This window comes from Dipodomys spectabilis, unplaced genomic scaffold (assembly GCF_019054845.1).
Source record: "Dipodomys spectabilis isolate Male_0828 unplaced genomic scaffold, ASM1905484v1 ptg000063l, whole genome shotgun sequence".
In the NCBI taxonomy this organism is placed as follows: Eukaryota; Metazoa; Chordata; class Mammalia; order Rodentia; family Heteromyidae; genus Dipodomys; species Dipodomys spectabilis.
In genome coordinates this window covers 3,623,425-3,760,792 of record NW_024870740.1, presented here as the reverse complement: position 1 = coordinate 3,760,792, position 137,368 = coordinate 3,623,425, and the positions used below count along the sequence as shown (strand labels likewise).

Sequence of the window (137,368 nt, the reverse complement as noted above, 5' to 3'; positions counted from 1 at the left end):
AATGCACTAAACTATGTCACAAGATTGTTTTATACTAGCTACTTCAAAGCAACTTAATAATTAGAAGACAGACACACAGATACACAAAAAAAATCAATACAGGTGACAGCGGAAAGCAGAATTGTCAATATGTTTAGATGGACGAAAGCAAAATATATGTACTTCAAATATTTGAATTCTTCCTAAATTAAAGTTTCATGAGTTAAGCATCATATGATTAGCCTACTGCCAAATCCATCCTTTGATTAGACATAAGTTTAAGAGTCTTCTGTGGAAGCTAGGCATGTCAGAACATGGCTATAGCCACAGGCACTTGGGAGGCAAAGGCAGGAAGATTGAAGCAAGGCCAGCCTAAACAAAAAGTTAGCCAGACCCTTTCTGCGGGATGTGATTCTTGCTGCTGGGGAAGTGAAAATAAGATACAAAACATAGGAGGAGACAACAATGCTTGATAAGAAATGTACTCATTACCTTGCTCACTTAACTGTAACCCCTCCTCTGTATTCTCACAATAAAAAACTTATTAAAAAAAAAGATACCAAGGTCTGAGGCCAGACTTAGGAAAGTTAGTATGAGACCCTGTGTGAAAACAGACTAAAAACAAAATAGTAGGGGACCCTATCTGAAAACAGACTAAAATAAAAATAGTTCTTGACATAATTCAATTCCCAGTACTTAAAAAAAAAGGAGGGGGAAGGGGAATTCCTCCTTGTATGCTGAGCGGGTTGTGGAGCCACACTGGGAGAACTAAGTGTTAATAAGTGAAGGTAAACATTGCTATTAAAATAGAAGTCTCAAACTCAGCAATGGAGGGTTGTGGGAACCATTTAATTCCTTTTTGTGGATTACATAAAAGAATCGGTATAACAGAGTAAAATGATTGTTCACAGTTGGTAGCTTTGGGAGGAAAATGAACTAAATTTTTACATTATCAATGTATGTGTGAAAGGGGATGGAAGCATGCAATGTTCAAGCTGATATGAAAACCAGGTAGAGAAGACCTTTAATACATATTGACCCTTTTCCTCTGTCCTTACTTTCTAAATGAGCCATTTGTAGCACATTTTTCTCTTAAAATTGCCCTTTATCTTTAAATTTAGTATAATTTAACCTATAAATTAAGGGCTAAACAGAACATATACCAAAGTTTGTGCTGACACTTCAAGAATGATTCTTCTTATAGCCAAATTTTATAGTCCCTAAACATTGTTAAATACTTAGACAAATTCAGAGCAATGTGACAGGCTATATTAAATCACAAGTAAAACCAACATAATTTCCCAAGAGCTTTAATATTATTTTATCTCAAGTCTTCAAGATAATAAATCTCTAAGGTAACTAAAAACACAATTGTATTTTCTAGAGGGTAATATTTTACTCTGGCATTTGTAACTAAAGCTTCATTACTAACTTTATATTATTTTTGGTCATATTTTTTTGTTATTTTATGAAATAAACGTGGTCATTCTCAACCAGAGTTTGGGAAGAGGAATGATTCTGTTATTTTTTTCAATTAAGTTTTGGTTCCAAAAGCAAATGGACTGTCCTGATAGTCAAATCGGAATGTAAAGTGTCCACTTGGTGTCTTGCTTAACAGAGGTCATCTGGTGTCTTGCTTAACAGACAAAGACAACTGCAGGGCTGCCAGGAGACAAATTTAAGTTCTGTTAAGAATATCAGGAAGTATTTTGATTCTCAGCAGTGTAGGAACACTTGTGGTTTCCTTAAGCATACAAGACAAGTTTTCTCATGTCTGGATTTTTTGAGTGGATGGAAACAACTCCTTTCTGGGCTTGGTTCTTAATTGGAATGTTGACACATACACTGCTTGAAATTTTAGATTTTATTTGAATCCATCAGAAATTACCCTAGTACTTGCAAAGAAGTAAGATTTTCAATAGTACAGCAGTGTTCATGTTCAAGTTAGCAGAAAGGGTAAGATAATGTACCAGAATATAGACTTGCTGGTTCTGTGCCTTTTCACATATAAATAAAGTATGACAGATAAAGAGAAGAAAAATCCCAGTTACCTGTTGCACTTCTTAAATTTGACAGAAATAATAGAAGAGATCAATGAAGAGTTCTGACTCTTTGCTTTACAAATCTAGAATGGAGACAATTTGAGAAGCTTAAGTTAAAAATCCCTCATCTGTGCTGGGAAGGTGGCTCAGCGTAAGAGTGCTTACCTTGCATGATTGAGGCCCTGGGTTCAATTCCTCAGCACCACATAAGCAGAAAAAGCCAGAAGTGGTGCTATGGCTCAAGTGATAATAGTGCTAGCCTTGAGCTGAAGAGCTGAGGGGTAGCGCCCAGGCTCAGAGTTCAGGCCCCATGACTGACAAAAAAAAAAAAAAAAAATCCCTCATCCCTCACCTATGTCATGAGTTCTCCATAATTTGAACATTTCCAAGTCTATTGTTTTGGAAATAGTTTGGACACTTGTTTATATGTTACTTGTCAGAAATGCAAATGCTGTCCAGTGAGAAACCAAGTTCAGCATGGAGTTGTAATTAGCAGTTAAAAATAAAAATTTATTTGATGCCAAGGAAGTGCCAGCAGTTTACTTTCAGGGTTAATGGTAGGTCAGTAGGCTGGGAATGTGGCTCAGTGGTAGAGTGCCTGCCTAGCATACATGAAGCCCTGGGTTCAATTCCTCATTACCACATAAACAGAAAAAAAATGGAAGTCATAAGTAGAACTGTGTACTTTATAATCCTACTAGGAAAAGCAGTTTTCTGGCATTGGAGGCAAAGGGATATTAACAGTCAGAGAGGTCCTTTGAGTTCCATGATTCTCTTTGTTCTACTTAGCTTGCTATTTTGTTCCTGATGCTTTTGTTTATGCAAAATTCATGTCTCGCCTATCTGTCAGATTTTATTTTCAAGGGAATGCTGTAATTATATTCAAAAATATATTTTTTTCTAATCATTAAGAATGGGACCTTATTCTATAGAAACATATGTAAGGAATCTCGTTCATTGCTTTCCGGTACAATTTTAGATAAAATATAGAACACTTTATAGTGAATGATTTCTTCCATTGATCTTTTCTCAGTATTGAGAGTTGAATGATTTTAACTCTGTGAAACCATGTTTCTAAATAGGAGATTGAATAATGTGTTTCAAGTGTGTTGCATATTTCATGAACAGCCAAAGCTTTTAGGTCACTACAGTGAGCAGACTATTTTAGTGAGACCATAAGTTGTACTTATTTAACTTACTGTTAAAGGAAGCTTTTATGAAATACTTTTATGAATCATTGTTACTCTTAATTATATTTCACAAAATGAAATATAAATACAAATATCCTTTAGAGTTGAAAATGACATTTATAGTCTTTAAACAAGATCCTCAGGAGCAAGTTTGGATCTTGGAATCTTTCTCAGGCCCAGGATAGAAAATTTTCAGGTCTCCATTGAAGGTAAATTTTGACTTGTACTCATAAACTTGAACTGTTTCAGGCATATTAATGTAAAAACTGAAATTACAAAAGAGTCAGAGGAGGCATTAATAAATCCCTCTATATATTAGAAAATTTAAAAAAATGACTAAATGGAAGAAGTATTAGATGGCTACACACTGTATGATTCTAATTCTGTCATTCTGGAAAAGACAAAACCATAGACTTGAAAAATTAGTGGTCGTTTGGATTTAGGGTGAGGATAAATAGGTTAAAAGTGATTATTTTAGGTTGATGAATCTATTTTGTATTAAATTGAGATTATGCCAACATTATACATTTTCAAAACTCATATAAGATTCTATGGCCCCATTAGTGAGATTTCATATATACAAACTTAAAAATTTCATTTAGGAAATGGAAGTTTCCCAGGAAAGATGCAGATTGTAGTATGACTATCAAAATGAATGTAGATATACAGCCAACTCACAAAGGTAGTGAAGAAAATAATGTTGCCCGTCATAGCTGTAAGATTAAAGGCAAAAAGAATCTACTTAGGTATGGGTTAACAATGCTGATATATTTATACATGTGAGTGGAACTGGAACAATTATATGGTGGATTTGGGTAGTAGAAACCAAGGGATTTTTAGCAGTAGAGGTTAGAATGATCCATGCAGTGTTGAATTGGATTTGAAGAATAATATAAACTTACATTTGATATAATTCAGATACAGAAAGCCTAGAAATACTTATAGATGTATATTGAACAAAGCTCAGTACACATGCATATTTTTCTCTTTGGTTTTGTTGAGGAGTAAAGTAGCGCTTTGCCTGACATGGTAGCACACACCTATATTCCCAGCTCTCAGCAGGCTAAAGTAGGCCAACCCCAGTAAGCATAACAAGATTAGCTCAAGAAACAAAAATAAACAAAGCAAACAGCAGAGAAAGTTGTAGTATGCAATTCTTGATTTCAAACACCATTCACCAGTTAAAGAATCAACAGTCTTGGTAGAAATGGATGATTCTGGGCAGAATTTTTTAACCAATAAATTTTCAAAAGGCCTTCTAGTTCCAGAAAGCAAGAAAGTGTCAAAAAAATTCTACACTGGTTTGGAATATATGTACATATATATATACATATATATATATATATATATATCTCACATAGGGACCAACTGAAAGATTTTTGTATTTTTTAAGGCTAAAACAACTTAGTAGCAAAATACAAATAGTGTTTGAATATAACCCAAAGAAGTATCTAAGAGCTATAAATAAATAAAAGTGAAGAGGCAAATCTTCCATGCAGAATAATTCCAAATTAATTATGTAGAAACTCTATCCCAAAGGAAGGGTTGTACAACTCCCTATAACTCAATATGCAGTGTATGTACCTGTGTCTTCTTTCTAGAGTACTTTATAGAAAGGAAGAAACAGAAGGAATAACTTTTGTGGAGAACAATAAAACTGAGCCCTCTCAGATGATCAAGGTCAACATAAGTACTGCTATTAATTGTAGTATGTATCTTTTGATGTGATGGAAATGGCTAAGTACCTTTTTCCCCCAAGCCTGTAACTTTGGTTTATCCAGGAGAAAACAGAAAAATTTCAACTGGGAGACATTCTACAAACTATCTGATAAATATTCATAGAAAACTATGAAGTCCTTAAAACCATGAAGTCCTTAAAACTAGGGACATCTGTAAAACAACCATGGGTTTAGCCTTGAAAAAAATGTATGCACTAAAAATCTTAGTCGTATCTACTGATCTGAAATCAAAGAAAGGACATTAGATACAAATAAAGTCTAAATATGTATGGACTTTATTTAACAATAATTTATAATTATTCAGTTCTAATAAATTTAATATAGTAATATAAAGAGAATAGGAGAAAGTATATATTAGAATGTTGTAATATCTGTTTTAGTTCCTCTGCAAACCTAACACTATATCGACAATCATTTTTAAAAGCTGTAAGATATTCACCAGGAAATGATAATTATGCAGTACTCTAGGCATTCATGCACAGTGACACCAAGGAGGATACTCATAGGAGAGGAAAACAAAGCACAATGCCTCTGTGCCTCTGATCATTAAACCAATATTTATTGAAATGAACTCCAGGCAATGGCAACAAGAGGTTTTGGTTTTGGTTTTTTTTTCTTTTGCCTCATTTATTCATTTATCTGTCTTGGAGAGGGATATGGAAGGCCACAGAAATTGAGGGACAAATGGTAAGCAATTGAGCAATGGTACTCACTAAACACTATGTTATACAGCTTTTGGGCGGAGATGGGAGGGAGAAACTGGGAGAAAGAAAAGAAAGGGGTGACATTGTCCATAGAGCAATGCTACTCATTACCTGACTTATGAAACTGCAACCCCTCTGTATATTACTTATATAGCAATAAAAATGTCAGATATTTGTCAATAATTAATGAAAATAACCAATAATTATGAATTTACTAAGGAGCCCAGATTCAAGACAAATGACTAGAGTTCTTTGTGTGACCATGGTAAACATGACTATTTTACTATTTTACAGGTATCACTATTTGATTGCACAAATGATACACTATGATTATATATGAATAGTTTTCATATTTTTGAGATCTCAGGAAAAGTATTTGCTATACATTTGATGTCAAGCATATATTTCTTTAGCCAAATTTATCAAAGAAGCCTTAGAAAAAGAGAAAATATATGAAGCATCTTCCCTTTAACTAAGGGTATGAGAGTAAATTATACTATCGATAGTACTTTACATTTAAACGACAAGATTTGTAACATTTAGTTCCTTTCCAAGTAATTTTCCTGTGAACTTTGTAGGACAAATGTATGTGTTTTTATGACTTACAGATCAGTTGAGTAAAAAAGGAACCAGTTATGTCATGATGTCCTTGGAAGACAGACATGTTGGCTGCACTGTTGACTTTTGCCCTCATTGATACCAAGCTAAACTTCCATTGCTTTTCAAAGTGAGCAGCAGTTTTCGAGAACAAAATACTTCCATTATGTTTTAAGAAACAGTATTTTTTTTTAGAAAGTGCACATGGCCACTAGGAGGCAGATATCTATTATTTTTCTTCATTAATATCTATAAAAATACACATTAGAAAATAGAAATATGGAAACAATATGGAAACAAAAACAAAGGTTTATTTTAATTTTTCACTTAAGATGTATAAGAACTAGCTCAAATATTGCAAAATAACTTACTTTTCTCATCTGATTGAGAAATATGCTTCACTGAAAACATTTATTCAAGGACAATTATAGTAAATTTGATTAACTAAAATGTCAGGTGTATAGAACTGGCTTAGAGGAATACTTTTCATTTTACTGTTGTTATAATTTAAATATTGACTAAATAATTGACAAATTTTCATGTATTTACTAAAATTATCAGTGGAGTTTCACTAAATGAAAAATGAGAAATCAAGGTATGTCCCTGATATTTGGGGAACAGAGGTAAGTTCTGAACTGTGGTCCTGGTAGGATGGTAGGTGGTATCTACCATCTCTTTTATACTTGATGAATGACCCAGTGAAAAGTTATAATAATAGAGGTGAAGATTTCTCTTGCTACCAGTGTAACTTATAGATTTATTCTCACCCACTCTGCCGTAAACCTCAGTTCCTCTCTTAGTATGTACATGAGGATTATTCCCACAATTTAATAAACTTTAGATTTGAACTGTTTTTCTAAACCTTAGCTATGTATCTCCTTTCACTTTTCATTCTAATTTTATGTATTGTCTAAGAATAAAAATAAAGTGCTAGCAGAAAGATTGAGGAAGGAAGCAGAGACTGGGAAGAAGGAGATGGCAAGTAACTAAGTATTCTTGAGGACTAAGAATGACGAAGAAGAGATCATATAAGGAGAAATAATGATTCATGAGTAGGAGGAGAGGAATGCAGAGAGATTCAATGAAAGCGGAGAACAAGGCAAGTGGGCTGGGAAGGAGGGAGACAAACCAAGGAGAGACAGCTGCGTTAGAATGTTGTCAGATGGAACCATGAATGGCTGAACAGATGGTTTTGTTTTCTTTTCTCAATTGTAAGTGTTTTCTTTGCAAAGTCAGATTCATTAAAAATATTCTTGTATGGTCTGGATGTACAAGGCACTGTTCTAAGAGCAGAGAATTAAAACAGTGATGTAAAGCAACTTTTATTGTAGCAAATGGCAGGTCAAACTTTGCTGGGTAAATCATACATATAAAAATTGTTTAGTCAGGATTTATTATACCCTAAGACTTAATGATTCAATCCACCTTTGTTTTTCAAGTCAACTGACATTCAGATATGTTTTATTTTCAATTATGTCAACACATAATCAACTATTAATACCATTACATTTTAATTTACTTGATAAATTTATGTTAATGCACATGAATCTAAGAAAGATGACAGTCATCAAGATAACCAAAGAGGTAAGAAGAATAAATGTCGGCAGAGTGGGAGAGAATAAATCTATAAGTTACACTGGTAATGAAAATTGGAGGATAATTTGAGGAACTATATACTAAGGAAAAGGGAGTAAACTGAGACATTAAAGCCTGTTCAGCAGAAAATGGGTAACCATGTAGCTGGCTTCAGATGAAGTGACTGATTTGATCTGTTGATAATTAGATAAGAAAATAGGTAGATAGTTTAAGAAAGGAGAGGAAAGGACAAAATCCAAAGATCATGCAGTTAAGAAAAGCAGAATAGAGACAGAGAACATCAATATTCTTGGACTGAATGGAGCTGGGATCTTCATGAATCAAGTGAGAATGTGTTTCAAAAGATTTGTACTTTTTTGGAGTACTGTTCCTCTGGAACATGGATGAATAGGTACATAGCTAAATTTCTGGTGCTGAGAAAGTTCTGGTTTCTGAAAAACATGATAGTAAGTCTGTATGGAAGAGCCATCTGCAATGAGTATTAATGCTTTAGGTGACCATTAATGCATTTGTCTTTTAGATGGGTTTTCTAGACAGTGGTGTTTAGAAAGGAATATGATAAGCTTCCAGAGGGTTGTAATATTCACATCCTTGTTCTGCATTCTGGTTACCTGAATGTACTCATCTTATGACCATGAATAAAATTATGTATATATGTGCACTTCAAAATATTTCTTGTGCTTCAACACAAAGTTTAAAAAAAAATCCTGTTGCCTGGGCTTTGCCCTACAATGAATTAAAAAATTGTAGGGTTTAAGTGGCGCTGTAGCTCAAGTGGTAGAGCGCTCGCCTTGAGTTGAAGAGCTGAGGGACAACGCCCAGGCCCAGAGTTCAAGCCCCACGACCGACAAAAAAAAAAAAAAAATTGTAGGGTTAAGTTCAATTATTAATATATTTTAAAAGTTTCTGAAGCAGTTCTGTCAAAGAATATATAATAAGTAAAATGAATCAATAATTTTAGTAAATGACTATTTAAAATATATTAGGTTATTTTAATGCTTTCCTTGTATTCTTAATGTAGATACTAGAAACTGTGAAATTATGTTTGGCTTATATTATTATTCTATTGGACAGTCCTTGTCCATTTGGAAAACATAGGAATTGTCATCAGAGAAAATATAATTTTCACTCCTAGATTTGAAACCCTCACATTGCATGACTTTTGACAGTTAAGTTTTGGACAGTCACCTAAGTTTTCTAAGTCCTAGCTTGTTTATTTGTTAGCAGATAAATATTTATTTATTTCAGAGTAAGTATGAGAAATTAATTTATCAAGCATCTAATGTATATTCAGAACATAATAGTTGTCATTATCCTAAGAAAAAAGGTGTATTCTTGCCAATTCAGAAGTCATTTTTCCCTTGAACTACACAATATCATCAAAGAAACATGGTTTCTCTAAAAACTGAAAAAGTTATCAGTGCATGGATAGAAAAATAAATTCATATAGCAACTGCTTTGCCAGAAAGACCCTTTGCTGAATCTCATGTTTCTTCTGACATCTCTGGCTTTATCTGCTGCCAAATTATTAATATTGAGGAAAAAGTCCTTTATCTACTTTCAGCTTGTGACCTTTAGCATATCTTCAAACACTCAACATTTAGATTCAAAATTCTTTCACTCACTATGTTAGGCTTCTTAATATGGACCATAGCTGTTCCTGATGGCTGATCTCTTGGAGTTGGCCTGGCAGCTGTTGCTGAACTTTGTCAGGAACAGCATCAAGTCCTCAGTGATGTTTTTTAGCTTTTGGATTTTTGTGACTGTTGTACAAAAGATTTTAGGAGTTAACTTCAACCTAGTGTTCTAGTTAACTTGCATGCTTTAAACAAATAAATGACTCTATATGAAGCTTCTTGTCAGTCTAGGTTAGGTCATTTTTTAATATAGGATGCCTAATGTTTACTTCTTCAATGAAATCAGAAATAACTCCAGTATATACTTCTCAATGCTACTTTCTGTTGAGTGATATTTCTCCTCTAGAAACTATATATATTTCATATTTATGTTTTGTTGTGCAGAATAATCGTTACTGCGTATGTTTATGTATTTTGTGACCATTTCTATTAAATTAGTACATTTTAAATTAAATTAGTATGTTTATATTTTTTATAAACCTTTGGTTCTCATGTGGCATTGTTTCGGTATGCAGACTTATAAAAGTATCTTATTTAAAATACAGAAAAATAAAGGAATTACTAATGTTTATATCTCTTTAAGACTATTAAAAGTTTGGTTTAGAGCCTTATGAAATTCTCCTTTCTCTATTTTAGCAGTTTTATGTATTTCCATTGTTCATTGAATACTTTTGTCGGTCCCCCAGATTTTTTAGAAACTACAGTTTCATTTCTTTTGCAATCTTCTAATTCTTAGCTCTCTATTAGGCATGTTGACTTAATACCTTAATTAACACACTTTTTGTATGCTTGAGCACTTCAGTGGCTTATTCCTAGCACAGAATAATTCTGTATTGATTCTTCGCATATAAATCTTCTTTTTCCTCTTATCATTCTAACCTGAGTATTTATTCTCTTGGTTCTATGTTTCAGAGGCCTAAGAATGAACAAAAACAAACTCCAAAAAGAGTGGAATCAAATAAAAAGTCCTTACATGGAATAGTGATGGATCTTTGTGGATCTTTCCTAACTTTATTTTTTACTTCATTTACAACTGAATAAAATCTCAATTCTTTTTTCCTTGTTTGATGATTACTGGAATTTATTTAGGAATATTAGAGAATGCAGGTTCTGTTAAAGCTCTTCCTCCTTACTGATAGCAATTTTTAAAAAAATATATTGTAAATATGTTGTACAGAGGGTTATAGTTATATAAGTCATGTAATGAGTACATTTCTTTTTGAGCAGTGTCACCCTCTCCCTCGTTTACTTCCAGTTTCTCCTCTCTGGACCCTCCTTTCACTCCAGGTTGGATAGTTCATTTCTAACATAGTGCCTAGTGAGTATCACTGCTTAAATTATTCACCCTTTGTTAAACCATGGTAGCTATTTTTACATAATATTAATTCTTAAAACATAATTTTGTGAATTCTAAAATGTATATGTGAAAAGAGAAAACTGAAATTCAGTAGGATAGTCATAATAGTTACACCATCTTCCTCAAGTGACGTATAAAACAAATCACGTCAGTCAAGATGTAGAGTTATAAAAGAGGAGGCAACAAGGCTTGATAAGAATTGTGCTCATTACCTTACTCATGCAACTGTAACCCCTCTATACCATATTTTCACAATAAAAAACTTAGTATAAAAAGATGTAGAGTTATGTTCTGTTAGGAGTTATCTACATCATTACATTGTCTATTCAAATTCTTTAGTTCAGTAAAAAGGTATACATTAGTTCCTTAATTGTGTTAGATTTTTAATGTTAATTCAGTTTTCAAATATCTTAATTCCATTTTGTGCTTTCTGAAAAATAACAATATTTAGGAAAGAGACTAAATTGCTATGTATGTGTTTATTTATCATCTACATACCACCTATTTTCTATATCTTATCTATCTGCTTGATTTGGAGTATATATATTCATTAATCTTCTTCTATTATATTTCTTTTTGCTGTGAATTTCTAGTCCTCATATTTATCATATTTTTATCAAAACTTCTCATTACTTTAGGCTAATAAGAGAGAATTTTAGTAAAGTATATTCTTAGAAACTACAAGTGTCTGCTTAGCCAAGGTTTTCAAAACACTTCTTGGAGATCTTCTCTAGTAGATTTGCTGTCTAGGCCAAGAGAGTATGACACAGCTTCTTTGTTTTGGCTCATCTTATTATGAGCAAACTTGAATTCCAAGAAATATTATTACCAGCATCATTAGTTAGATGAATGGCTTCCTTGCATTTGATAATTTTATTTGCTTTTGCCATCATCTTTGTACACCACATTAAATCTGTGTATGTGTATGTATGTGCAAAATAAAATTTGAGGTGCAAATTTAAAAATAGCTAACATATTGCATACAAGAAAAAAGGTGATAGGAATTAAGTGTTTGTGTTCTGCAGATAAAATATTTTATAGTCCTCACTATTTTTGTCCATAAACTTTGTTTCTGAATTACACTTTTTGCTAGTTTATCTATATATAAATTCTGTATTCATCAGGAAAGCAGACATTATTCATTTACAAACATTTATTGAGTATCTAATTGGTAATGAGGATATAAATATAAATAAAGAAGGCTGCTGCACTTGGTGGTCTCAACAATTGGAGAAACACATGTAGACAAATATCTATGATCTACTAAAATCTGTTTGTAGATAACGTGTTAGAGAACATAGAATAGGGAACAGCTAATTTCTGAAACAGGTATTAAGAATGGAGATTCAGGCCAGGCGCTGGTGGCTCACGCCTATAATCCTAGCTACTCAGAAGGCTGAGATTGGAGGATTACAGTTCAAAGCCAGCCCAGGAAGGAAAATCCGTGCAACTCTTATGTCCAATATACCACTCAGAAAACCAGAAGTGGCACTGTGGCTCAAGTGGTAGAGTGCCTGCCTTGAGCTGAAGAGCTGAGGGACAGCACCCAGGCCCAGAGTTCAAGCCCCACAACCAGAAAAAAAAAAAAAAGAATGGAGATTCAACTAAATGATCATTAAAGAGGATTCATTGAGTAGTGTGAAGGAAATAATAGAATTTTCCAACAATCAAGAAAACTTTTAAGAGTTAGAATAAGGTTAACTGACCAACATATTATATACAAATAAAATGTAGTTCTTCTGTCATAAAGTTTGACAGGTTAAACTAAATAACGCTTTAAATTAGGAGAGTAAAATAATTATATGTGTTAAAAGATGAATGGAAAGAATTCTGGATCACACAGGTCCTAGTGAGCTCGCTATTTTGTGTTTGACAAGTGATTATTTAAAAAATTGAAGAGTAGATAGAAGAAGCAGTATTTTTAAGAAGTAGTGAATATGTAGATTTGGTGAACTAAAAAACCATCTTGGATGTGGTAAGCAATGCTGTGATGAACACGGTTGTGCTTTTAGTTTCAGTGTGGCTTTGTTTGTATTCTATTAGATAAATGCCCAGGAGTAGACTTGCTGGGTTATAGGGAAACTCTATGTTTAGTTTTTTCGAGGAACTTCCATTCTGCCTTCCAGAGGTCTCTAGGCATTAATACACAATGAAACAAAGAAGTATATTCTCAGACAAGGAACACAAAAATATAATACCTATGTGCATATGATCACATGAAATAATATTTATTGAAATGAACTCTAGGAAATGGAAGCAAATGTTTCTTTTCTTTGTTGCTGTTTTTGTTTTATTTTCCTTTTGTCTTGTTTGTTCATTTATCTGTCTTTGGCAAAGTAAGGGAGGGTCAAAGAAATGGTGGGATGAAGGGTGAAAAAAACATCTGTGGTACTCACTAGCCACTATATTGAAGATGAACTATATAATTTGTGGGTAGGGACAGGAGAACACTAGGGAGCATGAGGGAAAGGGTGACATTGTTCAGAGGGAAGTTATCTGACTTATGTAACCGTAACCTCTCTGTACATCACATTTACAGTAACAAAAAATGCATAAGGAGGAAAATTCCTTAAAAATATCAGATCAAGGAATAAATCTTAGCTGTGATATGACATACTTCTTCCCCAGGGACAGAAGAAGAGAATTGCTCAGCACATGTGTCTAACTTAGGTTGGGGCCAATGAGTAAACATTGGTATGGATTTTTTTAGACTTACCTAAATAGTGAATAAGACAAGAGGTAATACTTTTGTGGTAATTGAGCAACAATGGCAGAAATCCAAGAAAGGAAAGAACGGAGCATTGATGAGAAAAATTAATGGATTCTTGACTAAGAAGGATGTTGAAGAAACAATCATTTTGATATAATAAGAAAAGAGATTTGGTACAAATTAGAAATGAATAGGTTATGGTCAGATTATTTCATTGGACTTTTCAATCAAAAATAAGATCTTAAATTCTTATACACTAAGCAAAACAAGTGTAAGATATACAAGCAGAGGAGACACCAGTGAATCAATAGTTTTTTTCATGGGCCTGCATTTTAACTGTTCCAAGTTTCTAGCTTGTAAATTAGCCTTGTGGACTGAGTTCCACTGGTTTAAAACCCTTGCCTGGACTCAGGCTGAATGTTGTTTGATACCTAGTTTCTCCCATGCCTCCTGTTAGTCTGTTTTTGTTCTTTATTGTAAATATATGATTAAAATAAAATGATGAAAAGAGAACATTAAAATAAAAATAGTCATACTCCCTGTTCCTCAACCACAAAATGTCATTCTCAATTGAGTGAAACCATGGGTATCTTAGGACTACATTTTGTGGGTAGCTCGTTTCAAAGGGCTACCATGGAGTGAGAGGGGTACATGGTCTTACAGATCAGAGGTATTCAAGTGGTAGTGGAGTGAGTGAAAGAGACAAAAATCATTAAAGACATGCACAGAGTTATCGTAAAGAAAACGGAGTATTTGTGTATGAATAATATACATATATATGTGTGTGAGATAATGGTGGATGTTAGGAAAATAATCAAGGGAATCTGATAAGCACATGTCTACCCTGATTATTGATCACTTCCCTGTAGATAGCAGGTAAGAAGTACAGTTATGGTGCTGAGGTTTAAGATGTAGGAGGTGTGATGGTCTTGGTAGATGACAAAGTCCATGACATGGGCTATTAGAATGGAATGGAGGTGACACTATTGGAATAAAGACTTGTGAAGTGAAGCTGGAAGGCTACATACATCTCACAAAACGATAGTTGAAACTTTGGTTTCTCTTTTATGTTGTGCAGAACATTTCTAGCACCATGTATAAAGTGTGTTGTCAATAAATACTCTTAATAGACTGTGTGCATTTCAGAATAAAATGTGTCACTTTTAATATCAAGTATGTGAGCATGCAACATTACTAAATACAAAAATCATGTAAGCTCATAGACTACTTCAGAGACTGCCACTTTTAATTAAGAACATAACATCATAAATGATGGATTCTTTCCTGTTTTCACTTGAGAACTATATATTTTATTCCTAATCCTATATAGGTTTCACTCAGAATCCTTGTTGTCCAGCAGTTACAAATCTTTACACTTGTTACTCCTTTGAGCAGAAAGAACAATATCATTCATCTTTTAATTTGATACATTACTATGATGTCTGAATAAGACGCAGGTGTAGGGCATTTCCAATGTGCTACTGTGAGAGTAGTGCCTAAAAACTAGAGGCTGCACTTTCTGTTTTCAACTGAAAACCCTTTTCTGTGTACTTAAAATGGACATATATTAGCATAAGATACATGCAGGTGATAAAAGGTAAATTTGACAAGTTCACTCTTGTTATAAATGAATAAAAAAAGTTCCTGACATCTTCATGTTTGTAGAGCATTAAACAATAGAATTGAACATAAAAATATGATTCATGCCACGTTTATAGATTACATGCCTGAAAAACATCTCTGGGAAGTATACCCTATAAATAAGCAATAATTGAACTGCTTATTTGTAAAAAAAAAAAAACAGAAAGAAAAATTAACAAAAAAACTTTCTAGAATCTAGTCATATCTATGTCATTACTGATGTGGGTAATCGCAAGAAAGTTAAGTTCTCTTTCTGCGATTTTTCTTTCCTGAAATTAGAAGGGAAGCAATTCTACTTAAAATTTTTCATTACAGATAAACTTATTTGGTAATTGTATTTAATTTCATGGCACATCGAATAGAAAGCTTCCTGGAGACAGATAATTCAAATCTTAATATTTTTAAGATCACTTATTAGCTATTTTTACCTTTGTTTTTCTAAGCTTGGAAAAATTATGCCTTCTTGAGTGCTGATTTCCAAATATGTGGTTTGGAATAATAATACTCCTCTAAATAAATTGTTTGAACAGTAAACAGAAGAATATTTGCTGTGAAGTGATTGGAATAGGAATAGTTGGTTGATAGACTTCTTACACCTGCTACCAAATAATTTCTTGGTTTCCTACCTTTCCTTCTGTCTTTAAGAATTCAGATCCTAATATAAGGTGTTAGATGAAATTTGGAAAGTAGTGTGGACTTTTTCCAAGCAAAATTCATAGGATGTAGATGTTTTAGAAACTTTAAAAAAAAATCTTTCCAGCTTGAGAATTCCTCTAGGTTTGAATACAGTGGACCAAGTAGCAGTAGATCAAATTAAATCAAAAGCTCCATATGACTTTGCAATTTAACACTATATATTTAAAATCAAGCATGACATCACATGCATTAGTAATAGTACATCACATGGGATAATAAATCGTCCACATATACTCAGCACTAGTTTTAACTTTACAAAAATCACATAAAATCAGCTTGAAATTCCACAATTTTAAGGGGGAAAAGGAGTTTTAGATTCACAAGAAAGCTATTAGGATAGTAAGTGACAACACTGAAAACTGAGTACATGAGCGGGGTATTTTAAACAGATTACCAGAGATTGTCTAAAATAGACCCAAGAACTTCTGTTCATACTTGTCAGTTTAAAAGAGGGTGGCTTTGTTTAAATTTAACTGTCTATTTTGATCCCTGCTGAACTACATAGAAGAAAGTACCCTAAATTGTAATCCGTCATCTTTTTGTCTGCAGAAGGACTCACATTGCTAACATTTGCTTTCTGGTAATCATCTGATTGAAGAAAGACTGAGACTCGGGCCCTCAATCCAACCAGTGAAAAAGGGCATGTGAGAAGATTTAGCTTTCATTCTCTCTGTGAACATAGAAAAAAGGTTGAATTCCTGGCATAACCACATAGATTACCTGTCAAAATGCTCTTGTGCCTATTTCGCCTGGACCTGTACCTAACCCCAAGGACAGCTAAGGGGGTTCTTTATTATAAGGAGACTTCTTGTTGTTTGCCCAGTAATTCATGAATCATTTGCAAATTCTGGTTCCTTATTTATTACCACTGATGAATGATTTCATAATACTGCCAGAGGCTTTACACAGTTCACAGAAACTCTCTATTAAGAACTATGATGTCAAAATACAGCATAGACCATCAACAGTATCAGTGAAAATTCTACTAGCTTCTAATGGTGATAATTATTATATCAGAATGCAATTCACACTAATTGTTAGTAAAAGTTTACAAACATTAAAAAGTGCATTATAATATTTGGATCTGCTAGGGCTGAGAAAAAAAGACATGAAAAACATAACAGGAGGTCTTAAATTTTGTGATTGGTGTCCACAAGATTGTAAGGAAATCACATTCTCCATCCTTTCCACCTTGATGGAGAAATATTGTACTTCAGATTTAAATAGTAGTATACAACATTGTGAGAAAATTGATTCTTTGCTATAAAGCAATGTACTTCCAAATATTTCTGAATATTATCCTCTTTTCTACTTTTCCAATTCTTCAAAATTTTTATAACTAATATAAAAATGTTAGCTGGGAAAGGTTCCCTATTTTAGGAATAAAGCAAATTGACAGATTGAATTCTGCTCTGAGCAGACACAAAACAGATTGAATCCAAGTAATATTCATATGAATGAATATTTTTAAATGCCTGTATAATAAAGCAAAAAGCTTTGATCAATCTGTAGATTTTATCAGTTCATTAACATACAATTACCAAGAGTAAAGATTATATTTTTAAAAAGTGTGTTCTGTGCACGCCACCACACTATGGAAAATAAAAAAACAACAACAACAAAGGCAGCCCTTTAAAAATGAGTGGTATAAAAATTCACAGTTAATGTACATCATTTTGTTTTTGATAAGCAATCAAAGAAGGGGGCAGTGCTGAGTAGCTCTATTGTACAATACAAAACAGTGTGTATGTAAATACACAGCAGTAACACACACATATATAATGCTAAAAATGCTAAAAACGGTGCTTTCTGGATGGTTCTTTTACTAGGTGAATACTTCAGCCAGAGATATTTAATCTCTGGGGTTCAACCAACCCTTTGCAAATAGACACAATTAAATCCTCTGACAGTGTGAGGGGCCAAATGCTACAGGAATCACCATCTAGATCAGTGCTACTCTCTACAAGCATTTCATCATATGGTCAAGTGAAAGGATCCACACAAAAATGACATCCAAACACAAGCCACATGATTTCAACCATTGCTCATGACAGAGGTAGAGAAAGGTCTGTCTGCAACCACAGCCTGGGCTCCCATTTTTGACATGATAATGGGCAGCTTTCTGCAATGCAGCACAGCCATTTTCTTTTTCCCCTCTCCACTCATGGAAACAAATTCATTCCAGCAAGGCCTGGAGATTTGCAACATTGTCAGGTGTTGAAGGTCAAAGTAGAGTGTTAGCTTTCAGATTTTGCTGCTTCTCCCTGGGCTTCCCCACTTTGTTCTGTTGAATTTCGCTGTGCATCATCTTCACCTTCTGTAAGAGAGAATGAAAGGAGGATAAAGGCAAGATAAAGGCTAGTATTTACTGGCAGAGTATTATATATTGTGACATATATATATATAGTGATATATATAATATATATGTATATATATATCTTCCAATGTTGGATGGAAATGACAGACATATTCATGATTCCTGAAATCTTCCCAGAGACAAATTTATTTTCTTGGGAATTAGTTCACTATCATCAGATTGTAGTCATGTTTTCAAAGTCTGGCTTCTGTGAAGTTAGGACAGCATGACTCAAAAACAAAATGTTTGAATTTTCAGAGTGGCTACAGATTAGGCTTGATAAAAACCTAAGAAATCTCAGGAGCAGGTCAAACATTTAAGTATAGTTTTATAAGCTGTAGAAATCAGTTGTATCTTTTAACATAGAAATCGGAGGTGGGAGTCTCTGTTCAGTCTCTGATTTGAACAAAATATTTTTAAGTCAGATAGCACTTGAGGTCAACCCAGCTAATTTCTAATTCTTCAGAAGTCCTCTGGGTTTAAACTGAAAATAATAGCAAAAGATAAAATGATTTTATGTTACTTGTTCAGTTTTTTGTTCAAGAGTTATAGTGGATTCTTGCCTATATGTAGAAAATATATTCCAGTTTAATAAAAGCACCCTCATAACTGTACCCACAGCAGCAATTGTAGCTAATGACATAGATACCGCTGAAACCAAACAATACTTTAGTTCCATATTTCCCTTTTATGATTGCAAGCTGATGGCAATTCTTTAAATATTTGTGTATGTCATGAAATTTACTGGACACCAAATAGTTTAAAGTTTAGGGAGTATTGCAACCACACAAAATATTTTAATATTTTCTAAGTTTGTTACCATAATTCAATAGATTGAGGATAAGTGGACTTACAATTCTTTCAACTCTTCAGTATAGACAGCTGTACTTTCTTTGCAAAATGTAAAAGTATACTGTATTTCCATACTCCAATTATTTATGTCTTTATAGAAACTAAAAGTAGTTTTTCAACATAAGAAGCATACCTTATTCTAAAGCACTATCTAGGGTAGTACCTGGGCATTTTACATCATTTATCAGATATCAAATTCATGTTTTATTTTGACCTATTGGTCTCGTTGTTTGCATCTAGGGATAAGCTTATGGTCTGAACAGCATTCAACAAGAACTACGTAGAGAAGAAGCTGTTGGTAGCCAAAAGAATGAAGATAAATGTGGCAAAGGTAAGATAATTGAATACTTAAGGGTAAAAGTGGCTGTATAAATACAAGATAATGAACTTGACTCTCATGGGGCTTTGGACTTTCTGTTGTCTAGACAAACTTGTCCAAGCTTAGCATTATGCTTCAAAGAGAGCTGTGACTAAATAGATGATTTTAAAAATTATCAGGCAGCAATACTATTGTATATAAACGAATAAAGTAGAAAGGAAGTTGCTCAAAATTCAGTAATGATATATTTACCATTATGTATTTGTCAGTTTTTATATTTATTCATTTATTATCATTTTTATCAGTTCTTTATACTGAGAATAATGAAGTCAATGCTCCATAAAATTTAATCTATTATGATTAGAAGAGAAACAGAAAATCTTGCAAGGGCCTAGAGAGTTGTAATTGACATGTAAGAATGGTAGAAAAGAAGATATTTGGAAGCATGAAAAGATTTTAATAATTTCAAATTATATAATTGTTATATGTTGAATATAAAATATTATTTTTTTCATTTGGTATATTTGTTAATATGAAAATGCATTCAAATTATGTTTATTAAGTTTATTAAGTTTTATTTTGCATATAAAAGGCCTTTGGCTAAAAGTTTTCAATATTAGGGTAAACAGAAAAGGAAGAAATTAAATCATGTGCAAAAATGATCTATTATTTAAGTTGGTTAAAATTACTGCAGATGATTTGAAGTATAATATTCAAATAAAAGCAGAAATGTAATTTTTCTGTGGTTTAAAACATTTTAGTAGAATCTACTAGTTACATAAGAGTTTTATTTTGACACATCCATATTTTCTTTGTGTGTAGTGTTTTGGTACTAGGATTTGAGAACTTAGTGCTTTGTGCCTTTTTTTTGGTCGGTTTTCAGGCCTGAACTCTAACCTGGGCACTGTCCCTCAGCACTTCAGTTCAAGGCCAGTGCTCTACCATTTGAGCCACAACACCACTTCCAGCTTTTTCTGTTTATGTGGTACTGAGGAATCGAATCCAGGGCCTCATGCATGCAAGGCAAGCACTCTACCACTGAGCCACCTTCTAGCCCATGCCTTGTGCTTTCATTTGGCTTTTTCCACTGAAGGCCTGTGCTCTACCACTTGAGCTACATCTTCACTTTCAGCTCTTTCTTAGTTAATTAAAGGTAAAAATCTCCCGGATTTGCTGTCACTAGCTTGGAACCTCAATCCTCAGATCTTAACCTCTTGTGCAGCTTGGATTGTAGTCATGAGCCACTCACTAATGCCTGGCATATCCATATTTTCCTACAATGAACAGTGGTCAGAAACACTCATTCCACTCTCTACCGCTTCTCCTTTTCTTTTTCTTAAATCAACAAGAAAAAAATATGTAAATACAATATATAAAAGAGTTAAATTCTCAATGACAATGAAAATGAAATAATTTCCTATAATCTTTTTTAGAAGTGGTAGTAACGTGAAAAAATAAACTTAAAAAATAAATGTTTGTCAGACCTAGAGGAACAAAGTTTCCCTCATTTGTGGTAGAATGTGCCTGTAAATCTATAAGTAAATACACTGGGTGGTATGCAAGCAGTTACACATGAATTAACTTAAATATAATAGACTCTATGGAGAGCTAAAATAGTATAATTCTTTAGAGAGACTAAGTCAAACCCAACAAAATAAATACCAGGAAATAGGTACTTGCAGATGGGGGCAAGGGGAGATGGGTAGATGAATGAAGGGGGACGTGTGTGGAGAATGCAACTGAGAATTTGTTGTATGTACAACAAAATTAACAAAAATAAGGGAAGCGGTGAGTCAAAGAGAGGATGAGAATTTTGAAGGGATGACACAGGTCAAGATTCATTGTGTACATAAACTGCTTAGTTTAATGGCAAAAAAATACTCAGTACATAGTCTATCAAGTTAAGGCAAGGAGTGGGCTGCAAGGGATGGGTGAGAATGTTGAAAGTGTGTCATTGATCAACAAGTCCTGTATTCATGAACTATGTTAAAAGACAACTTATTTTACAACTTCTTATGATAATAAATATATTCAAAAATAGACATAGGCTTTTGCTTATACACTTCAAAGTGGTAATGTTAATGTTTTATTAGGCTGAAATTGAAAAAGAATTAATCTGTGACCTACTAATTTTTACCCATTGAATTAAAAAATGCCTTTTTGTATTTTAGAGTAATGTCAAGGATTTGTTCTATTAACATACATAATTTGACTCAGCTTCATAATCACATAATGCTTTGTCATAAACATAATAATAATGGAAATATATTGAATATTATAAGTGGAATTGGAAACCCATAGTATCTTCTGTAGGATGTCCTAATGGACATAGGAAAAAAAAGGTTTAAAGGTTATTTTTACAGAAATTTTCTCAAGTAAACACTTTTAAGCTTTGATATTTTTCCAATATCTTTGAGTAGAGGAATTGTTAATGGATAGATTTACTGTAATACTCAGCAATAAGGCCATTGAGTACTAATGTATTAAACTTTTTTTCCTTTTATATTAGCAGTAAAACCAGATTACCATGATAAGTAATAAGCCAAACATATTCATTCATGGAAAGAAAACGAAAAAGCCTTTTTAACATCAGAATTATGTCAACAGCTATTCTATTTTGCAATAAAGTAGGTCTTGGAGAACCTTTTATTTTGAAATTGTTCTTTTACTTGAGGTTCATCAGTTGCATGTATAAATTTTGTTATTAAAATTTAATAACATTTATTAAAACTAATAAAATTTAATACCTTCTAAATGTGGAAAGGAACTCCATGTTTCATATTTTACCTGAGCAATTTCTCGGATTTCAGAGATTAGGATTACAGAAGTGCTATGGGTTTTATTGATTTCATTAGTTAAACTAGATTAAGGACTCTACATGTGAAGAGAGAATCTTTCAAAATAAGTCATTAAAAAATGTGAGAGATTAAAAGGCTAGTTGTAGACTTTCATCTTGTCTATACTCTTAGGTTACTTTTCAAGGTAGCTTTTCACCCCTTAATTCTACTAGATGAAATGCTGCATTTCACTCCACAGTTACAGTTAGATATGTATCAAATGACTCACCGGTCTTGTTGATATCAAGACCTGCTAATTTCAAGGCTAATTCATTGCTGTTGCCACTTGCAGAGGAAACCAGGATATCATGTATTGCATTTCTTCTACCTGTTCTTCCAGAGGCAATAAAATCTGCATATGTAGTTTCCACATCAGTCATTGCTAACAAATATCCACATAGCAGGGACTAAAATAGAGAGAAGAGAATAAAAAGGTAAATATAATGTTAGTCAGTGTTAAACATTTAATAGTCGCTAAATTTTGTCCTACAATGTGAATAAGAAACCAATATCTTCTTTAGAAGGAGTTAGTTTGATTCTTTTCTTACCTAAGCATTTATATAAAAAATGAGAGTAGATATTTTCTATTAGACTCTAAATGAAAAAGTTCTCTCATTTTTAAGGATCATGTGATTGCTAGTCTGCTATCTGATTGTCCTTCAAGCATAGAACCAACCACAGAATGGAATTAGATCAAATCATTTTGAGCGATGTAAGCCAAGAGCAAAGACAAATGGCACATGGTCTCCCTGATATGTGGATGTTAAATCCAAAATGCAAGGAGATATGACAAAGTAAAGGGGACTCAAGAAACAAAGGACCACCACTCAAATTGTCATATCATTTCTAAAGGATTCCATGTTTTTGACCACATATATTATATACATGTATATTATATATATATATATATATATATATATATATATATATATATATATGCACATCTGAGGAAAGCTAGGAGGAGGGCATAGAATCAGAGGGAAACAAGGGAAAAATATACAACAGAGGGGCCCACCAGCTGTACTGGGCATGGATGAAAATGAACTAAGCAACTCAAGGGCAGTGATGAGAGGGGGGAATGAGAGGGAAAGAGGGAACAGCTGACACTAAACCAAAGGAAAGACAAGTACATATCACCCAATACAGAAGAAATAGTTTCATTGTCAAAGCTCAGAGAACTCACAAACGTTATAGAACATGATAATGACAATTGGCCTTGTGAAGGCTAAAATGTGCTTGTGACTTTAAGTATCACTAACCCTCAATGCTGTGAAATTTGTGAAATTTATGTAATCACTTAATCTCAATAAAAATTATTAAAAGAAAAGCAACCACAGAAAACAAAATGAACATATGTGATTAACAAGCTTTATTTACAAAAATAGGTAGATCAGATTTAGTCTGTACACTTTAGTTTATTGACACTTGCTTTAGATAATATAATCCTCTTTCTCTAAAACCACTGTAGCTATATACTTGAGATCAGGAGATGAGTTGAAAGTGTAAATAGTACAAACTAGGGGTAAGTGGGAAGCAAATACACTATAGGTATTGTAAGGATATTAAAGAAATTGACCAAAATCCAGTTTACTTTTTATTATTGCCAGCAATTGCAAATACTGCCAGTGATCCAAACTCCCTTGAGTTATTGCTTGAAAGGAATAACAATGTGTTAATGACTGACTCTGAAAGAAAATCTTTAAATTTATAGTCAATGAAAGTGAGGTTTCCCAAACAAACTGTATAGTTATGTACTGAATGCCTTTCAGGTCTATTTGTTAATAGCTGGGTCTCTGGCCCTTGGCATTATTGGGAGGTAGTTAAAAATTTAGGAGGTAGTTGGAAATTAGTTAAGTCCATCTTCTGTCATGTATTTCCATGATATTGTACTGCCTCTTTAAGGCCCAACTAAGCATGGGCTGAAACTTCTAAAACCATGAGCTAAAAGAAATCTTTTCTCCTTATAAGTTTATTTCCTTAGGCTTTTTGTCACAATGAAGTGCCTAGAACTTAGTCTCTGTTGCTTACTCTGTTGATACCTTAAGGAGAGAGTTGGTTAAGTGAAATATATGTTCATTTTACATTATTAGTAAAGGACTTGGATAATGTGATTATTAGTTTCACTTAAAGTGAAGGAATAAAATTGACAAAGTGACTTTATTTCTTATACTGTAAATGTGGAAATTCTCTTCTCTGGCCATTACCACTTTATCTCATTCTTTTTTTCCTTATTCCTAGTATCAGTTGTTCACAATGATACTTACTGTCTTTATTCCTTTAAGATAAAAAATCTTAGGCTCTTCTAGGTCCACTGCTTTGTGAATCATGTAGCCTCTATGTTGTATTAAAAAGCTCCTTTGGTCTATTCTTGTTATCTCTTTCCTATCTGGCTCCTTACCATTGGGAAACACTCCATAGTACATTTTCTTTGATCCTACTACTAAATGGATGAATGCTACTGGAAAAAAGTCACAGAATTGTGTTAGTTGGCTGAATTTGAGATGGCTGTCTATTATTAGTATGAACTCTAAGTTTCATAGACATTCTTTATTCACCTCTAGTTGATTTATTCTCACAATTTTTTTCTCCTGTTGGTAAGATTCCCAGACCCTATGTCCCTACAACTAAAAGGACTGACTAGTCCTCATCCAGATAAACTTTTCTAACCCACACACTAGATAATTCCTTCCTTGAAATGGCGCTCTATCTTCCTTTTTAGAGAATATAGGACCTCTACTGTAAGTTCTTCTAATGTCTTTCCTTTCCAAACATTTCATTGTAATTTTACTTTTCTTATTTATCCTTTTCTTGCCTCTTTCTTTTAAAGCTATGCTACTGCTAGGTGTCGGTGGCTCACTCTCATAATCCTAGCTACTCAGGAGGCAGAGATCTGAGGATCATGGTTCAAAGCCAGCCCGAGCAGGAAAGTCCATTAGACTCTTATCTCTAATAAACCACTAGAAAACTGGAAGTGGCGCTGTGGCTCAAGTGGTAGAGTACTCGCTATGAGCTAAAGAGCACAGGGACAGCGCCAAGGTCAAGAGTTCAAGCCCCAGAACCCACAAAAAAACACAATCCCCCCAAAAGATACGTTATTGATTTTCCTCCCATCTCTAATGCCATTGGTGACTTCACATTAAGGACAAATCATTTTGAAACAGATTTTTATGTATCTGTCTTCCTTCTCTAATCACTTGTTAATAGTGTTGGTTTTGATTTGATGACATTCATATTTACCCACTGTCAATCATAGTAAACTCTTTCTGTAGGACTATTACTTACTTCCTCCATTTCCTAAAATTCTTCTTGCTCCATTTAATCCAAAGTTCTGTTCATACAAAGTGCTAGTTATTTTTATGCTTTTCACAACAAATACCTCCAAAGTTTAACTCACAGTCCACAGAATGTATTTATGAATTTTCTATTTCCATGATCTAGATAGGTCCCATTTTTACAATTTTTAACTTGTTCTTATGCTTTATATATTATAGAATAATGTACATTTTAAGAGGTTCTGTGTAAACATTTGTGTAAACATACGCTCAACTTTATTAATCCATCTAGAATGCCCTTCCCTAATAAAGTTGACTGTTGAAATCTACCCATTGACATTCACCCAGCAAAACATTTTCTTATTTACCACTCTTTATGTGACTTTTTAACACTTAATGGGCCCGTGTTTTCCCCATGTAGGCCATTTACATTCTAGTCAACATTGCAGTTATTGCTCTTTTCAGATACACCAGAGGTTCTGGTAAGGCAGGAATTGCATTTTAAAAAATATTTTAATCACATCAACCTCTATTTGAGTTCTTTGTACATAGTCTGTGCAAAATAAAAGTATGTTGAACAGAAATGGCAACTAAGAAATATACTAATTACCTTTCATTAGTAACAGAATTACCCTGCTTTCTGATTATACAAAATTACCAAACCGTAAAAGCTATCTACTTCAATCTATAATATTCACTTTCTCATTTTGTGGCTTTTTTCAAAATATATGTTTTCTTCAAAACATGACAGTATAATTGCTTTTGTTTATCTGATAATAATGAGATAAAATTTAAAAATACTAATTTTTAAGTGACTACTAAATTATACACAGAAATATGACTTATGTCCACTGTTCTATGCTCATATGATTTTTAAGGACATTTGATGTATCAAGAATGAAGCAGAGAAAAATGGTAACATTTCCATGAGTGTATATGAATTAAAATATTAAAAATTTTGGATCTGTATATTTGGGAATGTTAAATAATCTGTCAATTTTTTTACTTATTTGAGGGGAACTAACAACTTACTTTGACCTTTCAGTTAGTACATTCTTAAATGACAAATATATACAGTAACATAAATGTCAGTGATTTCATAGTGATTTCATTTGGACTCAGTGAAAGAAAATATACACAATAGTGATATCTTATTTCTATAAACTTCCTCTCTCTGTAGCATTTCTTAAATATATTTGTTAGAGAGATGTGCAATACAATTCTCCCTTATACTGACTTAGAAACTAAGTACTAATCATTTATTTATAGCCAGTAATTTTTTATAAAAACATCTGATATAAAAATGTCTTATTTTGGGGCTGGGAAGGTGGCTTAGTGGTAGAGCGCTTGCCTTGCATGCATGAGGCCCTGGGTTTGATTCCTCAGCACCACATAAGCAAAAAGAAAAAAGCACTGTGGCTCAAGTGGTAGAGTGCTAGCCTTGAGCTGAAGAGCTGAGGGACAGCGCCCAGGCCGAGTTCAGGCCCCACGACCGGACCCCCCCCCAAAAAAAGAAAAAAATGTTTTATTTTTATTTTCTTTAGTCAATAGTTTTTTTGTGATAAAAGAAGAATAGTTGACAAAACAAACTGCATATGTTAATGAAATACAGTAACAGTAGTTTTTATCAACAAATACAGATGTAGCATACCTGATGTTTTTTTTTCCATGATCACTGTTCTTTTAATGAAATCCTATTAAGTTCTGAGTATAGTTACTCCTCTGTCTCTTTAGTTATGTATTTAGACAAAGTTATATTTGGTGTTACCACTACCAAAGATACAGAAATATATTTTACATTGTGTCTCTGTACAGATGACCTGGGCTTTTGTTTTGAAATTCTGAAGAATTTTGACCAAAAATTATGATTAGCAGGTAGAAAGAAAGAAAAAGAAAGAAAGAAAGAAAGCAAAAGCAAGCAAGCAAAAGCAAATAAGCAAGCAAGCAAATTCCAAAATATCTTTTTAATGTCAGAAATGTCAAAAGCCTAAAGTAATCACAGGCCTTGGAAAAGTTACACAATCTAGACTGGGAATCTTCATTAGAGTATTCCTCCTACGTACGTTGTTTAATTGAGATTTTCTACACATGAATAAATAATACAATTGCATATAGATAAGGAAATATAGTTGATTTTTACAGTGCTAATTACATTAAATAAACATTTATATAAAATAACCAGTTACATATATATTTAAAGTTTTATGGGAATGGAAAACTGCATTTTGATATTTGGATCTTGAACTTTTCAAACTTTGATTAAAACTTAAAATATAAATACCTAAAAATTTAATCAAAAGTTATGAAAAAGAAATCAGCTTGCTCTTTTTGGCCTTGTTTAAAAGCCTCAATTTCTCACTATGAATAACATAAACAATATAATACTGCTTTGAAAAACTCTTCCATTGTATGACTCATTTCTGAACAGGGATATATGATTGTTTATGTATTTACCTAATACTATATTTGTAAATTATTTGAGAGAATAAACAGAAGGTCCTACTCAAGTAGAACTTAGAGGTTTAGATAGATTTCAAGGGCCTATGAAAGTATATACTTACGTCTCCTGTATTGGACAAGTTGAAATGTTCCACATCGATGTATCCTAGAAGAAGCTGGGCCTATGAAGCTGCTAAGATGATTTTTATAGTGACACTGAGTCATGAGCCAAATGGTGACTGGAGAACATGCTAATTTTACTCCTGTAAATGGGACACATGAAATGAGACTCACAGACTTGGAAGAAAGAATGGAGAGAATGTCATCAGCATGCACCGAAGATTTCTCTCTAACATGAACAGAATGATTTCTTTAAAAGTTTGAAATGAGCAAAAGAAAGAGAAAGAAAATTCTTCCTATTCTACTATTATAAATGTGGTTAACTTCTTTCACTTCATGAAACATATGAAATATGTTAAAAGCCTTTGCAGAGTTAACTATACGCTTACTTAAAAAAATTCAACATTAGTGTTTCAAACCTGGTTTGTGTTTAGATATACACAGTTCAAAAGATTATAGAGAAATAGTGAGCTTTCATCTGTGTCATTAAATAAACTAACACCAACCATATGAAAAACTGAAAATAATTTATGTTTATTAATTCAGCTATAGGTACTATTAAGCCCTTTACATGAATATTTTTAATGACAGTGAAATGCATTTGCCAAATCTAAAAATAGTGACAAACGTTCTGTATAGTTTTACATTTGTAACTGGCATATTTTTCAAATGTCTGGCTTAATAAGAGACATCTGGTTTCTTAAATTTGAGTCTGTAGTCAATCTATTTCAATATGTTGTTTCAGTTAAAGTATATGAGGAAAATCTGCCCATATACAGATATTTTTCCCTGTGGGAAAAGTGAGGACAATTTAATAGTCATTGAGATAATTTTTAATGTGCAATCTAAAAATCATAGCAATATACTTTCTACATATTAATTAACTTTTATTAAAATCATCATAGTTTTTCTTATATTGTGAATGAAATTTTTTGTCCTTATGAATGCATATTTGTGTATCTAAGAGTATACACAAATGATATCAGGCATCAATATTGTAGAAAATATTGGTTCATTGAGTTATGTGACATCAAGTTATACAGTAACTCATTTATTAGTATTGTCAATTGTTTTTTTAACTTTTATTTTATCCTCTCCCCCTTCCCCCACCTCTCCACTCCTTCCCCCCCAAGTAATGTCAATTGTTAAAGTCTTCAGAAGCTGAGAAACTGAAAAGTTCATTGATCTATACTATAAATTGTCTACAATTTCAAGCTTTTTTTGAGAGCTCAGATTTTGGCAACAGACACTGTTGGACTTTGTTTCCATGACAGTGACAAACTTCTTCCATTAATTTTTTAATGAAACTTTTACAAGTGTCCAACTTTGAATGGTAATTGGTTTTTTAGTAGTGAAATAGCAATCCACTTTCAAAGAGACTGTTTTTTCTCTCTTCTCCATCATAGTAGGGATTAACTAGCAGCTATGTGTTTGGTACATGTAGCTTCATGAGACATTAACTGGAGGTGCACTTGAAGTTGGAGATTAGCAATTTACACTGCACTGTCAATTGTCTCCTTGGATAAATCTGGCATTTAAAAGCTATTAACTGTGTTTGTGTGATAGTGAAGAGTACCTGGGTTGCTAATAAAGTTCAATACCACCAGTTTGATTAGTGCAATTTACCAGTAGTTTTTTATTTTTACCCAATTGTACCATTTCACTATGAGTATAAATGTCAACTTTTTTTTCCTTACAGAAGCACATTTTTATATTGTTTTTGTAAATTTAGAAGTTGGTTAATTATATAATTACTTATTTTTTGTCAGAAACCATTTTAGGCTTATATCTAAATACTTTATTTGTCACTATAATGTTTAATCCATGAAAATTCTAAGATGAGATATCCTAGCCTGCAACTGTTACTAAAGCCAGAAGCATTATCTTTCTTCAGGAAATAGTCTCATAGTTTAATTTATACTTTCTTTTCTCATACTAGGATGGGAATCTTATAATAGAAGAAAGAAATAACCCCAGCAATATAAAGTATTCTGAAATTCCTAATAAGTCTATCCTAATTTCACTTTATTCAGAGCTGTCTCTAAGTTTTTTGTTATTTATGTATGTATTTACATATGTATGTATGTATGTATGTTTGCATGTATTTTTGGTCTCTCCAGAGGCTTGAACTCAGGACAAAGGCAACATCCCAAAGCTTCTTTTATTAAAGGCTAGTGCTCTACTACTTGAGCCACAGCTCTACTCCCGGCTAATTTTGATAAGTAATAGGAGATATAAGAATATTATGGACTTTCCTGCCCAGACTGGCTTTGAACCATAATCTTCAAAACTCAGCCTCCTGGGTAGTTAGGATTACAGGTGTGAGCCACCACCTCCCAGCTTGTGTCTTAAGTTTTTCAATATAAAAATTACATCTCAGGTTAGAAACTAGTGCATGGAATAATTTATTCTAATCTCATGTTAAGTCTTTTTGCATCACTTATTGAACATTTCAAAGAGTTTAGAAATCATTTAGTTAATTTTTGCAATATCCCTGCTGACTCATTCAATTAGCTGCCAAAGCACTGCTGGTTGGAGAGTGATGAGTAATATTACTTGTACATTTCAAATGAATAAACTAAAGCAGAAAGAAGTTAATTGACTTGACCATGTCTTACACAGTCAGTGACAGCACTAATATCAGAAGGAGGATTGAGTTTATCCACATTAAATTCTTAAAAGCTTTAAGAACCTGGGAGCAGCAGCAATCTTTCTTAGACAACATCTTGTCTTTCCCTGGTTCTGTATGAGTGCAAAGAGGACAGATACTTGTAAAACATTCTAATTAAACTAAGGTTTGTTTCCCTATATCAAATAACTATTTAACTTTTAGGAGACTGTTAAGATACGGACACATTTCTTTTCAGAGTAACTCACCATTAATTTTTCTTTTCCTTTTTCTTTTTTTTGTTTTTTTCGGTGTGGGGCTTGAACTCTGGGCCTGGGCGCTGTCCCTCAGGCTAGCGCTCTACCACTTGAGCCACAGTGCGACCACTTCCAGTTTTTCTAATGGTTTTTATTGGAGATAAGAGTCTCTGACTGGCTTTGAACTGCCATCCTCAGATCTCAGCCTCTTGAGTAGCTAGGATTACAGGCATGAACCACCAGTGCCCGACTTAATTTTTCCATCTTTAAATTCATCATGAAAGGTCTAATCAAGCTCAGATTTTCTACACTGTTGTAAGATATAACAATGGCCATAAGAATAATGAAATAGCTATTGTTTGTTGGTATTTTATGAAAAATAACAAAAAATTAAACTATGTGCCAATACATGAAAGAATACATGAGAATGGTACAATATAAATTTTTCTTAACGACTCCCTCAATATAGTCTCATCCATTATTTCAGTTTTAAAGATGAAATAACATTAGGTTGGACACTGCAAGTTCTGACACTAGTAATCTAATCACTTTCATGAGTTACTTTTTTCCAATATTCATTTAAGGGTACTTTAAACTTACTTCACTTTCACTGATGGTTTGCTATCAATATTTGTTTTAAATGTAAGCAAGAAATCCTTTTTATTCCTTTGCAATGTAAAGTGATAATCTGCTGAAACCTCTATAGAACCTGGATTTTTAATATTATCATCTGATACACAGATATTAACATTATTAACTCCTCTTTTACTTCATTTTTTATTCTATCAACACCTCTGACTGCAGTTTTCACACATCTTTGATGTTCTTTATATTCACACCTCTCTTGTAAAATTTGTTCAACCTTAGGATAGTAGCAATATACTTCCTACAGTCTATGAATTTGAGAAATACTTATACAACTATTTAACACTTAAGAAAATTTAACATCTCAGAAAATAAGACAAAACCCTCTATATGGAGCTAAAAACTTGCTTAATTAAAACTTTCAGCATTAATATTAATACAACTCATCAGATTGAATGCCAGTCAACTCTCATGGATTTGCTTATGAGTTATATTAAATATGTAATTTGGGCATATTGTAATAAAGATGTAGTGTGGCACTTCCAAGACAGTGATTGTCTACAACTGGGACTTTGATTGGGAGATTGAAAGACAGATAATAGGCAGGATACATTACAAAGAGCCTTCTTGCATGAGAGACCCAGGAATTAAAGACTTAATAAGGGTGAGGAATGAAGGTAGAGGACTCTAATGACAATTCTAAATTGCTTCCAGATTATCAACTTGGATAAATGAGAGAGCAGTATTATTTGGTGAATGCAAAAGAGCAGCAATATGAGGATTCTCAAAATGGCACTTTTAAGACATTACAATGCTATATTTATATGTAATTCAACCATCTTTTCTTCTCTGTATGAGTGAAATACATTAAAAACATTTCACACACATGCTAATATTTGCAAGCATTTTCTGCATGATATCTTCATATCTATTTTAATTAAAATGTCACTTATCTTCTCCAGTATTACTCTCTTCAGCCAAAACGATTCTATGACTGCATTCCAGCATATTTTAAAATATGTGTATATGTTGCCAACTGATCTGCTTTGCAGATGCTAGTTTCATAAATAATGTTTATCTTCTTTCACTTCAGAAAATGTCATTGCTCACTATTGCAAAGAAAATTTCTCAACTTTACTATATATTTGAATATTAGAATGTTGTTAACCTTTTATTTATTAACTGCTTGTAAAATGTTTGGTAATTTTTCAGACTCTGCCATAGTGATATGTTGCTTCAAGGATTTTTTGTCTCAAAAATCTTGATACTTTATGGATTATCAAACTCACTTAACTATCCATACCTAGTATATTTTTAGATGTTTCTGAGATGAGAAATTAGTTATGATTCAAGTACATTATTATGGACATTATAGAAACTATTGTAAATTTTAGCTCGGTGCTGGTGGCTCACACTTATAATTATAGCTACTCAGAAGCCTAAAATCTGATATTCAAGATTCAAAACCAGCCTGGGTAGGAAAGTCTGTGTGACTCTCCAATTAACGATTAAAAGGCCAGAAGTGGAGCTGTGGTATAACACTAGCCTGCACAAGGACAGCACTCAGAACCTGAGTTCAAACCCCAAGATTGCCTCCCACCCAGAAGAAACTGTTTTAAATTTTAAACATTGATTTTTAACTAGTAAATTGTAATTTGAGGAAGTTACTGGTTGAGATGGCAAAAGGTCCCAAAATAGGGGAAACAGGCAGGTATAAACAGTTAATGAATGAGATGCTCTTTAATTAACTCACCTTGCTTTGAAATTAGAATTTCTTTGATAGTTACATGACTAGAAGATTTTAAATTCAAGGTCATGAATTAGTAATGCTTGTCTCTAATCATCATAATGCTCCCCGTCAAGCACAAGGCCTGGTATATACCCTATATTCTAGGTTTTCATTTCTACATGTGAAATAAAGACAATTCTCTAATTCACACCAACTTTTAATATTATTGTAACACAACCAAAGATTCTATAATGAATAGGATAAAGTCTTTCCAAGTGACTCAGAATATTACAAAGTTATACTGTCATATAAGAGCTGAATGAATATGTATTTAACCTGGCTTACATTTATAAATGATTAATATGACTTTAAAATTTACCAATGGTTGACTTCCCTATCAAATCTATCAAATCTGTTTTTTGTCCACACGATAACACATTTTTGATTGAGACCTGTAGGTCACTGTTTAGATAGGCATCAATCACAATAGGTGAAAATTGTGAACAAATGTGTATACACAAACACACACACATAGCCCTATTGCTTTAAAAAATTTATGGTAGATGAAATACCACTTACCAATTTATTAAAGTACAAACAAGTACAGAAAAAGTTAAAGGTAAGATTTTTGTTTTTTTTATTTATTGAAAAGATATCTCTGGGAAAAGAAATTATAAAACACAAAAATCTAGCTGCTCTGGTTACTGCCTCGTCTGTGGCAAAGCCAATAGCATACATCAGTTTCCCTATGATTTAAATGAAGGAGGGTTGTATTTGTACTGTACTAAAATTATCAAAACATTATCTGACTTGCCATTAATTTTTTTAAAAAACTGAATTTTTATTTTCTTCCTTCTGTCCCCATCTCTGATAAGGTATTACATATGTGCTCCTTACCTTATTACCCCCAACTCTTACCTCCTTTACTCTGTTTTTGTGTTAATTATTGTATGGTAATCTAAAAGAATAATATGACAAATGTAGGCAGTCATTTAAAGAAAAAAAAGGAAGGAAGCTATTCTCACAAATATTAATTCAGAATTAGCAATTCAGAAGTAAGTTATAAGACAAATTAACAAATAGTTACAGTTAATGTTGGCAAATAATGTTAGCGTCCTTCTAAGAGGCAAGAGGGAAGGGGTACAGAAAGAACGTGGGTATTGAGGGTGATGGAAATGAACAGCTACTTCAACATATTCTGTGATGCATAGAATAGTTTAGTCACAAAGGTTTGAGTGCCATTTCTAATACTTTCTTTGGACTTCAGTTTTCATGTCTCCAAATTGAGGGTTTTCAGATGAAATATTGCAAATATTTTCTAGCTCTGACAGTCTCTGACTTTAGAATCTACGTGTCTTTTAGAAAGGCCAAGTTATCACAAAATATACATACTTCCCCAAGGTTTTGGAGATAAGCTATATTTAGAAAGTTCATCTTTCTCATGTTTTCTCGTGTCTTACTGCTATTTAAAAGTAGGTTTAGGTCCATACAATGGTTTGGTGTAACTTCTAATTATTTCTGAAAATTATAAACATTTTCATTATTTAAGTGCTGATTTAAGGGATTATTGGAAGAAAATTTTAAAAAAATTAGCTGTTGATTACCCAGTTACTTGGCATGAACATGATTCCAAAGATTGGATTTTTGTCTGGATATACAGTTTCACACTGCTGGTTTATCAGTCAAACATACTCCATGCTTTTATGTTCCTGAATGTTAGTATTCTTTATAATTTGTTTATATTCAATGTTATACCAATTTACTCCATTTTGAATGAAAATAAAAATGTATAAGGTCTTTGAGAATTTATTTTTATTCTTATGAAGTTTATAGATATTATTTTAATGAAGAGTTTAGCATTTTGATAAACACTCAAAAGAAATGTAAAATACCATAAGGAAAAACAAAACACCCTATCTTATGAAATTAATGAAAGAGATGAACATCAGGTAGACCAGAAGCCTACTACTAGTATAAATAGCCTTTAATTATACTAGTTCTCAGGAGAATGATTACTTGGCTCAGGGTTCATGGATTTTTATCACAATTTTATCAACAATATCAAACCAACAGAAAAACTGAAATGGTAGTAGAAAGGACTTGTTTCCTCAAATATTTGAGAGTAAGCTGTCAACCCCAAATACTTACGTATTCCCTATTAAAAAAATCAGAAGTCGTATGTACACATGTTACTTCAGTCCTATTTACTCTCAGATCCTTTTCAAAGTTTTGTCAGGTATCCCAGTAACATCCTTTATATAAAAAGCATGGGTCTAGAAACTTGCGTTGTATTTTCATGTACTGTCTGGTTAATTATTTTAGTCTGGAAAATTTTCTTGAAGTTCAGGATTTCATGGCCTTAATTCTTTTAAAGGTTACAGATCAGTTAATTTTGTAGAATTTAGTTGTTTGTAATTTTCACTTGATTAAATTTTGAATATTTTAAACTGTAATGCTCTTGTTTTATAATTGGATTCTACCAAATAGGCAGCAATATGTACTTTATTTGCATATTAATTCTATTAATATAACTTCAATTCAGTTCACTATGAGTGTCATCTGTCTTTTTTACTGTAAAGTTGTTTCTCCATTATAATAAGTTTTTGATTAGGCACATTGTAATTATGCTAATATCAAACTGATAATTAACTACCATTTTCACCAGTGAAGATTCCTACTTAGTGGACTATAATCTGTTTTATCATTATTGGTTTTGAGGCTAGATGGTTCACAATTCATCATGTGGCAATTCTTTAAATGTGAAGTATATGTGTCTTTTGTCAATTCCTTTGGAATCCTTGATGTTTCTAAGAGTAATAGTATAGCCTAACGTAATGTTACACTTACCTTTTCCTGGCTGTGAATGCAGGGATTTCTTAAAAAAGTCATTTTCTGAAAGAGTTGTTCTAACTAGTGAACTAGATTTAGAAACTAATATTCAGACACTAGGTTTGCTCATTGCTATTGGGGAATAACTGCCTTAGGCCCCCTCAGGAGCAAAGCTAGGGAATTTGCATGCATGCATATATACACACACACACATATATATATATATATATATATATATACATATACACATAGGAAATGTATATGAAAATACATTTGCACATTCATATACATACAGTTTATATTTATGTTTATCTCTTACCAACATATACAATACCATATAATCTTATCCAATACCATAAAATTGATTCCACTTTTGTCTATTTCATACTTTAATTCCATCGTTAGACAATGAAAAACAAGGGCTACCACAATTGTCAATATTCATAATTATTAAGTCATAAATATTTAAGCAGATTTTCGTCATTGCCTTCCTCCCATCCTATATATGATTCCTATGTAGCCACTGCCTAAGCTTCTGTATTGAGTAGGGGACTGTCCAAGAAGATGGCTCTTGTCTCCTCAATAAAACTTTAGTATCTCACTGCAGAACTTCTCCTTTTCCTTTGGCTCTGTGCCAAACTTCTCCTTTTCCTTTGGCTCTGTGCCAAATGTAAGTTATATGTTCCTTGGTCTGCTTATTTTCCCCATGCTGACAAAGGCTGATGTGGCCTCATTTAATATTTTTTGAAATAACATTCTCAAGAAGGAAAGAAACAAAGATGAAGAGGAAAGGCACTTAAGTATGAAAAACAGTTATATTTTTCTATATAGAATAGTTGAAGGGGTTCTTTATTTAGGAAGTGGCAAAGACACTAGGAAGTGTCAGCTCAAGAACTGAATGAATGATCACAATTTTTGCACAGCTATATATCTGTATTTAATCTGTCATAACACCTCCAAACAAACAATTATGTAGCAATGATATATGTAACACAGTTATGAGAGTTACATAGTTTAACACCTAGCAAATTAAAAAAATATGTAATGAATCAATTTGAAGAAGTCTTCCTTTTTGTATTCATAATTTTTACTCCATGTTTAAAATTTTTTCATCAACAATTTGTATATGAGTGTTTTATTTTGACATGTCTATAAAGGCAGTAAATATCACCAAGATGTGATATTATATCACATCTCAACTTTATGCATTCACCACATTTCAATCAGAATACTTGCTAGAGGTTTTACAGAACTGGCAACTCTGAAAATTTAGGTAAATTGCCAAATGGGCAAGAATTGCCCAAACACTAATTAAAAAATATTGATGTGGAAGGATTTGCCTCAGACATAAAACATCTTCATTACAAACTTGTATTAAAGAAGATGCTATGGTAGTGTTCTACATCTACAGTTGTCAAATAGACTCATGAAACACAATAAATAGCCAAGAATTGAGCATTATATATTTAGAAACCTGATATATCACAGAGTAGTCACTGAAGATTATTCAGATATTGATGGACTACTTAATAAGTAGTTCTGGAAAATCTAATTATTCACAAAATTAGATCACATACACATCACTTTTAGATGGATTAGTGACTGGAATATAAAATTTAAAATTACACTAGATCCTTTTAAAATTTTTTTATTATAAAGTTGACGTAAAGAGGAGTTACAATTATATCGTTCAGGTAATGAATACATTTCCTTTTGGACAATGTCACAGCCTCCCTCATTCTCTCCCAGTTTTTCCCCTCCCAAATTCCCTCTCCCCCTGCAAAGTTGTATAGCTCATTTCTACCATAGTGTCTAGTGGGTTTCACTGCTGAATTGTCCTTTATCCCACCATTTCTCGCTTCCGCCTCCCCTCCCCAAATAAAATAAGCATATTCAAGACAAAGGGTACAGAATTCGAAAAAAAATGACACAAGGGAATAAACAAAAGAAAAACCAAAAAAAAAAAAAAAAAAAGAAAAAAAATAACTACAAGCAGTATAATAAAAAAACTTCTTACTTCTATTTCTTGGAGTTCATTTCAATAAGCATCAACTTATATGATCTTATGCACATAGCTACTGAGTCCTTGTGATTCTCTCCTTAGAATATCCTCCTATATTCTCACTATGTGTTTGTACACTAAATCTTCTACAAGAAAAATTTTAATTATAGCTATGTGATATTAATCTAGGAAAGAACATTGTAAGCATAACAAAAAGGCAGAAACCCAAAAGAAAATTTGATTTGATTAAAATTAAATAAAATCCTTAGGAAATGTTGTTTATCCTGTAACATTTTTTAAATTTTATTTTCTCATATTTTTAAAATGAAAAAGCATAGCCTGGGAGAAGTTATTTTTATTATCATACATTGTCATTGGTAAAGGATTATTAATAAACTTTTACTTAAAGAAGAATAAGAAATAAAAAATAGGAAAGATGAGAAAAAGAAATTGAAAATCACATATAACTATTAAGCTAGAATAGAGGAAGTGGCGCTGTAGCTCAAGTGGTAGAGCGCTCGCCTTGAGCTGAAGAGCTGAGGGACAGCGCCCAGGCCCAGAGTTCAAGCCCCACGACCGACAAAAAAAAAAAAAAAAAAAAAAAAAAATGTAAGCTAGAATAGATTTCAAAGTAAAATGTTATGGGCTGATTTGTCTTTACCTCAAATTCATATGCTCCCTCTCCCAACTCAAGCTCCCTCTTCCAATGTGCCCTTAAGGGACAGCAGTCCTTTAAAGAGGTAATTTAGGTTAAGGGAAGTCATAAGGTGGAACACTAATCCAATAATACTTGCATACTTATGAGAGTGATGAACCTATACAGTGAAAAGGCCATTTGAAGAACACAGCAGGATGGCAGACATCTGCAAACCTCAGACAGGCCTTAAGAAAAAATAAATCCTGCCAATACCTTCTTGAATGTTTTTGCCTCTAGATGTATGCAAAAATAACTTTATTAAATCCACATTCTCTGATATTTGTTAAGGAGGCCTAAGCAAGCTAATATTGTGTTCCACTTGATTGGCCAATACCTGGTGAGGCTGTAGAACAAAAGAATAGCAAATTAATTGAATAATTTTGAAAAACTTTTTGGCATTATCTTTTAAAGTTGAACAGGTAAATTCCTATTGAACCATTAAATAAGTCCCTGATACTTGTTTCTAATAAACCTAAGCCCAAATATCAACAAGATAACAAATACATTTTATATTTACACAATGTCATATTATCTGGTGGTGAAAAACAATGAATACTAGTTTAAAACAACTTGTAAAAAGCCCAGAAACAAGTCGGGCATCAGTGGCTCACTCCTGTAACCTTAGCTCCTCAGGAGGCTGAGATCTGAGGATCAAAGCCAACCTGGGCAGGAAAGTTCGTGAGACTCTTATCTCCAATTAACCATCTGAAAATTGGAAGTGGTGCTGTGGCTTAAGTGGTAGAGTACTTGCCTTGAGCTGACAAGCTCAGGGACAGTGCCCAGGCCCAGAGTTCAAGCCCCACAACTGGAAAAAATAAAAATGACCAAAAACATAATACTGAGTGAAAGAATGCAAACACAAAAGACAATATAAACATAAAACCAAAATAAAAGTAAACTCCCAATACATATTAAGAATCAAATGCATGTCAATTATAAGACTGAAAGAAAAATTTCTTCTTTGATGGTGTCAGAAAGGAAGGAACAGGGTAGAGGATAAAAGAAAATTTAACAGTTTTGATTCTAGTTCTTAGCTTTGAAAAAGTTTATTTTATTATTGGGTAATACATGCCATTTTACATGCATCAACTATAAAATAATATTTTAAAAAATCTGCATCCTTTAGATTCAGATCTTAAATTTTATACATTAATTACAGAGCTAAAGATTTCCCCTTTCCTACCATATATATGTATATATAATATATAATATGCATTTTTTTACTCAAGCATTTTGTATTCAAGAGATTTTTTTCAGCCATTAAACTTCATATGAAAATTTATACTCCACAATGAAGCTTATTACTTTGGGACAATTTTCAATTTTCATTTAAAATAAGACTGCTCTTTACAGTCATAATATTCAAGATACATATATGAAAATGGAACCAGGTAACCCGAGAGGATGTTTGGAGTTGGGACAGATGTTGGGAGAATGATGGAAGGGGTGATGTTAATTAGGATAAGGTACACTGTATTCCTAAACTGACATGTTGAATTGAAAACCCTTTGTAAACATCAAAAATTAAAAGCAAAAAAGTAATACTACTCTTAAATGTTCAGAAATTTAATAACAACTGAAAAATACATCTCTTGTTCCCAAGAGAATACAGGAAAAGGAGTGTGGGAGCCATCTCAGATTGTTGATAACTCCATACAAAGACAAGAATGCCACATAGCTAATGTACATCCAGCAATCCAGACTTGTTAGTTGAAAGTACATCTGGATATCATGTTAACAAGAAAATAAAACAGTGAAATATTTCCCCTTACTTTGAGATGAATTCTAGACCATTTGTGTTTTGGATTTGTGATGGTAATTCCATTATGTCTAATTTTACATTTCTTGCTTATATTTCATCTGCCAGCTACAGTTCTGGGATTGAGTTCTCAGAAATCAACACATAAGGCAATATAAGGACAAATACCTTTTCTACATGTTTACTATTTTTCATATATTAATCCATCTTTCATTCAACATATGTCTTTGAGTGCTGCCTAGAGATCAAGTACTGCACTAAATATTGAGTACTATATAGGTACTAATGAAAAAAGCAGCTGTTGGTTTTGATTAGGGCCTTTGGACCTAAATTTGACCTTAAATTGCAAATGAAAAAGGAAATTGTCACGGTGACTAAAACATCCATATCTAAATGAAAGCACAGCTCCTCTTTCACTTGCTTTTATTTTCCTTCCTTCTAACTACCTAGGTGTACTCATTTCAAGCCAAAACAAAGACTGTATGAGTCTCATAAGGACTAGCTAATTTCCTCATATTATGGACTGGGGCAGTTCCTCATTTGGAAGACGATCTCATCATGTCTTTAATTTTGATAACCAATTAAAAGGTATGGAAGATAGCCCATGAAAATAATTTGTCTTAAGAGACCATGCCAAATGGGATCATGTAGCTCCATATGCCAGGGCTCTGGGGGTTAAACCACAGGTGCAGGGATCACTAAGTGTACTTAGTAACAATCAGCTAAAAATGGAAAAATGCATCATGCTGTTATTGTATTCATTTCCCTCTAAGGATATGCTCTGATAAACACCACCATTCCAAGGGAATTGTGAGCAACTTCCAAGTAGGGTAAATTGGATATCTGCCTTTTCTCAAAAAGCTATCTAGTCATCAGTCTGCTTAAGATAGATGTGTGAGATCCAGTTTTCTTACCTAATTGAAAACCTTCTTGTTCTTGCTTGATAGGAGATGTACTCATTACCTTGCTTATGTAACTGTAACCCCTCTGTACAGTATTTTTACAATAAAAAATGTACAAATAAACTAATTCATGACATTTAACTTTGAATACTCACAAAACAAAAAAAATTATGATAAGAGTATAGGTTGCATTTTGGAACTTCAAGACAAATAATGACTTCCTGATAAGGCAGATTATTGGTTAATAAAATGTAGGCCAGAGAGTCAAGTTTTCTTTAAAAACGTTCTCAAAAATTCACTTCCTATTTTAGTCTTCACTTAAATTTTCTTTCATTTTTCTTGACTTAGATCTCTAGAAAATTAATTTGACTGAACTTAATTAGTTATAATTTAACAAGGAACTTGTTAAATGACAGCTCAAGACACCTTTAATGTCTTTTGGAGCCTTTTCATACACAAAAATTGGTGTATGTGGATTTTTTGTGATGGGTTGTTGGGAGAGAATAAATCTATTGACTTAGTAATTTAGAAAGATGGATATTAGAGTTTTTAAAAAAAGTGAATGAGGCAATAAAGTCGAGGTCATGATTCCCAAATAATAATAGCAGGCTCATGAATGACTAATGGGGAAGCTTCTCAAATTATCATCACACCTGTTACTGACCATCTGTCCATAAATTTTACACCATCATTAATGGAAAACAAGAGGCACTGTCTTCCTTTTTGCCACTCATAGACTATGCTCATAAAAATTATTTCTCTTTTGAATGCCATGCAATTTTTTATGTTAGAAATCATTAGCATATACACAGAGCAACATGTACTCAGTTCTTCCTTGTTACCAGTAACACTGATATAAAGTACTTAATTGTATTGATATAATATTAGGTTGAGTTTCCCTGGAAGTAGAACCTGAAATAAGAAATAGAATATACAAGGTTACTATAGGAGATAGTCACAGGAAATTCAGGGGTAGACAGAAATTGAGAATGGAGGCATGGAAGGAAGTCAGCTCAGCCATGTTACTGAACAGGTTACAGTTCATCCTTCAGAAAAATTTTGTGACTGTAGAAAGTACCCCAGAGTTATTCCATTAAAGCATGTGAAAGCAATAGAATCAAATCACCTTTGTAATTGGTTGCAAGCTACCCAGCTACATTAATTAATGAGCACTCACCTCAAAGAAGATAATTTCAGATATTGTTATGACCCTGCCTATACCTACTGAAATGATTAGTTCTAGGAGATGTGGCTTGAACATTTATTGCACTGATACAGTGGTACTGGAATATTAGCAACTATCATAAAAATCCACATGGGGAACCATAAATTTGAGCTAATGTTTTTGTTTTCAGGTATTTAAGCACTTTTGCATCAACAAGAATTTGCTGTGTTAAATCACGTGTAGAATCCTAATTCCCTAATCTGGGAGATGGTCAGTATGTTTGATATAGTCCTTATGAAGAAATAGAATCAATATTTCAAGGTAAACATTTACTCCATTCATTCATTCATATACATTTGCTTACCTCTAATATGTGTCAGGGATTAGGCTAGACACCACTATTAAAATTACTATTTTTAATTCAGTCAGTTGGGGGCACCCAGATAAGTAAATTCATAATTAGCATTTATTACTGAGTGCTATGAGAAGACAACATCGAACTATAATTCATCAGTTTACTAAAAGCCAGTAGTTGTGTAGGGCATATTAACGAATCTTCCTGGAGAAGGCAATTCTGGTCCTCATAGGGTCTCATACTCTACAAGAGTAGGGAGAAAAGAAACATCAACTATTTTTTTTTTTTTTGCATCACCTCACTCCATCTTGTTGATGGTACATATAGCTGAAGGCTCAAGTCTATCAATGGGTACCAATGACACCAGGTGTAAGGTGTAGTAACCATTATGTCCAACTTGGAATATCTTGTTGATGTGACATTAAATTTGGGGCTGAGCTTCTCATTGGATATCATGACTGTGTATAGGGGATCCAATGTTAACTAGTCATGTCTGGTACTAAATGTTCTTAAAGAAGTAGAAGTAGAGGCTTAGCTCATCAATCTTGCATACTAAAATAACCAGAAAAATAAGGGAAGGGGTAACAGGTTTGACAAAAAAATGTACATACTACCTTACTTAGGAAACTGTAACTCCTCTGTACAACACCTTGACAAGTAAAAAAAGATTTTCTTTCTTTTTTTTTTTTTGGGTCCGGTCTGGGGCCTGAACTCTGGGCTTGGGCACAGTCCCTCAGCTCTTCAGCTCAAGGCTAGTGCTCTACCACTTGAGCCACAGTGCCACTTCCAGCTTTTTTCTTTTTGCTTATGTGGTGCTGGGGAATTGAACCCAGGGCCTCAGGCATGCAAGGCAAGCACTCTACCATGGAGCCACCTTCCCAGCCCTAAAAAAAGATTTTCTTATCCTAAAATAAAAAAACCAATAAACCAATAAACAAACAAACAAACAAATAACCCTCCTGGGACTGAGAGTGCTGCCTGTTTTGGAGGACAGGGATTATATACTGTAGAAAACAAATTCTTTACTTGATGTCACATAAATCAAAGGCACAGTGAATGGTGAAATTGTGGCATTAGGGTTTGGGTGGAGTTGTGTACAGTGCCAAAATTGCTTCAGTAAGCAACACCTTTTCTAAAATTTTGACTAAGAAGAACAGGGTTTTTTTTTTTGACACTTTCTTTGTCTGAATATGTTGATGGTTATGAATTGGAGGATCCTCTTTTGCCCTTTCTGAGATAAATGAGAGGCAGGAAAATAAACCAACAACAAAAGAACTGCATTGCCACATCATTTCTCAAGTTCTAGAGTCCATAGAAACTGACAGGATCTTCTCTTTCCTTCCCTTTCCTCCCTTCTCCTCCCCTTGTTTTCCTTTCTTTTCCCTCCCTCCCTCCCTCTCTTTTCTCTTTCTTTTCTTTCTTTCCTTTCGTTCTCCTTCCTTCCTTCCTTCTTTCCTTCCTTCCTTCCTTCTTTCCTTCCTTCCTTCCTTCCTTCCTTCCTTCCTTCCTTCCTTCCTTCCTTCCTTCCTTCCTTCCTTCCTTCCTTCCTTCCTTCCTTCCTTTTCTTCTTTCCTTCCTTTCTTTGCTTGAAATCTGGGCTTGTGTGCTGTCCCTGAGTTCTTTTGCTCAAAGGGCTAGTGCTCTACCACTTCAGCCACAGCTCCATTTCTGGCTTTTTCTGTGGTTAATTGGAGATAAAAATCTCATGGACTTTCCTACCCTGGCTAGCTTTGAACCTCAATCTTCATATCTCAGCCTCCTGACTAGCTAGGATTATAGGCATAAGGTCAACAAAATGGAGTGGAGGTAGAGACTAGGGGAGAAGGGTAAATAAATGAGGAAGAATGGAAGGAATGCCAGACAAGAATTCAATGTATATACTACAAAATTTAAAAAAGTAAAAAAAGGGTTGGGTCAGGAGGGGTGGTGAGAATGTTGAAAGGGATGACAATGATCAGAATGCATTGTATTCATAAACCGCTTTGTTAAATACCAACTCCTTTGTTCATCTACTTAAAGATAATAAAAATATAAAATGAAAAACAAAAAAATTCCCCATTTGATCTTTACACTTTTAAATAGTCCAATATTCTGTTGGAGGTAAAATGGTAACCAAGGGATAAAGCTAGAATGATCTTTGTGGTAGTGCTATCTCTTTGTTCAGTGATCTGAGAACATCTAGACCAGTCTCACCTCAGTGACAGTGAATATAGCTAGCACCCTGCCCTTCATGTTAATTTCCTTCTTCAGTAAGAAGAATCAGATCTAGAAACAATGACACCTCATTGATGATGAACGTATTTAGGACCCAACTCTCAGTGTCTAATTTACTTCTCCAGTGAGAGAAATCAGAACTTCTTGGAGAAATGACTGATTCTGAAACCATGTCAGGAAATATAAAATATTACCTAAAATTTTGTAAGGTAAGAAATTTTCAAAGTGAAAAAAAAAGGCTCACCTGGATTGAATTTTGTCAAAACATCTCAGAAGTTATCTGAAAAAGCTTGCAATGTCAAAGCTGGACCAAGAAATTAGATGATAGCTCAAAGTATAAACACATACTGAATTATATGAATAATTGGTTTCTAAAGGACAACCCATATGGGGAACAGACAAACCTGCTGCATTAGAGTGGTCCAAATATTTTGTGGGCCAAGTTCAGGGATTTCTTGCCAAAAACAATAACATGGAAAATATGAAAATAGAGAAACTTTCCTATGTGGAAATCTGACAGCCACTGATCTCAACTGAATGATCAGGATTGACAGGATGAGTCATGACATGTTGATAATGCCCTCGGTATTATTCAAAAAGATGACCATTTATCTTAGCAGTTGGCCCCTTAATATATATTCTTATTTTATCATAAGAAAAAATCAGACAAAATCTGATTGTGGACAGCCTGCAAAATCATCATTTTTCAGAAGTGTACAGGTCTTTCTTTAAAATAAAAGGAAAATCTCGAGAAATTGTAATTAGTTTAATGTAATGTAATTTAATCATGAAACACACACAAATTAAGTAAAACCAAATAAGGTCTGGCTGAAATATGGACTTTAGTTAATGATAGTATCAATGTTTGTGCATAATTTGCGGGTAAAGAAAATGGCCATGGTGCACATATAAAAATCTAAACAATGTATTCTCATTGCATTTGTAAACTTATAATTCTTCTGAAAGTTCTACTAAAATCTCAAGTGTTTTGCCAGGCAAAACAGGCTCATGCCTATTCAGGGTTCTAGCTACTCAGGAAGTTGAGATCTGATGATCATGATTTAAAACCAAACCAGGCAGTAAAGTCCTTGAGACTCTTATCTTCGATAAACTACTCAGGTGCTAGCCTTGAGTATGAAGAGGGTCAGGGACAGTGCCCAGGCCCTGAGTTTAAGACCAAAGATCAGCAAAAACAAAACAAACTAAACAAAAAAACCCTCAAGTTTTTTTGTAGTTATTTCTATAATTCCTAATGAAAAATATTTTAACTCATTAATATGAGAAGGAAGAGTTAGTAACTCATAACTCAATAAGAAATAATATTTTGTATCTTATTTTAGCAGCTTGAACTCAGGGCTTCTTGGGTATTTGGCTTGCTCGCTCAGATGACACTCTTCCACTTGAGTTATATCTCCAGCCCTGCTTTTTGCTGGTTATTTGAGATACTTTTTTTGTGCTTCTTTTTTTTTTTTTTTTGTCAGTCGTGGGGCCTGAACTCTGGGCCTGGGCGCTGTCCCTCAGCTCTTCAGCTCAAGGCGAGCGCTCTACCACTTGAGCTACAGCGCCACTTCCGGTTTTCTGGTGGTTTATAGGAGTCTCACGGTCTCTCCTGCCAGGGCTGGCTTTGAACCGCGATCCTCAGATCTCAGCCTCCTGAGTAGCTAGGATTACAGGAGTGAGCCACCAGCGCCCGGCTTGAGATACTTTTTTATATGGATTTTAGCTTTCTCAGTAGCTAAGATTACATGCATAAGCCACTGAAACCTAGCTGGTGTAATTTTTTTTGAAGAATCTTTGAATAAATCCAAGTAACCTGTCTTTAAATGCCAAATTTTTGTTCAGTTTCATCTTTTAAATGATCACAAACATGATTCCAGTTTGGATAGCACTGATTATCAGAATCATTGACTAATGTCTAAAAGATGATGGTGAAATGTGAATGCAAGATCCTGTACTAACCTCAGCTAATTTTTATGTTTTTGAATGATATATTGCCAATTCAGTCTATAAAGGCTTCACGTTATACAATTTCTACCCATCTTATTCCAAAAGTTCTCATAAGGAAATGTTACTATAGAACACTAACCATAAACTCAAGTTGAAGGCTCACTTTGTTGGCACTTGTTGCCAATGATAGACACTGGCAAGTATGTTACATTTACAAATTGCTTCTCTGGAAAATCTGATATTCACAGGAAAAATTTTTGACATGGTAAGTGGTTGATGGCCAGATGACAGACAGTCAGTTTTGCAGCTAGATTTAACAAATATATATGCCATTTCTCTCTCTGTCTCTCTCTCATTCTCTCTCCCTGTCTTTCTTTTTGTTTCTGTCTCTCCCTGTCTCTCTCTCTGTCTCTCTCTCTCTCTCTCTCTCTCTCTCTCTCTCTCTCTCTCTCTCTCTCTCTCTCTCTCTCTCATTCAAAGTTCACCTAACACTTACTATTCATTAGCCAACTCAAATATTCCACAACATGGCTATGTATTGCTTGATAAACCGTCTATATTTACTAATGTTAATTCTGTATTTTATTAGTATAAATGTAAAAGTCATCATGGGATTTCATGTGTTTGTTAAAAGACAATATTTCTTCCTAGGGTCTTCCTGTGTATAGGTAGCTCCTTCTTTCTCTAGACTGTTTATTCTCATTTCTACTATATCTTATCTGTTCTATCTTATGAAAAGTAATATTTTCATCATTTACTCATGTCATCATTTATTAGGTATAGCCTCACTGAATGTCCTAAAGCAAATACAAAAACAGAATAATATATACTCACTGAATGTCCAATAAAGCAAATACAAAAACAGAATAGTAATTGGAGATGGCTTGCAAAGTAATGAATGTAGTGGATAGCAGGTGTTACTCAACTTTTTAAAATAAATTATTCGTATTTATAAGGACACACAATTTCAGAAACAACTAAGAATCAGCTAACAGTGTCATAAAATCACAAACCATATATTGTCTACACCTGGCTCAATAAGAAAAACTTTATTCAAAGTATATCAAAGCAGATCTACTGATTATACTCCACTTTACAGAAAATAACAAGGCTACAAGATTTTTAGTTACTAGCCTAAAGTAACATGGCCCAGAATCCAAAGAACTGTCAGTTAGTTAGAACCATAGATTTTAAAGTGGTGAAGTCTATTCCCTTAATTAAAGTAAGTGGTGTGTGTGTGTGTGTGTGCGTGTGTAGAGAGAGAGACACAGAGAGGGGGGGGGAACTTTGATAGATATGTTGGTTTCATGGACCATGAATCAAATTCATATCCATTAATCAAATATCGGCAACTCCTAATGAGGGATATAATTGTTCATTGTATGGCTAATATTAAGGATATCTCACTTTTAGATTCAGAAATCGAAAGGCTCCTTTCCAAAACTTAAGTCCAAATTTTGTACTTACATAAAATCCTTATAATAAAAATACAAAGTACAATTCAATAACTGAAGAGTTCATAACATACTGGATTTCTCCATGCTAGCATGGTTCCATAATGTGGATAACAGAAACTTAAGAAATGGGCAGATATAGCTGGGCGCGGGTGGCTCACGCCTGTAATCCTACCTACTCAGGAGGCTGAGATCAGAGGATCACTGTTCAAGGCCAGCTCGGGCAGGAAAGTCCATGAGACTCATCTCCTATAAACCATCAGAAAACCAGAAGTGGCGCTGTAGTTCAAGTAGTAGAGCACTAGCCTTGAGCTGAAGCGCTCAGACCAAGTTCAAGCCCCAAGGGCGACAAAAAAAAAAAAAAAAAAGAAAGAAAGAAATGGGTAGATGTACCTATAGACTTATTTGCTACCATATTCTGAGAGATGAAGAATAAGTTAAAAACAAGAAAAATAGAAAAGTACAGCAAGCCATTTTAACTTGTTTCCTTAATTGTTTACATTATATATATTTATATATACACATATATCTTGGAAGTATATTTTAACACAAGAACATACAGCATTTTTCTATCAAATGAACTTGAATAACTCTAATATATGATAACAAACTTGTTGACATTCGAAAGTATCAAATATCATTTGATAATAGCAATCATAAAGTTTGTAACAAGAGGTGGAAAAATGTAACACTGCTCTTAGAAATTAAAACTATACAAGGACTCAAATAATACTTAGAAGAAGAAAAGAATTTCCAATACTGTTAAAGAGCTTTAATACTTAATTTATTTTATGTTAAAATAAATGCTCATTTTTGTGTAGTTGCTACAAGTTAGACAAATTGCTACAAGTTAGACAAATTTGAAGTGAACTATCTTCAACCATTATTGCTTCAGTCTGGTTATTATAATTTTAAGAACTGTGTACTTTAATAAATCATTTTCTTACCACTGACAGTTAATATTTCACATACTTTATTATTATAAATGACAGTGAAATTACTGTTTATAGAATAACTTTATAAATTTAAATTATTTACTAAGGATAATTTTTAGAATTAAAATAAATGAGTAAACCTTTCTCAATCTCCTCAAATTTTCCTCTATCCTCTCTACTTTCCAGTCTCAGATAATGAGTTTCCTCAGATCTCATTAAGAAAACAGAAACCAGTAAATGAACTCCTGTCAAATCCATTAATTTATCAGCATCTGCATTCATCTTTAAGTTCCTTTTTATTATGAGTCAAATTTCAAGGCTTATTGCACTGCACTTAGCAGATTTTCTATTTTCTCTCATCAAGGACTTCACAGCTCTGCCTCTTTTACAGCTCTCCTACTCCTTATGAACTATTCCCATCCACATTTATTCCAGACTAGCAGCTCTTAAAATATTGTAAAGTATGCATGAAACTTGAGAGCTTCTCTTCATCTCATATATCTTATTTATTCAACCCACAGGTGAACTTTTATTTTTCTATTTTTTGGGGTCGGTCACAGGGCTTGAACTCAGGGCCTGGGAACTGTCCCTGAGCTCTTTTGTTCAAGGCTAGTGCTCTACCACTTTGAGCCAGCTCCACTTCTGGTTTTCTGGTTGTTACTTTGAGGTAAGAGTCTCATGGACTTTCCTGCCAGGGCTGGCTTTGAACAGGGATTCTCAGATCTTAGCCTCCTGAGCAACTAGGATTATAGGCATGAGACAGCAATGCCCAGTTTATAGCTGAACTTATTAAAATTGTTATGTTTATATATTGTTTTTGCTTCACATATCACTTATTCTTTACAATTCCTCATCTGGCTTTCTTACTCCAACCCCTTTGCTCACTACTCTGAAACTTCACTGATGCAGATCCTTAGATATCTCCACACTGTCATGGATAATTTACAAAGATCTTTTCCTCTCATTGCCAAGTCCTTTCCTTCTTAAAAAAATAACAAAACAGAAAGGTTTCATACTTCTATCCTTTTATGCTTCTATAACCTTCATAACCTAAGTTTACTGGATCATTTTTATCTGATCTAAATATTCTACTAGTTTCATTTACCTTTGATGGAATATGGAATTTTATGAAAGATTATTCCCAACATTTGCTTTTCATAATAGTAATATGAACAGCAGTGACCAGCATTTCTTAATGCTTTCTCTCTACCGGAAACTATTCTAGGAGATTTATGTATATTAATATACATAAATGCATTATAAATGTATGTTTTTTTAAATTTTCATACTACGAATGAGAAAACTAGGATTATGCACAACTTACTTAAATTCACATGACCAGCAATTGGTGATAGCCCAATGCTGTGATTTCAGAGAAGGCAGGTTAAATAAAGTCTAACAAGTTGTCCTTAAAGTGAGTAAAATTTAATTAGTTACTGTAAAACATTAAAAAGCAATGAAAAGGTTTGGAATGAATATAAGGCACTGAGTCAAATGATAGCAACTCTTTATGATTGATGGCTATTGGGTGAACATATTTGTTTATTACTCTCTTCCTTCAAAGGAGAAATATTCCTGCTGCACTGATATAATTTTGTTTCCCTCTTGCTAAATTTACTCATTTATTCCACACATGTTCCTGAATACCCATCATGATTTATTGAATGATTGAGTGGCAAACTGTCTTTGCTCTTAAAACAGATGACTCAGAGAGATGTGAGGAGCAGGAGTGGAGGGGGGAGGTACAGTAAACATGAAAACAAATATTCATTTAATGAAAGAAAAATGGGCAACAAAAGAAAGGCCTGAGGAGATAAGTTTTCTCTCACCAACATAGTACCATTGTAGCAGCCTTACCCTTTAAAATGGGATGTAAAAGCTCAGTTCTGGAATTGCTGTATATGATGGTTAAAAAAAACAAATGTGTCTTGAGCCAGGTTAATATCTGAGAAACTCACTTGTGATCATGGCAGATGGTGATTGCTAAGTCTTGATAAATATTTTTTTTTGAGATTTTAAACAGGCCAGTGATTTGTGCTTTTTTGGAGTTAGTTTGACTATAGTCTCCTTCAGAACAAAAAACAAGATAGCCATGCCTATATGAAATGTAGTTGAATGATAATAAATTTGTAAATTCTCCTAAGCTGAAAGTAATGGATTCACTAATTGTCACTAGTATTCCACACTAAACTCAATATAAGGTTAGTCACTCTGGGATTCTGGTTGTATATTCAATTAGGGAAGCAAACATTTTGGCAAGCTATTGTTACGCAAAGCCTGTCTAGGGTTCAGTAATGTTATTTTATAACTGAGGCATGGACAATTTAGTCTAAGAAAAGGGGATTTGTTATATGACTCGTATTGTACAAAATAAGTAATGAGTAAAAGAATAACTGTCATCATGGAATTACTTTGCTTAACCTTTAGAAGGAACTCAATGCAGTGAATACGTACTTCACTGAGGAAGAGTAGAACACACAGGAGATAATAATGAGAGCATCTGATACTAACAAAGGGTTGGAACTGTGCCAATGGCATCAATGCACCATCTCATTCTACATTAATTTACACAGTAACCTTATGTGGGACATCTGGTACTGCATTTTCCATATGAGAAATATGAAGAGATTTCTTCAGTGTTCCACAGCAAATCATCGATGTAGATTGTCCTTAAAAGATCTGCAAGAAAGCTACTTGAGATGTCAAAAAATAAACACATCATGGGTACAACTGACACCAAGACGGTCTGTCACCAACTGAGTGCATGAGAAGGCTTAGGTTTATGTGAGATGCACTTGTAGTGGAAAAGATTGTGAAGTTAATTTAAAAACTATGTTCTGTACTGTTGGTAGACAGAAGCAAGGAGTAAGTAGTCTAGAACAGTGAGGCAGGCTAACATAACAGCAGATACTGAGGAGCAAGAAGTAATGTTACTTTTTTTGCCTTGTAAATAGTATATGGACAGTTTCTGGGCACAATTTAGATAGAGTCCTAGCATATGCAGATATATAGTGTAACACTATAACTTAGATGCTTAAATATGCTTCTAATAAGTTTCTTTTAGTTTTAAAGCAAAATAGTTTATACACATATTATCTTCAGAGAAAATATTTTAAATGTATAAAGAAGAAGGCAAGTTTGTAAATGATCTTCCTGGGGAAGCAAATCGAAACATTATCAAAATTTGGTGAGATTTATTCTGGCGTACATATTATTCTATCTTTATTTTTTCATCTTTCTAAAAGGAGGCTCATAGGTCCTTATCAATTCTCAAAGTGATATATACAATAATAATTTAGAACTATGTTCTGGAATTACATGAATTTACATTTTTCTTTTAGAGACAACACTTTCAAAAAGAATATGCTTAAATTATATATAAAATCCCATACATCTTTCTAGATTGTAGTACATTTACTAGTACATCTAGTAAACGTGAATTGATGTACAGACACTGTGCTCTCTTGAAAGGAATGAAAGTTGTTCTCATGTTTTCCATGTTTTTCTTAACCAAATAGCAAGGACAGTTACTTTAAAAATTTTCTTATTCTTTTACAGTTCATCTGGTTTCCCAATGTACTCTCTTTTACAAATCAAGTCTCGTTATTAGTAAAGTATATGACTTAAGCTGTTACAATGCATATGCTTACGATATTTCAATGTGAGATGAATCAATACTAAAGGAATACCAAGTTGCAAAACTAAAATTTTTTTTCAAAGATTTCAACACATCTTCATTGGAGTTCAGAGAGAAGAGCAATGCTTTTGAGATGTGAATAAGAAAACCTTTTTTTCTGCACACAATGTTAATGCCACTGTTAAGGTAGAAAAATAAGCTTATAATTGTGTAATTTATATTTATAGTTAGTTTTAAAGAGTCACATACTTTACAATAATAAACAGATGAGTATTCCTTAAATAGTAATTCTAATGTACAATTGTCTTCTAAATGACAATGACAGTAGGAAGACTATTGTCTGCAAGCTCACAGACACTGCTGTACTTTAATTGCAAATAACTTAAAATGCAAATCATGGTTTCAGATGCAGCAATTAGGAAAGGATTCATGTATCAGCTGTGGAAGCAAAAAGGTTGCAAACAAACTAAGCAGTGAATTTAACAATAATGTCAAATGTGTGTGAACTGCTTACAAAAACAATAGACTGTTTTTGAAAAACTTTAAGAACATTTAATTCAAATGAAAATGTACTTCTTTGGGCTTGGCTTACTTCACTTAATATAATTTTTTCCAAGCCTTTCCATTTCCTAACAAACGGGGCAATGTCATTCTTTCTGATGGGGGCATAGAATTAGATTGTGTATATATACTACATTTTCTTGATCCATTCATCTACTGAGGGCATCTGGGTTGGTTCCATATCTTAGCTATGGTAAATAATGCTGCAATAAACATAGTTGTGCTGGTAGCTTAAGTATGGTCTTGTTTGTGATCATTTGGTAAATGCCCAAAAGTGGGATTATTGGGTCATAGGGGAGCTCTATGTAGAGTCTCTTGAGGAACCTCCATACTACTTTCCAAAGTGGTTGAACAAGTTTACACTTCTACCAACAATGCAGTAAGGTTCCCTTCTGTCCACAACCCCTCCAGCATTTGTTGTTAGATTTCTTGATTATAGCCATTCTAACTGGGGTGAGGTGGTATCTCAATGTTGTTTTGAGTTACATTTCTTTTATGGCTGGAGAGGTTGAGCATTTCTTCATATGTCTATTGTCTATTGGGCATCCTTCTTTCCTCTTCAGAGAAGTTTCTCTTTAAGTCTTTAGCCCACTTATTCATTGGGCAGTTGTTTCTTTGAGGATTTGTTGTTGGAGGATTTACTTTTTTGAGTTCCAGGTATACTTTAGATATGAGACCCTTGTCCATTGTATGGCTAGTGAAGATCTTCTCCCAATATGTGGGCTTTCTATTGATCTTGCTAGCTATGTCCTTTGCCATGCAGAAGCTCTGCAACTTCATGCAATCCCATTTGTCCAACCTTTCTTTGATTTGTTGTGTTTCTGAGTCTCTATTAATAAAATTTTGGCCTGTGCCAAAGAAACATAGGTCCCATCGTTTCCCTTATTTGCAATAACTAGTATATGTCGGAGACAAGCAGAAAAGGTCAGATAAGTTGATGTTAGGTGAAATGAACCTCAAGATAAATATTCAAATGTTTCTTTCTTTCTTGCAATTGTTTCTTACATATTTATAAGATGATTTCTTATTGCTTTGTATGTCCCTCCCCCATGGTATAACCCCTGCTTTCATTGTATTTAATGTTGGTATAATTTGTGGAGGGAAAGGGCAAAAACAAACCGTTTAAATAGGGATACCGGTGGACCCTTTGCAACAATGAGATATACAAGTCATTATGTCGAAAAACGAACTTTACAACTTTGGCCGGGGTGGGGTTGGGAGGTGGGGGAGGGGAGGGTAAGGAGAGGAGATGGGAAGGGATGTGAAGGAGAAACAAAAGAGGAGGCAACAATGCTTGATAAGAAATATACTCATTAGGGCTGGGAAGGTTGCTCAGTGGTAGAGCACTTTCCTTGCATGCATGAGGCCCTTGGTTCAATTACTCAGCACCACATAAGCAGAAAAAAAAAAGCCAGAAGTGGCACTGTGGCCAAGAGCTGAGGGACAGCGCCCAGGCCCAGAGTTCAAGCCCATGACGGGACCCCCCCCCCCCCAAAAAAAAAGAAATGTACTCATTACCTTGCCCATGTAATTGTAACCCCTCTGTTCGGTATTTTCACAATAACTTTTTTTTTTTTTAAAGAAAATGTACTTCTTCATCTCATTTGTAAATATCCTTGAGTTCTTTTTTAAAAAAAATATTGAAAAAGTGATGAGCAGTGGGGTTACAGTTACAAAAGTAAGGTAATGAGTACATTTGTTTTTAATCACTGTTATCCCATCCCTCATTTTCTCCCACTTAAACCTCCCTACTCTCCTTCCCCCAAACTGTAAGGTTCATATCCAACATAGAGACTGATTGTTCTCAGATTTCACTCTCCTCAGTACCTAGGTTAAGAAGAATAAACCATAAGTGTTTAGCCCTTAGAAAAAATTTTAGTGAGCAAATGAATCCCAGTTCTTACTGTAAAACAGACCATTATTCTGGAAAAAAGATAAGCACCATCTTATTTGGTCAACATTTATTCCAAAACTCTGTGCTTCCCAAATTTCATTTTCACTGAGATTCAAATTCCTGACTTGACTGTATAACCTGCAGAGCCACAGTTACAATCACAGGGCTTGTGAATATCTTTCCAACAAAATCATTATAAAGAAGACATCAACCAACTTTACAACTTTGGGGGTGGGGGGGAGGAGGGTTCGGTGAGGGGGAGGGAGGATGGGATGGGAAGGGGAAACAAAGGAGGAGGCTACAATGGTTGATAAGAAATGTACTCATTATCTTGCCCATGTAATTGTAACCCCTCTGTACAGTATTTTCACAATTAAAAAAAAAGAAAAGAAAAGGTTTATTATCTGTAAAAATAAAAAAGAAGACATCAATAATACTAGAACCTTTTCTTCTCTCTTTTTCCTTCTTTCTTTAACTAATTTCCCTGCCTTTAGTTCTCTTCAGCATAATACCCCACAATATGGAAGTTCCAGCAATGCTTTTACTTGGATAATCTAATGTAATAAACAAAGAATAATCATTTATTGTGCAGACCATGTCATTATTTCCTTGTGTGGACAACCTGATTTGTCCAAATATGTAACTATCTGATCCCTCTTTATCACCATTTGCTTTTATGTATAGGTACAAATTGAGTATATATTACATATTATATTATTATTCTACTCTTTCTCTGTATTAATATCCTCACAACATGGCTTCCAATTAGTAGCATATTAATTATACCAAATGGTCTTATATTTCATCTTCTTTGTTCTCATAATAACAAAATAGTATCTAGCTCTAAAGTTAGTAAGAAGGGATTTCTGAACCTAAGTAATATTTGGAAGGAAAAATGATGAGTAGGACACAATATTCACATATAAAATTAGTAGAAGCTTTTGGCAGTAAAAACTAGTGAAATTAGAATCAATTAATTAGTACTCAGAGAAAATCTATCATGTTGCCATTAATGGAACAACTAGAGTAATTAAGTCATAAACAATAGAAAGTGATGATACTGTTTGTCAATGTCTTTTGTTTTCATTATTTATGTGATAATAAAATTTAATGTTCAAATTTTAATGTTATATCTATACAATATGGAAATATGAACCTTATTTTAAGTTCATCATAAATATAGCTTTATAGCATCATAAATTTCAATATAAATATTGTCAAGGATAAATATAAAATTCATGCAACATGCAATACTATTTTTGTTTTTTGGGTTTTTTTGGTTGGTCGTGAGGCTTGAACTCTGTGCTTTTCAGCTCAAGGTGAGCACTCTATCACTTGAGCCACAGAGCCACTTCAGGGTTTCTAGTGGTTTATTGGAGATAAGAGTCTCATGGACTTTCCTGACCAGGCTGGCTTTGAACCACGATCCTCAGATCTCAGCCTCCTGAGTAGCTATGATTACAGGCGTGAGCCACCGGTGCCTGGCTTTGCAATACTATTTTAACCTGAAAATTTAAAAAGGATTTCTGGCTATCTCTTGTTATATTTTCATTTGTCTGAAGAATATGTTAGATTTGTTGTTCTACACCCAGATAAACAAAATCACAGATGAGAATGGAAACATCATGACAGGAACAACCAAAATTCAGAACATCATAAGGGAACACTTTTCAAAACTTTAGGCTAACAAGTTTGAGAATCTGGAAGAAATGTAAGTCTTTTTAGCAAATATTGATATGCCTAAACTAAACCAAGAAGATTTAAATCAACTACACAGACCTATATCAAGTAATGAAATAGAAACGGCAATAAGGGCCCTCCCATCCAAGAAAAGCTCAGCACCACATGGATTCACAGTTGAATTCTCTAAGGCCTTCAAAGCAGAATTCACACCATTACTTCTCAAAATCTTCGATGAAATTGTAAGGAAAAGTTCACTACCAAACTTATTCTATGAAGCCAGCATAACTCTTATCCTAAAACCAGTCAGGAACTAATCAAAGAAAGAGAAATATATTTCTCTTTCTTTGATGAACCTGGAAACTTTCCAACAAAATTCTGACCAATTGACTTCAACAGCTCATGAAAAAAAAATTATACATGATGATCAAACAGGTTTCATTCCAGGGATGCAAAGCTGGTTTAATATATGCAAGTCAAATAATGTAATTCATCACATCAACACGAGCAAGGACAAGAACCACACGATCATCTCAATAGATGCAGAAAAAAACATTTGACAAGATTCAACACCCCTTTATGATGAAAGCTCTGGAGAAACTAGGAATCCATGGAACATTCTTCAATATAATAAAGGCTGTGTATTACAAACCTACAGCTACCTACTTAATGGTGAAAAGCTAAAGCCATTTCCTCTAAATTCAGGAATGAGACAAGGATATTAGCACTTTCCACTCCTCTTCATTACAGTAGAATTCCTAGTAATTCCTAGAAATGGGCAAGATGCAAACATACAGGGGATCCAAATAGGGAAAGAGGGAGTAAAACTCTCCCTCTTGGCAGATTATATAATCCTGTATTTAAAGAACCCCATCGACTCCACTCTAAAGTTACTTGAGGTGATCCAAAACTTTGGCAAAATATCAGGGTATAAAATTAACCCTCAAAAAATCAATGGCTTTTCTGTATGCCAATGATAAGAAGAGCAAGGCTGAAATAAGGAAAGCAACCCTTTTGTATAGCCTCCCCCCCCCCAAAAAAAAAATGCCTGGGAAATAAAGAAGCGAAGGACCTCTGATTAAAAAGGTTAAAAACCTGAAAAAGGAAGTTAAAGCAGAACTAAGGAAGTGGATAAGCCTCCCATGCTCCTGGATTGGGAGGATTAACATCGTGAAAATGGCAATACTACTAAAGGCTATCTACAAATTCAATGCAATACCTATCAATATCCTAGCATCATTCTTTAATGAAATAGAGGAAGTAATCAAAACTTTTGTATGGAATAATAAAAGACCCTGAATAGCAAAAAACAATCCTTAGCAGAGAGAACAGTGCTGGAGGAATATCAATACCAAACTTCAAACTCTATTACAAAGCTATAATAATAAAAACAGCTTAGTACTGGCACAAGAATGGGCCTGAGGACCAATGGAATAGAACCGAAGACCCAGAAATTAACCTGCAAACCTATAACCACCTAATCTTCAATAGGAAGCTAAAACTGTAGGATGGAAGAAAGACAGCCTCTACAATAAATGGTGCCAACAAAATTGGTTAAACACCTGTAGAATACTAGAATTAGATCCTTACATAGCACCCTGAACCAGAATCATTTTCAAATGGGTCAAAGACTTTGAGGTAAAAGCAGACACCCTGAAAACATTACAGGAAGGAATAGGAGAAACACTAGGGCTCCTTGGCCTATGTTGAAATTTTCTTAATGAAGACCTAGAAACGCAACAAATCAAAGAAAGGATGGACAAATGGAATTACATTAAACTGCTTCTACCTGCAAAGGGCATAGCTAGCAAAATAAACAGAAAGTCCACAGACTGGGAGAAGATCTTCACTAGACATACAACAGAAAAGGGCCTCATCTAAAATGTACTTAGAACCCAAAAAATTAAATCCCCTAAAGAAAAATCCTCAATGAAACCACTGCCCCATTAATAAGCAGGCTAAAGACTTCTCAGAGGAGGAAATAATGGCTAACAAACAGCCAAAGAAATGCTCAATATCCCAAGCCATAAAAGAAATGCAAATCAAAACAACATTGAGACTCCCCATTAGAATGGCCATTATCAAGAAATTGAGTAACAACAGATGTTGGAAGGGATGTGGCCAAAAGAGAACACTACTACACTGTTGGTGGGAGTGTAAACTTGTTCAACCACTCTGGAAAGCAGCATGGAGGTTCCTCAGAAGACTACACATAGAGCCAGCAATCCCACTTCTTGGCATTTACCCAAATGACCACAAACAAGGCCACACTAAAGCTACCAGCCCAACTATGTCTATCACAGCATTATTTACCATAGCTAAGATATGGAACCAACCCAGATGCCCCTCATTAGATGAATGGGTCAAGAAAATGTGATATATATATATATATGCATATATATAAATATATAGTTTCCATCAGAAAGAATGGCACCACCCCATTTGTAAGGAAATGGAAGGACTCAGAAATACCATATTAAGTGAAGTAAACCAGACCCAAAGAACCATAGGTCCCATGGTCTCTCTTATTTGTAATAATTATTATACATTAGCATAATCTTAGCAGATGAGTAGAACAGCTCAATAGCTATGTACCTATGATCATATAAGATGATGCTAAGCAAAATGAACTCCAAGACATGGACACAAGAGGTTTTTCTTTGTTGTTGTTGTTCTCAATGAACTAGGTGATTTCCTTTTTGTTTTGTGTTTCCTGTCCCCCCCCCCCAAATGTTTTATTCCCTTTTGCCAATGTATTCAATTTTGGTACACTGAGTATTATATATACATTTATCTGAATTAGGGAAGGAAAGAGAACAAAAAATGGAGAGAGAAAGGACAAAGGGCAAACCAAGGCAGCAGCGATACTCATAAGACAATATCTTAGAGATGAACTGTACAACTTGTTAGAGGGGATTGGGAGGGAGGGAAAGTGGAAAAAAATGAGGGAGGGATAACACATTTGACAAGAAATGTGTTCACTACCTTGTGTATATAACTAACCCCTCTGTACAGCACCTTGACAATAATTTTTTTAAAAAGATAGGTTCTGTACTGAAAGACTGGATTCATTTTCATAATCACCAGAAAAATCAAGGAGATGACTTGCTTGGAATTAGTAAATGTGTTTTTCCCCCTCAAGGAATAAAGAACAGGACATTCAATAAGAAGAATAAAATGCACTTACAAAATAATTCAAAAGAGTAGACCAAAGAACTACTTTAAAAAATAGATGTTATAAATTGATTCTTTTACTTTGTAAAATGATCAGTAAGTACTAAAGAAGAGTCTGTGTTACTAGCAGAAAATCTTGTTTCTAATTCTGTTAAAAACAACTTTGTCTTCCATTCACTAATCCTAAACCTTTGTTATCTAACACTTTTTCCTTGCTGGGTTAATTGGGTTCACAAAACAGGGAGACCCATAGCTAAGACATGGAACCAACCCAGATGCCCCTCAGTAGATGAATGGATCAAGAAGATGTGGTATATATACACAATGGAATTCTATGCCTCCATCAGAAAGAATGACATTTCCCCATTTGTTAGGAAATGGAAAGGCTTGGAAAAAATTATATTAAGTGAAGTAAGCCAGGCCCAAAGAAACACAGGTCCCATGGTTTCCCTTATTTGCAATATCTAGTATAGGTATGAGTCAAGCGGAAAAAGTCAGATAATGTGATGTTAGGAAAACGAAACCTCAAATATGTATTTTAATGTTTTTGTTTCTTTCATGCATGTGTTTCTAACGCATTTATAAGATTATTTCTGTGTTGCTTTGTATGTCCCTCCCCCACAGTGTAACCCCCGCTTTCACTATATTTGATGTCAGTATAACATGTGGAGGAGATGGGGACAAACAAGTCGTTTAAGGATTCAGGTGGACCTGTTGCAACAATGAGAAGTACAAAATGTCATGTCAAAACCAGCTTTACAATGTCGGTGGGGGGGGGGGGTATGATTGGGTGGGAGGGAGGGGGGAGGCTGGGAAGGGAGGTGAAGGGTAAACAAAGGAGGAGGCTGCAATGCTTGGTAAGAAATGTATGCATTATCCTGCCCATGTAATTGTAACCCCTCTGTACAGTATGTTTTCAAATAAAATAAAATAAAATTTAAAAAAAAAAAAACAGGGAGACATTTTCATTTCTCAAAAATATTTTTCTTTGTTTTTTTTTCTGAAATTTTGAAGCTTTTGCATAATCCTGTCCAACTACATGGTTTATAGTCTTGTAATTGAATAGAGCACAGGAGAATTCTGATACCTAAAAATGTCTTGCTACATATTAACTGATGTTTTGTAGTATCTCTTAGCTTATCTGAGAACATCATTCTTTTAGCTTGAATCTTTCTTTCTCATTGAAATTCAAGTATCTGTACTTTCAGACCTTAGTCATTTTTATCTCAGCCTGATTGATCCAAAAGCAAGGTTTGATAATGTGGAGGAGGGAAGAGAACTTTTAGGGCATTGCCTTCTGCTGGGAGTATTAGGTAACAGACAAGATTCAAAGAAGAAAGAAACTTAGAAATTGGAACTTCATGAAACTTAAGCAAAATATCACAGTTTTGACTAAGGTCTTTGTTTATTAACAAGGCTGCTATTCCTGTATAAAAATCTGTCTGAGAATAAAGAATTCAGTATGATTCAAATTGTGCAGGAATGTAGATTTTTCCTAGATCTCACTCATGTATCATTTTGTAACTTGCCCCCTCTGAGTAAACTGGATAGTCAAGATCTTGTTCATTTTTTTGAAACTTCTAATTCCTTACACTGGAAACTGTTATTTGAAACTAAGCTATTAAAAGACAATAAAAGTGAAAAATCATTCATTGAAAAGAATGCATTCTTTACTATTGTAGGTAAATTATATGCAACTTCTTTATTCTAATATAGCATTATGTATTTTCATAATCAATTATTTATATTATGTATAGCTGCAATATGATTCTGATGACAATCATATAGTTCTCTCTGAAATGTTTTCCTATGAAAAGTAAGTCTGATTTACATCATAGTTTTGGCATTAGTAACCTCTACATTCCCCTGTAGGTTACTTTCCATCCTGGATAACTTTAAATAGGCTGCTTCCTTAAATCATAGACAGAATACAAGTTACATCAAGTTCTCTATTATTATTCATAAATTTAAATTTTTCCTCTGAAAGTGGAAAACCTTTACCAATTATTTTTGTAAGCTAAACTTACCTGCTTCTTAATAATTTGTCTATTAATTCTGAGTTCCTAAATTTAAGTACCTATGATATTCCTCTAATGTGTAATCTTTTAATGGCTTTCTTTTTGTTTAGAATTCTAGGTAGGAGAAGCGTTGTTTGGGGGAGAAGGAAGAGTTTATTTAACTGGAAAGATTTCAGGGCAACATCCTGGGTTATAAGCTAGATTGGCATCAATTAGTAGAGTGAAAAACTACTTTTTTCACCTTCTTGCATTAAAATATTTTCACCATTTTTTCTTTGTATAAGAATAGAAATTAGATGCCTGTGTGGGGGGTGACTTATGATTCTGCTTCTCTGATTCATGATCTTAGAGTTGTTTCATCCAACATCTTTATTAATACACCTTTTACCAAATGCTATGTTCTTAATATTTCTACTGACAGTTCTCAGTGGTCCAGAGTCATGGGGTGTCTCCAAAAGCTATGTCTTTGCTATGTCTATAAAGTATTTTGCTTCCTACCCTCCCATCCTGAGTTATAACACTATTTAAAATATTTATAAATAGTTCTCCAGATCTGTTTGTTGCTTATTGGATATTCTCTGAGATTTGGTTGTTTATCTTGTCTGCTTGTTTAAATATGACCTTTTGGTCATCTTTTGAACAGGCTTTTGGTGGTGCTGTAAAATTTCTCAAGAAAAGGAAAGCAGCTGTGTTCATTTAACCCTTTAAAAAACTATTAAAAAAGAATATAGCTGTTTCAAAAGCATAATGGCTTTGTATAAAGAGCTCCAACATATCACATTTGCCCAGAATGTTTTTATCTTTCAGGGACTAAAAATTCATCTCTGTAACATATAATCAGACACACAATGTAAGCCAGAAAAGAAGCTAATAATGAAAAAAAGTCTTCCTGATTCTTAGATATTGTAAATTATACTTGCTACTTCTAAAATTTCCATGACGACAGTGGCCTTTTTCTTTTATATTTTTGGAAATGGGAGTTAAAAGATATACATTTGAACAGGTGCTTGTATGCAAATAAGTAGGTATTATTCAAATTGAAAATTAGAACCATTTGAATTTTTCATTATCTAGTTGTATAAGTTGAGATCAAAATAAAACCTTTGTAGTTAATCGAGTATTTTGTAGTATTTCATTTTTGTAAGAATCTTCTATGTATATATATCTAGAATTTTAAAGATAATTAAAGAGTACTAATATTGGTAAATAATCTTTCTTAAGTTCCCTCAATTATGTAAAGACTAAAAATAAAAATGTTATATCTATGTTGTAGTAATTTCCCAGGGAGCATTTTCTTTTTGCTTGGATTTAGTTCAAAGAATTTGCTTTTCAAGGTTTCAATTATTTTTCACCATTTTCCATGCATTTACTTGTGAAGATGTCTGATTCTGTTGTCAAGCAACCTTGCAGTCTTGTTGAGACATAATGATGAACCAATAAGTCTTTTTAATATGCCTGCTTGAATATGATCCCTTTAAAAATATCTTGATTTTTTTCTATAAGAAATTGTGCGAAATTCTTCATTTCAACTCATTTCTATAGGGTCATCAATGGTAGAATGGTGCTTCCCAGAAGAATTGGAAGAATGTCAACAGTGCATTGGAAAAGCTCTAAAACTTAGGTCTTCCCACTATGTTTTTATAAAGTTTTATTTCTTTTTTCAGGAAGGAACTAAAACCAATCACATGATCTATCCAGAACTTCAAGGAAATATAAGAAAAACAGGCATTCCTTTTATTCATTATTCACATAATATTTATTCAATTATCATTGTGTTCATTTATTCACATTATTTTTCTTCTCACTCAAAATTTGTTAGAAAATATGGTCATTTCTCATGATTAATATCTTCTGAGATGAGGTTAGGGTCAAGGTAGGCAGCGAAAATGAATGCAAGGGAGAAGGGGAGAGAATATACTAAAGAATTTATTGTATATACCACAAAATTAATAAAAGTAACGGAAGTGTTGGGTTGAAGGGTAGGTGAAAATGATGAAGAGGTGACACTGATCAAGATGCATTGTTATATGGCACCTCCTTTGTATACCTAAATATAGGTATATATTTAAATAATTAAATATATAAATATAATTTAAATATAATTTGAAAAAATAATTTAAAAATTAGTAAAGTCTTTATCAATCCTACATTATTGTTTGTATTTGATGGGCTTTCAAACTACTCTTCTTCAGCTCAAAGTGAGCACTCTACCACTTGAACCCACAACACCACTTTTAGTTTTCTAGTGGTTTATTGGAGATAAGAGTCTCATGGAGTTTCCTTCCCCTGCTGGCTTTGAACTATGATCCTCAGATCATAGCCTCCTGAGTAGTTAGGATTACAGGCATGAGCCATGGCTGCCAGGCTGTGTTGTTTATATAGGTTAAGGGAATTAAGAAGAGCTAGAGTCTTTTATCACATTTTATCTGTACTCAAATTAATCAGGAAAACTGTCATCAAAAGGTAAGCTGTAAGATTTGTACTGTTTGGCTGATTTTTAGAAGGGTGAAGAAAGCAGGGTTATATAAATCAAATTGGTGCAAGCATTGTCTTGGCTAGTTCCCCTCAGTTACTTTCCTAATTAAACTTAAAGGTTATTAATTGCACAAGTAAGAATTTTAAATTTAGAAAGCCTCAAATTAGCAACAAGTTTTCATATGACTCAAAGTAGAAGAGATTTTTACAGCATGATTTTTGTACAGTAATATTTTCAGCAGTTAAAACCTTTATGGACAAGATATATTTTATTATAGAAAAGTTCTATTTTTCAAGGGCAAGTATCTTCCCTTCTTGGGTTTTCTATAGCTATTTGTGCACAAAAGATTAAAAATATAAGTTAATTATATTCTTTCTTTTCTGATTCAGAACATGACTATGATTAGTTGTATGTCTAACTAAGGAGTGGCTCCTCAAATGTTTTTTCTACCCATTAGGACAGTTTTTTTATGAAATAGAAACACACCAGCAAGTAAGTGCTAAATAATTGAAAGGGTAAATCCAATTCATTTATTGCAACTTTCACATTCTTTAAATATCTTAGGTTAATTTTGTGATCAAATGTTTAAAAACTGAGAATAGGAGACAATACTTACATTTGGTTCATAACATGACTGCCGTCTGTACCTTATATAATAGACAAAGAGGTATGTGTATATATTTAGTGTATGTTTAACCATCTTTAGAAATGAGTGAAGAAATTACTTGTAACAATTACAGGTTAGTGATTAGAACTACATTGCTTAGATTTCAAGCTTGATTCTCTATCTTATTTAATTCTGGTGCACTTTATACCAGCACTACCAGACATTGGTATATCACCTCTTATTTTGCGGTAGTATGGTATTACATTTGTTTCTCTTTTGCTACATTGAAAATTTTCACATAGTATGAAAAATCTGATATTTGACTTAATTAATTTATAAGTCCAGATTTACATGTTTATCTCAAGATAAAAACGCTACAATTTCATGTTAAATATAGTTTCCAATATTCTCCTTTTTCCTTAATTATATGGTATGATCTCTAGGCAGTTAATTTGAGCAAGATATAACAATGTCACTTTTAAAATATACTGTCAAAGAAGCAGATCTTCCAGGATAGGAGTAATTTCACAAGTAGTTTTCAAAGAAATCAGTGTGGTTTCAGTACAATCATGAAATTTATAGTTTTGGTACATTAGTTGGTGAATCTGGCAAAGGAATGGATTTTTATTTACTGTATTCAGAAAACCTTCATTGTATAAAGAAAAGTTTGTGGGCTGGGACAGATTTTGTAAACTGTAGCAAATCTGGGCTCATGAAATAGTGTACATTCTTCCTCTAAAAATCAAACAGAATGGGACTAAACACATACATCTTTTGTGGGAAGTTTGGGCACTGAAAATATTTGTTACTTAAGATGGAAATTCAGCTTAACAAAGAGCAAAAAATCAGTTATTTCTCTAGATGTTATCAGAATTTCCACAGCTTTTGTTTCCAGTAGTTTATATGTAGTATTAAAAATGCATTCTTCAGAAAGAATGAGAAACTATGTGAAATCTATCTTGGCAAGCTTAACTCTGTTGACAGTGACAACAATTGTTACAGAATTTGAATATTAATTTTAAATATATAATTTTATGTACAGGTAAAACAGCCTGGTATCAGATCAGTATTATGTCAAAAAAGCAAAGTAGTACTTAGAATGTGCCACACTCAGGATTCTGACTTCTAATCTATGGGTTAAGAGAGTTTTTTTTTTCAATTCTCTAGTTAACAGTTAATTGATCTTGCTATATATTAACCATTTATCAAACATATTGCATATTATCCCACATTGTATCAGATATTTCAAAAGGAATCTTGTTAGTCATCTCCATTAAAAAAAAGCTATTTCTTCTATGAAATCTTTGGTGGTTGCTATGACAATGATATTTCTGTATCAGCCCACAATTCTTATTCCTAAGCTCTTACCCAGAGTAACCTGACTCTGCTTAGTACGTGTCATCTTCTAAGATCACAAAAGATTTTTCTAACATTTTCTTTGAAAATTGAGATTATAAAAACAATACCATTCATAACTAAATATTGAATGAGAAAAATAATTTTTATTGTGAGTATCCTAATATTGCTATTTTCATCTTACAGAACCTTATCTTTGTGTGTGTGTGTGTGTGTGTGTGTGTGTGTGTGTGTGGGTGAGTGTGTTTGCATGTGTGGGTGCACTGCTCTCCAGGGCTTGAATTCAGGTATTAGTGTTGTCCCTGAGCTCTTTTCACTCAAGGGTAGTGCTCTAACGTTTGAGCCACAGCTCCTCCACTCTCAGCTTTTTTGGTGCTTCATTGGAGGTAATAGTCTCACGGACTTTTCTCATAGACTGGCTTTGAACTGAGATCATTAGCTCTCAGACTTCTGAGTAGCTCAGATTATAGGTGTGAGCCACCAGATCCTGGCCATAATCTTATCCTTTTTAAGAGAAGGATGCATGCTTTTTCACTGCTGCATTGTAGCAAACAAGTTGTTTTTTCCCTACTTTTACAAATATTGAAAGTATTCTTTACATATTGCACTTTGGGGGATTATTTGCTATTAAGGAACATATGACATGGTGGGTATGATTTAATTTAATCAGGTCCTTGCTAATATTTAATTTGAATTTATTGTTTCTTATTATAGATACATTCACAAGTAAAATTTAATGTATCTTTGCTTTTAATGAATTATTTTGTAAGAATGTTTTAATAAGAATGAAACATGGTTTGTTTGCTTTAGGCAGTATTTATAAAGATGTAAGATTGTTTAGGTGATAAACATGTAATAAGTTGTCATCTACCTGCCTTTTCTTATGCTACACTTAACATTTATCTTGCCTACCTGTCCCCTGAAAACATTTGAGCTTTTGACTCCAGGATTGGGAGTTAATTCCAGGTCAAAGTTACTCTTTAAGATAAAATTCTAATAAATATTACCATGTAAAACTTCCAAAGTAGTTGCATCAACATCCTTCATTTAAGTGCTTTCTATATTTTAGGTGCTCTGTCTGTCTATCTATCTATCTATCTATCTATCTATCTATCTATCTATCTATCTATCTATCTATCTATCTATCTATCTTATCTATCTATCTAACCAGCTATCTCCAACCTTACATATGTAAGAAGTGGCAGACTCCCTCCTCTGGAGTATGGAAGAAGGAGAGAACTACAAAGAGAGCACCATTTACAGTGGCTTTGGAAGCTTAAGTACAAGTGCACTCAAGAAATTTTAATTATGAAGATTTAGAGTCTTCTCCCTGTAAAGGTGAATAGAGTCCTTATGTATGCACTTTATAGAATCATAGGTATATTTTATCTAATTTGTTAGCTGTAAAAATATATAATAGCAAAGTGGTCTAATACTCATTCTAGCTGAGAAAATCCAGCTCCTGGAAGTCAATAGCACAGAAATCTTCCCAAGAACTTGACCATTTGATGCTAACACAGGCCTATGATAGCAGAAGAGCAGCTCTACCAACAGTAGAAATGACTTCACAATCAATGGGCTTTTACAGTAATTTTTAACAGAATCAAATGCATAATGCAAGAGAACATTAATTATGTTAATCAGAAAACAATATTCAGAATATATTAGCTTAAGCACTTGCTAACATTTCCAGTTAGATGGTAAGGGAAACACAGCCTTTTAGGCATTCTCTCATTTTGAGTCTCTCACATACCACCATTTCAGCCTGTAGGCACCCACACTAACATCTGAGTCTAGGTGTAGACAAAACAAATATGTCATGTTTTGTTTTCACTTCAGTACAGATGATAAGTCAAAATATCCAAATAACTTATAAAACAAGGAAGACTAGAAAATGCAGAGTATGTTGTGACTTTACATATAATCTAGTTTATAAAGACTAACTTGATAAGAAATGTACTCATTAACCTTGCTCATGTGACTGTAACCCCTCTGCACAGTATTTTCACAATAAAAAACTTATTTTTTTTAAAAAAAGACTAGCTTGTTATTTGTAGAACATTGCTAGCCAGGAGTTTCTGGATCACTAGGTGGGACTCTCAAGTGTCTGTTAGCCTTGTGAAACAATAACTAGAATACTGTATGCACTTCTAAGGCTGTATATCAAAGATATATCATTTACAAATGGAAGTCAATAATCTCTGCTAATATAAACTTTTACAAGTCCTGTTAATATGAAACAAAGGCAAAAGATGGGGCAATCCAGCAGGAACAATATTGTCTCAACAATTTGACTCATGTACACAGTTCCCTAGGCTGTATTTTTCAAGAGTAAATTTTAGAAAATCTGGAACAACAGTTCTTATCACACTGTTCAAGATTCATATGTTTTTGGGGATTCCTCCAAAATCATATTGAAATTTTTGTATAAAGGGCTATGTATGTGTAGATTTTTTTCAAAAAAAGAAAAACATTGTTTATAACATTGCCTTATTCGAATTCTATGTTATGTCTTCACTCAATTTCTGGACCAGAGACCCCATCACTGAGGATGAAAGTTTACTGAGATCCAGGAAAGACAACATATGGCTATCCCCGACTGGATAGCCCAAAAGTGTGTATCTCCAATAAGATTTTAATAGATGGAAAAAAGCAAGTTGAACATAAGTGAGACCCTGAGTTCAAAACCAAGTACTGGCCACAACCAAAAGAAAACAATAACAAGTAAAGTGGAAATCCAAAAGAGATCATGAGCAAAAGCAGTATCTTGGTATTTTATACATCAGCATACCATAGCCTTTTTATTCAACGTTTAGAAATTTTGATTTTGTTAGAATTGTCACTTTTTGGGAAAATTTTTTCTTGAAGTTCATATTTAAGTGTTTTCTTATAAAAGCATGCATAATGCACTCTGATACATGGGAGAAACAGACCTACTAACTTTCTGCCAGTCAATCACTCTCAATCTGGATGCTCAGTTGTATTTAGGAACACTATGTTGAACATATGCCAAAGTAAGCCATATGTACGATACAAAAATCTACAAATTCTGTCTCTGAAGCCATAAGGGTCAGAGTAAGCTATGACCTTTAACAGTCTTTCTCCTCCAGGGGAAACTTAATATCTCAATATTACATCTGTGATGCCAGAGGTGGTGATATGCAGAAAGAAAATTTGTAAAAAGTTGCATAATGATCTAATAGCATATATTCCTGAAGTAATCTGAAATTTCATTGGTAAGAGAAGTTTAATATAGCAATGATTTTCCTTATGGCAGCAGAAATATAAGAATCACTTTTAGTATAATACAATAAACTTAAATGTTTCTCTCTTCTTTCTTATCTGAGAATCATTGTTAGTTCTGAAACTTCAGATTTGTTTATTCTTTATGTTAGATGTTGTCATAAGGGTTCATACTCTTGACTTCCAGGAACACTCATTATTTTATCTCCCAAAGTAATTTTAGAAGTTTAAAGTAGTAGCAAATAGCTCATTATGGTGGATTGGTGTTCATTTATTCAGTATTTATGAACACTTGTCATGTGTAACACATTTAGGCATTAAGCTTTGATAATAGAAATAGATATATTCCCTACCTTCAAGTCCACAGTAAAACTGGGGATACCAACTAACTAGATGAAATAGTATGAAGAATGGGTTAACTGGATGCACAAGACACAAGGACAAGAAGTAAGTTTGTATTGAAATACTAAAGAAGAATGGGGCCTCTGATTCATGTTTTGAAGAAAATTTAGGATTGTGAAAGACATCAGAAAGCTTCAGAAGTAAACTTTCCTGGGCAGAAGCAACAGCAAAAGATGGCATTGAAAAGCAATAGAAGTCTGAAAGAACTGGTAATATGGAAGTGTGACTGCAGTTTAAAATCCATTGGAACCTGGGATATTCTTTTGAGAATACAAAAGAGGCATAATAGGTACCAACAAAAATCTATACTGTCTGATCTAGTAAGAACATTTCCTTCCTTTCTTTCATTCTAACAGTATTTGAGTGACTCCTTTATGCTAATGGTTCTTTTGAGGTGGTCTTAAAAAATAAAGACTTTAAAAGAAGACTAAGATCCTGCCTTCACAAAATTTATATTTTTTTACAAAGGAAATAAAAAAATAAATTACTATGAAACTATCTTATTTTTAAGATATGTGCAAATGTATGGAGAATAACATATTGAGGATGGAGGAAAGGGATAGTGCATATAATGAAGTAATTTTTTTGCAGTATGATCAGGGGTTTACTGATAAGGTGAAATTTGACTGGAGTTCTAAAGGCAGTGTTTGTCTACTTATTAAAATAAGGTCTGTATTGTTTAATGTTCTATTTATTGTGTACATGTGGATTTCTTTTCTTGAACATTCCAAACAGATGTGACTGTAATTGCAAGGTCTTGGGAAGAGAAACAGCCCAGACTATGTTGAAAGAATAGTGATGAGGCTGGTGTTCTCACTATGGGAGCAGAACAGTAGAAATGGATGATACCAGACTGCTAGCGGGTACAGTGGAGACAAACAAAAGATAGGACTTTTTGAACCTTCTTATAAGGAATCATTTATTCCCTTGTGATTGCCCTACTCTTAGGGCTAGGGAATTGTTTAGCCTCCCAGCAGCAGAGAACATAACACTTGATAATCCTAACCAAACAGTGAAGCTTCAAAGTTTAAAAACTTCATAGAGAGATTTTGCCAAATGTTTTTGTTTTTTTTTATGTAATACACAGAAGTAATAAATAGATTAGCCTGAAATTTTTCCTACATAGAGAAAAATGCCATTATTATATGCCATGAAATACAGAGGCTATGTGTGAGAAACTTAACCTGCCTATTTTGTGAAATTTGTGAAGATTTGGCCTGGAAGTCAGCCTAAAAGAAAGTGGTCTCCCTGTTCTTGCATGACAGATTTTCAAGATCCTGAATTCTGTCAAGATCTGTCTAAAAATCTCTCCTGATATGTCTAGAAAACGTATTGCAAAAGAAAGTAAAAAGAGAAGCCCTGAACTATTATTTGAAATAACCAATTAGATTTAGTATTTATATAAAATATCAGGATTGGAATGGATTACGTCTGTATTTCTATGTGTGATCTAGCTACTCAGATAAGTTATAGATTAAATAAAGTCATATTTTTCTCTCAGAAGTCAATTTGTAATATATTTTTTATTCTATTGCAGTAGCATAATACACATTTGTGGGTAAATACATGTAATGCTAATGTGTGTAATTTTTTCTGTGTGTGTGTGTGTGTGTGCATGTGTGTGTGCATGTCATGTGTGTTTTGCTTGGTATTAAAACATTCCCTATGAAGTTTGGCTTGTATGCTTTTGTTTTTACTTTGTTTTGCTTTTTAAAATAACAGCAGAAATCTGTTCATTACTCTTTTGAGGTTTAGACAGAAGTGAGGCTAATTTAATTTTGTATATGAATTTAAGGGTTGGAAAGTTATTGTTAATGTCTGGCTTGTTATTGAGAAGATCTCTCATCCAAGGGAGGAGCATTCACTTTCCATCACCAGTCATCAGTGATTATGTTACAAAAAAAAAAAAAAAAAAAAAACTAGACAGGTAGATGAGCAAGATCAGGACTGGCATAAGTTCTCTATAACTCTTGCATCCTCCCAGTCTTATTTCAGCAGTAGTTAACTAAATACATGCCACAGCTTGGCAGCATGAAACATTTCCTGGAAATTTATTAGAAAGAAAGTCTAAAGGTCTCCCCAGAACATCAGTCACTCGTTACTGGAACCCAAGAGTCCCTGTTCTGACAAGCTCTGAAGGTAGTTCTAACTCATCCTAAAGCTGGAGTTCAACCTCTGCTCTTTCAGATTTAGGAAAGCAGGTGAGAAAAAAGGAAAAGAAAATAATCAAGAGAGTATGTGGAAGCCTGGCGCTGGTGGCTCACGCCTGTAATCCTAGCTACTCAGGAGGCTGAGATCTGAGGATCGCGGTTCAAAGCCAGCCCGGGCAGGAGAGACTGTGAGACTCCTATCTCCAATAAACCACCAGAAAACCCGAAGTGGCGCTGTAGCTCAAGTGGTAGCACGCTTGCCTTGAGCTGAAGAACCCAGAGTTCAAGCCCCACGACCGACAAAAAAAAAAAGAGAGAGTATGTGGATAGGGAAATTCAAATAGGTTTTTTTCTATTTGGTATTTACCATGAGCAGTTTGTAAATGACTGGACACAACCACAAATTGAAACACATGGTGATTTCAAGGTCTCTTTAGCCAAAATCAATCATATCATGGCAGTTCTCCTATACTCTGGTCTTTTATACAATAATTCATTTCCACATGAGGATGATTAATATAGAAAATCAAAACAAAATGTTCTCTATATCTAAATAGACTTTCTGTCCCAAAGTGTCAAAGTGCTTGTCAGTCAAAAAGTCACCACTAAGTTTTTTCAACCCATGGCAGTAAATAGCTCACATATATCATGCTGCTTTTTACTGGTTATATCTTGGCAGAGAAATTTAACTGCTATGTTAATACTGCTATGTAGAAAGTCAATGACTGGAGGAGAAAAATATCATTTATTTTGGTTCCTATATTTAATGAACTACTCACCAACTTTTATTTTTGTATCTTATGGATAGTTAATGATGTTCATCAAAGAAAATACCAATGACTACATTTTTAAGTACAATATGATTTTTTTTCTAAAAAATCTTCTGGCCCCATGTATATTTAATTATGCTTGCCTGATACTGCTTAATTTCCTATTGTTTCTGGTTACATAGGATTGATATCAGAAGCAAAAGCTCACTATATTAGAAGTTCTCTGAGGATCAAGTCAATGATTTAGTCATCTTTGAATCCTTCCTTACTGACACCTTACCTGGAATAATATATTACCATTACTTGATATCATGATGCATCACTTCTAGAGCTGGAGGCAATCTCTCATGGCGCTAGAGGTAAAAGGTAACTTCAAAACTAAAAAAAAACTTTACAATTTCCTCTGTCAATGCAGATTATATGCTACTACACATCTACTAGCCAACAGAAAAATCATTTCAGAATAAAAATTCGGATTTGGATATGTTTTTGTTCTAAGGATTCTTCTTACCTACCTTTCCTTATGATAAAACTTGGAACTCTAGAGACAATAGACAATACCCCAAATTTTCAATTAATATCAGAAAATTTTCAACTAACTTGAATATCATAAAATAAAAGTGATAGACAATTTATTAGAGATAATATCACTGAGAAACCTCAGTTTCTAAATTACTGGATTAATTTGTCAAATCATTAATGTTATCACCTTGTAATATTAAAAAATCCATCTAAGAGAGTATAAATATGGATAATTACTGTCAGAGGGATGGGGCTTAGTTTTTTTAAAAAAATAAAAAGTTCCTTGTTTTAAATACAAGAAAGTTCAACTGACATGATCATGCATCAGTAATGTTGTTTGCTTCCTGTGTTAGATTTTTCTTCTGCTTCAAAAATCCCAAACATGCATATTAAACTAAAATTTCTCTTGCATATGATTTCTGAACCCTTTTCCTGCTTGACTTTTAATGTTAAGTATAGTCTCTTGATTTTCTTATTTGAAAATTAGAATGTGAACTGTGTTTAACCTTCTATTGGGAGTTTACTGTGATGAATGAATGTATGGTACATAATAACCACATACTAAATCCTAAATTATCTTGATTAAAATGCAAACCTGTCCTACTGTTAAGCTTATGAAGAAAAATAGGTTCAAATTGCAAAGAATAAGGGACCAATCCAGTGTAAATGTTCACGTAAGTACAATTATCTGTTGACAAATAAATGAAAAAATATCTGTGATTTGGAATTACATTTTATAACTTTGAGTTCAGAACTATGGTAAAGATTTACATAGAGCATGCTGTGATTTTCTGAGTAAAATATAAAGGGAGATATTGAAGAGAGTAAATGGAAGATCTGTTACACTCCAAATACACCTTGACACATCTACATAGAAACAGCAGGTGAAAGACAAGAAAGATTCCATTGTTCTGCTGGGTTAAACCCACCTAGGTGTATGAGATACCAAAAAGAAAAGACTATGGTCCAGGTTTTAAAGATACCCATTGAACTTTCTCCTATAGGACCAGATAGTGGACAACAATGTGGAAATCATTCTCATGTACTTTAAAACATACAGCAACTTTATGTAATACTGAAACACAACTCAATGAATGTTCTATCAGAATAATTCTTTCTTGGTAGAGTAGTCGAGAGAAACAGAAAGATGTAGATTTGAGTAGGTGAAGACTACATCCCTCATAATAAGAATGTTTAACTTTAATTTCCTAGTGGTTTGTCTAATTTTGTATCTTATGAAACAGCGTGATATGCACACCTACAATCCCTTGAGAGTTTGAGTCCAATCTAGCCTAGATAAAAAGCTTGAGGCCAGTTTGAGCTGTATGGGCAGACCCTATCTCAAACTGCAACGTAAGTAAGTTTAATAAATATGTGAATTTTTTTGGTGCTGGTCCTAGGGCTTGAATTCATGGCCTGGGTACTGTTCCCAAGCATTGTTGCTCAACATTAGTGCTCTACTGCTTGAGCCACAGCTCCACTCCCAGCATTTTTGGTACTTAATTAGCGATAAAAGTCTCACGGACTTTCCTGCCTGGACTGGCTCTGAAACGAGATCCTCAGATCTCAGCTTCCTGTGTAATTAGAATTACAGACATGAGTCACTAGCACCCAGCTTATGAGCTTTTTAAAAAAATAGGTAAACAAAATTAAATAGAGTTGAAGGTGAAAGTTATAATTTAAAGAAAGGTGGGAATGGTTGATGTGAAATTTACTATACATGTTTTTGTCCCAAATATCAGACTGCTCTTGAATTTTAATTGTGATTACTATGAGATGAAATTCGCTGATGTCTCCAAGTCATAATATTACCAGCGATTTCATATCAATAGCTTACCATAGTAAAATAGGAAATGTTTACCGGGGAAACCACTGAATGGGAACAAAGGAATTGGAGAATGTGATGGGTTAAATATTAAAAGACTACATCATATCTACGTATAAACACAGCATGTGAAATCCACCATGGGGATATAGAGGAGGTGTTATGAAAGACTAATACACATGGTAAGAATTTGATCAAAGTATACTATACGTATGTTATAAATATCACAATCTAGTCCCTTTAAACAACTTATACTGAGTTTTTTAAAATAATGGGCATAGTGATAACATCCAATAATCCCAGCTACTCAGGAGGCAAAAGTAGGATCAAAGTCTAAGGAAAGACTCTTATCTTAAAAAAGTAAAAAGAAAGAAGAAAGTAAAGCTAAAGGTAAAATGACTGGGGACATGGCTGAAGTAGGACAGTTCTTGCCTGGTGTGAAACCCTGAGTCCAATTTGTAATACTGACTAAAATTAATGAAAAAGATTAAAAATATAATTATTAAAATTTTCAATAGCTGTTAAGTTGAAGTTGAACTTCATTATAATATGCAATATCTACGTCAGCTAGATTTTGACAACTCTTCTGTTTCCTTCCATCTTTTTCTACAGAGTAGAGCAAATAGTAGTAGACACAAATTCTTATGTAGTATTAATTATAGGGATTGGGAATGTAGGCTCTAGAAGTAATAAACTACTTGATTTTAGATACTTTGTCAGTACTTTATTTACTCTGTGGCCATGGATAATTAACTCAGTTTCTCTATGCTTCCTTTGGCACATCTGTGGGTAATAATAATACCTATCTCTTAGGATTGTTGTAAGGGGAAATATATTTGGTTTGAGGAAGTGACGCTGTGGCTCATGTGGTAGAGGCTAGCTTTGAGCTGAAGAGCTGAGGGACAGCGCTCAGGCTTAGAGTTCAAGCTCCACGACCGACAAAAAAAACACAAAAGCACCAAATATATTTGGTTTGGGAACAGCACTTAACACCAAACAACCATAGGAAGTATTATTATTATTACTTCTCTGAATATGTAAAACATTTAGTATACATATTTCATTTTTAAACAGCTAGGATCACCAATTGATGTTATGTTATTAATAAATAGTCTAAATTACAACACTGATTTACAGCAGGTTCTGAACACTGTAATGAAGGCATTAAAAATAGTAGAATCAAATTTTTTGCCTTGGTGAAAAATGAAATTACTAATAAAATTTGTGAAAATTGTAGAAAATCCATAGAGAAATAATGCCTTCAAGTACTTGGAGCATATTTGGAATTCAAAAAATGGCAAATGACTAATTCTTAAGTCAAAAAGACTTCACTAACATTAAAAATATAAATGCTTTCTTTTCTTGCTTTCTTGTAGGAGGTGAAAGACTACTAGGTAGGTGTCAGACTATTTTAAAAAACAGGTTATAGTGGTGGTATTTCAGCAGCATAAAAATCCTCATATTTCATAAATGAGTTCTTTTAAAATAATTCTGTACTTAACAGAAGTTAATAGAAATGCATTAAAAATGTCCAGTGACACAGGGGAGAATTTTCTGTAATTTTTAGTATCTTTTAAATGATAGATTGTATAGTTATATAATGTAATGATAGATTACATTTAAAATGTAATTTAAAACTATAGATTTATACAGTTTTTAAAACTGTGTAGATTATAGATTATACAGATTTATTATTATTATTATTATTATTTGTCGTGGGGCTTGAACTCGGCCTGGCACTGTCCCTAAGCTCTTCAGCTCAAGGCTAGGGCTCTACCACTTGAGCCACAGCACCACTTCTGGTTTTCTGGTGGTTTATTGGAGCTAAAAATCTCACTGCCTTTCCTGCCCAGGCTGGCTTTGAACCATGCCTCAGATCTCAGCCTCCTGAGTAGTTAGGATTACAGGCGTGAGCCACCAGCGTTTGGCAGATTATATATTTTTAACGTGATAGATTATGCAGTCGTATGTCACAGTTGGGTTGCAAGTTATATAAATTATGTTCTAGGATGGAAAATTCTGCAACTTAAATTTAATAAATGTGTGAGTATCAACAAATTGATATAATGTCCTGAATGCCAGTATTATGTAATGTAACTTAGATTGACAACTTATTTAACTGAAGTACATCATGTTTATTAAGCAACACAACCTGCAAGTAAGATGCATGGTACATTACAGAGAAGCAGTTGATACACAAAGGCAAATAAAGTGGTACATAGTAAAGAGGGGAGAAAGTTTAATAAAGAGTTGCACATATTTTTGGTACATGAAAATAAGTCATCCAAGTCTTCCTGGTGTTAACTCCAGTGAAGTAAGTAGGGGATTATCAAACCAATAGCATAATCAGGCCTATTTCCATTTCTTGCACTTAACTCTTAAATATGTCTAGTTCCTGTAACTCAGATAAAGGAACTCGATTGGCCATGACATTAGATGGGGTTGAATCTGGCCCTGCTGATTAGTAAAACTGTATACACAAAGTGGGCAAATTACTAACCTTCATGGGCTTCTATTTCCCTATTCATCTACAAAATGAGGATAATTCTTGTACCATTAGCTTTAGAGTCAGTGTGCTCCAATTAAGAGAATGGATGGATGTAACATTGCTTTACAAATTATATAACACTTTTGAAATACAATTGTTATTATTCCAGGTTAAGAAAAATCTTGACTTTTCCTAGTATAGTCAGTATTTTCAAAATGTATTAAAACATTCATGTTTTGGCAGCCTAACCACAGTTTTAGTAATGTTTGAATGCTAAAAAACACCTCCAAATATAAGCTTGTTATTTCTAAAAGTAATGTATACATATTGAATGAATTTGGTAACACAAAATGAGATCACACAAATGCTCTTCATTTTGGTGTGTGTGTGTGTGTGTGTGTGTATGTGTGTGTGTGTGTGTGTGTGTGTGTATGTGTGTGTGTGTGTGTGTACGTGTGTGTATACTGGGGCTTAAACTCAGGGTCCCATGCCTACAGTTGGACAAAATCATCCCAAATCTATTTTGTAATAAAATGCTGAGTACCTGATATAATTTATTAGATACTCTACTGCAAGTGTAAAACAGAATATTTGTATCAGCACTTATGATTAATGTGCTATTAAACTATGGTTTCTAAAAAGTTGCTTTTATAGCATTATGAAATTTAAAAACCATAAGTTGAATTTCTTAAGTCAAAGATCTCTATATATAACTCTTCAATATATGAATGAAAACAGTAAATAAATGTTATACATATTTGTGTTCTAACAATGACCTAGAAGGAATTTCTAGTAGCAATAATTAATACATAATTAAATAAATTATAGTCATATGTTACTAAACAATGGGAGTACATTCTAGGAAATGCATTAATAGGTGATTTAGTTATTGTTCAAATATCACAGAGTGTACTTATATTTCAGTGTTGGTACTATCACTAGGTGATACAATATTATGAGACTACTGTCTCAAAGGCAGTTTTTCATTGATTAAATATTGTACATGACTGTGATTTCTTTATAAAGCATTCAAATACACATGTGTCTCTTAAGAGTATATATGTTTAACATCAAGAGAAATGTATTTCAGAGTAAAATTTTAAAACATTTGTATTGTGCTTGTAAAACTTCCAATGGACATTATCTGGCCTTTAAATTGTAAAGACTTATATAAAGCAAAAGGAAGCCAAAGAATCCAACTCATGGTATATGCTAAGTAGCCTCTACATAAAAGTGCTGTGAACTTTACAATGAAATAGAACCCATAATAAGTTCATTAAAATAACAAATAGTTTTTTTTTGGGGGGGGGGAATCCGGTCGTGGGGCCTGAACTCTGGGCCTGGGCGCTGTCCTTCAGCTCTTCAGCTCAAGGCTAGCACTCTACCACTTGAGCCACAGCACCACTTCCGGCTTTTTTCTTTCTGCTTATGTGGTGCTGAGGAATCGAACCCAGGACCTCATGCAGGCAAGGCAAACGCTCTACCACTGAGCCACCTTCCCAGTCCCACAAATAGTTATTTTTGAAAAATCTATTTAACAGTATATTCTTTGAGTTGGGATGGATGGTGAGGATGATTGAAATAAAATTAAGACAAGATTTGTTGTTGTTTTTTTTTTTGGCCAGTCATGGGCCTTGAACTCTGAGCCTGGGTGCTGTCCCTCAGCTCTTCAGCTCAAGGCTAGCGCTCTACCGCTTGAGCCACAGCACCACTTCTGGCTTTTTTCTGCTTAGGTGGTGCTGAGGAATCGAACCCAGGGCCTTATGCATGCAAGGCAAGCACTCTACCACTGAGCCACCTTCCCAGCCCAAGATTTGTTTTTTGTTGTTGTTTTATTTTGCTTGAAAATTATTAATACATTTGTTCTATGTCTTAGCTTAAGGCTTAGCTTAGAGCTGTGGAATTTCCATTCTCAAGTTCAAGATCTTCTATGACTGTAGGGAAATAATTGGAAATGCCCATGGTGCAAACAGTTTTCTTCCCTTTTTTCTCTATATATTCTCCAATATAAAAAGGGGGGAGATCTCTATCAAACAGATTCATAATGGGCAGCCTGTATTACAAAATACTTGATCCAAAGGATAACCTCCTCAATTAGGATTTTAGGAGACATTGGAAAATTGTGATATGAATCACAGATTCCAAAGAGGATTTCTTATTTATTAGCCAATATATTACTCAATGTTGAAAACCCAGTGGGAGGCTGAATATTTCATCCATTAAGTATAATGGATGAAAAAAACAACAACAAAGGAAGAAGTGCACTTTCAATCTGAAAGGCCAATATTCAAGTTATCCTTCTCACATATTTGGACAGTAATTGTAAACAAGACCAAGTTTAACAGAAAAATGCATATTTATACTCATGCATCAAACAATGACCAAAATATTTAAAATATTCTTAGAAGTATGAAAAACTGCCATTGAAAAGATTTTTTTTGTAAAATCTGTGAAAACAAATATTTTTCAAATATTTCTCCAAGTACTCAAATGTTTAATTATAAATGTATCCAATGTTGAAGTAATCAAATATTTTAAGTAGAAAGTAGTGATGAATATATATAACAATATATATGTATAAATATGTATTTACACAGATAAATAAAATTAGTTTATAATGCACAAAATACATATCTATAAAATGGATGTTTATACTTGTATATAAGCACATATATGTTAAAACAGTGGTTTTTTTGTTTATGATATCTCATTGTATAAAAAGACTATGCCCAAATCTACCCCTCAAGTCTCTCATGAATACTGAATGAATAAAGTATATTAATAATACTGTCTTGGAAATTAAGAAAAACATATGTATGTTAGTTACTTGTGGTATTTTTTAGTAGAAAGTCTGAAATTATTTTCAGAAAACACAAAGAGGCTGCTAATCACAATACATGATTGCAAATGTAGCTGGAGCTGTTTATCAACACGCACTTCTCACTTGAGAACAGTAATTTACAAAAATAACCTAAGCAGTTTTTGTTCATGTTCTTTTTAGCTCAAATGACTTCCATCAATAATGGAAATCCATACATGAAAAAACAAAACCATTAGGGGTAACAAGTTGGATAATAAATGTAATCACTACTTTAACTTATGTAACTATACATCACTTTGACAATAAAATAAAAAACAACATAAAACCTTGTGTTTTCAAAACCTCTCTCCAAACATCCATCCTATGAATGTTTTTATGTGTACAAAATGTGAAGCTTTTATAGGAGAATGTTTCCAGCAGTAAAGTTTACATATTGTTAGGATCTAATTTTTTTCAGATTAGAGGTATATCTACTAATCAAATAGTACTGAATTATACCTAAATACTCATCTTCCTTCTGTTCTTTATTTGGTGGGGGTTTCAAATAATAGAAATAGGTCACTGACTCTAAAGAGCTCTCTCTATATAATATGCCATGAAGTTACACATTAGTTTGCACATTAGAACAATTCTATACTATCTTTATTAATTATAAAATTGCACCAATGGATACACATTTTTTAAAACTATGTCATTATAATTCAATCAGCAGAATTTCCTAAAGCTTTCTTTCTAAAGGAAGACGTGAATGTTGACGGTGTTCTATAAATCTGATTGTCTTTCCCTAGCCTCCTGGACATAAAACTGACAAGAGAATACCAAGTTTTGCTCTTCAGTAAGGAATCACTCCCATTTTCTGTGGCACATCAATTCTGAAACCTACAATCTTATTTAGCCTCCTGACTGTCATTTCTGTTAATGAGTCAGTGAAAAGAGTGAATAGACATATGGAATGACTCAGAAAGACAATAACATGAAGATTTACTAGCCAAGTGACTTTTTGCAGATCATTTAATCAACTACTTGAAAAGCCAAAAGTAAAATCGAAGTCAAATTCCCACAGCTACTATAGAATCAGGCCTGTTTACCTGGCTTTATGTTGTTCGAAGCCTCTGCTGACATTGGTACTTATCTGTACTAAAACTTCCAGTGAGAGTCATAGTCATTTCAAAGATTAGTTACAGGCAAATACCTGTAATTCTAGCTACTCAGCAAGCTGAGTCCTAGAGAGTCTGAAGCCAGCCTATGCAGAAAAGTTGGTGAGGCTCCATTTCCAGTTAAGCAGCAAAATGCCAGTCTAGCGACTGGCTCAGGTGATAGAGCACTAGCTAAAATCAACAAAGTTAGGCAGAGAGCATGGAACTCTAAATTCAAGCCCAAACTCCAGTACTTCACACATACCAAACAAGTTACATTGGAAAGAGATAGAATAAAGTTCATAAACACTTGGGAAAATATGTGATAATGAGTTTGTTATTGTATATGAGAATGAAAAATTACAGAGTGAAAATGTTTACTCTTACAATGAATTATTTTAGAAATTGCAGTAAATTCTCTTCTATGTCATATGATCATTTTGGTTATTGTTAGGTGGAGGGTCTGGCTGGGAATATAGGCGTGCATCACCATACTTTGCTTATTAAGTTACCTTTAATTCTCACAACCACCCTTGGATTTCTCCATTTTAAATATTAGGAAACAAATCACAGAGGATAGGTAACTTATTGTAAGTCACCCAGCTAGCCAGTAGATTCAAAGCACAAAACCAATTCCTAAAAGACTACATCTGGACAAAGGTAGTCATCAGGACTCTATCAATGAAAATAAACAGTCCAGAGTGCTAACCATTATACTTATTAAGCAAACTAAGCCAGACCAAAGTAACATAGGCTACATGTTTTCCCTCATTTGTAATAACTAGATTATGTCTATAAATCTACAAGTTAATCCAATGGATAGTAAAAGACAAATAATTATACTTGGACATGATTAATTAAATAGCACTCTAAACATCTCACAGTGAGGACAAAGGAGAATATTCTTAGGAAAAGACCACAATGACTCAATAGCTATATGCAGATGACCATATAAAATGATGCTTATTGACATGAACTCCAATAAATGGAAACAGTAAGTTCTTTTATTGTACTGTTTGCTGTTCTACCCCCCTCCTTTGGTTTATTCCTTGTTGTCACTTTTTTATTTCTGTACCTTTTGTCTTGTATATAAGTTTATCTGATTTGGGAAGGGAAGGGGAGTCACAGAAATGGTGGGACAAAGGGTGAACCAATTTAACAGTGATATTCACTAGACACTATGTTTGAAATGAACTATACAACATGTGGGTGAGAGGAGTCTGGGGGAGGGAAAGTAGGAGAATGTGAGGGAGGGGGTAACAATGTTTGACAAGAAATGTACTCATTGCATTACTTATGTAAGGGTAACCCTCTATACATCACCTTTATAAGAAAGGAAGGAAGAAGCCTGGCACTGATGACTCACACCTGTAATCCTAGCTACTCAGGAGACTGAGATCTGAGGATCATGGTTCAAAGCCAGCCCGGGCAGGAAAGTCCATGAGATTCTTATCTCCAATTAACCACCAGGAAACCAGAAGTGGCACTGTGGCTCAAGTGGTCGAGTGCTCGCCTTAGCTGAAGAGCTCAGAGATATTACCCCACCTCAGAGTTCAAGCTCCAGAAACAACAAAGGAAGTAGGAAGTAAGGAAGAAAGAAAGAAGGAAAAAACACAGAAAGAGAATCAGTCAGAGATCACTGTACTTTAAAGACATTGTTGGTACTTGTTGTTGGATCTTAAAAATAACCAAACAGGTCATCTAGTATCAGATTTAATTGCTGTGCTGAAATAGTAATCTCACAATGCCAATGAAGAGGTTACAGCTCCACTAGGTCATACTTTCATGCAAGTGAGATACATTTTCAACTGAGTGTGATTCACTTCCTCTATGATTTTTAGACTGCAAGATAAGTGAGATTGAAAAACATACAGAATAAAGGAACTGCAAATATTTTAACATAAAAAAGGATACATTCAATTTGCAATTTTCTGAGTCTACACCTGTTTTCCTTGAAGAAACAAGGGGAATGAATGTCCTTTGTTTTCTCTTGTAGGTTTTCTGTGATTTTGAACTGCCCACTAGATAGATTTCAAATGTTAATATGTTATCCTTAATTCCTATCTTATGAATTTAGAAAGAAGCATAGATTTGAAAAGAAACAATGGGAAGGTATTCTTATCCATACTTGGTGACTCCACTTACAAAAATTATGATGCTTTTATATGGGGTACCAATAATTTATTTCAAAATGGATTTTAAAATTTAAATGTTAAAAGCCAGAAGTGGCGCTGTGGCTCAAGTGATAGAGCGCTAGCCTTGAGCTGAAGAGCTGAGGGACAGCACCCAGGCCCAGAGTTCAGGCCCCACGACCGGACACAAAAAAATAAATAAAATAAAAATTAAATGTTATTCACCCAGTTCCACCAATATTTTAAGAATGTCTTTACAAAAGCAAGAATAACCAATGAGCTAAAGAAAATTTTATGCTGTTAATGGTTTACTATTATAAAAAATAATGAGTTATATTTACAGAGTCCTTACTATATGTTACACTGATGAACTACCTAGAAAGTGTAACATTTATAAAATATATCAAACACTTCTATTTCATGCCTTGCTTTGTAATCCTGTTGCTGTCTAATCTGGAGAAATGAAAGAATGCCATTTATATTTCTCTCCTATAGGATTGCCACCTACGTCTTATCCAGCTTTTATAAATGGAGGTTCTCAATGTGTCCTTTTAATCTCTCATCACCTTTCAGTACTGGTCACTAGGCAATTACACAAGTACTCCTATGTGATTAAAATAAGAACATTAGCTTCACTGTATATCTCAGTTAGAAAAGCACATTTAAAAAATTAAGACTTTAAATTATCACATGAGTTGTACAAGAAGAGAGTTTGTTTCATTTGGACATTTCCATATATGCTTAAAAGGTACCTCAGTCAAACATACCACCTCTATCATTCCTTGTTCCTCTTAAAACAATTTCAACAAGTTTTATAGTTCTACTTTCACACACACATATAAAGTATAGGAAGATATTTAGGATATTCAGCCTCATTCACCTTCTCAAGTCTCCTTCCCCCTTCCTCTTAAATGTGTCCCAATTGTCCCCCAGTAGAGCTTGTTCTGCTTTCTTATCACTCTTGTTTCCTGGTCCGGTAGCTTGAACTCAGGACCTGGACGCTGAACCTGATCCTCTCTGTGCTCAAGACTAGTGCTCTACCACTTGAACCACAGTGTTCTTTTTGGCTTTTTCTGAGATAAGAGTCTTATAGACTTTCTTTCCTAGGTTGGTTTAGAATTGTGATCCTCAGATCTCAGCCTTCTGAGTAGCTAGGATTACAGGCATGAGCCACGGGCACTTGGCTTTTCCTATCATTCTGTTTTTCCCTCATTTTAAAAAAAATTAAGTAGTTGTAAAAAATGGTTGCTATTAAGGAACAGTTTATAACAATGCATAATGATTTATATCACCCCTTTCAACAAATCCTTATCCACCCCTCCCTACCCCCCACTTCTCTCACTTTTTAAAATTAATCTTGTAGTATATACACTGAATTTTTGACTGCATTCTACCCACCCACACCCCCTTCTCCTCTTCATTTACTTCTACTCTTTTCCTCATGACCCCATCCCACCCCTTTAAAGCACCTGTTCCCTGGTGTTTATTTTGTTGAACATGGATTTTGCCTTTGTAAAAGATTACATTATTTTAGTTTTCCCTTGAATCTGCAACATTTCAATTAGTACATTTGTATACACTTGAATACCTGATTTTTTGTTATTGAGTATTTCATCATGTTATTGGAAAATACAGATTTGATGAAGGCAGTTGTTGCAGCAGGAGCTCATTTTCTTGGAAGGAAGATGAGAGATTAGCTTAGATGACAGTGGCTTATCACAATTTATTTTCCAGAATACTGCTAACAAATTTTTTTCAGAATAAATCCTTCTTGAAAATGTGTTATTCTCTAGTGAATAGACTATTTAATTAGGAAACCATACATCAATCTTCCTTCTCTAACAGTCAGCCAGTTTTTAAATCTGAAGTTAGAATTGGGTAAGGAGGAAAGACTTCTCTCAATGATTCCACTAGATATTCACCAGCTCACCTTGGGCAGTGTTTTGCAAGTCCTAACACCATTAACTTTTGTAAATGGATAAGTATATTGAAATCTGGCTATTTTCTACTATATAATTCAGTTACTGGAAGATCATGGATAAAAGTATAGCATAAGAAACAGCATTGAAAATCATACTGAGTCTTGGATTTAAATCAGATTCTGCATTGTGTAACAGAAAGAAATCAGCAGATTGTGCTGCACTATTATTGCAATAGCCACAAAATGAGTGCTGTGCTCTTTTGTCTCTTGGGCATTGCAGTGTATTGTTTAAGGTGTAGCCTTGTTGCTACTTTTTCAGACAGAGATTGCAATGCTTATTTAACTTTGCTTTTCAAAGAGGGCCAACCAAATCTTAATAAAATACAAAAAAAGAGAGAAATGCTTAACAATAAGTCTCTCTACTCTATCAACTAAAGAAAAAGTGTACTATACTGTTCTGATGCTTCTAGAGTCAGTACATTGCACAACATGTTTACCTATTTATAAACAGTTTTATAATTTCTTTGTTCTAAATATTTCTTAAATATAACAATCCCTTATTAGCAATAACTATTGTAAGTCTAGGAGAAGCAGAAAAGGTCAAAAGCTATGTACATATAACCATAAAAGATGATGCTAAGTGAAATGAACCCCAAGATAGGAACATAAGGGGTATTATCTTTCTTGCTGTTGTTTTTAATGTATATATAATGTACTATATGATTTTTTTTGTTTCTCTTGTATGTTCTTCCCCCATGGTATAACCCCTGTTTTCACTGCATTTGATTCCAGTGCCCTGCATCTTGTATATATGTGTTTTCTAATTTGGGGAGGGAAAGGGAAAGAACAAAATGCTGAAATAAAGATACAGGTTGACCCATTGTAACAAGGAGATGTACAAGACACTATGTTGAAAACGAACTTTACAACTTGGGGGTGGGGGGGGAGGAGCTGGGAAGGTGGGGTGAAAAGGGATGGTAGGGGGAAAACAACAGAGGGGGTAACAATGCTTGATAGGAAATGAACTAAGTACCTTACTCATGTAACTGTAATCCCTCTGTACAGTATCTTTACAATGAAAAATATATACAAAAAATCCACTATAAGTCATATTGCTTCATACTTGCTCTTTTAGCATGGTCTAAGACAAATAAAACATGATGCTATCTCCAGTACACTTCTGTTTCTCCTCTCCTGCCCAATTCATTCAATACAAGTATATGAGGAGAGTAGTTAAATCTGGCTAATTATGTTGATACGTCACAGATTCCAAATACTGTGTAATACAACTTAAGTAAGACATTCTCATTGGGGTTTTATTCTGTTTCAAGATAAATTTTAAAAGTATACAGAGGGAGAACAGAAGAAAAAAACAAAGACTTATCATACATAATTTTTTAAATGGGGCAAAGGTTAGATTAGGATTAGAAAAAAATGACCCATTGCTAGAGAGTAACACAAAAGAAAATAACTATTAATAGTTCTACCATTATAAATTTTTCTTATAATATGTGGTTGACTTCTGTTATATATTCTGCAATATTCATAAATGATGAATGTGTTGCAGAAAGATATGAAATAATTATTTAAAATATTTTTCCTCCATGAACTGGAAATGACAAAAATGAGAATATTTCCTTGTTCATATTATGATAAATGGATTCCATTATAATGCTTGCTTTCATCTTAAGATAGTTTACATCATTCTAGAACATATAAAGTATTATTTGTATAATAACAGATAAAATATTTTTATAGCTTAAATGTTTATCCAACTATAAATGTCTGGGCATAATCTGTAACACAATAATGCCATACAATTGTGCAGCACTCCCGATGTTCTTCCATCAAAAGTGAAAAGCATCAACATAAAAAGAAATATATACCACTTTGTGCATGACCACATATCTTAAAATCACAAAATAACTTTGAATTTAGTAAATATTTATCAATATGTTTTGATTAAAGCATTCTGATAGCAACAATTAGAGAGTGTTATATGCTAAGCATCTTTAAGGCAATATAAAGATTGCGGAGTTAAAGTGTTTTGAAAATATAAATTATAAAATAAAAATTACAGAATCTGGCATATACAAAACGAGATAGTAAAATAAAGTGGGGTAAATTCTTATTTATGACACAATATAGATAAACTTTGAAAATATGCTAAGGGTGTAAAGCAGATACAATAAGACAAATTTTGTTGGCTCCATTTTTATGTGACACCTAAAATAGGTAAATTCATAAGCACACAAAGCAGAATGGAGTTGCTTTGGGGCTAAAGGACACTTAAAGACTAAATAATAACAGGTTATTATTTAACAGTTTAGTTGGAAATGGCGACAAACTTCTGAAAGTAGGTAGTGTTATGATTGTCCAATATTTACATATACAATCATCACTAGTAGTAAATGTATTTACTACTAGTGAACTGTATACTGAAAAGTTAAAATGGTTAGATTTTATATATTAATTTAAATATATTTACCATTAATTTTAGTGATATAAAACTTATCATATACAATTTATATTTAAAGTATACACACATTTGAGTGTGTGTGTGTGTGTGTGTGTGTGTGTGTGTGTGTGTGTGTCTACATTGGGGCTTGAACTCAGAGCGTGGGGACTGTCCCTGAGATTTCTTTACTCAAGGCTAGTGCTCTGCCACTTGAACTACTGCTCTTTTTCTAGATTTTTGGTGGCTAATGGGAGGTAAGAGTCTCTTGTACTTTCCTGCTTGGGCTGGCTTTGAGTTATTATTCTCAGATCTCAGCCTCCTGAGTAGCCAGAGTTACGGATGTGAGCCACTGGTGTCCATCTACATGCAATTAATTCCCCTAATGGGTGTATATTCTACCACAGCAAAAAATTAAAACATTAAAATATACTATAAAATTAAGGCATAAAGTTACCTCATACTTGGCAGGTTATGTAAGTGATATTTTAATATCGTTTATGAGTTTGTACAATTACTATCATATTTTGGATTCACAAAAGGTCTTTTGAGTGCTTTCATCTGTCCTTCTTCTTTTTCCCCTAGATTAATGTTATACTTTCTCTGTCTTTTTGTGTGCTAAATTCAACTGGAACTTTGTTAGCTATTTTCAGCTCCTTTAAATATCAGCTAAGAATGTAGGCAGTTTTGTTTACCTAAGGTGATTGCAGCTGTTTAGGGTGACAGTCGTTTTAGGATTTAGGAGAGCCAAGCATAACTTGTTCTTTCCTTAATTTGGAAAAAGCAAATATATTACTGAAGGCAGGAATAAATAGTTTGTGAGGCAGATATAAATCCATCTGAAGTGAAATGAATATATTTCAAAGTAGACTATACCAGTCAACTGCTGGCAATGTTCTTCTACATATTTGGCAGTGTGGTACTCTAATCTGAGAAAACTGGCTCTTTCATGTAAAAATGGTTTTGATTGGAAAACCCTAAATAAATCATCTGCAATGTGCAACACTCAGAGCTCCTTCTAGGATGCCTTTTTCCATGAATCAAGATTTTCTGAATCACTCTTATCACTGGCATTTGCTTCCTAGACATCTCAGCTGCCTATGGCAATACTAGTGTGAGGACTCTCATTCCAGTTTCTAAGGCAGAAAGAACAGAGGAAGGAGAAATCACAGTAAGTGTGGGAAATGTCTGAGCTAACAAAAGAAGCACATATTGTCACTAAGCTCAAAGTAGACAGTCTTTAACCCTTCATAGAGGGCTTTACTGGACTCCTAAAAGCATATAACTGTGAAATCAAAAGCCTGGGGGAGGGACAGTATACGTGTGTGTGTGTGTGTGTGTGTGTGTGTGTGTGTGTGTGTGTGTGTGTGTGTTTACTTGTGGGAAGAATGCATATCAGTCATTGAATTGTTAAAGGGATGGTAACACCCACACACTTAAGGAACACTAGAAAGATGAATCAGGAAACAATTTAAAATTACTTTGAAGGCTCTGACCTTATGTTTTTAAAATGCTTTCTTTTCACTGCATTACACTTGAAAGAGCAGCCTGGTAACAAAGAAAGAATTTGTGCCATTTAGGTGACATCTCTCGGCCACATTTTTCTCGATGTGAAATTATCATATAATACTTATGAAAATGCCTCAAAACAAGATAAGTGCTTGTATAGTAGAAGGTACCTGGCCCTACTCAGAGCAAGCACACGAAGATCAGGTACATATCTTCTTCATGATGCTATTAGTATTTGCTATTGTATAAAGATTTTTTTTATTGTAACTTAGTAGTTCTGGAGAATAGATGGGTAGATATTTAACTTTATATGAATAACTTATTTTTTATTAAACTCAAATTGTTGAACACCGACTACACATATTCCCAACTAGGCACTGTAGCATGAGTTTTAGTTCAGTTCTTGTCCCTGTTAACTAAGGGTATGTTAGATAAGTAGAAAAAGCATGTTCACATGAAAGAAAAACCAAAATTTCCTATAGAAATTTGATAGGAATATAGACAAGGGAAAAGTATTCTTAGCAGATTGGGGGAAGGAAGGTGGGTAGAGGGAAGGATTCATGGAAGTGCAGTGTCAGAAGTGAAAACCTTTCCTGCCTAGAAGAATGGTCTAAGAGAAAGGGTGGATATATATAGGCATGGTATCAGGAGTCCCACATGCAAAATAAAGACCACATGGTTCAAGCTGGACATGAGGTACTTTAAGAGGATTACCAAGAAACTGGATCAAGCGAAACACAGCATCTGGTACATATTATGTGTTACTCATACTAAACAAGAGGAAATATTACAGATTTCTGTCAATGAAATGCTCATTGGCATCCTTCAAAAGTACTAATTTGCACTCATTCTAAGTGGAGGCACTAAGTAAATAGAATAGCTTTTCTGTTCAGTCCTAGTCCTGCCTTTATTCTTTTCCATTCTTCAAAATCTCAAGATAAGGCTATTTCAATTGTTGCTAATGTCAATAATACAATACTATAGTTCCATAGTGATATGGAAGGTGATTTTTTTGTTATAAGAAGTCAACTTGACTTCTCAATTTGTACTAAAAGCTGATGATAATAGTGCCTTCCAGACTAAATGTGTTGTTTGTCAGTGTAACTGGGAAGTGATTGATTGATTTTGATTGTATCTTGTCAAATCCACCAAAATGTCTACAGTCCATTTAGCATCTAATCATACATATATCATCCCATTTTCCATTCTTCCTTCCTTTCTGAACACTAGCCAATTAAGCTTTCCTTTCTCAAAGAAATTAAGGTAGGAAATAATGTCACAATTCAATTCTAATCACAAAATCATACAGACGTTTCTGCACAGAGACTTAAATTTTGAGACATTTCTCCATATTATTCAGAGATACCTAGTTCTAAATTCATTCATCCCTTAAATTTAATTATCTTTCACAGTTTATCTAAAGTGACCATTAAATTTAATAGCTTTATTTATTTTTCAATGAGGTTTCTCCAACTTTAGTGGAGTAATCTCACCTGTAAGTCTCTCCTGTGATACACTGGCAGGTATTCTGGCAACTTGAGATGCACCAATTCTTTGGTACTGGCCTTATTTCAACCCACAGATTTCAATTTATTCAGGAACCCCATCATAGATACTTTCAACTCCTAACATTATTAAGATATTCTTCATCAATGGTCTTCTCTCAGAAAAAGAATCTTAGCACTGCAGATCACTGAATAGTTTATGTTAAGTATATTTTGAGCTAATTATTAAAAATAATTATTTTTTGCCATTAGTTATTCTTGAGAACAATGTTTTAATTAGTTAAGTATTTTAGAAGTAGGAATGAATGGTGATAAAATTAGAAAGTTTTTATTTTGATCTTTTTCTTTGTTACCTCTTCGAGTTGGTACACCTGGTTCAACATTCTCAAAAGCATAGTTTTTCAAATCCAAAGAAAAATGCTCAATACATAGTAATTACAATAATGATAAACAAACAAATAGCCCTGAAATCTTTTAGATCCTAGAGGACAGTTCATGAGGTAGGCTAATTTCTATTGGGCACTTGTACTCCCTGTACCCATACACTGAACCTGGAGACAAATAAACAAATTCAAATCTTTCTGAAGGAAGTACATATATATATATATATATAAATACATATATATGTATTTATTAGAAAAATTACACTAATATATACTAGAATACATATATATATGTATTTATTAGAATATATATATGTATTTATTAGAAAAATTACACTAATATATACTAGAATTACCATAACATTTCAGAACAAGTATCTATCTAAATAAACATCAGTATTGGGAAAAGAAGGTGAGCAGAGGTACACTTTTAGCTAGAAACTCTCTTCAATAATCTATTTTAATTTACTAAAATAAACTTGAATTGCTGTTGAGCCAAATTGACTCTCTAATTTCAAGTTTAAAGGTAATGGATATCTTTCTAAATACAATATTGTCACATAGACACCCCAAGATCTGTCATATCGCAACTGTCCTATTGATGAAGTAGCACATTTGCAATCCCCCCTCACAGCCATCTTAGCTATTTCACAGCAAATTATTCAAATGGCAATAAGCATAAGGAATTGAGCTCAGCAGCAGGGGCCTACAGAAGACACCCGAGGACAAGTGGGGAGAACCTACAAATGGACAGAGAAATCTAAGGATACTAAAATAGACTGAGGCTTATACTGGGCAGCTCCATAGCTTTCTCATTGCCTATGGGGAAATGACCTTTGGAAATTCATTCTTGGTTACCTAGAAAGGCAATGGCAAATTCACTACTGTTTGGATTTGCCCTAAACTCTATCAGCTATTTGTCTTGAAACTATCAACAGTGCAAGAAAAACTGGAGAGCTTAGCATTCAGTTTACTTCCACTTAGATTTATATCTAGGATGCAGTCTGCAAAGCCCATACATTCTGTTTGTTCTCTCAAACCTTCTAGTAGCCAACCATAGTGACAACAATTAAGAAAGTTATGGAAAAACATCTTAGCATGTAAGTGAAAACAGGCTGCTGCTTCCTATGTATTTGGGGAAAAGACACTGGCAATTAATGAGAGAGAGAGAGAGAGAGAGAGAGAGAGAGAGAGAGAGAGAGAGAGAGAGAGAGAGAGAGAATACCCAGCAGGGATTCCTGTCTGGGTCCTTGACAGTCGTCCATGGCACTGAGTCTAGGTAAGAGCTGACAAGAGTTGGCTTGGGAATGGACACTGGGCATCCTCCCCCAAAAGATCAGTGCAAGGATTGACAAAATCGACTGAAAATGAAAGAAAGGAGATGTCAAATGCTGCCCTAGCCAAGCTGAACTCTACAATATGTAAGAAGTTTCTCCCTTACCAAGAGACTCTTTGAAAAGGCTCAGAATTGAAGCAGGTGCTGCGACATTGAGATGAACATAGACCCAGTCTGAAAATGAGAAGAGAGAGGACTCAGGATGGTATGAAGAGCACCAAGATTTCTGATTACTTCCCCAGCCTGTAGCCAACGACCTGCTGCTCCAAACCCAGCGATAATCAATTGAAAGCAGAAAGATGAAAGAGGCACTCAAATTATGTTCACATTTCCAATCCACTTCAGAGTCTAAGCAAATCCAGCATTGAAATGGTTATCATCTTTAAGAAGAGTAGACATGCTGAAAGGCGCCTTTGTTTGCCCAGTAACACAGCTCCTCCAATCTCGAGCACTTGGCTGATTAACATTTCAATCCCAGTTATTACACCCGTTCCCGGTGCAGAATGCAGCAGGGCTATCCCTCTCCTTCCCCGCGCTGCTGCAAACCCCATTCCCGCCCCCTCCCCCCGCCCCCAGGGTGGAAAGCTCCGAGCACCTCGGCCAATGCTAATAATAGCCAAGCTGCTTACCTTCCCAGGATCGAGTCAGCGCTGGTCCCGGGCTCCCGCTGCCCGAGGCTGCAGTCCCACCGCGCCCGGCCGCACCGCCCCGCACCGCGCGCACGGTCAGATCCTGCCGGGCCCCCACCCCACCTGCCAGCTGCAGCTGCCGCTCCCGCCGCCCAGCTCCGGCCGTATGAAGTCATCCCCCCCGTCGGATCACCACATTCCGCGCGGCCTGCGGGGGGAGACGCACTTCTACCGGCCTGGGGGGAAAGACAGCCAGAAACGCGCTTCCCCGGCGCATTGTAGATTTAGTTTCTATTTCTGTTTTTGCAGATGCAGCGTCGATGGATTGTGTTCTAAAGGAGAAGAGGCCGGGACACTTGATCTGCAGAGCGTCCTTCTTCGCAGCGCTCCCCTGTCAGTCTGGCTGCGTGGACAGCTCCATCTGACTGTGGGTTTCCCCTCTTCTGCATCTTATCAGTATTGTTCATTTCGCTGAAACTGAGAGCTAAGGTTTTCTTTTGAGATAGATACATACAAACGCTCTGAAAATATTTTGAATTAACTGTCTAAACCCCTCTTGAACAAACTCCACCTCACACACACACACACACACACACACACACACACACACACACACACACAGCTAAGCTAGCAATCATGAAAGCTGGCATCTCTCTGCTAACTGATAGAACGGGAATGTCCTAAAGGAAAGGTGAAATGGGATGACCAGAGCAAGGATTCAAGAAACACCAGGATTTTTTTACATTTTTATTCTCTTTTCTTTTTTAATCTTTTGCTGTGGTGCACAGATGTTCCCTCTACCACCTTACTCTATTCTGTCTTCTCCTCCACTCTCTTCCCTTCCTCCCATCTACATAGGCAGCTTGCACTGCTGACAGGTATAACATTTGGAAACCAGACATTGAACGCACATGTACGGATTGCAGTGACTTTCTTTGCAAATGGATTTAGCAGAATTTGCTTTGGGAATGTGATATTTGCATATAATCCCCTCCCACCTATCTTTAAATTGGTACCCGCTATTAACAAGGTTGTTCTCTCTCCCTTCTTGTTGCCTCTTTGCTTCTTCACCCAAATTATCGATCATACCAACAGTTTGGAATTTGAGTGTTTTAGGGGGGAAAGCCCTAGCATTATTCTTTGCAGTTGACCCACAAGCCTTTCCCAAACAGAGTTATTTCCAAGCAGGGATTCTCCTTGACACTAGGGTTGTATGAAGGTAGAGTTTCCTCATTTAATTTTTCTTGATGTTGGAACTACATAACACTAGGTCCAGAAGAATTTGTTCAGCAGGGTAGAGTGCAATTGCAGAAGGTGAAGGAAGAAGGTTTACTAAAGGAATATTCCTATTAGTCTTTATTATTTCCCAAATTAAGAAATAACCAAGAGAGTTCCAACAAAACTCAGAATTTCTCTGTTCTGAGCTAGAACACGTAGCTCATCTTTCTGAGACTCGGTTTCATAAAATTTAACCATAAATATTATCACGGGACTGGGGATTCTTAATCTAAATCAATAACTAGTATGCATGAATATACTTTAGTATTGCAGACTATAGATGAGACAATTGCGTCTTTATTTTTACTTATCTCTTGTTGAAATTAAAAATTAAAAATGCTTTTTAAATATACATACTGGAAACAAAACACAAAATATAAAATACATTTGTAACTTTTGTTACCAGTAGAAATTAATTCCTTGTTACAGTTTATATAGCTATCTCAAAATAATATAATACATATTATATGTAGTATATAATACATATATAGTATATATACTATAATTAGGATACTACATTATACTTATTTGTGATAACCTCTTAGATTCCTCTTGGCTGATAGTTTCATTTCTCGCTCTCTCTCTCCCCCCCTCCCTCCTTCCTTCCCTCTTTTCCTCTCTCTCTCCTCCACCCACTCTTTCCCTTACATTGGCAGCTTTGATGAGTAGCAGTCAAGCATTTTATAGGATATCATGCTATTATTGCCCTGTGTCTCTTGTTATTCTTGTGAAAGAGCAGGGTTGTGGGATATTGAGCAGATATCCACAGAGGTAAAGTGCCCTTTCATCCAGCAAAGCAAGATTAAATGCTGTCAATGTGATTTATGACAGTTGATGTTTATCTTTTTCACTTGCTGAGATAGTACTTGCCAGATTTTGCCAATATAAAGTTAATGGCTATCCTCTGCGATCACAAGTCACTATGTGAAGCTCAAATCTAAGAATTAAGGACTTTTACTCAAATTCTAAGAAGAAAAAGTGTATAAAAATGTGTGGAATTCTTCTGTATGGTATGTTGTGTACTCTCCCTCAAAGATCATTTTATTCAATTATTTTTATTAGTATGGAATTCATGGATGTACATTAATACTTTAAGTAATAATTTAATGTTTTTTTTATTGCTCAAATTACTCTAGCTTTGGCCATTGGGACTTCTTTTAGTTAGAGTCTACATTCCTTTGTCCTACCCCTTTGATGTGCGTTATAGTTAATAATTACTTAATATTGTGTATGTATGCCTGTGTGCACAACAATTCCTTGATATTACAAGGTTTTCCAGGCTCATTTTGTATGTTTCCTGCTCCATCCTAAAATGACCCCTGGTTCTATTTATTGGAAAATGATACCAGAACCCAAGACCTGGGCTCCAGATGTATTCATTTATTGGTAACAGGGTGTTGTTTTGAATAGGTTTTCTTGTCCAGTAAAACAAATATTAATCATGTCTATATGCATATCTACAAATGTGTCTTCGTGTATCCATCTGTATCTTAATCTGTAACTAATTATGAATGCACAATGATGCCTCCAACAAATACATTCTACTTTTCTAGGTTTTTCTGTAAATCCCCAATCCAAAAGTGAGATATGTGGTTCCTACTATCCATTCTTAATTTACTCAATCATTTAATTCTAGTCTATAGTTATAGCAACATAAAGATTCATTATTCCCCAGATGTTATTTTTGTGTGTGTGTGTGCTGGTATTAGGACTTGACCTCATAGCCTAGGTATTGTAGCTTTATTTATTTATTGCTCAAGGCAAGTACTCTGCTATGAATCACAGCTCTACTTCTGGCTTTTTGGTATTAAGAGGCTCATGGACTTTTCTGCCCAGGCTGATCTTGAACCAGGATTCTCAGATCTCAGCTTTCTGAATAGGGAAAATTACAGATGTTAGCTACCAGAATCTGGCCCTAGGTGTCACAATTTTAAAATATATTGGCAAACACAACCACTGCTATATGTTAATGAGTTTAAAGTCCCTTATTTCTACATTATGAATTTGTTTTGTAAATACCTTGATTACTGCATTTTAAAATTTGTAATGTTTGCAATTTTCATGCCACATTTTATTTACTACATACATTATTTTGAGCTGTCTCATATTGTCAGTGGGTCACAAAGAAAGACAAAAACAAAAGAATAGTAAAATAGGATTATTTGAACAACACAGGGATTAGGTGATAGAAAATTGCCTTGCTACAGAACTTAAAGGGCAATCACACACAACAAATATGCTTTTTTACCTCTTGGGTGGGTTTCTATCATAATACTTCTAAACCCCTTGGAAAACAGAAAATGTTCAGCCCCTAACAATTTATAATATAGGTGAAAGATTTGTTAGTGATAAAATGATGGAGATTAAAGACCTAATAAGTAAGAGAATAATTAAGCAAGGGGAGCTACAGAGACATATAATTCTGAACATTAGAGCTCTTATAGTTAAACAGCCCTGGCCTTGGATCTTACACACATAACCTGATTTTGCCTGTATTTGAAAGTAAGATGGATAATAATGTTGCACAGGTTTTCCCAAAGAGTAAAAAATGTTTTGTCTTTTCATTCATTTTATTCAAGGAAGTGGCATCTAAGAGTAATGATTTGGAACAGCTCCATATGTTTTCCCCTTGTTCCTTGGTATAGATTTCATTGTGTGAAGCAGAGTTACTGGAGGAATAGACAGTTTCTCATGATTACATAGATTCTTTCCCCTATGAAGTAGAAGGGAATCAGTGTGCTGATGGTGCTTAGGAAAAGACAAAAGTTAGGCATTAAATGACAAGATGTAAATGCTTCCCAGATTATAGCATGGGACATGACATGAGGAAAATGGGAGGAAAAGGAACAATAAATAGGAAATATTTGATGTCAACCTATAGGATATTCATTCTAGAATATAGATTAATTTAATTCAATGTGTAAGATAGGGTGGAAGTGATTTGTTTTTCTTTTCCTCCTCTTTTTTTCATTGCATTATCTTTTTTAAAAAATTAACTTCAAATCTTGACTTTGAGTTTGGTGATGCATCCTTTTTGGTGCTCTCAAATTAGAGATCAAATGGTTTACTTATGTCATGAGTCTCAGCAAGGAACAATGTGAAACCAAAGCCAGAAACCCAGTCAGCATTCAGAACCTCTTGTTTGGGTTAAGGGAGCCCTTCCAGAAGGTGCTCATTTATATGCAAATATGCTATCAGAAAGGGTAACTGAGTATCTCATTAACAGCCATTAACAATTTAGCAGAGATTAGCTTCTCAGATTTATTATTGAGAGGAGTTGTCAGGGTGATTTGGCCCCAACATCTGCCGTTCCATTGTCAGCCAGGTCTCTTGCTCTCATGTCTCCATAGGGGTTTGCCTAAATCTGAACTTGGTTGACTAGAAACAGTTGAGTATTTTGCTTATGACAATCAATACTAAGATTCTGAGTTCAAAGAAAAGTAAGTGGAGAGTTTTTGTAACAGTAGTGCTGCTTCTTTTTTTTTATTATTATTATATGTGGGGTGGCTAATATACTGAGTTGATTAATCTACAGAAATCTCACAATTTCATGAAAAAGCATCCACTTACTGAAGTTAATGAAAATCATATAAAAAGATATTAAAAACTAGTGATAAAACAGTTTTATTCACATAATTATAGAAAGATTAAGTATTTTTATATTAATATAAAAACAATGATACTGGGTAACAGGAAAACTCCTTATATGAAGATTGGTATTAGCTATTAAAAAATACTGGCAGATATAAGAAGAGTTTAATGAAAAGGAAAGTGACTAAACATGATAAATTAAACAGGTCTCTAAACATTCACACAAGTGAGACCAAAGGAGATATTCTCAGGAAAGGATCACAAAGGCTCAATAGCTATGTGCATATGATCACTTAAAATGCTGTTTATTGAAATGAACCCCAAGAAATGAAAACAAGAGGGTTTCTGTTTTTTTGTTTTGTTTTGTTTTTTCCTTCTTTCCTTTGCCACTTAAAAAAAATTCTGGGGCTGGGAAGGTGGCTGGTAGAGTGCTTACCTTGTATCCATGAGGCCTTGGTTCAATTCCTCGTAAGCAGAAAAAAATGGAAGTGGCACTGTGGCTCAAGTGGTAGAGTGCTAGCCTTGAGCTAAAGAGCAGAGGGACAGAGTTCAGGCCCAGAGTTCAGGCCCCACTACTGACAGAAAAAAAAAATCTGTACCTTTTGTCTTTTACGTAAGTTCATCTGTTTTGGGAAGTGTAAGGGTAACACAGAAAGGGTAGGACAAAGGGTGAACAAATGCAGCAGTGATATTCACTACACACTGTTGAAAATGAGCTCTACAGCTTGGGGAGGAGAGGGCCAGGAGGGAAAACCTAAGATAACCAGGGAAGAGGTGACATTGTTCATATGGAAATGTATTCATTACCTCACTTATGTAATTATAACCCCTCTGTAAGGCACCTTTACAATAAAAAGAAATATTTAAAAAAAAGAAAAGAAAAGGAAAGTGACTACAAATGTAACAGAGATGTATCTATAGACATTACTAAGGATTCAGGTTGTTTTACTAGTCAGGAGTTGATGTATAATACTACATGTGTATGATATAGCTACTATTTTGTAATTGAAACTCATTATTTAATTTGATATGTTGTTTAAGTGAAATATTTAGAAATGATAATATTCTGTAGTGTGGTACAGGTAAATCTCAAGCTTGTTTTATTTTATCACCTTTACAAGTCATGAGATAAAACAATACTCTTTATACTTTTCTGCTCTATATTTTTAAGAATATAATTTTTAAAAAATCAACAAAAACATCCTCTCGGGTAAAGTACACCTTAATAAGACTTTTCCAATACAATGAATGGAGCATTAAATTATGTCTATAAAGGACTTTATCATTCCTCATTTCTTCATGAATACATAAAAATACTTACTTCTTTATTAAATCAAATTTAGGATACTAAAAAGTAAAGTAAGCTTGACTAAAAGTAAGAATTATTGAACCATGCTTGGCCATGAGATGGGTTGATACTGATTCATTCAGCAGGTATTTATGCAGCACTTTGCAAGTAGTACTGTTACTCTGTTTACTGGAGATACTGGAGTGAATAAATGAATCTCTTCACGCTCTGGTATTCTAGAGAAAGAGATGACTGATAAGACATTTTAGTTGGTGGAAATGGCCCATGAGGGAGAAGGGTAAGAGAATAGGCATGGGAGGAGTTATATAAGGTAGGTAAAGACATTTGAACAGATATTTGAAAAACATGACAGTAAGGTATATTAAGCACATTAAATGTTAAACATCTACAAGAAGGTCAGCACCTACTTTATGTGTTCCCAAACTGCTGAGTTAGCATGTAGTGCAATTATCAGAGGAATTAAGGGTTAAGATTAGACTCAGGTAAGTGAAGCATCAGTTAGGGCTGTTTAGGTCATGAATTTGGGGGGAATTAGGTGTTTGATTTTGGACTTGTGAAATTTACAATCCTGATGAGCTCTTAGTGGACATGTGAATCAGACAGATGGATATACTAGTATAAAATCAGAGGGTAGATATTATGACTATAGATTTTTAAAGGCATTTAGACTAGCTGCAATCACTTTGGAAGGAGGTATAGGCTAGAGGAGCATGTAGAGATGATCAAACAAAAGCCTATGTCTAGGGACAGGTAGAATTGCCCCAGAAACCAAGGCAATATGTTAGAAGGAAGAGGGACTAATGACAGCTTCAAATCTCTAACAGATTCAATAAGAAAAGGACAGATAAGTTAGTATAGGATGTGGCAACATAGAGATAACTAATGTATTTGATAAGAATAATTTCTGAGCCTGGAAAGCACAAAGTACAATTAATGGGAGGTAGAGAAGTAGAAATATGAAAGCAAGCATCTTCTGAGAAATTTTGCTCTGGAAAGGAGCAGAAAATGGAGTAATTAAAATAAGATATGAAAATTGATTTTTTGTCTTTGTGATAATCACTTTCATATGAATGGATAGATCTAATGCAAAGTAAATGACTGAGGATGCCAGGCAGAAGACACATTGAGAGGGTAAAGTGGACAAAAGAGGAAGAATACACTGTAGCATAAAAAATTTGCCCTTGGATAAGAAGACAGCATTTCTTCCTGAAAGATGGAAGGAATGTGGAACATGGGGCATCCTGTAGTTCCTTATAAAACTGGTAGAAATGTTGTTTGATGCTCTTGAAAATTTTTTCTCGTCCTCCATGAATTCCCAGTGAAAAAAGTAGCAGCTGAGAATTTGGAGAGTGGAAGTATGGGGGGATGTGAGTATAGGGACATTCTTAAGTACTTGTGTAGGACAGAAGGAATGAGAATTGAGTAGAACTCAGTTTTCTGCTAAGAGTTCATTTGGAGTTAGCGTCTGTGAATTTAAATGAGACTAGTCAGCAAGGTTTCTGGGGTTTCAGCAGTCCTGTTTAGCTGTTTGACACAAGTAATATGATAGCATAAAAATCTGTTTCATCAAGTTTGATTCTTTGCAAGTGCAGTAAATTGAGGGTAAAGGCCAAGGACATTTAGGGTGTTTATGTTATAGCAGAGTTTCCAGAATGGAGTGGGAATTCTGAGTAAGCCAAATGATAAGATTGTATAACTATGACATTTCTCTTACAATGGATTTTAACTTTATGTTGGTTCACAAGGCCTGAAAACTGACATCTAAAGTAAGCTAAAGGCAGCAATGTGAATCCATATACTTTATGCTGTTGTACAGGAGTTTCACAGCCTTCTTTCACCATTATTTTAGATGAGGAACACTCCTGTGTGTGTGTGTGTGTGTGTGTGTGTGTGTGGTTGTTGAGATAAAGCTTCACTCTTAGCCAAGGGTGGCTTCAAACTCCTGATCTTCCTGTCTTAGCCTCTCAGGTGCCCTGATTAGAGGTGTATATTGTTACTCCTGACAAAAAAGTATTTTTGATAAAGTCTTTAAGAGTACATTTATAAAGCTCTGATAAGAATAAATATAGTGTATGATCATTATACATTATATCTCTGCATTGCAATATTATGCTATACTTCCTAAATGTGTATAACATGCAAAGCTACATTTGCATTTATAGTAGAAACGGGTATGCATGACTTTATTACATTTGACTCTAACTTTTAAGTACTTTTCCTCTAACACCAAAAAGTAGATACAAAAAGTAAAATTTAAACAGATATCTTCTCATTGAGGAGCCACATTGGCATTTTTTTCTTATAGGGGCTTGCTGTCCTTACTGATTCCACTTGTATTTTTTCCAGCTGCCTTAGTTTATTCTTACTAATCTTTCCTCTATTGTGCAAATGACGTGTTTGCCCCCTTGTGGTTGATTCTAGAACTATCAGTAGCAATTTTATTCTTGTTTTTAGGAGGTAAAGGAAAAAGTTGAAAGTGTAAATGGTTCAGTCAATAGAATTAGATTTAAAGACATATTGAAACTGACAAAAGAAGTTTACATCACCTTCTATTAGTTTCTGAATTTGAGACTATTGTAAGAACCACAGTAACTGAATTTGAGAGATGATAACTCAAAATGGTTATTTTAGTTTTTTAAATTGTATTTATTTGTCTTGCATGGTGATTTTTGGCAATAGAATGCAGGGCTTCAAATAGACTCAATAAATTCTCTTACATAGAGTAACCTCATCAGCCCTGTGATATTCAGACAAAGCACAATTTCTAAGGGAGTTAGTTTCACCATTATCTATATTAGAAACTTTCTAATATTTGCAACTTGACTGAGAAAGATCCAGTGGTTTTTAAAGGAGGAGGCAACAATGCTTGATAAGAAATGTACTCATTATCTTGCCCATGTAATTGTAACCCTTCTGTACGGTATTTTCACAATAAAATAAAAAAATAGTTTGAGATTATATAATATAAATAAAGAGAAATCTACTATTGACCGGTTTTCACTTCTTAGAGTTAGATGTAGAATTATAAAATTCTTGAGAAAGTATATTCCTAAGACTACACAGATCATTGACCTTTAAGTTTTGTATGCCATGGAAATAAGTTTATTTTGTTTAGCTTAAGATTTAGTTCTTCATTGAATCAATATTAACAATTCATTCTTTTATCAACTGGTTCATTTATTTTATGTTAAGTCTATTGAGCTCTTGTTTGTGTTTGTCACTGTCTTTAGATTCTGAGAATAAAAATCTTAAAAAAATGTTGTGTTTGTCCTGTAATTTCAAGTCACTACTTCATGCCTGCTAGGTGAAAGCCATGCCTCTAGCCTTTTATTCTCTGACTTTTTTTTTTTTGGTCTGTCATGAACTCTGGACCTAGGCTCTGTCCCAGGCCAGTGCTCTACAACTTGAACCACAGTACTACTTCTGTTTTTCTGGTAGTTAACTAGAGATAAGAATCTCATGGACTTTCCTGCCAGGGCTGGCTTTGAACCATGATCCTCAGATCTCAGCTTCTTGAGTAGCTAGGATTACAGGTGTGAGCCTGTAATAGCCTGGCTACTCTGGCTATTTTTGAGACTGTGACTCATTTTTTGAGTAGATCAACTTGGGTATTGATCATTCTATTTCATACTTCCCATACTTAGATGATAGGGGCATAACTGTAGAACTCATTGTCTCTCTGTCTCTCCTCTCTCCTCTCCCTCTCTCTCTCTCTTTCTCTCTCTCTCTCCCCCCGTCTCTCTCTCTCTCTCGATGCTACTGACATAGCATCTTGACAATTGTCTTTTTCTGTGATGGCCTATCCATTTTCTGTTTCCCTTCCTATCCAGCATTAGAAACTTAGCAAATATACTCAAACTAAACTATGCCTCTTCAAAATAAATGTGAATATTATCCCCTCCCCCTAGAACCTTTTTAAAAGTCATATTATTCTCAATAATGGTATAGAACAGATGGTTTTCCCTTGGACATGAAGCCACAGAGATGTCACTGGATGTTGAAATCTAAGCATTTAAATTCAATTTCTATCTATAAGCATCTGCAATATGACATACCGCCTAAAGGTATGCAAATTAGATTTGCATCCCTGGAATGAATCCTGTTGGTCATAGTGTATGAACTTTTTGGTTAGTTGTTGAAGTCAGTTGGGGAAAGTTTTATTGAGAAGTTTTGCACCAATGTTCATTAAAGAAATAGGTCTATACTTCTCTTTCTCTGATGGATTCCCTATCTGGTTTGGGATGAGGGTTATGCTGACCTCAGAGAATGAGTTTGTTAGTGGTCTTTCAATTTCAATTACAAATGAAGAGTATGAGGAGTATTGGATTTGGGTGTGAATTTGTTTGGTCCTGGGCTTTTCGCTGATGGGAGGTCTTTTATTGCCATTTCTATTTCAATACTTGATATAGGTCTATTTAGTTGGTTTAAATCTTCTTGGTTTCATTTGGGTTTATTGATAGTTGCTAGAAATTCTTCCATTTCTCCCAGATTCTCAAATTTGTTAGCATAAAGGTTTGCAAAGCATTCCCTTATTATGTTCTGACACTTGTTTATTTCTGTCATAATGTTCCCATTGCCATCTCTGATTTTATTCCTGTTCTTTTTGTTGTTTTTGTTTTTGGTCAGATTTGCTAAGGGTTTAAAAGAGAGGTCTAAATTGATTTTATATAATGCTTTATATAAGCATTTTGATATCAGGCAGGCTCTTTATGTACCTTTGAATCAATTTCTTTTTTATGAAATGGATATGTTTAAAGTACAATATCGAGGCTAATGAACAAACTTCCTATAGATATTTAGTATTGTATCAGACATTTAAGAAAATGACCAATGAACAGTAGTTGAGACTATAATTACATTTTGTCCAAACATAGGCACCTTTTATTTCTCTTGTTTTCTAATTATATAGAGTAAAAGCATCTCATGGATAAGTTTTAAATTGCCTAACATTATCAATGCAACTAATAATATGTTGGAATATAATTTATTTTAAATTTCCTAGCACAAGTATGTGCAGTCACTGTCATATATAAAAACTTTTAGAAAATCTGCCAACTAAGTCACCAAAACATTATGACTTTCCTTTCAACCTTCAGTGCTAAGGTTTTATGATGTAGCAAGTGATCAACATTTTATATTACTTGAGAACTAATACAATGGTTACTTTATTTTTGTTATTAAAGATTAATGTTTTCCATTTATTTCCTAAAGGATAAATTTTTTATGCTTTAGAACAAGACAAACTACTTTTGGTGATGAAAAAAAAAAGATTTGTTTCTTTTTCAAGGCAGGCAAGATTGCAGAGTTTCCATATAGAAAATGAAGCATATCTGTCTTTCTGAGATGTGGAAGGAAGAGATACTCTACATTTAAATATCGAGAGTATATCTTCCACTTGAAAAATAAACCCAAATTATCATCTAGAGAAAGAAGAAAAATAGCTTTGAACAAAACTTTTTTGTGTGGTGTTCAATGAAATCAATTTTAATGAACAACCCATATCTAAAGAGTACAAGAACTCCCATTAGGAAAATGAGTTTGTCCTATACATAAAAGGAGTAAAGTGATCAAATGCATTGCTTACATGCAATATTGATGATTTTCTAAGAGCCTAAGTCAAACTCATTGGAAAGTCCCATTGAATGTCATAATTTTTATTATACCTGAAATTATATACCTATATTTGATAGCTATATGTGCATATAATTTCAAAGGAAATCGTATCCACAGTTATTTTTATTAGGTTTCCTGTGACAGTTACATGTTTCTTCCCTTTACAAACACGGAGTGGTGATAGTTACTTAAGAAAAAATACATTGTCTTTAAGTAGTTGTACAAAGGAGTTGCCATTCACCAAACCAGTTTTGAAAGCAGTGCTTCAGAGTAGTTAGGATTATAAGCTTGAGCCACCAATATCCAGCTACTCTCTTTCTCTCTCTCTCTGTCTCTTTTTCTGTCTGTCTGTCTGTCTGTCTGTCTTTCACACACACACACACACACACACACACACACACACACACACACACACACACACACTTTTATTTTTTTTTCCAGAACTGAGGATTGAACTCAGGGCTTCTCCCTTGCCAGGCAAGTGCCCTTCCTTTGAGATAAATCCTCAACTCCCAGTTCACAGAAACTTCACAGAGTTTCCATGGCATTTATGGATATTTTCTGAGAGGAAAAAAACTTTTTTTCAAAGTTGACATATGAATTTGTGGGTTTTTATCACGTAGGACACAATATTTTGAAGTATATGTACATCAAGGAACAATTAATTGTAACCAACAAATGTATCACCTCATAGTTATCACTTGAGGTGAAATCATTTAAAATCAGCTCTAGCATTTTTCAATAATGTAATACATCATCATTAATTAAAGTCACCAGGCTGTGCGATGTCTCTGCCTTCATAAGGACCTTTTCGCAAATTCCCATCCAATTTGCATGTTCACAATATTTTCCATTCATTTCAACAGTACACATTCCATAAAGCTGCAATCTTGACTTTTGTTGTAATACAGCCAACTTCCAAGAGGGTCTGCATTTGATTTTTTAGCAATACTTACCCCATGGCTACAAAAGATTTGGCTACCCTTTTGGTCACATATAGAAGTTCCTTTTGTGTAGTCTTTGAATTAGGAATTTGAATAATCTAGCTTATCTGTTTTGTTTTGTTTTTTACTACTTTACATATAATAACCTCAAAGGCGATGATCATTATATTGCTCATTTTTCCACAAATGTTTGTAAGTATCATGGACAGTCGCATAGCAATTGCTTTCCATAAAATGGCCAATTATGAGTCTCCAATGAAGATGTTTTTATAATTTTATGAGCATTTTTTCCTATGAACTGGCAGTTCTCTTTTTGTTTTGAAAATAGTTATTAATTTTTTTAGTCATGAACTTCTTCAACTTAGACTGTCTATTAATCTAAATATAAAACTTTATAGTTACATATGTGCATAGAGAACTATAAAATTTTGTTTATTCCTTCCACTGAAATAATTTATTTAATACTTTAAAAAGTAAGTTTGGTGAGGGTGGGGCCATATCTGTTTTGTTTACAGTTTAATTACCAGTAATAGAGCCTCTTTCTACCATATAGGAATGAATTAGTAAATATTTTAGAATAGCTAATTGGCTGATGAAAAATGAGGTCTATTATCAGAGCAATACTAGGTGGTAATCCAAACACCTGGTTGATTGTGTGCTTTTATAACCCCTGCAAATCCTTAGCTCAGGGCTCTCCTCCTAGGCTCAGCTGTGTCGGAGTGTAGGACGAGGCCCGAGCTGCAGCCCATCTGAATAAAACCTTAAAACAGCTGTAAAGTCTGACTCTCGGTCGTCTTCTTGGTGGGGGTCCTGCGACCTAGGCACAACATATTAGTGGGGGCTCGTCTGGGATTACTAAAAATGAGTGAGTTACCTGGCCCATTCCCAAGTCCACTGTTCTTCGGGTAGTCCATTTATATGGATTGATGCCAGTTGCATCTTGCACCCATGTTGTGTTAGTGGACATCGGCCCTCTCAGGGCTAGTAATACTGAATTTTCTGCTATGGTGTCTACCATGAATGTGACTGGATTCCCCTCCACTTTCAAAGTTACCCTAGGCTCAGGGAGGGGGTCTGAGCCCCGACTCCCTCAGTCACTGTCCTCAGCCAATTCTAAGGCTGACAACACTCTTGATCTTGCCTTTAGTTCTCTCTCTTCTCTCTTGGCTACCTTTGGGCAATTCTTGACCCATAGCCCCTCTTCTCTGCAATAGAAACACTGATTTTTCCCCACTTGCGATGGGAGTCTAGGTTTCTGTTCCTTATTTGGAGAGGAAGACAGATTAAACCTTCTGGTTTGCATGAAAGTCAAGATTTCCCTGAGGTCCTTCTTATATTGTACTTGTTGTTGCTCCAGAATTCTAGCCAAACTCTTTTCCTTGGCCCAATCTCTCTTTTCAAGCTCAATTTCACATTCTCTGTCCTTCTTTTCCTGTCTTTGCTCCTCCATCTCTCTCTTATTGTAAACCTTTTCTGCCACGGCTACTAGATCCCTAATAGACTTTTCACCAAGTCTGTCTAGAGCCTGCAACTTTCACTTTATGTCTGGTGCAGCTTGATTTATATAGGCAAACATAATCATCTGAGCTGACTCCTGGGTCTCAAGATCATATGGGGTATATTGACTAAAAGCTTCCATGAGCTGCTCAAGATATGCTGCCGGACTTTCACTTCCTCCCTGTCTTACATCATAAACCTTGGCCATATTAGTAGGTCGGTGAGCCGCCGCCTTGAGACCTGCCAACAGAACCTGGCAGTAGACAAGGAGTTGTTCCCTGCCTTCAACCATATTGTAGTCCCATGTTGTTTGGATCTCAGGAAAATAGGCAGCGATCAGGGCAGGATCCATGATGGGTGCTCCTGTGGGGCCAGGGATATGTTTCCGGGCCACCTCTCTAATATGGTCTCTCTCTTCGGTGGTAAAAAGGACCTAAAAGCTGACTGCAATCATCCCTAGTGGACTGATGAGTAAAGAGAATAGTTTCAAGCAAATGAATTAAATCCTGAGGTTTCTCAGAAAAGGGGGCATTTTGGGTACACAAATTGTATAGATCACTGGTAGAAAATGGCCAATTGCTGTCAACCATCTGCATTCACAGGACCTACGGCGGTAAGGAAAAAACAGCTGCATTAGAAGGGGGGGTTGATCCCATGACATCATCGAGTGACTGGCCCCTCACAAACTTTAAGGGCAGGTGCCGAGGGTTCTATAGCTCCCGCCTCCTCTTGATCATTCTCAGGTTCTGCAAAAGGAAACTGGGAAGGAGAGCATGCGGGAGAAAACATTTCTTCTTCTCAGTTATCTCCCTGAAAAACCGCGGGGGGGGGGGGGTACCTTTGTTTTTCCTCTTTCTCAGTTTCTTTTTGTAAGACTAGGGGGCTAGATGAAGTGATGTCCATGGTTTCCAGTTCCATCAGTCGTACAGTCCAAACAACAATAAACAGTACAAACAAAACACACACAGGCCTGAGAGTTACTAAAAAAGCTTACAAAAAAAAAAAGCTTACAAAGTGGAGATCTCCCGAATTGGTTCGTTGACTCCTGTCATGGTGGGGTTCCACACCCAAGCCCCACAGCAGAAGGAGCAGAACCACAGTGGGTGAGTTGAGCCTCAGTTAGGAGGCCCTCTTGGTCAGTTCTGGCCCAACATCAAACCGACCTCCGCCCCACAATTCATATGGCGGGGCTCCAAGGAACCCCCCCCCAGCTCCACACGGTGGGGTTCCAAGGACCCCCGCTCCACATTGCAGGGTTACCTACACCCCACAAGAGGATCTGGGATGTCTCCCAGTTCCTCCAGGGTTGTCCTGCAAGCGCGTCTGCTTCTACAACCCTTTAGGAATCAGAGCCACCATCCTCACAAGGGAAAACAAAAGTAAAACAGACAAACGACAGGACAAGACAAATTAACAAAGACAGCGCTGTTTTACCTTTGGAGTCTGAGGTCTCAGTAGTCTTTGGAGGGGATCCCTGTCGAGCCCCCACTAATATGTTATGTACTCCCAAGACTTGGAGTGGATAAAGAAATTTCCCATGGCCTATAAACCCCCGGACAGAGAAGGAAACAAAGACTGGTGGAAAACTGGTGAGGGGAAACTTATCTTGCCACAAAGATTGGGCAAGGGGATTCTTAAGAGAATCCATCGGGCCTCTCACATGGGAACCTGAAGAATGCAGGACTTGCTCTGACACTCAGAAGTAAAAATTAGGCAAGGAAATCAACTCATTGAGTTTGTTAAAAATTGTAAAGCCTTTCAGCTCACCAATGCCCCCAATCAACCAGTTACAAAAGGAGCTCGTCTCCATGGAGATATGCCAGGTGTGTATTGGGAAGTAGACTTCACAGAAATTAAAACTGGAAAATTTGGATATAAATATTTGCTAGTTTTTGTAGACACTTTTTCAGGATGGGTTGAAGCCTACCCAACAAAGCATGAGACCGCGAACATCATGGCTAAGAAGATCCTGGAAGAAATCCTACCCAGGTTGGCTTCCCATCCACCATCGGGTTGGACAATGGACTGGCCTTCATCTCCAAAGTAAGTCAGGGAATAGCCACGGCACTGGGGACAGATTGGAAATTGAACTGTGCTTATAGACCCCAGAGTTCAGGGCAGGTAGAAAGAATGAATAGGACTCTAAAAGAGACCTTAACTAAATTGACCTTGGAGACTGGTGCAGACTGGGTATCGCTCTTTCCTTTTGCCCTGTTTAGAGTAAGAAATTCACCCTATCAGCTTGGCTTTACTCCTTTTGAAATAATGTATGGTCACCCTCCACCCATTATCCCTAGCCTTCAGATTGAATTGCTTGCTGATTTGGATGACACTGAATTTCTGTGTAAGCTGACTACAGCTGGTATATAAAAGTATGTGGCCCCAGCTTAGAGCATTATATGATTCTGCTTCTATTCCTACCCCCCATTTGTTTAAACCAGGGGACTGGGTGTTTGTTCAAAGGCACAACTTGAGATCTCTGGAACCATTGTGGAAGGGACCTTACATAGTGTTACTGGCTACACCCACTGCCCTTAAGGTAGACAGCATTGCTGCTTGGATCCACTGTTCCCTCGCCAGACCAGCTGACCCTTTACCCTGGACAACCGTGGGGAAACATGGGAAGTCTCCAAGCATCCTACCCAACCACTCTGAACACGCCTCAAAAAAAAAAAAAAAAAAAAAAGGAAAAAGGACTGATTGTTATTGGTATTGTTGATCATTTGCAGAACTCCTGGGAGCCACTCAGTACAAGAGGAACTTTGTGCTGCCCCAGGAGAAGAGTGTTGTTTTTACGTTGACCATTCAGGAATAGCAAAAGACAACATGGCTAAGGTCAGACAGGAACTAGTCAAGATTGAGTGCTGTTGGAGTTTAGTTTTGGGCTGGAGCCACAAGATTGTGTCTCAGGGCCATAAGTCAAGGGGGGGAATGAAGGATTAAAGTTTTGAGGCAGTGACCACTTGTTGCTTATTTCTAGCAAAGCAACACATGGTGGTAATCCAAACACTTGGTTGATTTTGTGCCTTTATAACCCCTGCAAATCCTTAGCTCAGGGCTTTCCTCCTAGGTTCCGCTGTGTCAGAATGTAGGACAAGGCCCGAGCTGCAGCCCGTCTAAAACCTTAAAACAGCTGTAAAGTCTGACTCTCAGTGGTCTTCTTGGTGGGGGTCCTGCGACCTAGGCATAACAATAGAAATAGGCAAAATTGTAAAACTTGCCTTTAGACTCTCATATTAAGACCCCCTCTCTTTGCTCACTATCTACTATAATCATCCTTGACCACAAATTCTACATAGATCACAGCCTTCTAAGAGATTAGTGTTTTAATTTTAATTAATGATTAATCTTTTAAAGGGATTAAGTATAATCTGGAAAACCATCACACTAACTCTTAAGTAACTTCATTTAAAAGATCTAATTTGCTAAGTTTGTGTTATTTCTATATGAGGACTTAAATGAAGCTCATCCAGCAATTTTCTATGTTACATGTAATTTGGCAAGTGGTATGTCATTGTCCTAGCATTAGGAAGATACACACAAAGCAGAGGGAAAGGCTCAAAACTTTTCTATTTTGAAAATAGAAAGGCTCCTTTTGAATCAAGAGGATACAGAAGAAAGCTAACACTATATTTGGTTGCAAGTGATACTGAAAATAGAATGTGGGCAGACTACAGATTGAAAACCCAATACATAAAATCTTCACCTTTCATTCAGTTTATCTGGAGTCAGGTATGGTGGCTAGTGAACTTACAAGTCAGTATTATTTATAGTATATGTATAGAGCTAATCCCTTTCAGAGTCCATACAAATCACCAACTTAATAAATAAGACACAACTGCGGAGATTTTTTCTTCCTCCCGCCTCATTCTGTTTGCTATGGCTTTGATGGTAGAAATTCAAGTTCATTCTTCATATTCTGAGAGTACCCCAAAATTGTGTCTAGAATACATTATAAAAGAAGAAAAAATTAAGGAATAAAGAGAAAGAGTATGAGTGCTACAAGGTGGGTGATAGACTCCATACGATAACCAACAAACAGGCAAAGGAAACAGAATAATTAGTGCTTCTACATAAAAAGGTACAAACAGTTCCCAAGTAAGGACATTTTAGCTGCTTTTTTGTGGTCATCCATGTTTTCTGAAGAGAGTAGTACACATAGTTGGAAACAAAGATAATCGGTTATGTAGCAGAAAATAGTCTGTGTCCTAGGTTTCAGAAAGCAGCCTATTTAAAAGTGTGAGACATTTAAATGCCATTATTACGTTAACCCTACAGAAGGTCATTCTTGTGGATGAAAATTGGTTTCCTCTTTCAAAGGAAAGGAGGCAGCTAAATAGCTTAACCAAAGTAGTATAGAATGATAGATTCTAGGGGTTCTTCACTAAATGGCAGAATGGAAGTGAGTATTGAGTGCTAACAATCCCTTCTGGGCATGGTTAGTAGTTTCTTTTTGTTTAGTTGATAGTAGGTCATGTGCTTACTTTCAAACCTTTCCTTAGTCCTAGGAATGAGGATCTGTTAATTATAAATGGTTGCAATGATTATATTCTCTTTCCAGAGAATAATTCATAGTGTTTTTAGTCAATGGTGGGGCTTGAACTCAGGTCACTGTCCCTGAGCTATTTTGCTTTTAAATCAACCCTGGAATACTTTGTGCTTTTGTTTCCAACTGTGGCTACCTAAGCTTGTGATTCCATCCTGAAATTCTTTCCACAATTCAGTTGAACAAGAGCAGAGAATGAAGTATAGCCATGATCCCTGATTTCCCTTGAATCCTTTCTTCAGATGATCTAGTCTCTTCTTTAACTGATAGTCACTGAATATGAGAATGTACTCCAATTAGACCTGGATGAATGATTTTAATATTTTGTTTGGAGAACATCAATCTTTTACTTGCCAATTCTTAATTTGAGTTTTCATGTAAGTCATAATAAATTATAGTTTGCTATAAACACAATAGTTGATTAGAGGATTGATTAAAGAATATCTTAGGAGAAATATTTTCCTAAAAAACTTTTGGACCAAACATTTGGCCTCTGTCTTTGGTTTTTGTTATATCTATATTGTCTTTCATGATTAACTGTTCCTATAGTGCCTCTAAACTATCTTTTATCTTTATTCATGTGAAGAACCCAGCAATATGATAGCATCATATATAGTCAACTGTAGCATGGAAAGAAAACCTGCATTTGGATTTTTAGTGGCCCTTCGCCCCCTTCCCTGCCACTTTCATCTTAGTGAAGGGAATGTACATTGGGATACTGATCAGAGTCATCATCTTTAGTCTTTCATCCTTCCTCAGTTCTCTGTGAAAAGATTCATTATTAATCCATACACTATGTACTACCATCATATTCAAGCTTCAAGAATAATTTTCCACAGTTAATTGGGATTCATTTAGGGTTAAATTCTCAGATATTTAATAGTATACCTACAACTATGAACTCTTCACTATTCAGTCCTATGAATTTTTTTTACTTCAACTTTTTCTGTCAGGTACACACACATATAAACACCCCCACTCCCACTCCTACCTGCACCACTACTACCATTCCATATTTTACCATGTCTCTCTCTCTCTCTCTCTCTCTCTCTCTCTCTCTCTCTCACACACACACACACGTATAAACACATATACAGTAGTCATTTGTTGACTGTGTTTGTATAACTGGGCAATTTTCTCAGTTGAGGCTATGCTCCAATCTTTAGTACTGGCTGATAGATCTGAAGGTAAGAGAGCTGAAGCTTTTACTTAAGCTTTTAAACAAGCAATTCGGTAAGATATGACATATTGTTTAGGGAGAAGGAGACTGTTTTCCTTTAGCAAGTGGGAAAGTATTCTAGGAATTTAAAGGGAATTTAAGGCTCAAGATTGTCAGTTTACCTAGTTTTTACCATATTAGGTGTTCTGGATCTACTATATTCCTATTAAGATTCTGATTTAATTACAGAAAATCAGTTGAAGCTACATTTTTTTGGTGCCTATTTCTTAAGCTAAGACTATAAATAAAGGGTATGCATATGCCAAGCAAAGCTTTATCATGAATGTTAATGCATGTGAGTGTTGTTGATTTTAAATATCATTGCATGTAAAAATCATCTGAAAGACTTTTATAAAATTCTTATGTGCAGACTCCATCTCAAACAAGTTATTTAGAGCAAAAGTTTTAATATGGAGATTTTTGAAAGCTCTACAGAAATCCTAATGTCCAAATATAACCAAGAATTTCTAATTCAATTTGGAGTGGAAAGCCTACTAACACATTTAAGAAGCCTACCTGAATATATAAGGAAATATTGTAATAATAAAGAAAAGAATTTGAGCTAGGAAATTAAATACTTAGACTGGAAGTCAAAGGGTATTTGGTTTCTGAATAATAATAAGAAACTTAAATGTATACCTGAATATTTTAATATTGAAACCAAATATATCTGTAGGCAAGTACCATTAAATAGAAATACTGTCAAAAGGACTAACATTTTGAGGTTTTAAATTTAAGATCATATGAAATGAAAGACAACCTTAAGTCTCTCTTACTGCTGTTTTATCAGGTTGTACAGTAAGTTCATGTATGCAGTTTAAGACTAAGGTCAACTTGGTATTTAGAGAATAGTACTTTGATTTGGGAAAGTGAATCAGTCATAACTTACTTCTATGGTGATAGAATTTTTTTTGTATTCTGAATTCCATGACACATCCTATGGAAATAGAATATATTGGATCATTTACAAATTTATTTAATATTTATATTGAAAAAGTGAAGTAATTTATTGTCTTTCTGTTTCAGTGTTCTAATATATTTAAGTAGAGTAATAGGACCTACAAGGGTTTTCTGAGAATTAAATAATACTTATAAACATATTGAGAAAAGTGTCAATGTGCAATAAACATTTGCAAACTACAAAAGTCTTCTTGCTAGTCTTGATGACGTTCGTATTATCATCCTCTTCTCACAAATAAGAAAATAGATAAATGTGAATCATCTCAATTCACAGATCTCTAAAACAACATCTTCAGAATTGGAAACTTAGGCTCAGTTAAATTGAAGTCTTTGCTTTTGCTAGTTACATAATAGTACTAATACTAATAATCAATATAATTAACACTAACAATAATTAATGAGACTAATGTTTGTGTGCCACAGGATCTTAGAGTTCCAGTCTCTAGATTCTAGAAAATGTACTTATATTATGTAAGCCATCCAGTCAATTGTATTTTATGACAGTGGCCCAGATAAACAAAAACAACAATATTCCAAACTACTCTTCCATTTCATTTCTTTTTAAAAAATGAGTCATATTAGCTTTACAAGGGGGAATTTTATTGTTACAGCTCCACAAATACTTGCATATTGTACTCCAATCAAGTCCACTACTTCTGTCATGCTCATTGTCCTATTGCTCCCCCAAGTAGCACACACCACAAACTTCCTGTTCCATTTCATTTCTTACGCAGTTCATCAGGTAAACCAATGAAGGCTTGAATAGTGAACAAAATTTTTCCAAATAGTCAGTGTTTAGAAGCCTGGGACTGGGTGATGATATCAGATGAAATGTGTATTGAAATCATGCTTATTCTTGCTACATGGAGGACTTAGTTTTGAGAATACAACAAAACAACCAAAACAACAAAACCAAAATCAAATGCCTGCCATCCCTCCCCCAACAGAGTGTCTGTATGTAACAAAGTTTGACCTGGAATTCACCATCCTGATGCCTTAGTCTTGGAAGTGCTGGAATTACAGGTGATTTCTGCACCATCTATCTTGTTTCTCTTAATCTAATGAATTAATCCCAGCCTTATGGCTGGATACCTCTATTTTCCTTATGGAATATGAAATAATAGCTATCTTTATTTCTTCTAATAAATTTGTATGAATATATAGAAATATGAATAATAAATGCACCGAACATTTATTTAGTAACATTTTGCATCAGATTGAAAATTAATGTTTCTTTGAAACGTATTTTTAACAAGTCATATTAAATTAAATAGATTCCTGATAATTCTTTGCTAGGAAGGGCAGTCAGAAGAAATAATTTTATATTGCCATGGTATATAGCCAACTTATTTTAAGTACAGCAGGTGTTGAGAAGTGACCTATGTTGTTATGACCTTTAGACTCTTCTTAAAGTGAGGATGGCATTTAAGGCTAGCTAACTGGTAACATCAAGGACTTCACTACAGAGATATTTGATGGGACTCAAAGGACTACAGACTAAAGAAAATCCTCACGCAGGTAGACTCCAGTGTTACAAGAGTCTGACAAAGCTGGATTTGAACATTTATCTTCTATTTTCTATCAACTACATATTTAGGGGTAGGCACTGTCCTTTTCCTACTGTTCTTTTTCCCTTTTGCACTGTTCTTTTCCTATATTATCTATATTTACTTATATACTTTACCTAGCTATCTCTACATCTATTTACATCGTATATATGTATATATAAATGTCTTCTAGTAAAGCCCAAATACAATATTACTTTGTATTTTCTTCTTAAGAAATGATTGGAAAATAGATTAACTTCTTATTAAGCATGATTGTCTTTTGAACGAAAGTCAGTAGACAATAAGTAAAATATTATGTATATCATTCTAGGACAGTTTTTGCTTCAGGTAAAATATTCTGCAACTTTTGATCTTGCTCAACTTCTCAATCCAAACAATTAAATTAGTCAGTGCTCAACTTTCATTGTCCATTTTTTATGTCTCTCTGATTATCTGTATTGTACCCTTCCCTGACCAACTTTTTTCCTTTTAGTATTATTTAAAATATATAGGTACACATATGTATGTAAAATATACAAGTATAGATTATATATATAGATAAATGTAGAGAAATGACAGTCTACCACTAAACTCTGTTCTCTTTCCTGCATTTCTTTTCCTCTAAATTTGCAACCGTTGATCTTTAATTGACACAAAGAAATTAAATAAATTAATATTGAAGGTAGATTTTACAAGGTGTTCATTCCTGATGTTGATTCTAATTTGCCTATCAGACCTTAGTAGTATCCAATCAATGTACAAGTTAATTTTGTTAAGTTTCTTGAAAAGTATCAATAGCTATCATAGTTTGGAAAGAGCCATTGAACATAATCTTCACATGATTCACTCCATCATAGTTTCAGTAGCCTTGAGAAAGTATGTTTCCCTTTGTATTTTGTTAACAAAAGATTTTGGAAAGAAACCACTTTTTAAAATAATTTTCTGGCAATCTGTGTATTGTCAGTACACAGCAGGCAGGCTGTTACAATGCATGCATTGTAATCATTTTGCATTTCTTCAGAGGTTCTACTTGGACATTGACTTTAACTTGTAAAATAAAATATTGAACAGTGAGTTTTGTACAGATTCAAAATAGAAAAAATAATATGGAGAAATGACTAAATCAATATTACAATTTTTAACTATGATATCACTTGGCATAGAATGATAAAATTTAAAAAATTGGGGATATATCTGACAAATGATGTGTGATAAAGGCAATGTAATAACAATTGAAAAACTACAAAATATTGTTTCAATAAATAAAGGATAGGTATTATTATGGTAATAGATAGGAAGAAATGAAATAGTCCATTTGGTAGTTCTACCCCAATTAATCTGGAAATGTAACTCAACTCCAATCAGAATCCCAGTGGGCATTTATTTCTAGAAATTGACCATCAAATCCTCAGATACATATAGAAATGCAGATGAAAGACTAATAAAAGGAACTTTTGAACAAAGAATTTGGAAGGTTTATAACATTTTACCTCCAAACCTATGTATTAAAATAAGGCACCAGGTAAACCTCTTCTTTGATTCTCTGAAAATCAGAGCATACTCTCTAATTGGGGTCTTAATGCTTCTCTCAGAGTTCTGATGTTAATTTTCTAAAGATTCATGAGAGTCAACTTACTTTGTTTTTAATATAGTTGTATCATTTCTGATATATTGGACTCATTTGGTTAAAGATGAGTAAAATGTTTGAAAAGTTATATAATTTGGCTATGGTAAATGACATTCAGATACATTGCCTTTCTGTCTTGTAGAGGACAATTTTGTCTTTTGTTTCATATTTACTTTTATTCTGTATTCACTATATTTTGGGAATAGATGATTTATGTTTTTCTTCTATTCATCAGACATGAATAAACTATGGATGACCTTAGTTATTGAAGATTCTAGATTTCTTGTCATGATGACACATCTACTTTGCCTTCCTTCTCTTTTTTCCTTCCTTGTCTTACCTTCAGTGTCTCTTAGCTCTGTCATTTGGTTTTGCAAAACACATTTCAGAAAACAGCTTTTTCATATCACCATAATTCCCTCTACAAGTCAATACAAATAATAGTTTCAAGTAATATCCAGAGGTGTCCAATCTGGGTACAAAAGACTTAAAAAGTAACTGAGCTGACACTTTCCCTAGTATCTTCTGTTCAAATGGTGGTTAAAGTAATTAAAGGTAGTACTTTTACATCTGTGATTTTTCAATTTCAGACAAGTCTGACCTTTGAGTAAATTCTGCAGAGATTTGCATAAGTTCTTGCCATTTTTCTTTCTTCTTGATTTGGAATGAGCTGTATTTCACAGCTGTTATTGGTTATGATATAAGATTTCTTCTTTTAGTTTCATTTACTAAAAGAAATTTCCTGTCTAGCCAGGTGCTGGTGGCTCACGCCTGTAATCCTAGCTACTCAAGAAGCTGAGATCTGAGGATCACGGTTCAAAGCTAGCCCAGGCAGAAAAGTCCGTTAGACTCTTATCTCCAATTAACCACCAGAAAACAGGAAATGGTGCTGTGGTTCAAGCGGTACAGCCTCGCTTGAGCTGAAGAGTGCAGGGATAGCACCCAAGCCCAGAGTTCAACGGAACAAAAAAAAAAAAGAAAAAAGAAATTTCCTGTCTATTTTACTTTTAGTTGAAACAAGTTAATAAAATCACCTTTTCTTAGACATTTTTGTGTGGAGGTCTCTCAATATTTCAATAATTATTTTATTAATGAGGGAGCACACAAACATTTTGTGTATTTATCTGGGGCAGTATGAAGTATATTATCTTTGTGTTTAGACTTATTGTCTGATATACCTAATAATTATATATTTTTACTATCATTGTATTAAACAATACCTCAGCTTTAGAGTTAGAGTTAGGTAATCTTCATTAGACTTTGGATATGCAAATGAATAAGTATTTGTGTATCACACTGATACTACTGATTTCAATGAAAGTTTTGCCTTGTATTGTATTCAGTCTGGTTTAAGACGTGTTTACGTAAAGCTTAAATTTTTTTCTTAAGACTTCAAATCAAAATTGTTTTGCTATTTCATGCAATTCCATTTGTCCAACCTTTCTTTGATTTGTTGTGTTTCTGGGTCTCTATTAAGAAAATTTCAGGGGGCTGGGAAGGTGTCTCAGTGGTAGAGTGCTTGCCTTGCATGCCTGAGGTCCTGGGTTCGATTCCTCAGCACCACATAAGCAAAAAGAAAAAAGCCGAAGTGGCGCCGTGGCTTAAGTGGTAGAGCACTAGCCTTGAGCTGAAGAGCTGAGGGACAGCGCCTAGGCCCAGAGTTCAGGCCCAATGACTGGACCCCCCCCAAAAAAAAGAAAATTTCAGGGGGGCTGGGAAGATGGCTCAGTGGTAGAGCGCTTGCCTTGCATGCCTCTGAGGCCCTGGGTTCTATTCCTCAGCACCATATAAACAAAAAGAAAAAAGCCGGAAGTGGCACTGTGGCTCAAGTGGTAGAGCATTAGCCTTGAGCTGAAGAGCTGAGGGACAGCGCCCAGGCCCAGAGTTCAGGCCCCACGGCCGGACCCAAAAAAAAAAAGAAAAGAAAATTTCGGCCTGCGTCAAGGAGACCTACGGTTTCTCCTGTTCCATCCTTTAATTTCAGAGAGTCTGCTTTGACTCCGAGGTCTTTGATCCATTTGGAGTTGATTCTGGTGCAGGGTGATATATACGGATCTAGCTTTAGTTGTCTACAAGGAGTTAACCAATTTTGCCAGAATCATTTACTGAAGAGGCTGTCTTTCTTCCATTCTATATTTTTAGCTCCCTTATCGAAGATTAGATGGCTATAGGTCTGTAGGTTCATTTCTGGGTTTTCAATTCTATTCCATTGGTCCTGAGGTCTGTTCTTGCAGTACCAAGCTGTTTTGATTACTATGGCTTTATAGTAGAGTTTGAAATTTGATATTGATATTCCTCCAACAGTGTTCTTTCTGTTGAGGATCGTTTTTGCTATTTGGGGTCTTTTATTGTTCCATATGAATTTTTGGATTGCCTCTTCTATTTCCTTGAAGAATGAGGTTGGAATTTTGATAGGTATAGCATTGAATTTGTAGATAGCCTTGGGAAGTATTGCCATTTTCACGATGTTGATCTTTCCAATCCAGGAGCATGGGAGTTTTTGCCACTTTCTAAGTTCTGTTTTGATTTCCTTTTTCAAGTTTTTAAAGTTTTCATCATAGAGGTCCTTCACTTCTTTGGTTAATTTCTAGGTATTTTATTTTTTGTGGGGCTATTATGAATGGAGTTGCTTTCCTAATTTCAGCCACACTTTTCTCATTGTTGGCATACAGCAAAGCCATTGATTTTTGAGGGTTAATTTTATACCCTGCTACTTTGCCAAAGTTTTGAGCTTCTGCATGGCAAAGGACATAGCTAGCAAGATCAATAGAAAGCCCACGGATTGGGAGAAGATCTTCACTAGCCATACAACGGACAAGAGTCTCAAATCTAAAATACACTTGGAGCTCAAAAAATTAAATCCCCCAACAACAATTCCTCAAAGAAACAACTGCCCAATAAATAAGTGGGCTAAAGACTTAAAGAGAAACTTCTCTGAAGAGGAAAGAAGGATGGCCAATAGACACATGAAGAAATGCTCAACCTCCCTAGCCATAAAAGAAATGCAAATCAAAACAACGTTGAGATACCACCTCACTCCAGTTAGAATGGCTAAAATCAAGAACTCTAATAACAACAGATGCTGGAGGGGATGTGGACAGAAGGGAACCTTACTGCATTGTTGGTGGGAGTGTAAACTTGTTCAACCACTTTGGAAAGTAGTATGGCGGTTCCTCAAAAGACTAAACATATAAGTCCCCTATGACCCAGCAATCCCACTTTTGGGCATTTACCCAAATGTTTACAAACAAGACCACACTAAAGCTACCAGCACCTCTATGTTTATTGAAGCATTATTTACTATAGGAAAGATATGGAACCCCCCAGATGCCCTTCAGTAGATGAATGGATCAAAAAAATGTGGTATAAATACACAATGGAATTCTATGCCTCCATCAGAAAGAATGTCATTGTCCCATTTGTTAGGAAATGGAAAGGCTTGGAAAAAATTATATTAAGTGAAGTAAGCCAGGCCTAAAGAAACATAGGTCCCATGGTTTCCCTTATTTGCAATATCTAGTATATGTCTGAGTCAAGCAGAAAAGGTCAGATAAGGTGATGTTGGAAATGAACCCTAAGATATGTATTCAAATGTTTTTTTTTTCCTTTCATGCAATTGTTTCTAACACATTTATAACATTGTTATAAATGTTATAATGTTATAACATTGTTATAACATTATAACATTGTTGCTTTGTATGTCCCTCCCCCACAGTATAACCCCTGCTTTCACTGTATTTGATGTTGGTACAATTTGTGGAGGGCAGGGGTAAAACAAATCATTTAAATAAGGATACAGGTAGACCTATTGCAACAATGAGATGTACAAGTTGTTATGTCAAAAACGAATTTTACAACTTTCGTGGGGGGGTGGAGGGGGGGATGGGGAGGATTGGGTGGCGGGGCAGGGGGGAGATGGGAAGGGATGGGAAGGGGAAACGAAGGAAGAGGCTACAATGCTTGATAAGAAATGTACTCATTATCTTGCCCATGTAATTGTAACTCCTCTGTACAGTATTTTCACAATTAAAAAATTGTTTTGCTGGTTGAAACAAGTCATATTTTTTAGAAATGAGATTATAAATATTCTTTGGATGAATTATGCTCAGTATTTTCTTTTTTTCAGAATTGTCTACGTTGCCTTAATGTTCCATAACCTAGATAAAAGTTACCTTGTGGTTTCAGGTAAAGACATATATTTATTGGTATTATACCAAATATTTTAGTTGTGTTCACATGTCAAAAGTTTAGATTATTGCCATTAATAACCTCAACTCTGACTTCTAGGCGGGTAATTTATTAGATCTGCTTCTAAGAGCTTTGTGTGTTTTCAGACCATCAGTGTAATGGACTTCAGTAAAAAAGACATTATTCTGTTGTCACCTTTTATGTCCTTTCACCTGTTCAAATGGTAGACTCTTCTATATTACTTATTTCCTTGTTTCCATGTCTTCATTCTTTCCCTTATTTTCTTCTAAGCCATGGTTTTAGACAGTGGTATATATGTCCTTCAAACATAATCAATTGTCACTACTTAGTGAATATCAATAATGTTCTATCCTGTGATATTCTAGCTGAAGAAGATGCACAATGTCTTAGAATTCACAGACCTGCAATTGGCTATTTCAGTCATTTACATTTTCAGAACTTAAACTTCATAATCTGTAAACCTGAGAGTTAAGAAAATCTCAGTGACAAGCAATGTACTCATTACCTTACTCATGTAACTATAACCCCTCTCTACAGCATCTTTACAATAAAATAAAAAAGAAAATCTCAATGCCTATTGTAACTTATTATTCACTCCCTTGAAGTAATTCTTGTGATACATTTTTGGGTATTTCTATAAAGACAACTGCAGATTAGTTAGGATCTCGTGATGACTGAGGATCATAATAAAAGAACCATACCTTTCCTATATTCTTTTCTTTCTTAAATATTTTCTACAATTTTAATTTTTAAAAGTCATGTTTGTTGCACACTTCAAGCAATGGTTTGCTGTCTTTCGTTAAACAAAATATATTGGAAAACAAAACAAAAAGTTTTAAATAATTGTTTTTAAAATTAAATAATTGTTTATAATATCATTTCTTACTCTATTTCATATATGAATACTATCCATTACTTAAAATTCAACACTCAAAGACCATCTGGTCTTTATAAATTTTGTTTCTGCTTCACCAAATATTGATAAATTGTGTGGCTTTACACTGCCAAATTCTTAGGCCTCTTTGTCATGGCTTCATACCAATTTAAAAATGAATATTGGAATATAATTATTTTGGGATGAAAGAGTAGTAATAAATAAAACCATATGCTCACTAGTGAAATATTTTATTTAAGCAACTTTTAGTAGCATGCTTTTGAAAATCCAGTCCACTAGTAACACTGGAATGTCCCATTTTTGTATTAATCCAAAAATGGTAACTTGAGTAGTAACCCATCTGTATTAATGGTCTAGGCATAATTAAAATTGACTATGGCCTGAAATTGATTCTTTTCAGATAGAAGATAATCTAGATTGGAATTTTGTTTTGCTTCCCACTTTCAAAGAATTTTTTTGTGTGGAAATGAGTAGATCCAAAATGACACTTTCCCAGATGTTCAGGGAAAAAAAACACATTGAATTGCTATTGCTTGTTTAGGTAGTTACAACTTGAGTTACCATTAATTGCCAATTACATTAGTTAGCTTTGCATTACTATGATGCCTGAAGCAATCACGTTATAAACAGGAAAAAGTTATTTTGCTTGGAGTCCTGGAGTCCTGGAAGTTCTGGTTCAAGATGAGATGGCTCCCTTACTCTGAGTGTCTGGTGAGGATGATACCTTATGGTGGGAGCATGTGGAAGAGAAAGAACACTTGTTTCAAGACCCAAAACTTCACAGTAACCACTGAAGGAATGCTTTCCATGTTCAACCAGCAATGGTTGTGTGAGCCACAACATCTGGCTCAGGCAAGTTTCCTGTTTATACTTATGTCCACTATCATCATCATCATCATCATCATCATCATCATCATTCATTATTATTTATTATAGGTCTACATTTCACACGAGTGACTATAAATAAAGTATATTTTGGAGATTTCAGTCCAAAGTAGCTTGGTCCCATTGTATTGGGGCTTGTAGTAAGGTAGTAAATCATGATAGAGGATCTTGCTTACATCACAACATCTGGGAAGCCAACAGAGGAAACAAATGGAACTCCATAATTCTTTCTGAGGGTATACCCTCAGTGACCAAATTCTTGTACTAGGCTCCACTTCATGAAATTTCCACCAACTCCTAAAGATGGCATGGGCTTGGGAGTAGGCTCAAACACATGGGCCTTTGGGGTACTCTCCATATCTCAATTGTAATGTCAAAGGAATTCAAGGACTCATGAGAGGAACAGGGATTGAACTGTGTATCTCAAGGGATTTGATACTGATGGTAATGTAGTTATAAGACTAGAGAGGAAAAAATCATTAATATGGGGTTACTTATTCAAAATTCAAGTTTGAAGAAGTGGTCAGAAGTCTCAGGGAGGCATAAGTGCTGGGATATATATGATGTAAGAACTGAGAAATCTTTGAAAACCTATTTTAAAATGCTCACTGTGTTTTAAAGACTTGATAAAAGAAAAGATATCAAATATATGTTCTTGTATTGGAGTCATATTGAAATGATGATATTTTTATTGTACTGAGTTAAATAAAACACAATATGTAGATTTTTTTTGTTGGTTATGAGTCTTGAACTCTGGACCTGGGCGCTGTCACTCAGCTCTTCAGCTCACGAACAGTGCTCTACCATTTGAGCCACTTGTTTGTACTGAAGATGCTATTTCATATACTATATGTGTAATGCATAATTTGAAACTTATTGATCTGCTTTATCATTTTAAAATATATTTTTGTTGTAAAAATACTGTACAGAGGAGTTACAGTTCCATGAGCAAGATAATGAGTCCATTTCCTTTGGAGAATTGTTATACCCTCCTTTGCTTTTCCTCTACCATCCCTTTCCTCCCCACCTACCCAACTCCTTCCTTCCCCCAGGCCCCCTCCCCAAAATTGTAAAGTTGGTTTTCAGCATAGTGTCTTGTACATCTTATTGTTATAATGGGTCATCCTATATCCTTTATATATTTTTTAATTGTAAAAATACTGTACAGAAAAGTTACAGTTACATAAGTAATGAGTACATTTTCTATCCAACATTGTTAACTCCTCCTTTGTTTTTCCCCTACCATCCCTTCTCTGCCCACCCCCCCCAACTTTTTCCTGCCCCCCCCTCCCCAAGTTGTAAAGTTCCTTTTCAACATAGTGTCTTGTACATCTCATTGTTACAATGGGTCACCTGTATCCTTTTTCAGCATTTTGTTATTTCCATTTTCCTCCCCAAATTAGAAGAATGCATATACAAGACTCAGGGCACTGACATCAAATGCAATGAAAACAGGGTTTATATTGTGGGGGAAGAACATACAAGAGGAACAAAAAAATAACAGTACATTTTAAATATGTTAAAAACAATAGCAAGAAAGAAAAAACCACTTGTGTTCCTATCTTGGGTTCATTTCATTTATCATCATCTTTCATGGTTATATGTACATAGATTTTGACCTTTTCTGTTTGTCCTAGACTTATACTAGTTATGGCAAATAAGGGAAACCATGGGACCTATGCTTCTTTGGGCCTGGCTTACTTCACTTAATATAATTTTTTCCAAGTCTTTCCACTTCCTAACAAATAGAGCAATGCCATTCTTTCTGATAAAGGCATAGAATTCCATTCATTACCTTGCTCATATATATACATATATATATATATATGTATATATATATATCACATTTTCTTGATCCATTCATCTACTGAGGGGCATTTGGGTTGGCTCCAAATCTTAGCTATGGTAAATAATACTGCAATAAACATAGTTGCGCTGGTAGCTTTAGTATATAGCCTTGTTTGTGATCATTTGGGTAAATGCCCAAAAGTGGGATTGATGGGTCATAGGGGACTTATATGTTTAGTCTTTTGAGGAACCTCCATACTACTTTCCAAAGTGGTTGAACAAGTTTACACTCCCACCAACAATGCAGTAAGGTTCCCTTTTGGCCACATGTCCTTCAGCATCTATTGTTATTAGAGTTCTTGATTATAGCCATTCTAACTAGGGTGAGGTGGAATCTTCATGTTGTTTTGATTTGCATTTCTTTTATGGCTAGAGAAGTTGAACATTTCTTTATGTGTCTATTGGCCATTCTTATTTCCTCTTCAGAGAAGTCTCTCTTTAGGTCTTTAGCCCACTTATTTATTGGGCAGTTGTTTCTTTGAGGATTTGTTGTTAGGGGATTTAATTTTTTGAGTTCTAAATATATTTTTAGATATGAGACCCTTGTCCATTGCATGGCTAGTGAAGATCTTCTCCCAATCTGTGGGCTTTCTATTGATCTTGCTAGCTATATTCTTTGCCACACAGAAGTTCTACAGTTTCATGCAATCCCATTTGTCCAACCTTTCTTTGATTTGGTGTGTTTCTGGGTGGTTATTAAGTAAATTTTGGCGAACGACATTGGCCAGACATTTGGCACAAGGGTCTTGTGTTTAATGGCCTTGTGCATTTCTCCTTCGGCAATTATGCTGAATATTTTGGGCAGATTGGAATTGTTTGGGCCAAGAATGATTGGGTGGTTGCTTTCAATCAAGTCGCACAGGTAACTGAAAGTCTGAAAAGCTTCTTCCTTATCTTCATGTAGAGGCAGCCAAGACAACCAGTGTGGAAAGACTTCAATGTTTACACAGTCGGGCTTGAACTTCATCATTTTGCCTACTGCTGAGATGCAGTTCTCTGTGGCATTAGCAATTGATTTTTTTTCTTTTGACCAGTCATGTTTTAAAACTCAAGAGCGTTCTGAACACATCAGATCTGGCATAGTTTTTTCACTGCGAACTGTAGTTGCTATAGAGCCACACACACTGTTGGAAGTATTAATTTTGTGATAAGTATTATGGTTGAAATTATTTACTGAAAATTTCAGTAAAATGTGTGAATGTTTTCTCTCTATGTGTTAACCTCACAGTAGTAAATGATTTGGTGGTGTTTCTTTAAATAACTTTTCTAAGGGATCTTAAATAGATTTCTGTTGAAAACTTCAGTGTTAACATTTTTATAGTTTGTACTACATTTAACCGTGATATAAAAATGAATTTTATACATAGATCAGAAGTACAGGTTTTTCGTTAAAAAAAAAAGAAAATTTTGGCTTGTGCCAAGGAGCCCTAGAGTTTCTCCTATTCCTTTCTGTAATGTTTTCAGGTTGTCTGCTTTTAGTTTGAGATCTTTGATCCATTTGGATTTGATTCTGGTGCAGGATGATACATAAAATTTTGTCACCGCTATTAAATAAAATTTAGTTATTTATCAATATAATTTCTTTTTAAAGTGACAGTTTAATATTTACTAATTTGTCATGTTAGTGACTGTAAAGAAGCTGCGGGTATATCATCTATAAACAACCAAGTTTATATAAATTATAGTCCTTCAAATTTTAATGCACATAAGTAGGATTCTGAATTAAACCCCCAGGCATCTTCCTTCCCACACTCCATATGTCTAAAAATTCCCTGGCAGTGAGTCACACCACTGTCTGTTGGGTGGGTCCAGCCGGTACCTCTTTTCATCAGTTCAGAGACACGGCCACAGTAGTAGGCTACTGTGTCTTGGAGCTTTGTGAGGAAATGAAAGCTATGAGTGTAACAAGAAATGAAGACCATTTTCAGGTATACTGTCTTTTTAGAAAATGCAAGCTATAAGCTGGGTGCCGGTGACTCACGACTGTATTCCTAGCTATTTATGAGGCTGAGATCTGAGGATCACAGTTCAAAGCCAGCCCAAGCAGGAAAGTTCGTGAGACTTTTTTTTTAATTAATAAGGTTTTCTTTTTTATTGTGAAAACACCATACAGAGGGGTTACAATTACATGAGCAAGGTAATGAGTACATTTCTTATCAAGCATTGTTGCCTCCTCCTTTGTTTCCCCTTAGTTTCCCATTACCATCCCTTCCCATCTCGCCCCCGTTTCGCGCCCCCTGTCCCCGTGCCAAAGTTGAAAACTTGTAAAGTTCTTTTTCGACATAAAGTCTTGTACATCTCGTTATTGCAATGGTTCCATCTGTATCCCTATTTAAACAATTTGTTTTTTCCCTTCCCCTTCACAAATTATATCAACATCAAATAGAGTGAAAACAGGGGCTATACTGTGGGGGAGGGACATACAAAGCAACAAAAAAGAAAATCTTATATGTATGTTAGAAACAATAGCAAGAAAGAAAAACCATTTGAGTCCTTATCTTGGGGTTCGTTTCACCTAACATCAACTTATCTGTTTCTGCTTGACTCAGACATATACTAGTTATTGCAAATAAGGGAAACCCATGGGACCTGTTTCTTTGGGCCTGGCTTACTTCACTTCATAGAATTTTTTTCCAAGTCTTTCCATTTCCTAACAAATGGGGCGGTGTCATTCTTTCTGATGGAGGCATAGAATTCCATTGTCTATATATACCCATTTTCTTGATCCATTCATCTACTGAGGGGCATCTGAGTTGGTTCCATATCTTAGCCATGGTAAATAATGCTGCAATGAACAGAATTGTGCTGGTAGCCACAAGAAAACTGGAAGTGGCGCTGTGGCTCAAGTAGTAGAACTCTAGCCTTAAGCTGAAGAGTTAAGGGACAGCGCCTATGCCCAGAGTTCAAGCCCCACGACCAACCTTCCCCCGCTCCACAAAAAAATGCAAGCTTTAAATAGATGGAGTACTTTTACTACTTTTGTTAGATGATACATGTTAAGTGTTAGAATAATGTCTGGCATGTAGTCACTCAGTAACTAATTGTTAAATCCATATGTTTTTATAGAAACTCAAAATAATAAGAATCCACACAAAGCTCAAATGATTAATTTCCACCTTTCCAAACCTACTCTTTTTGTTTAAGTCTTTATAAAACATAATGATAGATGTTCAAATTTTAAGATCAAAATCTCAGAGTTAATATAGAATTTAAAATCGTCATCTTTCTATCACTGACAACATTCTATTTATCAAGTACTTTTCTTTCTATCTCTTTCTCTCTTCTCTCTTTCTCTCTTCTTTTTTTCTTTTCTTTTTCTCTCTCTTTTTTTTCTCTCTCTCTCTCTCCTTTCTTTTCTTTCTTTCGGGCTGGAACTCTGGGCTTGGGAGCTATCTCTCCGCTCTTCAGCTTAAGGCTAGTACTCTACCTCTCCAGCCACAGTGCCACTTCCGGTTTTGAGTGGTTTATTGGAGATAAGAGTCTCCTGGCTTTTCCTCCCGGGGCTGACTTAGAATCGGGATCCTCTGATCTCAGCCTCCTGAGTAGCTAGGATTACAGGTCTGAGCCACCGGTGCCCAGTTTATCAAGTACTTTTCTAATTCCCTATTACTCCTTGTACACTGCCCTACCAATGTCATAGTCGTGAGTCTTTTCATCTACTCTACTATGTCACAAGCTTTTATAGTGATTTGGTGACAATAAGGATGGAAAGCTACATTTAAGTGGAGTCTAGCTTTGCGTTTTATAAGCTGTATCAGTGAGTTCCTGTTTTCCCAGAATAAAAAAAAGAAGCTATTTGATCTCTATCTTCATGGAGTCCCATTAGCAGTTAAGAATCTATTTTATAAAAGTGATTATGCTGTTTCCAGTAAGAGCTGTTTCCATTCCTCTTCCTAATTTACTTTCCATTGCGGTTAGCTTTACTTTTCTAAAATAGTTATATCAATGTCAATTTCTTCTTAACTATAAACAATTTTTACATATAATCATGCCCAAATTATCTGGTAAATATTTATCTGAACAATATTAAAAATACTGGGCATGTGTACCTATAGGATTGTGTGTGTATTGTCTTAAGTAAGGCAAGGCAACCAAATAAAATTACATTATATCAAGAAAAGAATAGATAAAACAGAGACTCTGGAAACTTGTATAAAACTTTATACAGCATGTAAATAAATGGATGGTAGTTTAAATACACAGTTTAGATATAGGTAACTTTTTCAATCCTAAATTGAGAATTTGGGATGGAAAAGTCCCATTTACTTTAAGCTTCTTACTGACCTCTAGTGGTTATCAATGTTATATATGCATACAGAGACTATCACAGTACTTCAGGGTAAAAAAGGGGTGGGGCGGGTCATATAGAGAGGGGCAAATGAGTGATGAGAAGAAGGGGAGAATGCAGTCAAGAATTCAACGCGTGTCCTACAAAATTAAGAAAAGTGAAGATGTAATGGATGGTGAGAATGTTGAAAGGGGTGACACTGATCAAGATGCACTGTATTTATGAACTGCTTTGTTAAATGGCACCTCCTTTACAGTTACTTAAAGACAATAAAGGTAAAAAAATGAAAATGGAAAAAAGAAGAGGAGGGAAAGAATAAGAAGGAGAGAGAAAAGGAGGAAGAGGAAAAATGGGAGCCAACAGCAGGATAGGAACAGCAGTAGAGGAAAATCAAGAGAAGAGGATTGAATGAACAAAAGATTAAGGTAGACACATAGATAAATTAAGTCCACAGGAAGAATATTAAAAGATTAGCACTCTGATTCTAGAGGAAAAATGAAAGATATTTGGAACAAAGCTGAAATACACCAGTCAACTCCACATTTGTTTCACTATCAGGTTAACAAAACTATTTGCAGAGCTGTTCATGAAGCTCAAATTACCTATTGAATGAGAGATCTGAAAAAAAAAGCATAACCATTGTTTTAAACAATAGAATTTACAGGTATATATATATATATATATATATATATAGGCAAGTATCCACTATTATGAGTTTAATTAAAAATTGGCTGCATCTCTATAAAGTGCAGAATGCATTAAAGAATATGAAAATTTAAGGATTTTAGTCATTTGAGTAGTAAACATTGTATATTTAATGTTTAGTATAATCTTCAAAAAAATGTAAAATGCCATTTAATTTCAATTTTCTCAAAATAAAGTATATATAAAGATACAAATAGGATGAAAATAATAAATGTATTCAACATTTTACTCAACATTATATCATAGAGCTGGGATAATGTTCCTTAACCAATTGAAAAAATGGTATGTTGTTTACAAAATAAAAACAAAATACTTAAATTTTGAGAAAAAATAAAATTGTATATGTGTATATGTATATTTTATTAGCGTACATGAATTGTAGAAAAAATGATTAAGATATTCTAATACATGTATATAATTTATTTTGACAATATTCATGACTTCTGTTAATCTTATTTCTCTTCTCTCTTTTTTCTTCATTCATATTTCTGATCTCTTCCCTGACCTAAATGTCTTTGTAAGATTTGCTTCTTTCATTTAGCATGATGATCTTCAGTTCCATCTTTTATCCTTCAAATGACATCACTTCATTATTCCTTATGGGTTAATTAAAACTCTATTGCATATATCTATTTCATATTTCGTTGTTTACCCATTGATGGGCACCAACACTGTTATTTCACTCTTCTTATAAAGCCACCATGATTTACTCAAAGTAATGTAGGGTAAACATGGATCTGCAATTGTCCATTGTAAGCTGACTTTGATGTCTGTGGCTAACCACTGAGAAATAATACATAGTTGGATCATATAATAGTTCTATTGTTAAAGTTTTGAGGATCTTTTATACAGATTTCCATGGTGTATAGGCTAATTTGAATTTCTACTAACTGTGTATGAGGGTTTCTTTGTGCTCATATCTTTGTTAGGATTTTTTGTTGTTTTTATTTTCTTGATGGTATTTTAGAATGGGGTGAGATAGAATCAAACTGTTCTGATTTGCATTTTCTTGAGGGCCAAGGAGTTAAATATTGTTTTGTGTGTTTGTTGACCACTTCTAAGCCTTCATTTAATAAGTATCTGTTCATTTTTTTCATTTCTTGAATGGACTATTTGTAAGCCCTTAAGCTTTTTGAGTTGTTTTTATATCCTAGTATCCTCTGTAAAATGAATAGCTGACAAGAATTTTCTTCCATTCGACAGGCTTTTTCACTTGTGAATAGTTATATTTTCTGTACACAAGCTCTAGAATTTAACCCAGTCCAGTTTATCAAAATTTTGTTTTCTGACTTAATGGAGTACTGTTTTAAAACTGAATTTGTGTTCCTATATTTGAAGGGGTTTTCCCATATTTCCTATTATAAATCTTTGATTCATTTTGATATAACTGTTGTGGGAATCTAGTCCCAGTCTTACACATGTGGATGCACAATTTCCTCAGTACCAATTGTTAAAGAGGCTGGTTTTGTTCCAATGTATTTGATCAGCACCAATTTTATGGATATTTTATTCTATGCTACTTACCTATAATAACATACAAGGAAAATTTTTTTAATTGGTACTATGTTAGTACCATGCCATTTTTGTTACTCTGGCTCTAAAGTATTGTTTGGAACTGGGCATCGTGATGTTTCCAGCATTTTTGTAATATTTACTTTGAGTATTTGAGTCCTTCTTTGTTTTCATTTGAATTTTAAGATTGAGTCTTCTAGTTTTGTGATAATCATTGGAATTTTAGTTAGCATTTCATCTAATAATACTTAGTATTATTCTAAGTATTATTCTTTCTTTACTTCTATTAATTTAAATTTGGCTTACTCCTTTTATTCTAATATCTTGAGGTTCATCATCAGTTTATTTAATTAATGGTTTCTGAATTAAAAATATAGAGGCAGTTATACTATAAGCTCTCATAGTAATTGTTTTCATTTGATTCTAGGAAGTTATTTAATTTCATCTCTGAATTTTTCAATGACTTATAGATCATTCAAAGGTAGATTGAGCAATCTCTATACATTTGCATAAGTTACCATAGTTTCTTTTGCTGTTTGATTTTGAATTTTATTCTATCACGAACTAATAAGATACAATAAATTATTTCAATATTTTTACATTTTAAGGCTTGCATGACATAAAATGTGACATGTATTGGAAGAAGGTTCATGCACTGCTGAAATTGTTGAATGGAATATTCTGTAGGTATATATTAACTCATTGTGGTGTAGGTAACTTTAAGGTTTCGTTGTTAATTTTTTATTTAGATGGTCTGTTTATAATAGTTGGCATTGAAACCATCAAGTTCTGTATTGTATTTTTTGTGTCAGGACCTATCTGTTCTTTTATTTCCAGTAGTGTGGTTTTTTTTTCTTCCTTTTTTGTGAGGGGATATGATATTTGCTCTACTGACATCTAGTGCATATATACTTACAATTACTATATGTTTTTAATAGATACTTCTTTATTATTGTGTAGTGGTCTTTTTATCTCTTGAAATTTTGGGTTGAACTCTACTTCATCAAATTTGGGAATAACTATTGCATCTAGGTTTTGGATTGCATTTGCGTGGTACATCATATTTTTCTATTTTCTCTACCTGTCTTTGTGAGTAAGGTATATTTATCATAGATAACCCGTGGATTTTTTTTTTTTGATTTTTTTTTTGTCAGTTGTGGGGCTTGAACTCTGGGCCTGGGTGCTGTCCCTGAGCTCTTCAGCTCAAGGCTAGCACTCTACCACTTGAGCCACAGTGCCACTTCTGGTTTTCTAGTGGCTTATTGGAGATAAGAGTCTCACAGACTTTCCTGCTGGGCTGACTTTGAACTGTGATCCCCAGATCTTAGCCTCCTGAGTAGCTAGGATTACAGATGTGAGCCACCAGTGCCCGGCTAGATCTTGATTTTTAATAAAACCAGCTAGTCTGTATCTTTAAACTCTTAATTTAAGACTATTTACATTTAAGGTTCTAGTTGAGTATATGTGGTATTCTATTTTGTTACTTTACTCTGTAGTTAATTGTTTGCTGTTTTATTTCATGTGCATATAAGGAGTTAGTTTACTAGGTTGAAAATTTGATATATATATATATATATTTTTTTTTTGTCAGTTGTGGGTCTGAACTCTGGGCCTGGGTGCTGTCTTCGACCTATTCAGCTCAAGGCTAGAATTCAACTTGAGCCACAGCGCCACTTACGGCTTTTTCTGCTTATGTGGTACTGAGGAATCAAACTCAGGGCCTCATGCATACAAAGAAAGCCCTGTACCAGTAAGCCACTGTCCCAGCTCCATGTTTTTAATTCTCCTTTATTTATTCCTGTCATGAAATTTATCATTTATATGTAATCTTTACATGATTTGTACAATTTTTATTTCTCAGATGGTTGTAGGTATTTCTTTAAGTATCTTCTATAATGCTGAATTTAGTGGTCATAATTTGTTATAGTTTGCCTTGGGAGAGCTTTATTTCACTACCGGTTTAAAAAGATAACATTACTGGTTATAGCAATCTTGTTTGACAATTTTTTACTCTTATGTATAAAATATATCATTATATGCATTCCTAGCTTGTAAAGTCTTTGGTGAGAGGTATGGTGTAATTGTGATGAGTTTCTTCTGTAAGTAGTTAGCTCTTGTATTCAATATTCATTATTCTTATGTATTGTTTGTGCTGTTGGCACTTAAGGTACAATGTAGCATGAAAATATTATTACTGATTATAACTATTTATAGTTATATTTGGAAGGTCTGCACATTTCTGTAGATTTGAGAAATTTCTGTTATAGTTTTATTGCATGAATACATAACAAAGGCATGCATGTCTTTATTTTCTATTCAGCTTCCTCTGCTATCTAATAGATTCTTAATTATGTCTTAAAGTTCTTAAATTGTGGTCTTAATTGCTTATTTTTTATATGTTTTCTCTGAAAATAACCTCCCACCTTATCCACAGTTCCTGGTTTTCTCTTTTTTTATACGTCATCTAGTCATTTGGATAAGTTTCCACTGAGTTTTGTTTTTCTTATTTAATTACTTGAGGGTTTATTTTCAAAGTTATTTCTTTGTGTTTGAACAACATGTTCAAAATAATTAACACATTATATTTTAAGCACCATGTGTTATTTAATAATGTAGCAATAAAAATGGGAAAGGAGGAACAGTGAGAGATGAGACAGAGAGGACCAGATCGTGAGGAACATTGTAGGTTATTTTAATGAGATTACACTTTATTTTCTAAGGACTGGGGAACCAGTGGTTTACTTAGGCTTACATTTTTACTAAATTTGGGGCAATTAAAAAAGATGTTGAGAAGTAACAATGAAATAGTTCTATGAAATACTGCTTAGAATAAGCAAATAATAACCACTAAAAAAGTTGCCTTGCTGCTATATATTGAGGTTATAGAATATAATTTGCTTCTTATTGGTAAAAAATATGCTGACTGTCCTCATTAGCATCAGAACAACACACATATCGCTTTCTTCATTATTCTTAGTGAAGAAGCAATTTAGATAGACAAGAGGAAATAGGGCATTCTATAGTTTCTTTTAGTGAATTTATAGTCTAGAAGTCAGGTTTCTGTTTTTTTTAATTTATATTTTATGATAGATTACCATCAAAATCATAGAACACTTTCACTGTTTAAACATTACATGCGTCACATAAAAAGTCCTCAAATAAAGTGTACAGTAAATTAGAACTGGCTATATTTGAAATATAACTCAGGATGTGAAATATTCATCCCTGAAAAGATAACAGTAAAAGAAAATGATAAAACAATATTTTGTATAAATTAGTTAATAGAGTATAGAACAAAGACACAAAACATAAATCTCTGCTTATGCTAATAGTTGGTCAAATACATAATTAAAAAATTTAAATCATACAATAATTAGTGGGGAAAGTTCTTCAATGATGTAATTTAAAGGTACCTTGAGATGAAATAAAATAGCATTAAAATTATGATTATGCTTTCAATTGTACATGGGTTATCAAAAGTGAGAACTCATTTGGCTGTGCACTATTACAAATTATGCTTTCATCACCACTGGGAGGTGTGTTTTCATTACTAGCAGCAGGGAGTAAAATGGAAAACTAATTTAGATGAAAATTATTTTTACCGTCTCTCCATTTTGTGCTGGAAGAAAGAATACTTTACCTTTTATAAAGAAAAATTAATGTTGATAAGTTATATACACTCTTAATAGCAACATATCAGTGAAATAAAAATGTTTAAGTATATTTTTGTGATAGTGAAGGATTTTTGAGTCAAAAAACTAACAATTGATTATTTTCAAACAAAAATGCCAAACACATAAGTGAAATGTGTTCACTAGAACATGTATATTCTAGTTACTAACAGACTTTCAGATTTTACTCCTCTGCCCAACACAATACCCAAGAATATGTCTTTCCTGCTTTCTGGCATTTTATGCCAGTCCTAGGACAGGTGGCCTATAGATCAATTTTTCCCTGTTCCACTGTTCAGTTTTGACTATATAGTTGAAGAGAGACTAAATCTTGTTGACTATATAGCTTGTCTCTTTATTGTTGCCTCTTGTGGGTCTAAAAAGAAAGTTTCATTTGCCAGAGATTGAAAGCTGCAAAAGGAGAAAGGAAGAGAAATTGCAGGTGTCTAATTTGTGTTTGGAACTTTCAATGATACTGGCACTTTTGGGTAGTGGTGATGTGACTTCATCTCTGATCTTCTATGCTGTTTGCTTGCATAACTTGTGCAACATATTTTACACATTACTTTTAGTTATAAAGTGAACTTTTCCTTTAGACACTTAACTATTCAGTTGTTTTTCTTCCCCCGAACTATTTAATAAACGAAATGGTTAATTGATGTGTGAACATAAATTAGCAGAGATTTCCAGAAACCTGGACCTGGTAAAGCATTTTTTTCTAGGTGTGACTATGAGGGTGTCTCTGTTTTGTTTGTTTGTTTTTCTGTTTTTTTCTTGTTTGAGGAAAAAAAATCGTACTGTGAACCAAAAGATTGATTAGCGATCTCAATATCCTTGCCTCTGTTTCCTGAACTCTTCATTTACAGGCTTGTACCACTATACCTGGCTAATGAGGATGCTTCTGAGACTAATATTTGAAATGGTAGGATGAATAAATATCACTCTCATCTAATCCATCAAGGCCTCAAGCAGAACAAAAGTATGGAGGAAATGGACATTTTGTTCTCTCTACTTGAGCTGGATTGTCCATCTCTTTCTGCCTTTGGACATTGGCATCCCTGGTTCTGAGGACC

General features: G+C 34.4%; 1 protein-coding gene across 3 annotated transcripts; it reads right to left on the bottom strand.

Moving 5' to 3' along the window:
* Positions 1–16,024: 16,024 nt before the first annotated feature.
* On the bottom strand, positions 16,025–94,276 carry Pkia (cAMP-dependent protein kinase inhibitor alpha). 3 transcript variants are annotated; one of them, XM_042680676.1, is made up of 4 exons: positions 94,152–94,276; positions 93,628–93,696; positions 22,482–22,659; positions 16,025–18,205 (listed from the first exon to the last, which is right to left on the bottom strand). In XM_042680676.1, exons 3-4 carry the CDS (start codon positions 22,630–22,632, stop codon positions 18,126–18,128), a joined length of 231 nt encoding a protein of 76 aa, XP_042536610.1. In that variant the 5' UTR covers positions 22,633–22,659; positions 93,628–93,696; positions 94,152–94,276; the 3' UTR covers positions 16,025–18,125. The 3 variants fall into 3 exon arrangements, with proteins under 3 accessions (XP_042536610.1, XP_042536609.1, XP_042536608.1); XM_042680675.1 differs by lacking the exon at positions 93,628–93,696; XM_042680674.1 differs by lacking the exons at positions 93,628–93,696; positions 94,152–94,276 and adding an exon at positions 28,086–28,222.
* Positions 94,277–137,368: the final 43,092 nt, after the last annotated feature.

What these genes read in the sequence shown, in the direction of transcription:
- Pkia (XM_042680676.1), bottom strand. Translation starts at nt 22,632, where the DNA reads ATGACTGATGTGGAAACTACATATGCAGATTTTATTGCCTCTGGAAGA. An exon ending in TCTTGATATCAACAAGACCG is followed by an intron (nt 18,206 to 22,481) that starts GTGAGTCATTTG and finishes TCTCTCTTACAG; the next exon opens with AAGGTGAAGATGATGCACAG.